General features: G+C 33.3%; 6 protein-coding genes and 2 pseudogenes across 7 annotated transcripts; 6 read left to right on the top strand and 2 right to left on the bottom strand.

The window, feature by feature from the left end:
- Positions 1-3,663: 3,663 nt before the first annotated feature.
- On the top strand, positions 3,664-4,937 carry LOC116120310 (putative F-box/FBD/LRR-repeat protein At4g03220). Its single transcript, XM_031406269.1, has 3 exons — positions 3,664-4,575; positions 4,664-4,839; positions 4,931-4,937. Exons 1-3 carry the CDS (start codon positions 3,664-3,666, stop codon positions 4,935-4,937), a joined length of 1,095 nt encoding a protein of 364 aa, XP_031262129.1.
- A 37,338-nt stretch (positions 4,938-42,275) lies between these two features.
- Positions 42,276-56,916, top strand: LOC116120309 (putative F-box/FBD/LRR-repeat protein At4g03220). Its single transcript, XM_031406268.1, has 7 exons — positions 42,276-43,184; positions 43,281-43,456; positions 51,804-51,896; positions 51,996-52,154; positions 56,452-56,524; positions 56,760-56,813; positions 56,860-56,916. Exons 1-7 carry the CDS (start codon positions 42,276-42,278, stop codon positions 56,914-56,916), a joined length of 1,521 nt encoding a protein of 506 aa, XP_031262128.1.
- Positions 56,917-68,573: 11,657 nt separating this feature from the next.
- LOC116120382 (pyruvate kinase isozyme G, chloroplastic) lies at positions 68,574-76,668 on the top strand. 2 transcript variants are annotated; one of them, XM_031406333.1, is made up of 12 exons: positions 68,574-68,844; positions 70,078-70,359; positions 70,642-70,807; positions 71,651-71,785; positions 71,893-72,003; positions 72,114-72,202; positions 72,517-72,579; positions 74,620-74,795; positions 75,050-75,152; positions 75,366-75,514; positions 76,093-76,201; positions 76,290-76,668. In XM_031406333.1, the coding sequence occupies exons 1-12, from the start codon at positions 68,635-68,637 to the stop codon at positions 76,401-76,403; spliced, it is 1,707 nt and encodes a 568-aa protein (XP_031262193.1). In that variant the 5' UTR covers positions 68,574-68,634; the 3' UTR covers positions 76,404-76,668. The 2 variants fall into 2 exon arrangements, with proteins under 2 accessions (XP_031262193.1, XP_031262191.1); XM_031406331.1 differs by lacking the exon at positions 68,574-68,844 and having other exon boundaries at positions 70,061-70,359.
- Positions 76,669-77,248: 580 nt separating this feature from the next.
- LOC116120392 (protein NRT1/ PTR FAMILY 7.3) lies at positions 77,249-81,546 on the bottom strand. The gene is made up of 5 exons (XM_031406346.1): positions 81,416-81,546; positions 81,041-81,155; positions 79,112-79,329; positions 78,449-79,011; positions 77,249-78,359 (listed from the first exon to the last, which is right to left on the bottom strand). The coding sequence occupies exons 1-5, from the start codon at positions 81,440-81,442 to the stop codon at positions 77,489-77,491; spliced, it is 1,794 nt and encodes a 597-aa protein (XP_031262206.1). The 5' UTR covers positions 81,443-81,546; the 3' UTR covers positions 77,249-77,488.
- Positions 81,547-93,583: 12,037 nt separating this feature from the next.
- LOC116120308 lies at positions 93,584-95,891 on the top strand (annotated as a pseudogene).
- Positions 95,892-98,574: 2,683 nt separating this feature from the next.
- On the top strand, positions 98,575-103,068 carry LOC116120307 (annotated as a pseudogene).
- A 5,064-nt stretch (positions 103,069-108,132) lies between these two features.
- Positions 108,133-115,604, top strand: LOC116120306 (plastidial pyruvate kinase 4, chloroplastic-like). Its single transcript, XM_031406267.1, is given in 6 exon segments — positions 108,133-108,311; positions 108,739-108,748; positions 112,351-112,853; positions 113,238-114,638; positions 114,640-114,894; positions 115,466-115,604. Coding segments are annotated over 6 exon segments (2,487 nt in total).
- A 1,281-nt stretch (positions 115,605-116,885) lies between these two features.
- Positions 116,886-119,576, bottom strand: LOC116120305 (cyclic nucleotide-gated ion channel 1-like). Its single transcript, XM_031406266.1, has 7 exons — positions 119,490-119,576; positions 119,350-119,392; positions 119,088-119,194; positions 118,807-118,917; positions 118,189-118,425; positions 117,422-118,104; positions 116,886-117,010 (listed from the first exon to the last, which is right to left on the bottom strand). The coding sequence occupies exons 1-6, from the start codon at positions 119,574-119,576 to the stop codon at positions 117,451-117,453; spliced, it is 1,239 nt and encodes a 412-aa protein (XP_031262126.1). The 3' UTR covers positions 116,886-117,010; positions 117,422-117,450.
- Positions 119,577-136,031: the final 16,455 nt, after the last annotated feature.

Genomic DNA, 136,031 nt, shown 5'->3' with positions numbered 1-136,031 from the left:
GATTGTCCAAATATCTCCTGTTATGGAATTTGAGTCCTTTTCTTTCTGACTTTAGTTTCATGAAATTTTTTAATAAGGCTTAATAGGATAAAATGAAGAAAGGGTTAGTCCTATTTACCCCCCGGAGACTCAAGAAACTCATTTGGACCCCTCAATTATCAGAAACTACCATAGAGGCCCTGCCGTTTAATTTCTTAGTTAAGTTTAACGGGAATAAGGACAAAAAGACATTCTCAATTGAAAGAGACAGGCAAAATATTTAAAAAACTTAACCGTTAATTAAATTATATGAATGTTAAAAAAAAAAAAAAAAAAAAAAAACTAAAACCTAAAGTTATTAGATCTCTTGATTTGGTTAAAATTTCAGTGGATCAAAGTTAAAAAAAAAAAAAAAAAAAAAATCATAGTTGTTGGAAACAAATTCGATAGTTGCAATCTATTTGGTTACGATTTGGAGCACCAGGATCGCATTGATCTGGAGTAGTAGATCACATCGTGACATATTTGTTGCTTTAGATCCATCGCAACCTAGGGTGTTGTCCCCCATGATTTGGGCTGTAGCAGATCGGGTGAGATCACAAAGCAATATTCCCATTCTTCGCCACGATCTATAGTTAATTTACATTTTAAAAAAAAAATTCTACTATTTTGGTTGTTTATAGTGTTTTTTTTTTTTTTAATTTACAAAAAATTTGGAATTTGGTTTTATTTTGAAAAAGTTTTATTAGAACATTTTATAGTTTACATATTTTTATTTTTGGAATTTTATATTTTTATATAAATTAACAATAGATATTTCTTAAAGATTTTTTTTCAAATTATTTGAAATATTTTGAATTTTTTAAAAGTTTTTTATTGCTAAAAAAAATAATGAATTATAATGAAACTTCAAGGGCAAATTGGACATTTGCATGGTCAAAGAGAGTCAACATCCATTTTCATTGAAGAAACTAACGGCAGGAGGTCTCTAGTAGTTTCTGATAATTGAGGGGGCCACTTTAGTTTCTGTAGTCTCAAGGTTGCAAATGGTATTAACCCAATGAAGAAAGCTAATTCTCGCTAATATATTGAAATAATTGATTCTTAAGAGAAAACTAGATTTGTTTAAACTTGAGAAGAAGAGCTTAAAAGGAATTTAAGTTCATTCAAAGATGGAACAACAATGGATCTTTTGTAGCTATGAAACTCACCGTTTTTAGCTGTGGAGAAACTTGGCCCGTGAAAAAGTTAGGATTTCTTCATACTCCGGTTGGGTTGGACCGGATAGACCCTTAGATAAAAGATTTGTAATACTATTTAATGATTTTATTAAAAAAATTGTCTTTACAAATCATAAAATACAAAATAAATTTGATATTGAATATAGAGTTAATTTATTAGATAATATTTCATGTATATAAACCTTTTATACAAACTGATGTATTTTAAGATAATTGAGTGATTTTAAATTAAAAACAAATTAAATAATTAAAGAAGATTATATGTGGAATAGACAACGTTGTCACATCAGTTTGTAGGGAATGATTTGTATACATATAACATTACTCTGATTCAGTTTTCCCTTGTTCCGTTAAGATTCCATCATCTTCTTAACAAATTTTACACTTACGCATGAAATAAATTGTTATATTTCCCTTGTATTAAATAATGAGAAATCATATTATATGACACTATTTTAGGGGTGGAGTTGAGATGTAGTATTTTTGAAAGTTTCTCACAATCTAGCAAAATGGCATTATACATTATTTTTAAGACAAAAATACCCCTATTAAGAAATTCTTAAACCTTTAACCAAAGCCTATTCTCTAACCTTTAAAACCCATCTAACCCATTCTTCATAACTACAATCCCTACCAAATCAAAGGATATTTATGTAGATGGGTGGTTAATATTAGTTGTCTAGGTTAATTTTTATTAAGGATTTTGATGTTTCTGACGAAACTTGAGAACCTATCAATACGGTATTGGTAAAATGTCGAAGATTTTACTACATCAAGAATAGTTACTTTACTCAATTAAGAATTTCAAAAATACAAGAGAAATTAAACATGCAGTACCCATAATGCTTCTCCATCTTCAATTAAGCAAGTCTCGGCATCAACCTATATTGTTGCTACAACGAAGTTTAGTATATTTTTCAGGCTTCTGAAATACCGAGCAGGAAGAGAACAAAATGCTTTATGCAAGCTTGAAATGTTTCTAGGTTTAAATAAATCTAGTGGTTGATGTGTAGAAAGGATGGTTTTAGCTAATCATTTTCAGTTGCATGAAGTGCTTTGTTCTCTTGGTGCTTGGTGCTTTTTGTTTGAGTTGCTGGATTAACCCTTTTTTTTTAATTTTTAATGATAGGGGGTATTCATGCCAACTTATGCACGTTTCAACTAATCTTACAGGACCTTGAAACTATCAGTTGAATAAAAGTTCTAGTCACCATCTTAATTTTACACATGTTTTTGCGTCAATTCTCTATCTAAGATTTAAAAAATAAAAAAATAAAAAAAATAAAAGATCAGAGTTGTGGCTATGTTGTTTGATGGGATAAATTAAAGATGAACAAAAATTTGTATACGTAGTAAAGTGACAAAAAATAAATAAAAAAGTAAAACTCATTATATTCACTCTTCTATTCATTTTAATTTATTTCATCATCTGACTAATATATATTCTATACTTAATATTAAATTAATCAGTGAAACCCTAACAAAACAGTGACAGGAGATAAATTATTATTTTTAGATACTCAAGGTTGAAATTACAGTGAAACTCTAACAAAAGAATACTAACGACAACAGGAAAATTGTTATTTATATGCTCAAGAGAATATTGTCATGTAATATAATTGTTGATTAATATTAATTTATTATAATTTTGATCCTTGAGGTATCTAATTCATTGAAAGGTCCTGGACTCTCCAACCATGCATGGATTATTTTAACATAACAATTGTTTTAAATTAATATTTGTTACATGTTCTTCTTTAATGCGAATTAAATAAAAAAAATAAAATCTTTGATATAATAGTATGTTTTTTTAATTAATATTATTTTAAAAAGAAAATAATTCTCTTACATAAACTTCAAATTGTATTAGATTCTCTATTTATTACATTTCAATATTTAGCAGTTATTTTTTATAATCTATTATAGTATATATAATCTATTCTTATGAGTCAAGTTCTTGTATTGATAAATTTATTAAAGCTTTTTGCATTTATTTTATTTTAATTTTTTTCCTTATAATTAATACTATCAAAGGTAATAAATATACACCCAAAATATAACTGTTGTTAGAGATTTTTAGGAAAACACAAATTAGAATTCATTTATTTACCTACAACTTTTTCTTTTTATAAGCAAAAATTAGAATTACAAGAAAGAAAACGCCAATCACTAGTCACATTTTTCACTCTTGCTCTTCCTTTTACCAATTATTAACGCTCAATCATTTACTCTTTCTTCTTCATTTTCTGTTCTTCTCAGACTCCAATTACTCTTTACATCTTTCAACTTTCCTTTTCTCTCCCTTTTTTCCATTTATTAACGCTCAATCATTCTTTCTTACTTCTTCATTTCGTGCTCTCCTCAGAAAATTTCAGGTTAAAAAAAAAAAATCATAATCCCACCAACTTTCTTTCTTCCTTTTTTGTAGTATCCCACCATCAACATGCCAATTAGAAGGAACAAGAGAGTCCAGAAATGCAAAGATGATCGATTCAGCAACTTACCAGATGACATACTCCATCAAATCCTCTCTTTTAATGACACCAAATACGCAGTTCAAACCTGTCTGCTCTCCAAGAGGTTTAAAAACCTCTGGAAAACTCTTCCTGACCTCAGTTTCGATAGCATGAATTTCAATAGAGTTTTCTGCTTCAAGAGATTTGTCCTCGACGTCTTAACTCATCGAGATCCGTCCGTTGACATCGGTAAATTCTCTCTCACTCGTCGCGACAGGATCGATAAGTCTTTCATGACCAAAGTCGTAGACTACGTTGCTTCCCACAACGTTAAAGATCTGAGCCTTCCAGTCGACTGGGGAGAATTCCGTCTCCCACAAAGACTGATTGAATGTGAGTCGATCAATAGCTTACTGATGGAAACTTTCCGTCCTGAAATCTTACCAGGTCACTGGTTTGGTTTTGTGGGGTTGCGGGATTTGCATTTGAGTAGAATGCAATTCCATTATGAAAGTCAGCAACCCTTTGATCCTTTCTCTAGTTGCCCTAATTTGAGGAGCCTTTATTTAGGTGATTGTTACCTGTCAGGATTTAGTGTTTTCAGAATCACTGGACCTCAGCTTATTAACTTCAGCCTCTCAAATTTTATAATAGCTAACCGTGGCAGGATTGAGCTTCTTGCACCAATGCTTACTTCCTTTAGTTTTGAAAACTCAATACCTCAGTGTTTCGCCTTGGTTGATCTTCCTGCTCTCAGTAATGTGAATGTTCAAGTGTTTTTACCCCAACAATTCTTCCGCTCAAACCCAACAAAGCAAAAAGCTGCAGATGCATTGACCAATATGTTCCGAGTGCTTCGTCATGCACGGTTTGTCACATTATCTTACGATACAATTGAGGTATGTTAATTATTTATATTTACTATATAAACAGATTTATTAGTTATCTCTTTCTTCACAAAATTTGTATTCTAATGTGATTAATTAGATTCTCGCCAAGGCTCCTAACAGACTCCAACATCAACCTTCTCCCTTCATGGAACTGGAGAAAATGAAGTTGAAAATGCAACTTGGAGAGAACTCAATAGCGATTTCTCCCCATGTCACAGCATACTTACTCAGTGCTTCTGGATATCATGCAACTTTAGAAGTCGAAGTGGAAAGGTATCATCACCATAACTATAATTTTAATAAATATGATAATAGATATTGTCAACTGTTTCCTTTAATGAATTACTATCTCATGTTTTAATAGAGTTTAATTTTCGATGTATTATTGTGCTGTAAACATAATATATTATCAATACTATATATCAAATATGGAATATATCTTCTGCATTCTATTTAACAGCACAACTGGTGTTGAATTTATATTAATCAGCTTTTCTTATTATGTTGCACACCTAATATGTTGTGCTTGTTATTTTCCAATTTAATACAAAAGTTTCGCAATATGTGTTTTTAGATTCTTAATAGATATAGCTACTATATATATTATATTTCAACTGCCATAATTTTCAATGAAGATGTGAGAATATTAATTTATAAATTACACATAATTTTATGTCTGCATCTTTTGATTTATCTAGCATTACTTGATGTGTTGTCATTAAATCTTTTTATCGTTATATTTGATAGAATATACTATTGTTTGTTTATTGTTGTATTTACATGGCGTTCATTTTATTATATGATTAAAGGTGCCTTGGCAATAGTGATTGTAAATTGGTAAATAGTTAGAGTGGCAATTTACGGAGTCAGGGTCAAGACCTTTTTCTCCAGCCCCGACCCGTTGAGATACCATCATTTTCGACCATGGATCTAACCCTGGATTTTGGGAATGATTTCCTTGAAAGGGAGTCGATATCCCTGGACTGGGGAGCATAATTTTGTCAGCCACGCCTCAAACCTCGAAATTTCTAGGGATTTCCTGCTCTTTGGGATCGAGTTTTTGCGAGTGCTCGTCCTTAACAAAATTTTATGTCATCCCTAGAAATTGTGCTAATCTTAAAGATTTAGGGTAAAATACAATTCGATATTTTAAGGGCAGCATAAAGTTGTTCATGATTCAGTTCAGATATATGTGTTAGTGTAGATAATTAGGCGGAAGGCGGTTAGTCTTTTGCAATACCCATTTTTTGTGTCTTCAAGTAAAAGGGTGATTGTTGGACTTATAAGCCAAAAATTTCTCCCTCAACGCCAACATAGATCAAAATCATACTAGTCTGATACCAAGTTTAGAAAATGTACTAACCAGTTAGAGATGATGAAAAATAAAGACTTAAAGAATGAACAACACAGACCAATTTCTTTTGTGGTTGTTTTATTGAATAAGAAGTACAAAAATAAATAGGTTACATAGTGAAATAATTTTAGAAAGAAATTTCTATTATAAGGAAATAATAAAAGGAAATCAAATAAGATTTGACAATTAAATATCCAATCTTCTTGAAAAAGGAAAAAATAGTTAAGAAAAAAAATTCCTAAAATAACAAGATACAATAGCTGATACATAGGCTCTTACTAGGAAACAAAACCCAAAAGCAAACAAGAGCAAGTATCAGCGACATTGATTAATTGATGTCGTGGCATAGGAATCCAGTGTTGCAGACTCGTAGCTGATATGCCTGACGCTGATGCATGTCGTGGCATTGACTTATTTGTGTCCCACGCAAGACTCCCTAAAGAAACGACTTCATTTCAGTACTCCTCTCAAGCTGATGTTTAGATGGTTGATCATACCAAGTTTTTCTACAAAGTCTCAAAGTAGGCTCGAGTAAAGCTTTTGTGAGATATCTGCAGTTTGACTGATTGTCGGAGTATAACTAACCTTGAAAATTCTTTCTTCTTTTTCTTTGATGAAATGTCGGTCTATCTCACATCTTAGTTCGATTATGTGAACCAGATTCTTGGCTATGTTGATGGCAGCTTGATACATCGTATAATTCCATATGGCATGCCAAGATGACCTTTAATTCTGACAATAATCTTTGTAACCAAATTTCTTTACAAATTCTCTGTGTCATAGCTCAAAATTCCGCTTCTACGTTTAGGGCTCCAACTGATTGCTTTTTGCTTCTCCAAGTCACCAAGTTTCCCTACACATAAGAACATTTTCTAGAAATTGATCATCAATTGGTACGAATCTTGCCCAATCTACATATAAAAACTTTGACATTTCTCTTAAAAGTTTTTGAGAAGAATAAACCCTTACCCGGAGGCATCTTGAGATTTCAGAAGTCTGTATATAGATTCATATGTCTCTCAGTCGGGCAATTCATGAATTGGTTGACTACACTGACGGAGAAACCGATGTCATGTCTAATGTATGAGAGATAGATGAATTTCCCCACAAGGTGTTGATACCATCCCTTGTCGACAAAGCCACTGCCATCATAGCTTCAAGTTTACTGTTGGATCCATGGGGGTCTTGACGAGTTTTGCAACCAAGCATTCCTATTTCACTTAACAAATCCAAGACATACTTATGTTGGAGATGGAGATGTCTTTTCTTAACCAACCAATTTCCGTGCGAGGAAGTATTTGAGGTTCCCTAGGTCCTTGATATCAATTCCTTGTCCAAGAATTGTTTAAGAAGTATGATTTCGTCCTCATGGTCACCTCTCAGAATGAGTTTGTCCATATACATAATAATGGCCCCTTTCCCTTTTGGGAAATTCTCACAAGTAGAGTATGGTCAGATTGCATTGAGAATACCATACCCTTTTATTTCTTTAGTAAATCTCTCAAACCATACTCGGGAAGATTGCTTGAGTCCATATAAGGATTTTTGAAGTTTACAAACCTCGTTGGAGTTGGATAACCTCTCAAGCCTGGCAAGAATATCCATGTAGACCTTCTTCCCTTAGATCACCATTACAGAAGATGTTCTTCACATCGAGTTGGTGCAAAGACCAATTAAGGTTAGCTCCAAGGATAAATATAACGAACTGTTGAGCTTGACACTAAAGCAAAAGTTTTATGATACCATAAAGAAAATAACACTTGAAGAATGAAGAAGCATAGACTCAATTTCTTCTTGATTGTTTTTATTGAATAAAGAAGACAATAAGTAGGTTATAATGGTGAGACAATTTTGGAAATGAATTTCTCTTTATAGGAAATTAAAAAGGAAATCAAGAAATTTAACAATTACATTCCAATCTTCTTGTAAAAAAAAACAATTAACAAAAAAAAAAACTCAAAATAACAAGATACAATAGCAGATATATAGACTCTTAACAAAGAAACAAAACAACCAAACAAACAGGCAAGAGCAAGTATGCCGGGACATTGATTTTTTATGCCACGACATAGGAATCCACTGCTGCAGACTCGAGGTGATATGTCGTGGCACTGGTTTCTTGATCGCGACGCAGAGCATGATGTGACATTGACTTAATTGTGCTGCTGCGCAGACTCCCTAGAAAGAAACGACTTGCATTTCAACAAGTGACACAAATAAGCTTTGGTATTAGAAAATGAACCTATAGTTGAAGAGATAAACTCGAATTAGCCACATTCCTTTATGCCTATTAGGGTTTTTGTGTCGAACAATTCAAATTCTTTTAGTGATTTGACTTAAGTTAGCTGCTTGAGTAACGTGCCACTTCCCAGTTCTGTATAAAATGTTTTTAAATTCAACAGGTTAAATAATCAAAACCAGAGCCTTCATCGATGACAACGATATCTTCAAGTTAACTCAAATGCTTTAAAAGAGTTAATTTGATTTCGCCTGATCAAGTGATGAGTTGGTGATTCATTTAATATGTGTTTAAAGTGAAAATGTTGAGATGTTCATTGTTAAGCTTATAGGAAGCAAAGTGAAGACAAAAGAGAGGTAATGGTAACGAAGGAAAAAAAGATGTACTAATGGAGGAGGAAAAAACAATACAATCAATAAACAAGATAGAGACATGATCTTCGTAGACACCGTGATGGTGACCATAACTTCGTGGAAACCCATTTTCTCACTTATTTTGAGTATTACTTTTCCCTATAAAAGTTGTATTATACAATAAACGTTAGTTACGTCTTAGTCTTTGTAAAACTCTTAAAGAAATATTAGAGATCCATTCATAAAGTTTCATAAAATTCCTTTAAAATTATTCTTGTTATTGATTTGATAATTTTTTGAATTCGAGAAGCCTCTCCGGGAACCGGAAGTTTCGCTTGTGATTAGAACCTTTATTATTAAACGCATTTAGTGCCTATAGGCCACACTAGAAAAAACCTTGAACTCGTATTTGAATTTCTCCATTGTTTTTGTAGCCAATGACCTTAAGCATTACATGTCCTAATGACTCTCACCAAGAATAATCTCTTTCTTCTTCTGAATTGACAACTTCAGAGAGAAGTTACGTGTATTTAATTCCAAAAAATCCTAAAATAAAAGAAGCTAAATGTGATATATTTTTAGGTAAACCTCCAATACAAGAGAAATTTTATAATAGAAAACGAAGATGAGACCTAAGGGGGGAACATACTGAGTTACCGTTGAGAAGACTAAGTCACAATAATGAAATAAACAATGCAAATGCATGAAGTACATAATGAAAGCAAGAGCTGGACTATAGGTTGGTTAAAGAAAGAAGAAAACTAAGCATTAAGAGACAATAGCATGGAAAACCCAAACTCATCAATTAATTATTATAATTTTTTTCTTTTTTTTTTGTGGATATTTTGCGGTGATAAGCCGTACTAGTTAAAAGATGTAAACTAAAAGCCAATATTAGCAAGCTCATCTGGAGCCCATTCAGGGGCGGATCAGCCCCTGGGAGGTAGCCCAGGCCTCCCTCACATTTAAAAAAAAAATATTTTAACATTATAAAAAATTCTATTAATATATATACATATAGGTATCTTCATATTTTAAAAAAATAAAAAACTCATAAAATACTTGTTATTAATATATATATTTCACACCTCATCATATTAAAATTTTAAACTCTCTTTACTCTTTTTTATGTGTATTTGTTTTTTATAATTTTATCCAAAAAAAATTTATTCTCTCTTTCACTTTCCTATGTTAATCGTTCTTAAAACTTTTAAAAACTAAAATTGTTGAAGCTTTCACTCATCAAGGTGTCACAATTAGCTTCGTTTTCTGTTTTCTCAATTTCAAGTATGTGTATTGCTCATTTCATTTTAGGGTTGAATCATGTTTATTTTTAGAGGATTTTTATTCTTTGATGGAAAAAAGCATGAATCTTGTAAGTTTGTTTTGTGTTTGAGCAATGCTAGTTTTACAAAATACATACAAAGGGGGCATACAAAGGCAATCCCCACCCTTCATTTTCATGATTGCTCTCTCTCTCTCTCTCTCTCTTTTTCCGTTTTTTCTTTGTTTTTTTTCTTCTGGATGATGTCACTTTGTAGCCCTTTTGTATGGGTCTTTGTAAGGATAGCATTTTCTTTGTGTTTATGTTTAAGAATGTTCTCGTTTCCCAAATAAAACTAAACTATATTTTACTGAATGTTATTCTTTACCCTTCACCCTCACTTTCTTATATTCAAACGTCACCGTTTAGCTGCTCAAATATTAAAGAAGTTTGAGTTATTATCATGTTATACTAAGAAAATTTTCCTTTTTTTTATTAAGTCATATTAAAAGTCAAGGCATATTGACTTAATTAAGTTTTGGTTGATTTTAACTTAGGCTAAACCTGATCGAAGTCATAAAAATTATATTATAATCTTTGAAAGAAAAAAATTAAAAAAAAAAAAAGAGGAGAAATAAAATTTATTAGAACATTTTCGGTAGATTTGATTGTTGTAAACTTTTTTAATTATATTGGATTTAAGTGGATCGTTAGATTCCCATGATCTTTTACTCTCTTTAATTAAAGAGGTTTTTCCACGTAAAAATTTTCTTGTGTTTCCTCGTAAATTGAATTTTATTTTCAACATAATTTACTCAAGGTTTTGTTTCTTATATATTTATTCAAGTGGTAAGTTTGTGTTGTTGCATTTTTTTCTTTCAAATTATTGATATTATATTTTTCCTTTGTTTAAGGTTTGGTGTTTTTTAAAATTTTCACTGGTTGTTTGGCAAACAATGGCAAGCCATGAGGCCCCCTCTAGGCAAAAATCCTGGTCCGCCACTGGCCACATTCCCCTCATGATAAATATAGTACAATCAAGCCGTAGAGCAAAGAGATGACAGACGTTCGACCATCGATTATGCAACTGCCATGGAGGAGAAAATTTGGGTTGTGAAAGTTTTGGATAATTGAAAGAGAATCTCTTTCAATCCAAATAGACGACCAACCCTTTGAACTGCAACTTCAATTGCCAAAATAATTGCTAATACTCCAAATATTTAATTAGAAATGTTTAGAAAATAAATAGGTTACCAATATCACTTATGAAAACTATTCGAAACTTGCCCGTGTTGAGATATTGTGTCCCGCTTTCCAATTTTTCCCATGTGAATGCCAGTTTTTAGGAAATTATTTAATAAAATACAATTGTAAATAGAATAGAATTTAGGAGTCATATTAGGAATTGAAGTATGAATCCGGTTGGAATTAGAATATCTCATATCCTACCTAAAATATAGGGTGAGAACCAATTCAAAGTCGTGAGAGAATGTGAGAATACGTTATTAAACACCATGGGAGAGTGTCTTAGAAACTGAGATTGTTTCCACTCTAGGTATTGGTTTGAACATGGTTAAAAACTAGGATATTTCTGCTCTATTTTATTATTAGATTTACGGTGGTGTACTCTTGTATAACGTGTTATGAAACTACAGTAGATTTCCTCCATCCGTGAATGTGCGGGTTATACCGAACCACATAAATATCATGTCTTTTTGTGTGATATTTTATTCCTATGTTATTACCACATAAACCCTTGCTAGATTCAATCTTCTTTTACCGAGATGGTAAAGTCTTAATCTTAATATAGTTTTTCTCTATGATATTAATTTAGGTTAGAGTACTTAGCTTTTCTTGGGTTTGTTGTAACTCCTTCCTTAATCACTATGATACAATTTTACAATGTATTTACTTAGTTTATGTAATTAAGACCCCTCTATTAATCACTTATCAATAAACATGTTTGGTTGTCACACTTTCTATTTGTACAGCAGAATTTTTTGTATTGTTGGAAATATTTGAATGTAACAAATGCTTGATTTGATCTTGTAGTTTTCTCTAACATTTATGTTATTCTTAAGATTAGTCTGTGGCTACTCTAGGAAATATCCTAGTATTCATAATTGCTCTTGGTGATTTAATATATAAGATTCAATTACTATTTTTTCTACGAGGATGTCACTCACAAATATGAATATAAAATATGGAAAATGAGGCTATGTGTGGGAGAAATTCTCTCTTGTTGTGATCATCTGAATGCATGAACATTCATAGAGTCATGCATTTCGAGAAGATATTTTATGTTAAGCATTCACTTCTTTAGTGTTTTAGGTGAATGTATTATGTTGTTATGACAATGTGGAAGTTATACAGCTTGGCTAATGAATTAAAATGTGTTATATCTTGGTTTAATTTTGAAGTGCAGTGGCGAGCCTGAACAGAGATGGAAGATAATGAAATCTTAAGCAGAAAATAGTTGGGATTCTAATATTATGCATGCATGAGGTATCAACGTATGGAAACTCATTTTAACTTGTCAAAGTGGATCTCCATTTTTTTCTCTTCTTTTTTTTCTCCTAGTCCAGACAAAATTGCTTAAAGTTTTTTTTTTTTTTTTTTTTTTTTTTTTTTTTTTTTCTAATACTATTTGATGCTCTTTTAAAAAGTTGAGGAGAAGTTGATGTACATTGTTTATACCATTTGCTTGTCAGAAGATTTATTATTGAAGAGGAAAAATTTTGTGAAATTTGAATTTTATATATACTGTTATTGTAACCCCTGTATCCTGATGTACTCATATTCGGGTTGTTTGCAGTAGAAGGGTAACGAGATGTGATGCATTTTTTTTACCTTATTTGTTTCTTGTGGTGGAAGACGAATCATTGAATGTGATATGTATATATGTGTTTATTTGTTTGTGTTTTGCATGACTTTTATGTGTTGGATAATTGAGTTTGGGATGGTTGGTTGTGGTGAATGTACTTTTGTGGTATTTTTCATGTGTAGTGTGTAGAGAGACAATATGTTGTATTATGCGTTTTGCTTTAAGATTTGTGGAGTTTGAATGGATTTATATATATTATGTAGTCATGTCTTGCATGATTATTGCATACGTCGACGCACTTGGGGGTCCTAATGAAGAGTTGAGTTGTTGCTTGGAATGGGTGTTAAGGGTTGAATAATAGAAAGGGTGTTTTTTTAGCAGAGCAAATCCACCGCGACAGACTATTTTTGTCATCGCTGCAAGGTTGCAAAGAGGGCTAAAGTTGCAACCCAGAGCAATCCTCTCGCGACAAACTTTTTCTGCTGTCGTGACGATGAGCTCTCTAGAAAATGAGTGAACTGTCGTTTTAAGAAGTAGTTCGGGGTCTAAGTGAAAAAATTCAGTCCTTTGGGATAGGTTTAAGACACAAATTTAGGGCCTTTTTGTAATGAAAATATTGATGTGTCAGGGAATGGTACAAAAATTGAAGGGGGAAATGATATTTACCAGGCACTCACTTAATTCTGGTGGTGTGGGCTGGAAGAAAAAGAGGAAGCAAAGAGAAAGGAAGAAGAAAGTGGGGATCGGCCGAAAATTGTTGAAAGTGAATTTTGAAGTGTTTTTCGTGTAAGGTATTAATTTGGGTAATTTCTCATCTTTTTTCCTTATTTCTTTACATTAAGTTTTTAGCTAATTTCTCCAAAATTGACTCAAATAGAAAAGGGAACACAATTTCTAGAGGGTTTCTGAAATATCGGTTGAGCTTCATAAGTTTGTGAGTAGAAAAATATAAAACCGTACCTCTTGTTTTAATAAAATTTATCTCAAATGTTTATTTAAGCATAAATATTGTTTTACTTTGCTTAATTTTTTGATTCTCCATGGGAATGAGTTTAATTTAATACATATTAATGTTGGGATTTGTTGATTGACATGAAAAATATTGAATTTCTTATGTGTTTTGGGAAAGGTTCGATGATAATGTGAAATTTGGTTTAAATTGCCATTTTGAAATCAGGTCCCAAAACTTATGCATTAGTTTCTTGACATTTGACAAATTCTTGTTAAGGCTTCATTTGTTTATTATTGATGATTTTGAAAATAGTATTTAAAAAAAAAAAAATTAGATTATCTTTATAAGAAAGTAATTAACTTTTTTGTGAGATAAATAAAATAAAATAATATTTTGAGAATATTAAAACAAATACATTTTTGAGTTTTTAGTATCTATAATAGAATAAGATAGGAATATAAGTTTTTTTTTTTTTTTTTTTTTGTGTTTTCATAATTTCAATAGTTTTTCTCATGGCATTTTCAACATTTAAAATAATTAGGAATTATATATTGCAATAAATGAAATTAAAAAAAAGTCTTAAAATTGGCATGTTGGTGTTGGGATTTCACACAAAAAGGAGAAGAAAGTTGGTGGGAATTGGGATTATATTTTTTTTAACCTGAAAATTTCTGCGGAGGCAGGATGAAAGAATAAAGGAAAATGAGAAGAGTCATTGGTGTTTTCTTTATTGAAATTCGAATTTATTCTACAAATTGGAGAACCAAATAAATTATTATAGATAAGTACATGGGCTTATAAGAAGAAAAAATCCATATTCCAATTTGAAATCTGGAAAATAAAAAGAAAAAATTAATAATAACACAAAAATTAAATGAAGTTATAACACATTTAATTAGTTTTATTTTTAATGGGAAAGAAAGTAATACTATCTTTTATGTCAAAATAGTTTTATTTTTAATAGACACTAAACAAAGGATATTTGTGTATATTTATAACCCCTACATTGTTATAGGAGTAATGTCTACTTACTCACGATCTTACTAGCATCTTACTATCCTGTGTAAATAAAAGCATAGTATGGATACTATCGTATGGTATCTGTACTATCTTTATATTTACACAGGATAGTAAGATGCTTGTAAGATCGTGAGTAGCATAGTATTATCGTTGTTATAGATAAACTTAAAATAAATGAAAAGAAGCTTTAAGTAATGAAAATGTATAAACATAGGAATAGATACTGCCATGGCTTCTGAATTTCTTGAATTCCCTACAAGAGTGATCGTCTTCCTTTCCAAAAGGCTCCAGATGACAATTTTCAAATACGGTTAAATGTACACATCGCGTTTTGGAAAGTGAACATAGCCAATTTATATCAAATTATTACCTCCATTAAAGGTCTAATAAATTCTAAAGCTCATTACAGGTCTAAACCCACTGTCTTCACTCATAATATAAAATGAAGTATATTAGATAAATTCTGAAATGATCATATAATCCATTTGGATATCTCATTGGACTATGAATTTACCTGGTTTTATTAAACCAAATCATAATTATGTTATCCACAATTAGGAATTTTTCAACAATTATTGAATTGTCTTAATCTAACTATTTAAACCTTTATTTTATCACTATTAAATCTATACAGATGAACGGTTCATAAGGAGTTCAAAAAATTTATAAGTAAAAATTTTAATTACAGCATCCTAACATTTTATACAATGTATGGAGACTTTATTAATGTCGTTTTTTTTCTTTCTTAAAATTCGAGAACAAAAACGTAGCCGGGGCCTTTAGTCTAAGCATTTTTTTTTTTATTATAAATATTTTAAAAATAAAATATGTCAAAACCTGTCTGTACATGTCATTAAATCTATATCATTGATTTTTTTTTTTTTTTAAATCTGAGGCTAAGAATTGATGTAAAATATACCTGAAATTTGCATTTTCACACACAAGTGAAAGAATTTGGTGGGATTATGATTGAAGTTTGAAATAGCATATGAAAATTCGAGAATAATAAAATATAATTAAATATAGATAAGTACGTTTGCTTATAAGAACAAGAAGCACTAGGCCCATGAGTATTGGTTTTTGTGAGGGAAAAAAAAACACACAAAATAATCAATCCAATTTGAGATCTAGAAAATGAAAAAGACAAAAAGCAATAATAACATAAAAATTAATTAAAGTGAAGACATAAAATCTCTATAATAAGTGATTGATTATCAAAAAAAAAAAAAAAAAAAAATCAATTTTTGACGTAAAATATAATCAGTAAAACACTCTATCGTATACTCGATATAAAAATAAACTCTATATAGTCATAAAAAAATTTATTCCCAACTTGGGATAGTTATAAATAAGAATAAATTTCACATTGTAATAAGTTATAATTTTTCTAATTCCCGTCTTAAAGAAAGTTGTCTCCACATAGTAATACTTATGTGTATATGGCAAAAAAATATATTATTTGGTACATTACAGATTTAAGATGAAATAAAATATTTATCTAAAGTTGTTTGGAAGAATGATTTATGCTTTAGAATTGTTACCACGTCTTTTAACTTGCGAATACATTACTGCTAGTATAGACATATTCTTGTTGAAGCCAAAATATTTATAGCTTTTCAAACATGTTTGGAGCTTCTTGACACGAAACTTTTTGTATTTCCGCACTATCATCCTCATGATTATTTCCTTCTCTTCTTGTGTAATTGTAGCAATGATTTATTCTTCAGTTAAAACATATATGATTTGTTGCTCATTTGAATGATTAAGGAAGACAATAATATTCATTCGATTAGTGTAATGAAATTGTCAAATTTGATCACTCATTTTTACAATGACTATTTAATTATTCTCATCAACTTTATTTATAACTTGCAATTTATCGACATCAAGGGTCTTACTTTTATAATGCTTAAAACAATTGGCAATTGTTTGTGGTTTCACATCAATTTAACTATGCAACATTTTTATTTACAATTCATCAAGGACGCTTATCTTTACTAATTCAAAGACACGATTTTATATTTGTTTAAAGAGTAGGCAATTAAAGCGTTGAATTGAAATCCTTATACTATTAAAACATGAATTGAAATCTTAATACTGTACTACAAAAACATGAATTATAAAATAAGAAATTTTTATAATTACACATTTATTAAATTATAGTCTTCTTATAGTAATAAAATTAATTAGTCCCACCATCATGACTACAGAGAGGTTTTACTGTATTACTTATTAATTCCCCTTTTCTCTCATTTTGAACTTAACTAAGCTCACATAATATAAGTTTTTTCATCCATAATTAATAATTTTCTTTTCTACTATTACCTTTTAATCATGCCATTCAAACTAATTCTAAATAACATATTGATAGAAATTAGATATTCAAGAAGAGACTAATATTATTACTCTTTTTTTATTTTTTTTAAAGCGTATTAATTTTGTTTCCTTTATTAGCAAACTTACTTATCTATATTTGCCGCGAATTAGCCACATTCCTTTAGCCTATTAGGGTTTTTGTGTCGAACAATTCAAATATCTTTTAGTGATTTGACTTAAGTTAGCTGCTTGAGTAACGTGCCTTCCCAGTTCTGTATAAAATGTTTTTAAACTTCAACAGGTTAAATAATCAAAACCAGAGCCTTCATCGATGACAACGATATCTTCAAGTTAACTCAAATGTTAAAAGAGTTAATTTGATTTCGCCTGATCAGTGATGAGTTGTGATTCATTTAATAGTGTTTAAAGTGAAAATGTTGAAGATGTTCATTGTTAAGCTTATAGGAGCAAGTGAAGACAAAGAGAGGTGGTAACGAAGAAAAAAAGATGGTACTAATGGAGGAGGAAAAACAAACAATCAATAAACAGATAGAACATGATCTTCGTAGACACCGTGATGGTGACCATACTTCGTGGAAACCCATTTTCTCACTTATTTTGAGTATTACTTTTCCCATATAAAGTTGTATTATACCATAAACGTTAGTTACGTCTTAGTCTGTAAAACTCTTAAAGAAATTTAGAGATCCTTCATAAAGTTTCATAAAATTCCTTTAAAAGTATCTTGTTATTGATTTGATAATTTTTTGAATTCGAGAAGCCTCTCCGGGAACCGGAAGTTTCGCTTGTGGATTAGAACCTTTATTATTAAACGCATTTAGTGCCTACTAGGCCACACTAAAAAACCTTGAACTCGTATTTGAATTTCTCCAATTGTTTTTGTAGCCAATGACCTAGCATTACATGTCCTAATGACTCTCACCAAGAATAATCTCTTTCTTCTTTCTGAATTGACAACTTCAAGAAGAGAGTTACGTGTATTTAATTCCCAAAAATCCTAAAAATAAAAGAGCTAAATGTGATATATTTTAGGTAAACCTCAACAAACAAGAGAAATTTTATTAATAGAAACGAAGGATGAACCTAAAGGGGGGAACATACTGAGCCTTACCGTTAAAAACTAAGTACAATAATGAAATAAACAATGCAAATGCATGAAGTACAATAATGAAAGCAAGAGCTGGACTATAGGTGTGGTTAAGAAAGAGAAAAACTAAGCATTAAGAGAAACAATAGCTGGAAAACCCCAAACATCATCAATTTTAATTAATTAATTTTTTTCTTTTTTTTTTGGTGATATTTTGCGGTGATAAGCCGTACTAGTTAAAGATGTAAACTAAAAGCCAATATTAGCAAGCTAATCTGGACCACATTCAGGGGCGGATCCAGCCCCTTGGAGGGTAGGCCCAGGCCTCCCTCACATTTAAAAAAAAAATATTTATACAGGCTTATAAAAAATTCTATTAATATATATATACATATAGTTATCTTCATATTTTAAAAAAATAAAAACTCTAAAATACTTGTTATTATATATATATTTCACACCTACATCATTTAAAAGTTTAAAACTCTCTTTACTCTTTTTTGTGTATTGTTTTTTATAATTTTATCCCAAAAAAAATTTATTCTCTCTTTCACTTTCTCTATGTTAATCGTTCTTAAAACTTTTAAAACTAAAATTGTTGAAGCTTTCACTCATCAAGGTGTCACAATTAGCTTCGTTTTCTGTTTTCTCAATTTCAAGTATGTGTATGCTCATTTCATTTTAGGGTTAATCATTTTATTTTTTAGAGGATTTTTATTCTTTGATGGAAAAAAGCATGAATCTTGGTTTGTTTTGTGTTTGAGCAATGCTAGTTTTACAAAGATACATACAAAGGGGGCATACAAAGGCAATCCCCACCCTTCATTTTCATGATTTCTCTCTCTCTCTCTCTCTCTTTTTCCGTTTTTTCTTTGTTTTTTTTTTCTGGATGATGTCACTTTGTAGCCTCTTTGTATGGGTCTTTGTAAGGATAGCATTTTTCTTGTGTTTTATGTTAAGAATGTTCTCGTTTTCCCAAATAAAACTTAACTATTTTTACTGAATGTTTATTCTTACCCTTCACCCATCACTTCTTATATTTCAAACGTCACCGTTTAGCTGCTCATTATTAAAGAAGTTTGAGTTATTATCTATGTTTATACTAGAAAATTTTCCTTTTTTTTATTAGTCATATTAAAAGTCAAGGCAATATTGACTTAATTTAAGTTTTGTTGATTTTAACTTAGGCAAACCTGATCGAAGTCATAAAAATTTATATTATACTTTGAAAGAAAAAAAAAAATTAAAAAAAAAAAAAGAGGAGAAATAAGAAATTATTTAGAACATTTTCGTAGATTGTGATTGTTGTAAACTTTTTTAATTATATTGGATTTAAGTGGATCGTTAGATTCCCATGATCTTTTACTCTCTTTAATTAAAGAGGTTTTTCCACGTAAAAATTTTCTTGTGTTTCCTCGTAAATTAATGTTATTTTCAACATATTTACTCAAGTTTTTGTTTCTTATATATTTATCAAGTGGTAAAGTATTGTGTTGTTGCATTTTTTTCTTTCAAATTATTGATATTATATTTCTTCCTTGTTTAAGGTTTGGTGATTTTTAAAATTTTTCACTGGTTGTTTGGCAAACAATGGCGAAGCCATGAGGCCCCCTCTAGGCAAAAATCCTGGGTCCGCCACTGGCCACATTCCCCTCATGATAATATGAGTACAATCAAAGCCGTAGAGCAAAGAGATGACAGACGGTTCGCCATCGATTATAACTGCCATGGAGGAGAAATTGGGATTGTGAAAGTTTTGGATAATTGAAAAGAATCTCTTTCAATCCAAATAGACGACCAACCCTTTGAAGCTGCAACTTCAATTGCCAAAATAATTGCTAATACTCCAAATATTTAATTATGAAATGTTTAGAAATAAAATAGGTTACCAATATCACTTATGGAAAACTATTCGAAACTTGCCCGTGTTGAGATATTGTGTCCCGCTTTCCAATTTGTTCCCATGTGAATTGCCAGTTTTTAGGAAATTATTTAATAAAGAATACAATTGTAAATAGAATAGAATTTAGGATCAATAGGATTGAAGTATGAATCCGGTTGGAATTAGAATATCTCATATCCTACCTATAAATATAGGGTGAGAACCAATTCAAATGTCGTGAGAGAATGTGAGAATACAAGGTTATTAAACACCATGGGAGAGTGTCTTAGAAACTGAGATTGTTTCCACCTAGGTTTGGGTTGAACATGGTTAAAAACTAGGATATTTCTGCTCTATTTTATATATTAGATTTACGGTGGTGTACTCTTGTATAACGTGTTTATGAAACTACATAGATTTCTCTCATCCGTGAATGTAACGGGTTATACCGAACCACATAAATATCATGTCTTTTTTTGTGATATAATTTATTCCTATGTTATTACCACATAAACCCTTGCTAGATATCAATCTTCTTTTAACCGAGATGGTAAAGTCTTAAATCTTATATAGTTTTAATCTATGATATTAATTTAGGTTAGAGTACTTAGCTTTTCTTTGGGTTTGTTGTAACCCTTCCTTAATCACTTGATACAATTTTACAAATGTATTTAACTTAGTTTATGTAAATTAAGACCCCTCTATTAATCACTTACAAATAAACATGTTTTGTGTCACACTTCTATTTGTAGCAGAATATTTTTGTATTGTTGGAATATTTGAATGTATACAAATGCTTGATTTGATCTTGTAGTTTTCTCTAACATTTATTGTTATTCTTAAGATTAGTCTGTGGCTACTCTAGGAAATATCCTAGTATTCATAATTGCCTTGGTGATTTAATATATAAGATTCAATTACTATTTGTTCTACGAGATCACTCACAAAATATAATATTAAAATATGGAAAATGAGGCTATGTGTGGAAGAAATTCTCTCGTGTTGTGATCATCTGAATGCATGACAATTCATAGAGTCATGCTTTTCGAGAAGATATTTTATTGTTAAAGCATTCACTTCTTTAGTGTTTAGGTGAATGTAATTATGTTGTTATGACAATGTGGAAGTTATACAGCTTGGCTAATGAATTAAAATGTGTTATATCTTTGTTTAATTTTGAAGTGCAGTGGCAGCCTAACAAGATGGAAGATAATGAAGATCTTAAGCAGAAAATAGTTGGGATTCTAATATTATGCATGCATGAGTATCAACGTATGGAAACTCATTTTAACTTGTCAAAGTGGATCCCATTTTTTTCTTCTTCTTTTTTTCTCCTAGTCCAGACAAAATTGCTTAAATTTTTTTTTTTTTTTTTTTTTTTTTTTTTTTTTTTTTTTTTTTTTTCAATACTATTTGATGCATTCTTTTAAAAAGTTGGGAGAAAGTTGATTACATTGTTAATTACCATTTGCTTGTCAGAAGATTTATTATTGAAGAGGAAAAATTTTGTGAAATTTGAATTTTATATATACTGTATATTGTAACCCCTGTATCCTGATGTACTCATATCGGGTTGTTTGCAGCTAAGAGGGGTAACGGAATGTGATGCATTTTTTTTTACCTTTATTTGTTTTCGGTGGTGGAAGACGAATCATTGAATGTGATATGTATATATGTGTTTATTTGTTTGTGTTTTGCATGACTTTATGTGTTGGATGAATTGAGGTTTGGGATGGTTGGTTTGTGTGAATGTACTTTTGTGGTATGTTTCATGTGTAATGTGTAGGAGAGACAATATTGTGTATTATGGCTTTTTGCTTTTAAGAGTGTGTAGTTTGAATTGGGATTATATATATATATATGTAGTCATGTCTTGCATGATTATTGGCATACTGTCGACGCACTTGGGGGTCCTAATGAAGAGTTGAGTTTTTGCTTGGAATGGTTGTTAAGGGTTGAATATGGAGAAAGGGTTGTTTTTTAGCAGAAGCAAATCCACCGCGACAGACTATTTTTGTCATCGCTGCAAGGTTGCAAGAGGGCTAAAGTTTGCAACCCAAGAGCAATCCTCTCGCGACAAACTTTTTCTGGGTCGTGACGATGAGCCTCTAGAAAAGGAGTGAACTGTCAGTTTTAAGAAGTAGTTCGGGGTCTAGTAAAAAATTCAGTCCTTTGGGATAGGTTTTGAACACAAATTTAGGGGCCTTTTTGTAATGAAAATATTGATGTGTCGGGAATGGTACAAAAATTGAGAGGGGAAATGATATTTACCAGGCACTCACTAATATCGTGGGTGTGGGCTGGAAGAAAAAGAGGAACAAAGAGAAAGGAAGAAGGAAAAGTGTGGATCGCCCGAAAAATTGTTGGGAAAGTGAATTTTGAAGTGTATTTCGTGGGTAAGGTATTAATTTGGGTAATTTCTCATCTTTTTTCCTTATTTCTTCTACTTAAGTTTTTAGCTAATTCTCCAAAATTGACTCAAATAGAAGAAGGAGAACACAATTTCTAGAGGTGTTTCTGAAATATCGGTTGAGCTTCATAAGTTTGTGAGTAGAAAATATAAAACCGTAACTCTTGTTTTAATAAAATTTATCTCAAATGTTTATTAAGCATAAATTTGTTTTACTTTGCTTAATCTTTTGATTTCTCCATGGGAATGAGTTTAATTTAATACATATTAATTGTTGGGATTTGTTGATTGACATGAAAAATATTGAATTTCTTATGTTTTTTGGAAAAAGGTTCGAGATATGTGAAAATTTGGGTTAATTGCCATTTTGAAATCATGTCCCAAAACTTATGCATTTGTTTCTTCTTGACATTTGACAAATTTTGTTAAGGCTTCATTTGGTTTATTATTTGATGATTTTGAAAATAGTATTTAAAAAAAAAAAAAAATTAGATTATCTTTATAAGAAAAGTAATTATTAACGTTTTGTGAGATAAATAAAATAAAATAATATTTTGAGAATATTAAACAAATACATTTTTGAGTTTTTAGTATCTAATAATAGAATAGATAGGAATATAGATTTTTTTTTTTTTTTTTTTGTGTTTTTCATAATTCAATAGTTTTCTCATGGTCATTTTCAACATATTGAAAATAATTAGAATTAATTATTGCAATAAAATGAAATTAAAAAAGTTCTTAAAATTGGCATGTTGGTGTTGGGATTTCACACAAAAGGAAAGAGAAGTTGGTGGGAATTGGGATTATATTTTTTTTTAACCTGAAAATTTCTGCGGAGAGCAGGAAATGAAGAATAAAGAGTGGAAAATGAGAAGAGTCATTTGTTTTTCTTTATTGAAATTCGAATTTATTTCTACAAATTGGAGAACCAATAAATTATTATAGATAAGTACATGGCTTATAAAGAAAAAATCCAATATTCCAATTTGAAATCGGAAAATAAAAAAGAAAAAATTAAATAATACACAAAAATTAAATGAATTTATAACACATTTTAATTAGTTTTATTTTTAATGGGAAAGGATAAGTATAAACTATCTTTTATGTCAAAATAGTTTTATTTTTATATAGCACTAACAAAGGATATTTTGTGTATATTTATTAACCCCTACATTGTTAAGGAGTAATGTCATACTTACTCACATCTTACTAAGCATCTTACTATCCTGTGTAAATATAAAGCATAGTATGGATACTATGCTTATGTATCTGTACTATGCTTATATTTACACAGGATATGAAGATGCTTAGTAAGATCGTGAGTAAGCATAGTATTATCGTTGTTATAGATAAACTTAAAATAAATGAAAAGAAGCTTTAAGTAATGAAAATGTATAACATAGGAAATACTGCCATGGCTTCTGAATTTCTTGAATTCCCTAAAGAAGTGATCGGTCTTCCTTTCCAAAAGGCTCCAGAGTGACAATTTTCAAATACGGTTAAATGTACAATCGCGTTTTGGAAAGTGAACATAGCCAATTTATATCAAATTATTACCTCTCATTAAGGTCTAATAAATTCTAAAGCTCATTACAGGTCTAAACCCACATTTTCGTCACATCATATTATATAAAAGGAAGTATATTAGATAAATTCTGAAATGATCATATAATTCCATTGGATATCTCATTGGACTATGAATTTACCTGGTTTTATTAAACAAATCATAATTAATGTTATCCCAATTAGGAATTTTTCAACAATATATTGAATTGTCATTAAATCTAACTATTTTAAACCTTTATTTTATCACTATTAAATCTATACAGATGAACGGTTCATAAGGAGTTCAAAAAATTTATAAGTAAAAATTTTAATTACAGCATCCTAACATTTATACAATGTAATGGAGACTTTATTAATGTCGTTTTTTCTTTCTAAATTCGAGAACATAAAACGTAGCCGGGGCCTTTAGTCTAAGCATTTTTTTTTTATTTATAAATATTTAAAAATAAAATAATTGTCAAAACCTGTCTGTACATGTCATTAAATCTATATCATTGATTTTTTTTAAATCTGAGGCTAAGAATTGATGTAAAAATATACCTGAAATTTGCATTTTCACACACAAGTGAAAGAATTTGGTGGGATTATGATTGAAGTTTGAAATAGCAATGAAAATTCGAGAATAAATAAATAATAAATTAATATAGATAAGTACGTTGCTTATAAGAACAAGAAGCCTCAGGCCATGAGTATTGGTTTTTGTGAGGGAAAAAAAAACACACAAAATAAATCAATCCAATTTGAGATCTAGAAAATGAAAAAGAAACAAAAGCATAAATAATAAATTAATTAAAGTGAATGACATAAAATCTCTATAATAAGTGTTGTTATCAAAAAAAAAAAAAAAAAAAAAATCAATTTGACGTAAAAATAATACATAAAACACTGCGGAAGGCGGTTAGTCTTTTGCAATACCCATTTTTCTTGAATGTCTTCAAGTAAAAGGGTGATTGTTGGACTTATAAGCCAAAAATTTCTCCCTCAAGCACCAACATAGGATCAAAATCATACTAGTCTGATACCAAGTTTTAGAAAATGTACTAACCAGTTAGAGGTGATGAAGAAAATAAAGACTTAAAAGAATGAACAAACACAGACTCAATTTCTTTTGTGGTTGTTTTTATTGAATAAAGAAGTACAAAAATAAATAGGTTACAATAGTGAAATAATTTTAGAAAGAAATTTCTATTATAAGGAAATAATAAAAGGAAATCAAATAAGATTTGACAATTAAATATCCAATCTTCTTGAAAAAGGAAAAAATAGTTAAGAAAAAAAAATTCCTAAAATAACAAGATACAATAGCTGATACATAGGCTCTTAACTAGGAAACAAAACAACCAAAGAAAGCAAACAAGAGCAAGTATGCAGCGACATTGATTAATTGATGTCGTGGCATAGGAATCCAGTGTTGCAGACTCGTAGCTGATATGCCATGACGCTGATGCATGTCGTGGCATTGACTTATTTGTGTCGCCACGCAAGACTCCCTAAAAAGAAACGACTTGCATTTCAGTACTCCCTCTCAAGCTGATGTTTAGATGTTGATCATACCAAGTTTTTCTACAAAGTCTTCAAAGTAGGCTCGAGTAAGAGCTTTTGTGAGAATATCTGCAGTTTGACTGATTGTCGGAGTATAACTAACCTTGAAAATTCTTTCTTCAATTTTTTCTTTGATGAAATGTCGGTCTATCTCCACATGCTTAGTTCGATTATGATGAACCAGATTCTTGGCTATGTTGATGGCAGCTTGATTATCATCGTATAATTCCATATGGCATGCCAAGATGACCTTTAATTCTGACAATAATCTTTGTAACCAAATTTCTTTACAAATTCTCTGTGTCATAGCTCAAAATTCCGCTTCTACGTTACTAGGGGCTACAACTGATTGCTTTTTGCTTCTCCAAGTCACCAAGTTTCCCTACACATAAGAACAATTTCTAGAAATTGATCATCAATTGGTAACGAATCTTGCCCAATCTACATATAAATAAACTTTGACATTTCTCTTAAAAGTTTTTGAGAAGAATAGACCCTTACCCGGAGGCATCTTGAGATATTTCAGAAGTCTGTATATAGATTCATATGTCTCTCAGTCGGGCAATTCATGAATTGGTTGACTACACTGACGGAGAAACCGATGTCATGTCTAATGTATGAGAGATAGATGAATTTCCCCACAAGGTGTTGATACCATCCCTTGTCGACAAGAGCACTGCCATCATTAGCTTCAAGTTTGACTGTTGGATCCATGGGGGTCTTGACAGGTTTGCAACCAAGCATTCCTATTTCACTTAACAAATCCAAGACATACTTATGTTGGGAGATGGAGATGTCTTTTCTTAACCAACCAATTTCCGTGCGAGGAAGTATTTGAGGTTCCCTAGGTCCTTGATATCAAATTCCTTGTCCAAGAATTGTTTAAGAAGTATGATTTCGTCCTCATGGTCACCTCTCAGAATGATGTTGTCCACATATACAATAATAATGGCCCTCTTCCCTTTTGGGAAATGCTTCACAAGTAGAGTATGGTCAGATTGACATTGAGAATATCCATACCCTTTTATTTCTTTAGTAAATCTCTCAAACCATACTCGGGAAGATTGCTTGAGTCCATATAAGGATTTTTGAAGTTTACAAACCTCGTTGGAGTTGGATAACCTCTCAAGCCTGGCAAGAATATCCATGTAGACTTCTTCCCTTAGATCACCATTACAGAAGATGTTCTTCACATCGAGTTGGTGCAAAGACCAATTAAGGTTAGCTGCCAAGGATAAAAGTATACGAACAATGTTGAGCTTGACAACTAAAGCAAAAGTTTTATGATACCATAAAGAAAATAAACACTTGAAGAATGAAGAAGCATAGACTCAATTTCTTCTGTGATTGTTTTTATTGAATAAAGAAGACAAATAAGTAGGTTATAATGGTGAGACAATTTTGGAAATGAATTTCTCTTATAAGGAAATTAAAAAAGGAAATCAAGAAGATTTAACAATTACGATTCCAATCTTCTTGTAAAAAGGAAAAAACAATTAACAAAAAAAAAAAACTCAAAATAACAAGATACAATAGCAGATATATAGACTCTTAACAAAGAAACAAAACAACCAAACAAAACAGGCAAGAGCAAGTATGCCGGGACATTGATTTATTTATGCCACGACATAGGAATCCACTGCTGCAGACTCGTAGGTGATATGTCGTGGCACTGGTTTCTTGATGCCGCGACGCAGATGCATGATGTGACATTGACTTAATTGTGCTGCTGCGCAGACTCCCTAGAAAGAAACGACTTGCATTTCAACAAGTGACACAAATAAGCTTTGGTATTTAGAAAATGAACCTATAGTTGAAGAGATAAACTCGAATTAGCCACATTCCTTTATGCCTATTAGGGTTTTTGTGTCGAACAATTCAAATATCTTTTAGTGATTTGACTTAAGTTAGCTGCTTGAGTAACGTGCCACTTCCCAGTTCTGTATAAAATGTTTTTAAACTTCAACAGGTTAAATAATCAAAACCAGAGCCTTCATCGATGACAACGATATCTTCAAGTTAACTCAAATGCTTTAAAAGAGTTAATTTGATTTCGCCTGATCAAGTGATGAGTTGGTGATTCATTTAATAGTGTTTAAAGTGAAAATGTTGAAGATGTTCATTGTTAAGCTTATAGGAAGCAAAGTGAAGACAAAAGAGAGGTAATGGTAATGAAGGAAAAAAAGATGGTACTAATGGAGGAGGAAAAAACAATAACAATCAATAAACAAGATAGAGACATGATCTTCGTAGACACCGTGATGGTGAACATAACTTCGTGGAAGCCCATTTTCTCACTTATTTTGAGTATTACTTTTCCCATATAAAGTTGTATTATACCATAAACGTTAGTTACGTCTTAGTCTTTGTAAAACTCTTAAAGAAATATTAGAGATCCATTCATAAAGTTTCATAAAAATTCCTTTAAAAGTATTCTTGTTATTGATTTGATAATTTTTTGAATTCGAGAAGCCTCTCCGGGAACCGGAAGTTTCGCTTGTGGATTAGAACCTTTATTATTAAACGCATTTAGTGCCTACTAGGCCACACTAGAAAAAACCTTGAACTCGTATTTGAATTTCTCCAATTGTTTTTGTAGCCAATGACCTTAAGCATTACATGTCCTAATGACTCTCACCAAGAATAATCTCTTTCTTCTTTCTGAATTGACAACTTCAAGAGAGAGAGTTACGTGTATTTAATTCCCAAAAATCCTAAAAATAAAAGAAGCTAAATGTGATATATTTTTAGGTAAACCTCAACAATACAAGAGAAATTTTATTAATAGAAAACGAAGGATGAGACCTAAAGGGGGGAACATACTGAGCCTTACCGTTGAGAAGACTAAGTACAATAATGAAATAAAACAATGCAAATGCATGAAGTACAATAATGAAAGCAAGAGCTGGACTATAGGTGTGGTTAAAGAAAGAGAAAAACTAAGCATTAAGAGAAACAATAGCATGGAAAACCCCAAACATCATCAATTAATTAATTAATTAATTTTTTTCTTTTTTTTTTGGTGATATTTTGCGGTGATAAGCCGTACTAGTTAAAAGATGTAAACTAAAAGCCAATATTAGCAAGCTCATCTGGAGCCACATTCAGGGGCGGATCCAGCCCCTTGGAGGGTAGGCCCAGGCCTCCCCTCACATTTAAAAAAAAAATATTTATACAGGCTTATAAAAAATTCTATTAATATATATATACATATAGGTTATCTTCATATTTTAAAAAAATAAAAAACTCATAAAATACTTGTTATTAATATATATATTTCACACCTACATCATATTAAAAGTTTAAAACTCTCTTTACTCTTTTTTATGTGTATTTGTTTTTTATAATTTTATCCCAAAAAAAATTTATTCTCTCTTTCACTTTCTCTATGTTAATCGTTCTTAAAACTTTTAAAAACTAAAATTGTTGAAGCTTTCACTCATCAAGGTGTCACAATTAGCTTCGTTTTCTGTTTTCTCAATTTCAAGTATGTGTATTGCTCATTTCATTTTAGGGTTGAATCATGTTTATTTTTTAGAGGATTTTTATTCTTTTGATGGAAAAAAGCATGAATCTTGTAAGTTTGTTTTGTGTTTGAGCAATGCTAGTTTTACAAAGATACATACAAAGGGGGCATACAAAGGCAATCCCCACCCTTCATTTTCATGATTGCTCTCTCTCTCTCTCTCTCTCTTTTTCCGTTTTTTCTTTGTTTTTTTTCTTCTGGATGATGTCACTTTGTAGCCTCTTTGTATGGGTCTTTGTAAGGATAGCATTTTTCTTTGTGTTTTATGTTTAAGAATGTTCTCGTTTTCCCAAATAAAACTTTAACTATATTTTACTGAATGTTATTCTTTACCCTTCACCCATCACTTTCTTATATTTCAAACGTCACCGTTTAGCTGCTCAAAATTATTAAAGAAGTTTGAGTTATTATCTATGTTTATACTAAGAAAATTTTCCTTTTTTTTATTAAGTCATATTAAAAGTCAAGGCAATATTGACTTAATTTAAGTTTTGGTTGATTTTAACTTAGGCTAAACCTGATCGAAGTCATAAAAATTTATATTATAATCTTTGAAAGAAAAAAAAAATTAAAAAAAAAAAAAGAGGAGAAATAAGAAATTTATGTAGAACATTTTCGGTAGATTGTGATTGTTGTAAACTTTTTTAATTATATTGGATTTAAGTGGATCGTTAGATTCCCATGATCTTTTACTCTCTTTAATTAAAGAGGTTTTTCCACGTAAAAATTTTCTTGTGTTTCCTCGTAAATTGAATGTTATTTTCAACATAATTTACTCAAGGTTTTGTTTCTTATATATTTATTCAAGTGGTAAAGTATTGTGTTGTTGCATTTTTTTCTTTCAAATTATTGATATTATATTATTTCCTTTGTTTAAGGTTTGGTGATTTTTTAAAATTTTTCACTGGTTGTTTGGCAAACAATGGCGAAGCCATGAGGCCCCCTCTAGGCAAAAATCCTGGGTCCGCCACTGGCCACATTCCCCTCATGATAAATATGAGTACAATCAAAGGCCGTAGAGCAAAGAGATGACAGACGGTTCGACCATCGATTATGCAACTGCCATGGAGGAGAAAATTTGGGATTGTGAAAGTTTTGGATAATTGAAAGAGAATCTCTTTCAATCCAAATAGACGACCAACCCTTTGAAGCTGCAACTTCAATTGCCAAAATAATTGCTAAATACTCCAAATATTTAATTATGAAATGTTTAGAAAATAAAATAGGTTACCAATATCACTTATGGACAACTATTCGAAACTTGCTCGTATTGAGATATTGTGTATCACTTTCCAATTTGTTCCCATGTGAAATTGCAAGTTTTTAGGAAATTATTTAATAAAGAATACAATTGTAAATAAGAATAGAATTTAGGAGTCATATTAGGAATTGAAGTATGAATCCGGTTGGAATTAGAATATCTCATATCCTACCTATAAATATAGGGGTGAGAACCAATTCAAAGTCGTGAGAGAATGTGAGAATACAAGGTTATTAAACACCATGGGGAGAGTGTCTTAGAAACTGAGATTGTTTCCACTCTAGGTATTGGGTTGAACATGGTTAAAAACTAGGATATTTCTGCTCTATTTTATATATTAGATTTACGGTGGTGTACTCTTGTATAACGTGTTTATGAAACTACAGTAGATTTCTCTCATCCGTGAATGTAAGCGGGTTATACCGAACCACATAAATATCATGTCTTTTTGTGTGATATAATTTATTCCTATGTTATTACCACATAAACCCTTGCTAGATATCAATCTTCTTTTAATCGAGATGGTATAGTCTAAAATCTTAATATAGTTTTAATCTATGATATTAATTTAGGTTAGAGTACTTAGCTTTTCTTTGGGTTTGTTGTAACTCCTTCCTCAATCACTTATGATACAATTTTTCAAATGTATTTAACTTAATTTATGTAAATTAAGACCCCTTTATTAATCACTTATCAAACAAACATGTTTGGTTGTCACACTTTCTATTTGTACAGCAGAATATTTTTGTATTGTTGGAAATATTTGAATGTATATAAATGCTTGATTTGATCTTGTAGTTTTCTCTGACATTTATTGTTATTCTTAGGATTAGTTTGTGGCTACTCTAGGAAAATATCCTAGTATTCATAATTGCTCTTGGTGATTTAATATATAAGATTCAATTACTATTTGTTCTACGAGGATGTCACTCACAAATATAGAATCTTAAAATATGGGAAAATGAGGCTATGTGTGGGAAGAAATTTTCTCGTGTTGTGATCATCTGAATGCATGAACAATTCATATGGTCATGCATTTCGAGAAGATATTTTATTGTTAAAGCATTCACTTCTTTAGTGTTTTAGGTGAATGTAATTATGTTGTTATGACAATATGGAAGTTATACAGCTTGGCGAATGAATTAAAATGTGTTATATCTTTGTTTAATTTTGAAGTGCAGTGGCGAGCCTGAACAGAGATGGAAGGTAATGAAGATCTTAAGCAGAAAATAGTTGGGATTCTAATATTATGCATGCATGAGGTATCAACGTATGGAAACTCATTTTAACTTGTCAAAGTGGATCTCCATTTTTTTCTTCTTCTTTTTTTCTCCTAGTCCAGACAAAATTGCTTAAAGTTTTTTTTTCTAATACTATTTGATGCATTCTTTTAAAAAGTTGAGGAGAAAGTTGATGTACATTGTTAATTACCATTTTCTTGTCAGAAGATTTATTATTGAAGAGGAAAAACTTTGTGAAATTTGAATTTTATATATACTGTATATTGTAACCCCTGTATCCTGATGTACTCATATTCGGGTTGTTTGCAGCTAAGAAGGGGTAACGAGAATGTGATGCATTTTTTTTTACCTTTATTTGTTTTTCTTGTGGTGGAAGACGAATCATTGAATGTGATATGTATATATGTGTTTATTTGTTTGTGTTTTGCATGACTTTTATGTGTTGGATGAATTGAGGTTTGGGATGGTTGGTTGTGGTAAATGCACTTTTGTGGTATGTTTCATGTGTAGATGTGTAGGAGAGACAATATTGTTGTATTATACGTTTTGCTTTTGGAAGAGTTGTGGAGTTTGAATTGGGATTATATATATATATATAGTCATGTCTTGCATGATTATTGGCATACGTCGACGCACTTGGGGGTCCTAATGAAGAGTTGAGTTGTTGCTTGGAATGGGTGTTAAGGGTTGAATAATGGAGAAAGGGGTGTTTTTGAGCAGAAGCAAATCCACCGCGACAGACTATTTTTGTCATCGCTGCAAGGTTGCAAAGAGGGCTAAAGGTTGCAACCCAAGAGCAATCCTCTCGCGACAAACTTTTTCTGCTGTCGTGACGATGAGCTCTCTAGAAAATGGAGTGAACTGTCAGTTTTAAGAAGTAGTTCGGGGTCTAAGTGAAAAAATTCAGTCCTTTGGGATAGGTTTGAACACAAATTTAGGGGCCTTTTTGTAATGAAAATATTGATGTGTCAGGGAATGGTACAAAAATTGAGAGGGGGAAATGATATTTACCAGGCACTCACTTAATATCTGGTGGGTGTGGGCTGGAAGAAGAAGAAGAGTAAAGGAAAGGAGAAGAAAAAGAGGAAGAAAAGAGAAAGGAAGAAGGAAAAAGTGTGGATCGGCCGAAAAATTGTTGGGAAAGTGAACTTTGAAGTTTATTTTCGTGGGTAAGGTATTAATTTGGGTAATTTCTCATCTTTTTTCCTTATTTCTTCTACATTAAGTTTTTAGCTAATTTCTCCAAAATTGACTCAAATAGAAGAAGGAGAACACAATTTCTAGAGGGTTTCTGAAATATCGGTTGAGCTTCATAAGTTTGTGAGTAGAAAAATATAAAACCGTAACTCTTGTTTTAATAAAATTTATCTCAAATGTTTATTAAGCATAAATATTGTTTTACTTTGCTTAATCTTTTGATTTCTCCATGGGAATGAGTTTAATTTAATACATATTAATTGTTGGGATTTGTTGATTGACATGAAAAATATTGAATTTCTTATGTGTTTTGGGAAAGGTTCGATGATAATGTAAAAATTTGGGTTAAATTGCCATTTTGAAATCATGTCCCAAACTGTATCATTACTTTCTTTGACATTTGACAATTTCTTGTTAAGGCTTATTTGGTTTATTATGATGATTTTGAAATAGTATTTAAAAAAAAAAAAATTGGATTATCTTTTAAAGAAAGTAATTTTAACGTTTTGTGAGATAAATAAAATAAAATAATTTTTGAGAATATTAAAACAAATACATTTTTGAGTTTTAGTATCAATAATAGAATAATAAGGAATATAAGTTTTTTTTTTTTTTTTTTTTTTTTTTTTTTTGTGTTTTCGTAATTTCAATAGTTGTCTCATGGTCATTTTCAACATATTGAAAATAATTAAGTATTATATTATTGCAATAAAATGTAATTAAAAAAAAGTTCTTAAAATTGGCATGTTGGTGTTGGGATTTCACACAAAAGGAAGAAAGAAAGTTGGTGGGAATTGGGATTATATTTTTTTTAACCTGAAAATTTCTGAGGAGAGCAGGAAATGAAGAATAAAGAGTGGAAAATGAGAAGAGTCATTGGTGTTTTCTTTATTGAAATTCGAATTTATTTCTACAAATTGGAGAACCAAATAAATTATTATAGATAAGTACATGGGCTTATAAGAAGAAAAAATCCAATATTCCAATTTGAAATCTGGAAAAGAAAAAAGAAAAAATTAAATAATAACACAAAAATTAAATGAAGTTATAAAACATTTTAATTAGTTTTATTTTTTAATGGGAAAGGATAAGTAATAAACTATCTTTTATGTCAAATTAGTTTTATTTTTTAATAGACACTAAACAAAGGATATTTTGTGTGTATATTTATTAACCCCTACATTGTTATAGATAAACTTAAAATAAATGAAAAGAAGCTTTAAGTAATGAAAATGTATAAACATAGGAATAGATTCTGTCATGGCTTCTGAATTTCTTGAATTCCCTACAAGAAGTGATCGGTCTTCCTTTCCAAAAAGGCTCCAGAGTGACAATTTTCAAATACGGTTAAATGTACAATCGCGTTTTGGAAAGTGGACATAGCCAATTTATATCAAATTATTAGACCTCTCATTAAAGGTCTAATAAATTCTAAAGCTCATTACAGGTCTAAACCCACATTTGTCGTCAACCCATATTATATAAAATGAAGTGTATTAGATAAATTCTGAAATGATCATATAATTCCATTTGGATATCTCATTGGACTATGCATTTACCTGGTTTTATTAAACTAAATCATTATTAATGTTAGTCCACAATTAGGAATTTTTCAACAATATATCGAGTTGTCATTAAATCTAACTATTTTAAACCTTTATTTTATCACCATTAAATCTATACAGATGAACGGTTCATAAGGAGTTTAAAAAATTTATAAGTAAAAAAATTTTAATTACAGCATCCTAACATTTTATACAATGTAATGGAGACTTTATTAATGTCGTTTTTTTTCTTTCTTAAAATTCGAGAACATACAACTAGAGGTGGAACAAATGGGCCGAATTAGGCGGGTCAACCCTAACCTAGCCCATAATGAAGCGGGTTGAACCCGGACCGCCATTTGACCCTAATCCGGCAATAACCCCCGGGCAGGCCGGGTTACAAAATGGCAACTCACAACCTGGCGGGTTGCTGTTTTGTCTCTTTTAAAAGAGACCCGCCAACCCGCTGGGTTAGCTGTTGTCAACCCGACTAGTTGACTATTATGGAATAACGGCCAACCCGCCAGGTTGACAACAGCCAACCCGCCGGGTTGGCCCAAAAAAATAAAAAATTAATTTTTTTTTTCAAATTACCCATTTACCCTTGAAATATAGTCGTTTTATAGTCGTTGGAGGGGTCTTTTTCGTCATTTTTCTTTCCTATTTTTTTTTATAAATTGGCCATAAACTCTCACATTTTTCTCACAACTCATATTCTCTAATCTCTAATCTCTAATCTCTAATCTCTCAATTATTCATTTATTCTCTTAATCTCTTTGTTATCAATTTGCTCGTATTTTAATTTTTATTAGTTTTTGCAATTTTTAATTCATATTTCCAATTTTCCAAATTCTAATTTTCAAATTCCAATTCTCTTTCTTTAATTTTTATTTCTTCTACATCAATTTTTTTTTTTTTCAACTAAAATGGATAGATACTTTTCTCTCATCAATTACAATGATGAAGGAAACTACTATCCTAGTCCTAGTCCCGCTGATTTTACTAACATAAATGCAGGAGGAGATTCAAATAGTCCTGCTTTCTCATTCTCAGAATCCGATACAGCTCAAAATATGCCCCCCGATTCCAACAGCTCCTGGTGGTTCTAGAAGTCGTCCTCATAATTGTCGTGCTCGTCCAACTTCATCTCAAGCTGAGGCAGGATCATCAACTGCCGTCGAAAGCAAAAACAGACACACATCAGATGTTTGGGCGCATTTCGACAAGTTTTACGAGACAGAAAATGGCGTTCAAGTCAAGAAAACGAGATGTAAATACTGTGACAATATTTATAAAGCTGATTCAGGTAATGGTACTAGTACTTTAAAAATGCATGCTAATAAACATATTAATCAACATGGAAATAGAGAAAACAATTAAACTCAAATAACTAATATAGTTACTAATTGGCATTATAATTCTGATGTATATAGGGAACAATTAGCTTTATATATTGCTGCAACTGATCAACCTATTAATATGGCTGAAGATAAATATTTTGAAAGATTTGTTCAAAATTTATTTTTTCCAGGATTTAAAAGTTATTCTAAAACTGCAACTAGAAATGATTTAATAAAATTGTTTAAAAAAGTGAAATTAGAATTAAAAAATAAAATACATACTTGTCATGTTAGTGTGGCTCTAACTGTCGATATTTGGAGTGGTAGAGCTAAACAAGATTATATTTGTGTGACTAGTCATTATTTTGATAATGAATGTAGATTAAATAAATTTTTATTAGGATTTAGATTAATGGATATTGTTCATAGTGGTGAACAAATTTATACTCAATTTTGTTTAAGGCACCTTTTAGCTTAGTACTTGACGATGTTGTGTTTTAACGTGATCGAAGTTTTCTGTTAATCATGCAGTTCTAATAGGTAAAGTTATAATTATTTCAAAGTATTTACCTATATAAAACAATTTGAAGTTTTTTCACCAACGTTGTGCATGTCATGTATTAATTTAATGTGAAAATGGTATGAAAACATTAAGAAAATATTATAGAATTAGAGATTGTTTAGCTTGGATTACGTAGTAAATAAAGAAATGCTGAATTTCAAGACGCGTTGTATAAATCAATATGTCTCTAAGAACTTTTGCATTAGACATGCCTGTTAGATAGATAGTACTTTTTAATGCTTGATTCATGTTTACCTTATGCTAATATAATTAGTTATTTTGTAGCAAATAATAGAGGTCCTCATTATTTGGTAGAAAATGATTGGCAAATAGTTAAAGTATTTCATTCTTTCTTAAAACTTTTATCAATCGACTTTGCAACTTTCGTGTGTGATTACCTACTAGTCTCATTGGTATATATACAATATAAAATTTCCGAGTTATTATAAAAAAACAAACAGACATGTAATTTTAATGCACCATAAAGGCAATGGAATTTTTTTTTTTTTAAATATTGGGAATCCATTCCTTTTCTTTATTGTTTAGGTGCTATATTGATCTTAAATTAAATTAGCAGTTTTAGAAAATGATTTTGACAATTATGTGAAAATTTACAAACCGAAGTATATGCCATCAAATAGGAGAGGTAAAAAATATACTTTTCGAAGTATATTTCCGTATAAACAGGTATGGGGAACCCAAGAGGCAAACATCTAGGGAGCTGCATCAGAAAAACAATGAAGACTTCTACTCATAGGATGCACTGAAAGGCCGAAGAGACGCAATCCGAAGCACAACCTCCTCTTCAGAAGCTCCACCAAAAAACAACTTTACTGTCTTCCCTGCAGTCGCAGAGAATGCTTCAACATATTACCTATAATTTATAATTGTTAATTATTCATTTGAAAAGTTAATTACTTAACTAAAAAAATTAAAAAAAAAAAAAAAAGAGGTTAACCCGCCCAACCCGCAGCCTAACCGCGTGGTAAGGTTGGGCGTCCGGGGGCCAGCCAATTCCCTAACATCGCGGCCTAACCTGGCCTGCCAATGTTACCGGCGGGTCGGATCGACCCACCATTAACACAACCCGCCGCGTGTCGCTTGCGGTTGCTTTTCCACCTCTACATACAACGTAGCCGGGCCTTTAGTCTAAGCATTTTTTTTTTTCAATTATAATATTTAAAATTAAAATAATTGTCAAAACCTGTCTGTACATGTCATTAAATCTATATCATTGTATTTTTATTAAATCTGAGGCTAAGAATGATGAAAATATACCTGAATTTGACACACACAAAGAGAAAGAATGGGGGGAATATGAAGTTTGAAATAGCAATGAAAATTGAGAATAAATAAATAATTAAATATAGATAAGAGTTGCATAAAGAACAAGAAGCACTAGGCCGAGTATTGGTTTTGTGGGAAAAAAAAACACACAAAAAAATCAATCCATGACAGAAAATGAAAAAAGAACAAAAACAATAATACATAAAAATTAATTAAGTGAATGACTAAAACCTATAAAGTGATGATATAAAAAAAAAAAAAAAAAAAAAAAATAATGATAAATATAATACGTAAAACATAAAACCATAAACTATATAGTCATAAAAATATTCCCAACTTGGAAGTATAATAGAAAATTCACATGGTATAAGTTATAGTTTTCTAATTGTCTAAAAGAATTACCGTCCGCAAGTAAAAATACTGATGTATAACAAAAAATATATTATGTACATTAAAAGTTTAAAAAATAAATAAATACTAAAGTTGTTTGGAAAGAATGATTTATGTTTAGAGGTTACCAGCACTTTTAACTTGCGAATAATTAGGCTAGCATGACATGTTCTTATTAAGTCAAAATTTATACTTCTCAACCATGTTTGGAGCTTCTCAACACGAAACTTTTTGTATTTTCGTACTATCTCGTGATTATTTCCTTCTCTTATTGTGTAATTGTGTAATTATTTCTTCTTCATTTAAACTACATGATGTTTCTCTTTGAATGATTGAGAAAGACATTAATATCCATTCGATTGTATAGTGAAATTGTCAAATCTATCACTCATTCTACAATAACTATGTGATTGTCTTCTCATCCATTTTATTTATAACTTGCAATTTCGACATCGGAGGTCCTAATTTTATAATGCTTAAAATAATTGGCGATTGTTTGTGCTTCACTCATTTAACTATAACAATTGTATTACAATTCCATCAGGACGCTTACCTTTATTGGTTCTAAGACGACTCTCTTATTCGTTTAAAAAGTAGACAATGAAACGCTGAAGTTGATCCTAATGAATTGAAATCTTAATACTTACTACTAAAACATAATATAAAATAAAAATTTTTATAACTACACCTCTATTAATATACCTCCTCTAGTATAAATTAATTAGTCACACTACTATTATTATAGAATGTTTTACTGTATTACTTATTAATTCCCCTTTTCTCTCATTTTGAACTTAACTAAGCTCATATAATATAGTTTTTTCATCCATAATTAATAATTTTCTTTTCTACTATTACCCTTTTAATCAGACTATCAAACTAATTCTAAATAACATATGGATAGAAAGATATTCAAGAAGAGACTATATTATTACTCTTTTTTTTTTTTTTTTAAAGGTTTTTAATTTTGTTTCTTTTATTAGCAAACTTATTATCATATTTGCTCCATTTCTGAGAAAAAATTTTTAGTTTTTTTCTTAATAATATTATATCAATATATTTTTAAATATTGAAAATAATAGATATAACTCAAATTTTAATCATATAATGAAATTTTTAAAAATTTTTTTTATTACACTAACAAAACTACTTTTTTTGTGGCACTAATACAATACTTAGTTTTTTTTTAATCGTCTCAAAATTATCACTTTGAGTAAAATATTTAATTATGAAAAAAAAAGAATTTAAGTTTCTCCATTTAATAATAATAATAATTTTCTAGTTAAGAATTCTTGATATTAAATTGTCAGGAGTATACAAAATATATCTGATTAAGGAGAAAAATCAATTAAAGTAAATGAAAAAAGCTTTATTAATTAGTGAAAATGTAAGTATAAAAATCTTGACTCATAAGAACATACCATACATACATTTAGTGGATTACAAAGAGAACAGCTAAATTTGGATATTGATGATAAATGAAGAATCTAAAACAAGTTGAACTTTATGTAAGAGAATTAATTAAAAATAATATCAATGGTAACCTCTTCTTCTGCATGATTTGGCTTCTTGACATTTTCCAAACGGCTTGCTAGATTTGCTTCTTGAAAACTCGGTGTGTTTGTTTCTCCATTTTGGGTAGGATTTTTGAAATCCTACCTAAAATACATATTTATTTCCTTATTCTGAAAATTATATTATATTCAATTTAATTTTGTTAAACCCCTTAAGTTTGTTAATTTAACTAAACACCCATAACAAAAAAACTTTAAAATTTGACAAAAATACCCCCCATCCACCCTCCAGCGGTGGTGGCCAGCTGCTGGCTTTTAATGGATGGGTGGGGGTATTTTTTTTAATTTTTAATGTTTTATTGTAGGGGTATTTGGCTAAATTAATAAACCTAATGGATGTTTTTGCTAATTTCTAAATTCTACCTTATAATAACCACCCAACTTAATATTTTTAAAAATCTTACCCAAAATAATAAAACAAATACACTGTTAAATTCCAATTCGCTTTTCTAGGAAAAACATTGTTAAAAAATTTTCTCCTGACACTGGGTTGTAGTGTGGGTACCCTATAGTCCATATTAATTCCATGGTCTTCATTTCACTTAATGAAGACCATGCAACTAATATAGATTTAATAAAACAAAAATAGATGGGGATGTTAAAATTCAAAAGAGTAATCTTTTTAATTAAACAATATATGACACGACCCGTCCCGACTCTTTCTATTTCATAGGCTCCAGGCTAGAGGTGGCAATGGGCCATGCTGGCATGTGGGCCGATACGGCTTAAATTTTTTTTAGCACGATCCACTAGGCCATGGGCCATACAATGGGCCTTGAGTTTTGGTTGTTTGGCACGGCCCACATTTTGTTGGGTTGTGGCACGGCACGACCCATGGCACGGTGGGCCATGAAAATTTTGGCCCAGCATGACCCACTGCCACCTCTACTCCAGGCGCACCCATAGGACTCTAGTGATTGAGACGTGCCATGTAATTAAAACTGGAAACCATAAAACTTGTATTTCTGAAATAGACATCATAAAATTCTAATAAAATTTTGTTTTTAATAACATATCAAATAATTATAAACCATCTCTCATAATCCATACTAAAATCTCTCACCATAACTAGTACCTAAAGATAAAACTGTCCAACCTGGCGAGATCTAACATCGCGTGGGTAGAATCACTAAATCTAACTTGCCTAGCGGAATTTGCATCGCTTAGGCACTAAAACTGTCAGACCGATTGAGATTTGCATCTTTCAAGTCAAAATCTATGAATTATCATACCCAACGAAAGTTGCAACATTCTAGCAAAGTCAATAATCAATCATACATATGCAGAGAGTCATAAGATAATATTGGGGGGATGGGTACTACTAGAGTGGTCAGAAAACCACTATCATCATATACATAATTTCCAAACATCATTTTTCATAAATTTCATACCTTTATTCACAATGGAAACATATGCCATAACATTAACATTGCATGCAACATATGGCTAAAATATAATGGCTTCATTTGGTTCACTATTTTGGGAGTTTTTAGAATAGTCTTTTGAAAAAAGTTGAGTTGAGTAGTATTATGAGAAGTTTTTTATACATTTTTTAATAGCATTTTCTGAAAATATTTAGATTATTTTTAATCCCCTAAGTTTGTTAATTTAACTAAACACCCCCAACAATAAAAGTTTATAAATTGACAAAAATATCTACACCCACATTTGCTAGATTCCGGTCACCACTGCTAGAAGGTGGCTAAAATCTGCTGTAATGGTGCACGACCGCCTGGATATGGCCGGTAGTGCACCGATATGGTCTTTTTTGGCCAACTCTACCCTGGATCTAGCCAGAAAAGACCAGATCTGCGGCTGCTAGATCTGGTAATTAAGAGCCAAATTTGGCCAGATCTTTTGGCTATCGTTGATGGCTAAATAACAACCAAGATATGGCTTTCATCAACAGCCAAAAACTCTAGCCAGATCTGGCGGCCATAGATCTAGCCTTTTCGGGCCAGATCCACCGACCGACCATATCCAGCCAGTAGTGCACCATTACGGCAGATTTCGACCACCTTTTGAAGTGGTAGTCGAAATCTGACAAATGTGGGTGGGTGGGGGTGTTTTTGTTAATTTATAAACTTTTATTGTGGGAAGTGTTTAGTTAAATTAATAAACCCAAGAGGTTAAAAATAATTTAAATATTTTGAGTTGAATAGAATAATATTGTTTTTTGAAGAAAATTTTGATTATTGAAACAAATGTGTATTTGGATAGGATTTGATAGTATAGTGGAATATGATAGGGTAAAAATAGTGAACTAAATGTGTATTTGGATAGGGTTTCTATTTTTGGGTTTTTAGGATATAATAGTATAATAGAATAGAGATATAATATTGAACAAAATGTTATACTATTCTAACCCATAATTACCTTTCAAAATGCATTAGTTGGCAAATGTCAAGAAACAAAATCATGCATAACAAGAAATTGCCACCTTGCCTTAGTCTAAATTGTATTAGATTCTCCATCTACTTACCATTTAATTCAGCAATTATTTATTATATCCTAATTAAGTATGCATAAACTGTTCTTATTAGAAACTTCCCATATTTATAATTTTTTTTATAAATTTCAATCTTATTTTATTCACTTTAATTACTTTTTTCTTTTTAATTTTCCAGATTTTCAAATTGAATTTATTTTATTTTCTGACAAAAAACTGACACTCTTAAGCCTATTACTTATTTTTTCTTCTTGTTATTATAAATAAACTTACTTTTTCTATATTAATTTATTAATTCTCGAATTTCTAGAAAACAAAATCGGAATTCAAGAAAGAAAACGCCAATCACTAGTCTCATTTTTCTCCTTTCCCTTTCTCTTCCTTTTCCCTTTCATGAACCCTCAATCATTCTCTCTTCCTTCTTCATTTCCTGTTCTTCTCAGAAATTTTCAGACTAAAATACTCATCCCACCAACTTTGTTTTTCGTGTGAAAATCCCTGTATCAAAATGCCAAGGAGGAACAAGAGAGTCAAGAAATGCAAAGATGATAGGCTCAGCAACTTACCAGATGACATCCTCCATAAAATCCTCTCTTTTACTGACACAAAATTCGCAGTTCAAACCTGTCTGCTCTCTAAGAGGTATATAAACCTTTGGAAAACTCTTCCTGACCTCAATTTCGATAGCATGAATTTCAACAGAATTTTCTGTTTCAAGAGATTCATCCTCGACGTCTTAACTCGTCGAGACCAGTCCGTTGATATCGGTAAATTCTCTCTTACTCGTCGTGGCAGGATCGATAAGTCCTTCATGACAAAAGTGATTGACTACCTTATTTCTCACAATGTTAAAGGTCTCAGCTTTCAAGTGGACTGGGGAGAGTTTCGTCTCCCACAAAGACTGATTGCCTGCGAGTCTATTAACAGTTTGGTGATGGAAACTTTCCGTCCTGGAATCTTACCAGGAAACTGGTTTGGTTTTGTGGGGTTGCAAGATTTGCATTTGAGTAGAATGCAATTCCATTATGAAAGTCAGCAACCCTTTGATCCTTTCTCTAGTTGCCCTAATTTGAGGAGCCTGTACTTAGGTGATTGTTACCTGTCAGGATTTAGTGTTTTCAGAATCACTGGACCTCAGCTTATTAACTTCAACCTCTCAAATTTTGTAATAGCCAACCGAGGCAGGATTGAGCTTCTTGCACCAGTGCTCACTTCCTTCAGTTTTACAAATTCAATACCTCAGAGTTTCGCCTTGGTTGAACTTCCTGCTGTAAGAAATGTGAACGTTCAAGTCTTTTTACCCTATCAATTCTTCCGTTCAGCCCCAAGTAAGCAAATTGCTGCAAATGCATTGACCAATATGTTCCATGTGCTTCGTCATGCACAGTTTGTCACATTATCTTATGGTACAATTGAGGTATGTTAATTAATTATTTATATTTATTATATAGACAGATTTATTACGTCTTTCTCATCTCTTACAATTTTTTTTTATTCTAATGTGATCAATTAGATTCTAGTCAAGGCTCCTAGTAGACTACAACATCAAACTTCTCCCTTCGTGGAACTGGAGAAAATGAAGTTGAAAATGCAACATGGAGAGAACTCAATAGCGATTCCTCCCTATGTCATAGCCTACTTACTCAGCGCTTCTGGTTTTCGTACAACTTTAGAAGTCGAGGTGGAAAGGTATAATCATCGTAACTATAATTTTGATAAATTTAATAATGGATATCATCGATTGTTTCCTTTTATGAGTTACTATCTCATGTTTTAATAGAGTTTTATATTCAATGGATTATTGTGCTGTAAACTTGATATATTATCGGTACTATATATCAAACATGGAATATTTCCTATGCATTCTATTTAAGACCTTAACTAGTAATGAATTTATATTAATCAGATACTTATTTTGTTGCATACCTAATATTTTGAGCTGTCATTTTCCAAATTTAATACTAAAGTTTCTCGAATATGTATTTTTAGATTCTCGATAGATATTGCTACTATATATATTTCAACTGCCATATTTGTAAATGAAGAATATTAATTTATTACACACTCATTTTTTGTTTGCTACCTTTGGATTTATACTTAGTAATTACTTAATTTGTTGTCGAGGTCACCCTCTTTTTCATTAAATCTTATTATTGTTATATTTACCATGATACACTATTATTTTGTTTGTTGTTTGTAATTTACATGGTCGTCATGTAATTATAAAGATTAAAATAGGGTTTGGCAATAGCGGTTGTATATTAGGAAATAGTTAGAGTTGGCAATTTTTAGGATCAAGGTCAAGACCTTCGTCTCCAACCCCGATCTGGTTGAGATACCATCATTTCCAACCGTGGCTTTAGCCTTGGATTTTTGAGAGCGGGTATCCTTCGAAGGGGAATAAATACTCTTCCCCATCTTCATAGCCAAGAATCTCAATATTTTTTTTTAAGAAAATAAAATGACTATTATAATTAATTATTCTTTTATTGGGGACAGAGACAAAGTTGGGAGTTTGTGGATTTCAACTATTCAATAATGTTAGATGTACATGCAAATTGTACAAAGGTTTGTATATAACTTGATATGACAGAAAATGAATGGAAGAGTGAATATGATGAGTTTGACTTTTTGTAGTAATTCTTCCATTAATTTCCTAATACATTAGTTTATACACAAATCTTTGTAAGATTTACTTGTACATCTAGCATTATTCATAACTATTATCCACCCCCGCCCCCACGTTCTTGGTCTCGAGAGCATAACTCTTTCCATCCACACCTCAAACCTCAAAATTTTCTTGGGATTTTCTATTCTTTTGGATTGAGTGAAATTTTATGTCATCCCTATAAGTCTAATATATGTTGAGCCCTCATCTATTAGCTTAAACTTTTAGGTAAAATGACAACTTAACATGGTATTAGAGTCAAAAGCCTCAAGTTCAAATCCACACATACAAACTAGATAAAGAAAAATGAAAAAAAAAATCCAAGTTTGATGTGAGGGTGTCTATTAATCTAATATATGTTGAGAACACAACTAATAACTTAAGCTTTTAAGTGAGATGACAACTTAACGATCCCTAAAATAGTGCTAATCTTAAAGATTTAAGGTAAAACATGATTAAACAGTATGAGGGTAGCATAAGGTTGATCATAATTAAATCCATTTAGTGTTAGTGTAGGAATTAAGATAATTTTGCGGAAGGTGGTTAGTCTTTTACAATACCAAATTTTCTTGAATATCTTCAAGTAAGAGGGTGATTGTTGGACTTATAAGCCAAAAATTTCTCCCTCAAACACCAACATAGGATCAAAATCATTATAGCGCTAGCTATGATGCCAAGTTTAAAAAAAAATATACCAACCAATGAGAGGTGACATAAATATGCATTGGTATTGAGAAAACAAACCAATAGTTGAAGAGATAAACTCGAATTAGCCACATTCCTTTGGGGCCATTTTAATATCTTTCAGTGATTTGACTTAAGTTAGCTACACAAGTCATGAACCATTTCCCACTTTTTAATCAAATATTTTTAAATTTCAACCAATTAATATCTTCTTTAACCTAAGGATTGTCCAGAGGTAGGAATAATGTTGTGTATTATTATTCTTAGTTTTGTTTAAGTTTTTTTTAATCCTATCCTAGGGCATGTCGTGTGGTAAGATGTTTCTGTCTTTGTGTTCCTTTGCTTGCTCCTCTCCTATTGTCTTTTATCCTTCACGTGTTTAAGATAGACAAACAAGAGAATATTAGGTTATCAGTCTATTAAATTTGTGTTTTTATTCTTTTCTCAAGACCCGTCCTGAAGTATGATGGTTGGTTTTTTTATGAACTTTGTGTACATTTTTTATCTCTTTTAATGATACTACATACTTACCAAAAAAAAAAAAAAAAAAAAATCCAAAGCCTTCATCAATGACAAAGAAACTTTTAAGTTAGCTTAGATGCTTTGATTGAGTTAATTCGATTTCGCATAATCAAGTGATGAGTTGGTGATTTATTTAATATTGTCTGAAGTGAAAATGTGTGAAGATGTTCATTGTTACGCTTATAAGAAGCAAAAGTGAAGACAAAAGGGAGGTAGTGGTGGTAAGGAAGGAAAAAAAGGCAATAATAATGAATAAACAAAATAGAGACATGACGTTTGCAAACTTAGCGATGGTGACCACAACTTCCATTTTCTCCTTATTTTGAGTATTACTTCTCCCATATAGAGTTGTAATATACCATAAATGTTAGATACGTCTTATTCATCGGAGAACTCCTAAAGAAATATTAGAGATCTATTCATTAAGTTTTCATAAAATTCCTTTAGAAGTATTCTTGTCTTGGATTCAATAATTTTGTGAATTTGAGTAGCCTCTCTGGGAATTGGAAGTTTTGCTCGTGGATTAGAACCTTTATGATTAAACACATTTAGTGCCTATTTGGTTGTGCCAGAAAAATCCTTGTACTCGTATTTGAATTTCTCCCATTGGACCTCAAGCATTATATATTCTACTAACTCTCGCTAAGAATTATCCCTTTCTTCTTTCCGAATTGGCAACCTCAATAGAGAGAGTTTAGTGCATTTCCCACCAACCAAGGATGTAGTAGGCCAGCATTAGCAAGCTTATCTGCAACCTCATTTTTCTCATGACAAATCAACGAAAGATCATGGAGCAAAGAGATGACAAACAAGTCAACCATCGATTATGCAACTACCACAGAGGAGTAAATTTGGGATTGTGAAAGCATTGGATAGCTGAGAAAGAATCGGTTTTCAATCCAACTAGAAGAGCAACCCTTTGAAACTGTAACTTCAATAGCCAAAAATAATTGCTAAATACTCCAAGTACTTAATTTTGAAATGTATAGAAAATAAATAGGTCCATGGACAACTCTTAGAAACTTGCCCGTATAACATAAAACCCTCGCTAGATACCAATTTTCTTTAAATCAAGATGGTGAAGTCTAAAATCATAATATGGTTTTAATTGATTATATTAATTTAGGTTAGAGTGCTTCGGTTTCATTTGGGTTTGTTGTAACTCCTTCCTGTTGGAATTGGCGACCACTCCAACAATAAGGGGTGACGCATATAAGGATTTGGATAAATATCATGAAGAACCACGGTAGGATTTCTCTAAGGATTAGAACTCCTAATAGTATTAGGTTTCTCTTAATAAACCTAGTATATAAAGACATTATTCTCTTATATGAGTGATATATGAAATCATAATAAATACATTCAGTGTAATGAAAGATTTGAAAAAATATTGAAATAATATTGACTCTATTGGATGTAACTCAGATTTAGGTAAACCAGGATAAATCGCGCGTGTTTTTTCTCTTTACTATTTTGTTATTTGTGTGTGATTATTTTTAGTTTGATTCCAAACACTCTTTAATTCTTTCACTTCCTTGATCACTTATGGCACAATTTTACAAATATATTTACTTAATTTAAGTAAATTAAGACCCGTTTGTTAATCACTTATGGAAAAACCAATATGTTGTCACTCTTTCTATTTGTAAAGGAGAATATATTTGCATTGTTGGAAATATTTGAATGTATATAAATACTTGATTTGATCTTGTAGTTTAATCTAATAATTATTGTTATTCTTAAGGTTAGATTGTGGCTCTTTAAGAAAATATCCTAGTGTCATACTTGTTCTTGGTGATTTCATCTCTAGGATTCAATTATTATTTGTTCTAAAAAGATGTCACTCCCAAATATAGAATCCTAAAAATGGGGCTATATATGGGAAGAAATTCTCTTGTGTTGTGATCATCTAACCGCATGAACAATTCACAATCAAGCATTTTGAAAAGATATATTATTGTTCAGCATTCACTTTCCCTTTTTTAACATTTTAAGTAAATGTAACTATGTTGTTATTGTTGGATATGGTTTATATTTCGCATGACCTTGACAGAGTATCAGTTTACATCGACATATTCGTATGGCCTTGCACATATTTGGGCCTGAGTCGGGTTAGATTGGGTAAGCTCAAATGGGGTTAGGTTTTTTATTGTATACATTTTGTAATAGTGAAAAACCTAGAATTATAAAATAAAGAGCAAGAGTGAATTGTCGATATTTTAAGATTATTGTATTTTGTAAATTTTTTAAACTCAATAAAGTACTTTATTTGAACGATGGATGTAGTTCCTTTATTGGAACGAATTAAGATAAATCGATTATCTTTTGTTACTTTTCTACTTTTATTATTGTATGTTTTGGCTATGGTTTCTACAGTTATGACCATGTGGAAGTTACGTAGCTTGGGTAATGAATTAGAATGTTTTATATCTTTGTTTAATTTTGATGTGCAGTGGCGAACCTGAACAGAGATGGAAGATAGTGAAGATCTTAAGAAGAAGATGGCTGGGATTCTAAGATTATGCCTTCATCGGCTATATGCAAATTAATGATAACTCATTAAAGCTGTTAAGCTGACTCTATCTCCATTTTATTTTTTCTAGCTTCTCCTATTCCAGGCAGTAAAGGTTAGACTTATGATTTTTGTTGATTTATTTGATGCATTCTTTTCATGAGTTGAGGAGAAAGTTTATGTACCTTGTTACAATTTGTTGATTAGAAGATTAAGGGAAGTTTGAGTTTTATATATATTTATCCTTTAATTAAGGAGACAAATCTTTTTTTTTTTTTTTAATTTTTGACATTTGTTTATTATGTTTGATTGCTCCATGTTGCATTTTCAAATTCATTTTCTCCAATTCCATGAAGGGAGAAGGTTGATGTTATAGTCTATATGGAGCCTTGGAGAGAATCTAAGCACATTAATCAGAATTAAAAAAAAAAAAAAAAATTGAAAGAATGATGAGAAAGAGATAATTAAGAAATATGTTTATTCAGGTAAGATTTCTGGGTAGAGAGCAATACTACACTTACAATCCAATTTCACAACCCCGACGTGATAGCTCGTAATGAGTCTCACCTGTCCAACAATGGGTCCGGTCTACCCAATTATAAGTTGAACAATTGTAAGCTGTCATGTCAGGGTTGTGAAAAAAAGTTTGTAAAATTAGGTTGTGAACCAATCTTTATTGAATTACTAATAAATCATCCACTCATATTGTTTCATCTTCTCTTTACTCTTATTAAAACATAAATATTTCTCATATCTTCTAACTCTCTTTTATAGAGTGAAATACTTTACATCAATTAATTGCACAAATTATTAAATGAAAAACTATACATTATTATCTATATTTAAATTTTTATCATTATTGTTTCAGTTGAATATTAGTTTTATTGTATTATTATTCAATGTTATTCTCAACCGATTTTTTGACCTTTTTATTATCATTTTGAATCATCTCAATGTAATACATGCCTCAATTAATTAGAAAAAATTGGATCATACATGTGTAGTTCAATATATATTAATTAAACGAAAATTAGATTATTTTATTCTCACTAATCTTAATTAATTAAGAGGCGTGATCATTGTCTTTTGTAAATTAATTATAATTAGACCACATATATTGTGCAGGCCATGCGAGGCACGTGATTTGTTTTTCCCTTCGATATGCTCGAGGAAATCGAATACACTTCATTACTCATGCTCTCCGCGAATAAAACGTGACGGATGATACGAAGGTCGCTTTCAATGAGCTAAAAAATCGTTAAAACGTTGTCGTTTCCTCGACGCGTGAAAAGTGTGGCGAAATCAGGTACGGGCGGAACTACGTATTTTATTTTTGTTGAACTACTAGCGCTAGATTCTCGGGTGGCCCCAACTTGGTCATAAACAAATCATCACACTCAGAGTTCATCTTCGGGTTCTCCGCCGTTTGATGATTTGTGATTTGACCAGCAAATTTGAATGATAGCTTCAATGATTGGTTCTTGTTTTCCGGTTTTCTAACGGTGGAATGCCTAATAGAGCAAAGCCCACTCGCCTCTTAGCGGTGAAGAATACGGTCCAATTGAAAATATCTTATATCAGAAATTTAAATATTTGTGTATTAAAATATAATAATATATTGTCTATGTTATGTAGTAATATCTTTTCCTATTTAAATTTTTTCTTGAATATTTGAGTTATCACATCACTTTATATCAAATAAAAAAGTAATAATTCTAACTTAAGAGATAACTGCATGTGAAAAAGGATGTCGACATAAAATACATCTCAAGTATTTTTAAAAAATTACACATACATTTTGTCAAATTTATAAATTCTAAAAAAAAAATTAAGTCACATGTAAAAGGCATTTAGTAATTATTTTTAGAATTTAATTTCCTTATAATAAATTTTAAAGTGAAGATCTTAGCAAATTTGAGGAATATTTTGTAGCGTTTCTAGAATATGAATTTTGTAAACATAAGTTAAGTATTTAAATGAATATTTATTTAAAAACTACTAACTTCGTTTCTCTTTAAATGTCGTTTTAAGTTATTACACGTTTTTTAATAAATTAATTTTTTAATTTAAACATTTTTTCTCTTTGCTGCTTCCTCTGAAAGTGCGTGGGAAATGACAATGATGATTGATAGAAAATAAATGGCTTTTAAAGAGAAAGAGAGAGAGAGAGAAGAAAAGAGGAGAAAGAAAAAGAGAGAGATCAGATAAGAGCATACTTCGAGAAAGAGAGAGAGGATTGCATTTGGCCAAACGACATTTATTTTGGAAAAAATTTATAAGGTTAAAACAACTTTTAAAGAGAAACGGAGAGAGTATTATTTAGCAAATGTGTAAATCTTAATTTTATGTAAAACTTAAGAAATGAATATATAGGGCTATAAATTATAATATTGGTAAAATATTTGATACTTAACATAAAAATATATAATATGAAAAACACCATCTATTATATTATTACAAGCAAACATGTGCTTGTGTTATATTATAATTTATAAATAACATAATTACTTTTTTCATAAAATATAGAACATAATTTGGACACTAAATTTTAATTTAAAACTTATAAAATAAAATATATATAAATTAGCAAAAATATATGAAATATAATAGCTACGGTGCGAGTGGGAGTTGGAAGTATGCATTTATTACTTCTCGAATTTCTAGAAAACAAAATCGGAATTCAAGAAAGAAAACGCCATCACATAGTCTCATTTTTCCTTCTCCTTCCCTTTCATTAAACCTCAATCATTCTCTCTTCCTTCTTCTTCTTCATTCCTGTTCTTCTCAGAATTTTCAGACTAAAATACTCATCCCCCAACTTTGTTTTTGTGTGTGAAAATCCCTGTATCAAAATGCCAAGGAGGAACAAGAGAGTCAAGAAATGCACAGATGATAGCTCAGCAACTTACCAATGACATCCTCCATCAAATCCTCTCTTTTACTGACACAAAATTCGCAGTTCAAACCTGTCTGCCTCTCTAAGAGGTATATAAACCTTGGAAACTCTTCCTGACCTAATTTCGATAGCATGAATTTCACACAATTTCTGTTTCAGAGATTCATCCTCGACGTCTTAACTCGTCGAGACCAGTCCGTTGATATCGGTAAATTCTCTCTTACTCGTCGTGGCAGACGATAAGTCCTTCATGACAAAAGTGATTGACTACCTTATTTCTCACAATGTTAAGGCTCAGCTTCAAGTGGACTGGGGAGAGTTTGTCTCCACAAAGACTGATTGCCTGCGAGTCTATTAACAATTGGTGATGGAAACTTTCCGTCCTGAATCTTACACAAAAACTGGTTTGGTTTTGTGGGGTTGCAAGATTTGCATTTGAGTAGATGCAATTCTTATGAAAGTCAGCACCCTTTGATCCTTTCTCTAGTTGCCCTAATTTGAGGAGCCTGTACTTAGGTGATTGTTACCTGTCGGATTTTAGGTTTTCAGAATCACTTGACCTCAGCTTATTAACTTCAACCTCTCAAATTTGTAATAGCCAACCGAGGCAGGATTGACTTCTTGCACCAGTGCTACCTTCTTCGTTTTACAAATTCAATACCTCAGAGTTTCGCGCTTGTGTGTGAACTTCCTGCGGTAAGAAATGTGAACTTTCAATTCTTTTTACCCAATCAATTCTTCTTGCCGCTCGCAGACCCCAAGTAAGCATTGCTGCAAATGCATTGACCAATATGTTCCATGCTCTTCGTCATGCAACGTTTGTCACATTACTTATGGTACAATTGAGGTATGTATTAATTTTTTTATTTATTATAGACAGATTATTACAGCTTTATTCGCTTTCTCTCCTTAACATTTTTTTTTATCAATGTTCATTATCTGTCAGGCTCCTAGTAGACTACAACATCAAACTCTCCCTTCGTGAACTGGAGAAAATGAAGTTGAAAATGCAACATGGAGAACTCAATACGATTCCTCCCTATGTCATAGCCTACTTACTCAGCGCTTCTGGTTTTCGTACAACTTTAGAAGTCGAGGTGGAAAGGTATATCTCGTAACTATAATTTTGATAAATTTAATAATGGATATCATCGATTGTTTCTCTTTATGAGTTACTATCTCATGTTTTAATAGAGTTATATTCAATGGATTATTGTGCTGTAAACTTGATATATTATCGGTACTATATATCAAACATGGAATATTTCCTTGCATTCTATTTAGACCTTAACTAGTAAATATTTATTATTACAGATACTTATTTTGTTGCACTAATTTTTGAGTTGTCATTTTCCAAATTTAAACTAAAGTTTCTCGCGTATATGTTTTTGTAGTTCTCGATAGATATTGCTACATATATATTTCAACTGCCATATTTGTAAATAAGAATATTATTATTACCACTCATTTTTTGTTGCTACCTTTGGATTTATACTTAGTAATTACTTAATTTGTTGTCGAGGTCACCCTCTTTTTTTCATTAAATCTTATTATTGTTAATTTACCATGATACACTATTATTTTGTTTGTTGTTTGTAATTTACATGGTGTCATGTAATTGTAAAGATAAATAGGGTTTGGCAATAGCGGTTGTATATTGGAATAGTTAGAGTTGGCAATTTTAGGATCAAGGTCAGACCTTCGTCTCCAACCCCGATCTGGTTGAGATACCTCTTTCCAACCGTGGCTTTAGCCTTGGATTTTTGTGAGAGCGGTATCCTTCGAAGGGGAATAAATACTCTTCCCCATCTTCATAGCCAAGAATCTCAATATTTTTTTTTAGAAAATAAATACTTTATAATTAATTATTCTTTTATTGGGGACAGAGACAAGTTGGGAGTTGTGGATTTTAACTATTCAATAATGTTGGATGTACAGCAAATTGTCACAAAGGTTTGTTATAACTTGATATGACAGAAAATGAATGGAGAGTGAAATATGATGTTTTTGACTTTTTGTAGAATTCTTCCATTAATTTCCTAATACATTAGTTTATACACAAATCTTTGTAAGATTTACTTGTACATCTAGCATTATTCTAACTATTATCATCCACCCCTGCCCCCACATTCTTAGTCTCGGGCATAATTTTTCCCATCCACACCTCAAACCTCAAACTCAAATTTTCTTGGGATTTTTTGTTCTTTTGGATTGATTGAAATTTTATGTCTCCCTATAAGTCTAATATTGTTTGAGCCTCATCTATTACTTAACTTTTAGGTGAGATGACACTTAACATGGTATTAGAGTCAAAAGTCTCAAGTTCAAATCCCCACAACACAATAGATAAAGAAAAATGAAAAAAAAAATCTAAGTTTGATGTGAGGGTGCCTATTAGTCTAATATATGTTGAGCTCTCACCTACTAAACTTAAGCTTTTAGAGTGGGATGACAACTTAACGATCCCTAAAATAGTGCTAACTTAAAGATTTAAGGTAAAACATGATTAACAGTATGAGGGTAGCATAAGGTTGATCATAAGTTAAATCCATTTAGTGTTAGTGTAGGATTAAGATAATTTTGCCGAAGGTGGTTTTCTTTTCACTACCAAATTTTCTTGAATATCTTCAAGTAAGAGGGTGATTGTTGGACTTAGAAGCCAAAATTTCTCCCTCAAACACCAACATGGATCAAATATTATAGTGCTAGCTCTGATACCAAGTTTTAAAAATATACTAACCAATGAAGGTGACATAAATATGCATTGGTATTGAGGAAAACAACCATAGTTGAAGAGATAACTCGAATAAGCCACATTCCTTTGGGCCATTTTAATATCTTTCGGATTTTTGACTTAAGTAGCTACACAAGTCATGAACCATTTCCCACTTTTAAATCAAATATTTTTAGATTCAACCAATTAATATCTCTTTAACCTAAGGCTTGTCCTGAGTAGAAATAGAATGTTGTGTATTATTATTCTTAGTTTGTGTTTAAGTTTTTTTAATCCTATCCAGGGCATGTCGTGTGGTAAGATGTTTTCTGTCTTTGTGTTCCTTTGCTTGCTCTCTCCTATGTCTTTATCCTTCGCGTGTTTTAGAGATAGACAAACAAGAGAATATTAGGTTTTCATTTATAAATTTGTTTTTATTCTTTTCTCAAGACCCGTCCTGAAGTATGATGGTTGGTTTTTTTATGAACTTTTTGTACATTTTTTATCTCTTTTAATGATACTACATACTTACCAAAAAAAATAGAAATCCAAAGGCCTTCATCAATGACAAAAGACTTTTAAGTTAGCTTAGATGCTTTGATTGAGTTAATTCGATTTCGCATAATCAGTGATGATTGGTGATTTATTTAATATTGTCTGAAGTGGAAATGATGTGTGAAGATGTTCTGTTGAGGCTTATAAGAAGCAAAAGTGAAACAAAGAGAGGAGTAGTGGTAAGGAAGGAAAGAAGGCGGTGTTATGAAGGAAAAAAGGGCAATCATAATGAATAAACAAAATAGGTGACAACAACTTCCTTTTCCATTTCTCCTTATTTGAGTATTACTTTTCCCACATAGAGTGTGTATATACCATAAATGTTAGATACGTCTTATTATCTGGTAGAACTCCTAAAGAAATATCAGAGATCTATTCATTAAGTTTTCATAAAATTCCTTTAGAAGTATTCTTGTCTTGGATTCAATAATTTTGGAATTTGAGTAGCCTCTCTGGAAATTGGAAGTTTTGCTTGTGATTAGAACCTTTATGATTAAACACATTTAGTGCTTTGGGTTTGCGCCAGAAAAACCTTGTACTCGTATGAATTTCTCCCATTGGACCTCAAGCATTTAATCTCACTACTACTCTCGCTAGAATTATCCCTTTCTTTTCTTTTCCGAATTGGCAACCTCAATAGAGACATGTTTAGTGCATTTCCCCAAAAAAAAAAAACGATGCTAATTTTATAATTTTTTGTAGGCAACCTTAGTGATACAAGGGAAATTTTTATTAATAAAAAATAAGGATGTACCTAAGAGGAACAAAGGGGGAGGGGGGCGGCGATGTAATGAGCCTTACCCCTTAGATAGACTAAGTATATAATAAAACAAGCAATGCAAATGCATGAAGTACATAATGAATCAAAGCGTTAATTATACGCTCAAATAACAGAAAGAGAAAAACTAAGCATTAGAGGAGTAAATTTGGGATTGTGAAAGCAGTGGTAGGTAGAAAGAATCGGTTTTCAACCAATTAGAAGACAAACCCTTTGAAACTGTAAGTTCAATAGCCAAAATAATTGCTAAATACTCAAGTACTTAATTTTGAAATGCATAGAAAATAAATAGTCCATGGACTCTTAGAACTGTGCCCGTATAAAACATAAAACCGTGCGCTAGCACCCGTTTCTTTAAATCAAGAGGTGAAGTCTAAAATCATATGGTTTTATTGATTTGAAATAAAAATATTAATTTAGTTAGAGTGCTTGGTTCATTTGGGTTTGTTTGTACTCCTTCCTATTGGAATTAGCGCCACTCCAACAACATAGGGTGACGCATATGAGGGTTTGGGTAAATACCATTAAGAACCGCGGTAGAATTTCTCTAGGATTTGCACTCCTAATAGTATTATGTTTCTCTTTAATAAACCAGTATATAACACATTATCTCTTGTATAGTGATATAGTATAATATCATAGTAAATACATTCATTGTGAATGAAGATTTGAAGAATATTGAATATTATATGATTTTGCTGATGTACGTCAGATTTAGGTAAACCAGAGCAAATCAATGTGTGTGTTCTTTCTCTTTACCATTACCTTTTTTTATTTGTGTGTGATTATTTTTAGTTGATTCCAAACGCTCTTTAATTCTTTCACTTCCTTGATCACTTATGGCACATTTTACATATATTTACTTAATTTTAAGTAAATTAAGACCCGTTTGTTAATCACTAGGGAAAACCAATATGTTGTCACTCTTTCTATTGTAAAGGAGATACATTTGCATTGTTTGGAAATATTTGAATGTATATAAAATACTTGATTTGATCTGTAGTTTAATCTTAATTAATTGTTATTCTTAAGGTTAGATTGTGCTCTTTAAGGCACAAATTCCTAGTGTCATACATGTTCTGTGTGATTCATCTCTCGGATTCAAGTTATTTATGTTGTCTAAAAAGATGTCCTCCCAAATAAAGCCCTAAAATATGGGAAATGGGCTATATAGGTGGAAAGAAATTCCTCTGTTTGTTGTGTTAGTCTAATCAACCGCATGAACAATTTCACAATCAAGGGCATTTTTGAAAAGAATATTTATTGTTCAGCATTCACTTTCATCCTTTTTTAACATTTTAAGTAACGTAACTATGTGTTATTGTGTATGGATTTATATTTCGCATGACCTGACAGGAGTATCAGTTTACATCGACATATTCGTATGGCCCTTGACCATACTTTATGGTGCCTGATTCGTTTAGATTGGGTAAGCTCAAATGGGGTTTAGGTTTTTTTTATTGTATACATTTTGTGTAATAGTGAAAAACCTATGAATTATAAAATAAAGAGCAGCAGTGAATTGCGATTTTTAAGATTATTGTATTTTGTAATTTTTTTAAACTCATAAAGACTTTATTTGAACGATGGATGTAGTCCTTTATTGGAACAAATTAAGAGATAATCGATATATCTTGTTGTTACTTTTCACTTTTTTATTGTAGTTTGTTTTGGCTAATGGTTTCTACAGTTTGACCATGTGGAATTACGTAGCTTGGGTAATGAATTAGAATGTTTTATATCTTGTTTAATTTTGATGTGCAGTGGCGAACCCTTAACAGAGAGACGATAGTGACAGATCTTACAGACGAATATGGCTAGGGATTCTAAAGTTATGCCTTCATCGTCATAGCATAATTAATGATGAACTCATTAAATCAACGTAATGCTGGAGGTCACGGGGGCCGGTGGACCGAATCATCGGTATCTCCATATTTTCTTTTTCTTTATTCTCTAGGTTTCCTCCTATTCCCGGCGTAAAGGTAACTTATGTTTTTGTTGTGATTTTACTTTTGATGCATTCTTTCTTCATGAGTTGAGGACAAAGTTTATGTAACACGGCTTGTTACAGGGATTTTGTTGTACTTAGAAGTTCATAAATTTCATACCTTTATTCACAATGGAAACATATGCCATAACATTAACATTGCATGCAACATATGGCTAAAATATAATGGCTTCGTTTGGTTCACTATTTTGGGAGTTTTTAGAATAGTCTTTTAAAAAAAATTAAGTTAAGTAGTATTATGAGAAGTTTTTTGTACATTTTTTAATAGCATTTTTTGAAAATATTTAGATTATTTTTAACCCCCTAGGTTTGTTAATTTAACTAAACACCCCAAACAATAAAAGTTTATAAATTGACAAAAACACCCCCACCCACATTTGCTAGATTTCGGCCACCACTGCTAGAAGGTGGCCAGAATCTACCGTAATAGCACACTACTGGCTGGATATTGCCGGTATTGCGTCGATATAGCCTTTTTTGGCCAAATCCACCCTAGATCTGGCCATTGAGAGCCAAATCTAGCCAGATCTTTTGGCTATCATTGATGGCCAAATAATGGCCTTCGTCAACAACCAAAAACTCTAGCCAGATCTGCCGGCCATAGATCTAGCCTTTTCTGGCCAGATCCACAGGAAAGGCCAGATCGGCGCACTACCAGCCATATCTAGCCGGTAGTGCGCCAATACGGCAGATTTCGACCACCTTTCGAAGTGGTGGCCGAAATCTAACAAATGTGGGTGGATAGGAGTGTTTTTGTCAATTTATAAACTTTTATTATTGGGGGTGTTTAGTTAAATTAATAAACCTAATAGATTAAAAATAATCTAAATATTTTGAGTTTAATAGAATAGTATTGTATTTTGAAGAGAATTTTGAATATTGAAACAAAGGTGTATTTGGATAGGATTTGATAGGATAGTGGAATATGATAGGGTAAAATTAGTGAACCAAATGTGTATGTGGATAGAGTTTGTATTTTTGAGTTTTTAGGATATAATAGTAGAATAGAATATGGATATAATATTGAACCAAATGTTATACTATTCTAACCCATAATTACCTTTCAAAATGCATTAGTTGGCAAATGTCAAGAAACAAAATCATGCATAACAAGAAATTGCCACCTTACCTTAGTCTAAATTGTATTAGATTCTCCATCTACTTACCATTTAATTCAGCAATTATTTATTATATCCTAATTAAGTATGCATAAACTGTTCTTATTAGAAACTTCCCATATTTATAATTTTTTTTATAAATTTCAATCTTATTTTATTCACTTTAATTACTTTTTTCTTTTTAATTTTCCAGATTTTCAAATTGAATTTATTTTATTTTCTGACAAAAAACTGACACTCTTAAGCCTATTACTTATTTTTTCNTCTAATAATATAAGCATATATTAAAAAAATTATTTCAAATTTATTTTTCTTGCCTTTTGAGATGCAAAATCACTAGGAGAGGTGGACGACGACCAACGGGCTAACGGGGTCAGGTTGGTGGGGGGTTTTGGAGAGCAGATGCTGGAGAAGCGATGGGTGGTGAAATGGTTGATTTCCAATGCCAAGATTGACCGGAAAAGACTTGAGAAGTCACTGCCCAAAAGGTTTTGGTGGCCGGCGTTTGGCAGAGTAAACGGATAGGTATGATAGGGGTTTCGGTGAGAAGGCAGAGGGGAGGAAGATGGTGGTGTTGGGGAAGGTCAACGATGCCAAGTACATGCCGAAAAGGTCGGAAATTGTTGTCACAATGGTAGAGCTAGGTTGCGAGATTCGTAAAAAATGGCCAAATCGAGGGCTATCAAGGCTGGAAAAACACTTGGAAAACGATAAAGTGATGGTTCCGATTGATTTTGGTGAAAAAATTTGACCAAAATCAGCTCCAAACGGCCGGTGGTGGAAGAGGGGTGGAGATGATTTATGTGAATATTAAATTTTGGGATTGAATTGGGGGTGAATAATTTGAGTCATATAAATAACCATTTTAGTCTTTCATTGTTAAAAGAAATTTAATGTGTTAATTAGGGGTGTCAATTAAAATTTATGAAACTAGAGGTATAAACTTACCATTTCGTCAAACTTTGGGTGGGAATATATGTAAAATGTTAATAATAAATTTGGGTCTTTTTGGTTTTTTCTTTTTTAAGCCCCTTGGATTGGCCTAGTTAAGAAATTATATATTTTTTTTATTTTTGTAATATATTAAAAAAATTTATAAAAAATTTGGCCTTTTTTGGCCTTATTTTTTGGGGGCCCTAGGCAGGTGCCTCACCTGCCTACCCCTTGAGCCGGCCCTGGGTGAGCGCACCCTGGGAGAGACAGTTTTAAGTCCAAATGCCCAAAGAAAAACAAAGATAGTATGTACAATTGGGCCTTCCACAAGCTCACGTGAAACGAGTTAGATATATTTATCTTTAATTAAGGAGACAAATTTTTTTTTTTTTTATTTTTGACATGTTTTATTATGTTTGATTGCTCCATGTTGCATTTTCAAATTCATTTTCTCCAATTCCCTGAAGGGAGAAGGTTGATGTTATAGTCTATAGAGCCTGGAGAGAATCTAAGCACATTAATCAGAATAAAAAAAAAAAAAAATTGAAAGAATGATGAGAAAGAGATAATTAAGAAATATGTTTATTCAGGTAAGATTTGGGTAGAGAGCAATACTACACTTACATTCCAATTTCACAACCCCGACGTGATAGCTCGTAATGAGTCTTCACCTGCCAATGGGTCGGTTACCCAATTATAAGTTGAACAATTGTAAGTGTCATGTCAGGGTTGTGAAAAAAAGTTTGTAAAATTAGGTTGTGAACCAATCTATTGAATTACTAATAAATCATCCACTCAATTGTTCATCTTCTCTTTCTTTATTAAAACATAAATATTCTCATATCTTCTAATCTCTTTATAGAGTGAAATACTTTACATCAATTAATTGCACAAATTATTAAATGAAAAACTATACATATATATATATTAAATTTTATCATTATTGTTTCAGTGAATTTAGTTTTATTGTATTATTATTCAATGTTATTTCAACCGATTTTTTGACCTTTTATTATCATTTTGAATCATCTCAATGTAATACATGCCTCAATTAATTAGAAAAAAATGGATCATACATGTGTAGTTCAATATATATTAATTAACGAAAATTAGATTATTTTCACTAATCTTAATAATTAAGAGGCGTGATCATTGTCTTTTGTAAATTATTATAATTAGACCACATATATTGTGCAGGCCATGCGAGGCACGTGATTTGTTTTCCCTTCGATATGCTCGAGGAAATCGAATACACTTCATACTCATGCTCTCCGCAATAAACGTGACGGATGATACGAAGGTCGCTTTCAATGAGCTAAAAATCGTTTAAAACGTTGTCGTTTCCTCGACGCGTGAAAAGTGTGGCGAAATCAGGTACGGGCGGAACTACGTATTTTATTTGTTGAACTACTAGCGCTAGATTCTCGGGTGGCCCCAACTTGGTCATAAACAAATCATCACACTCAGAGTTCATCTTCGGGTTCTCCGCCGTTGATGATTTGTGATTTGACCAGCAAATTTGAATGATGCTTCAATGATTGGTTCTGTTTCCGGTTTTCTAACGGTGGAATGGCTAATAGAGCAAAGCCCACTCGCCTCTTAGCGGTGAAGATACGGTCCAATTGAAAAATTATATCAGAAATTAATATTGTGTATTAAATATAATAATATATTGTCTAGTATGTAGTAATATCTTTTCTTTAAATTTTTCTTGAATATTTGAGTATCAACATCCCTTATATCAAATAAAAAAGTAATAATTCTAACTTAAGAGATAACTGCATGTGAAAAAGGATGTCGGCATAAAATACATCTCAAGTATTTTAAAAAATTACACATACATTTTGTCAAATTATAATTCTAAAAAAAAATTAGTCACATGTAAAAGGCATTTATATAATTATTTTAGAATTTAATTTCCTTATAATAAATTTTAAAGTGAAGATCTTAGCAAATTTGAGAATATTTTGTAGGTTTCTAGAATATGAATTTTGTAAAAGTAAGTTAGGTATTTAAATGAATATTTTTTAAAAACTACTCCTTCGTTTCTCTTTAAATGTGCATTTTAAGTATGCAGTTTTTTATAAATTAATTTTTAATTTAAACATTTTTTCTCTTTGTGCTTCCTTGAAAGTGCGGTGGAAATGACAATGAGATTGATAGAAAATAAATGACTTTTAAAGAGAAAGAGAGAGAGAGAGAGGAGATGAGGGGTGAGGGAAAGAGAGAGAGCAAATAGGAGCATACTTCGAGAAAGAGAGAGAGGTTGCATTTGGCCAAACAACTTTATTTTGGAAAAAATTTATAAGACTAAAAACATTTTAAAGAGAAACGGAGAGAGTATTATTTAACAAATGTGTAATCTTAATTTTATGTAGAACTTAGAAATGAATATATAAGACTATAAATTATAATATTGGTAAAATATTTGATACTTAACATAAAATATATAATATGAAAAACCCCATCTATTATATTATACAAGCAAACATGTGTGTGTTAATTATAATTTATAAATAACATAATTACTTTTTTCAAATATAGAAAATAATTTGGACACTAAGTTTTAATTTAAAACTTATAAAATAAATATATATAAATTAGCAAAATATATGAAATATAATAGCTACGGTGCGAGTGGGGTGGAAGATGCAGAAGAGGACGCAGAGAAGAAGTCCTCCAACTGTCTCTCGTAATAAACACACGTACACATACAACCACTTGTCTCTTCCAAATATCTCCATTCCTCTCTCTCTCTCTCTCTTAGCCGACTTACTGTGTCTTCTTCTTCTTTTTTCTTTTCTTCTTCTTCTGCTCTGCTTCTCTTCTCTCAACTTTTGCTTACTCTTCTTGACAAACTTCGGTTATTAATTTCAAATGGCACGATTCATAAAATATGCACAAGAATGTCTACGGATCGTATGCTCTCTTCGTCCAGGACTTTGAGCGATGTCTCGTTATTTGATTCTAGAATGAGGAGGAGATGTTTCTTTCAGAAGCAGAGTTTCCGTTAGATCGACGAGGATCACTCAGGACAATCAACAGCAAAATTTCTTCCTCTCATAACGGTTCTTTAACTCCGGTTAGTTACTTAGCTTTGTTTTTAATGATACGTTATGATTTTGTTTTTAATTCAAGTCTGCAACTGTTAAGAATAAGATTCTAAATAATCTTGTTTAAATGTTATGAGTAAGTAGTTAGCTTCACTTTTTGTTCCTCTACCTCTGCTTGCCTTTGCCCCTGACGCAGATGCAATATAGGTTTTTTTGTTCGAGTTTGAGTTCTACTGATAAATAATAGGATGAATCTTGTTTATAATTATGGATTTTTAATTTTGTTTTGTTGGTTTAAAGATGTTGAATGTATTCTTGGTTGGGAGGGAATTGTGTTGTTTGTGAAGTTGTAATAGAACTTGATAAAATTTGGTGCTTGTATAGAATATGCATTTGGTTAGTTGGGTGCTTATATATTGAGGCTTGAAATTGTTGAGACATGGATTGGCCGAACAGAGAAGTATTGGAAGCATTTTCCTGAATTAGAAAGGACTTATGATAACCAACTTGATTCACAAGTGCCAATTGCTTAGAAAAGGTTTTGGCTAGAATTTTTTCCTAAGGTGTTTCAATTCATTAGGAAATCTTTTATTGAAATGGAAAAACTAACCACATTACATATGTGGAAAACTCATAATATGGGTCAATTGCTTATGATTTAGTGGTTACAAATCAATAATAGTACACTTACAGAAACTTTTACAAAGATTTTCTACAAAGTGAAGTGGTTAAAAATGAATAGAAGAGTAAAACAAAAGTAAACTCATTATATCACTCTTCTATTTATTTTTTGCCACGTCAGTCTATAGAGATTTTTGTAAGATTTATTGTAAGTGTAGCATTACTGTTATAAATACCATGTGGAAAAGATATTTAATATCCATTCCTTTCTGTTTTAATAGGTTCTTAGTTAAAGCCCTGTATGTTGCTAACATATCAGAGGAATGCCAGAAAAGGTATGATTTGTTCTAAACTCCTCTTTCATAGCTGTGCTTCTTTTAAGGTCAATTAGACTTGCTTCGAAAATCATCAGTAATAAAACTGCACCAAATAAATAATGTATGTTTGGTCAGCCCAGAACACTGGTTTCTATTTCAGTGGAATGTACTTGTTACAGTGTGCTACAAATGGTATCTATTAGTTCTCTATTAGATAGTTTACAATGTTTGTTATTACCGTTTTCAAACTTGAAGTGTTTGGCTGATTAGGAAAAGTTGACATCATTTTGAGCTTCCGAATGGTGAGCGCAGGGCCGTCTTTAGAACATGTTGTTGACCCTAGGAAAAAGTAAAGAAATATCAGAGATCTATTCATTAAGTTTTCATAAAATTCCTTTAGAAGTATTCTTGTCTTGGATTCAATAATTTTGTGAATTTGAGTAGCCTCTCTGGGAATTGGAAGTTTTGCTTGTGGATTAGAACCTTTATGATTAAACACATTTAGTGCTTGTTGGGTTGCGCCAGAAAAAACCTTGTACTCGTATTTGAATTTCTCCCATTGGACCTCAAGCATTATATATCCTACTAACTCTCGCTAAGAATTATCCCTTTCTTCTTTCCGAATTGGCAACCTCAATAGAGACAGTTTAGTGCATTTCCCCAAAAAAAGAAAAACGATGCTAATTTTGATAATTTTTGTAGGCAAACCTTAGTGATACAAGGGAAATTTTATTAATAGAAAAAATAAGGATGATACCTAAGAAGGAACAAGAGGGGGGAGGGGGGCGGCGATGTAATGAGCCTTACCCCTTAGATAAGACTAAGTATAATAATAAAACAAGCAATGCAAATGCATGAAGTACAATAATGAAATCAAAAGCGTTAATTATACGCTCAAATAAAGAAAGAGAAAAACTAAGCATTAGAGGAGTAAATTTGGGATTGTGAAAGCAGTGGATAGGTGAGAAAGAATCGGTTTTCAATCCAATTAGAAGACCAACCCTTTGAAACTGTAAGTTCAATAGCCAAAAATAATTGCTAAATACTCCAAGTACTTAATTTTGAAATGCATAGAAAATAAATAGGTCCATGGACAACTCTTAGAAACTTGCCCGTATAACATAAAACCCTCGCTAGATACCAATTTTCTTTAAATCAAGATGGTGAAGTCTAAAATCATAATATGGTTTTAATTGATTATATTAATTTAGGTTAGAGTGCTTCGGTTTCATTTGGGTTTGTTGTAACTCCTTCCTGTTGGAATTGGCGACCACTCCAACAATAAGGGGTGACGCATATAAGGATTTGGATAAATATCATGAAGAACCACGGTAGGATTTCTCTAAGGATTAGAACTCCTAATAGTATTAGGTTTCTCTTAATAAACCTAGTATATAAAGACATTATTCTCTTATATGAGTGATATATGAAATCATAATAAATACATTCAGTGTAATGAAAGATTTGAAAAAATATTGAAATAATATTGACTCTATTGGATGTAACTCAGATTTAGGTAAACCAGGATAAATCGCGCGTGTTTTTTCTCTTTACTATTTTGTTATTTGTGTGTGATTATTTTTAGTTTGATTCCAAACACTCTTTAATTCTTTCACTTCCTTGATCACTTATGGCACAATTTTACAAATGTATTTACTTAATTTAAGTAAATTAAGACCCCTTTGTTAATCACTTATGGAAAAACCAATATGTTGTCACTCTTTCTATTTGTAAATTAAAGGAGAATATACTTGCATTGTTATAAATATTCGAATGTATATAAATACTTGATTTGATCTTGTAGTTTAATCTAATAATTATTGTTATTCCTAAGGTTAGATTGTGGCTCTTTAAGAAAATATCCTAGTGTCATACTTGTTCTTGGTGATTTAATCTCTAGGATTCAATTATTATTTGTTCTACAAAGATGTCACTCCCAAATATAGAATCCTAAAAATGGGGCTATATATGGGAAGAAATTCTCTTGTGTTGTGATCATCTAACCGCATGAACAATTCACAATCAAGCATTTTGAAAAGATATATTATTGCTAAGCATTCACTTTCCCTTTTTTAACATTTTAAGTAAATGTAACTATGTTGTTATTGTTGGATATGGTTTATTTTTCGCATGACCTTGATAGAGTATCGGTTTACATCGATATATTCGCATGGCCTTGCAAATATTTGGGCCTGGGTCGGGTTAGATTGGGTAAGCTCAAATGGGGTTAGGTTTTCTATTGTATACATTTTGTAATCGTGGAAAACCTAGAGTTATAAAATAAAGAGTAAGAGTGAATTGCCTATACTTTAAGATTATTGTATTTTGCAGATTTTTTAAACTCAATAAAGTACTTTATTTGAACGATGGACGTAATTCCTCTATTGGAACGAATTAGGGTAAATCGATTGTCTTTTGTTACTTTTCTACTTTTATTATTGTGTGTTTTGGCTATGGTTTCTACAGCTATGACCATGTGGAAGTTACGTAGCTTGGGTAATGAATTAGAATGTTTTATATCTTTGTTTAATTTTGATGTGCAGTGGCGAACCTGAACAGAGATGGAAGATAGTGAAGATCTTAAGAAGAAGATGGTTGGGATTCTAATATTATGCCTTCATCGGCTATATGCAAATTAATGATAACTCATTAAAGCTGTTAAGCTGACTCTATCTCCATTTTATTTTTTCTAGCTTCTCCTATTCCAGGCAGTAAAGGTTAGACTTATGATTTTTGTTGATTTATTTGATGCATTCTTTTCATGAGTTGAGGAGAAAGTTTATGAACCTTGTTACAATTTGTTGATTAGAAGATTAAGGGAAGTTTGAGTTTTATATATATTTATCCTTTAATTAAGGAGACAAATCTTTTTTTTTTTTTTTTAATTTTTGACATTTGTTTATTATGTTTGATTGCTCCATGTTGCATTTTCAAATTCATTTTCTCCAATTCCATGAAGGGAGAAGGTTGATGTTATAGTCTATATAGAGCCTTGGAGAGAATCTAAGCACATTAATCAGAATAAAAAAAATTGTCAGAGTGATGAGAAAGCGATAATTAAGAAATATGTTCATTCACGTAAGATTTTTGGTTAGAGAGCAATACTACATTTACAACCCCATCTCACAAACTTTATTTCACAACTTCGACGTGATAGCTCGCAATGAGTCTCGTCTGTCCAACAATGAGTCCGATTTACCTAATTGTGAGTTAACCAATTATAAGCTGTCACGTCAGGATTGTGAGAAAAAGTTTGTAAAATTAGGTTGTGAACCAATCTTTATTGAATTACTAATAAACCATTGACTCATATTGTTTCATCTTCTCTTTACTCTTATTAAAACATAAATATTTCTCATATCTTCTAACTCTCTTTTATAGAGTGAAATACTTTACATCAATTAATTTTACAAATTATTAAATGAAAAACTATACATTATTATCTATATTTAAATTTTTATCATTATTGTTTCAGTTGAATATTAGTTTTATTGTATTATTATTCAATGTTATTCTCAACCGATTTTTTGACCTTTTTATTATCATTTTGAATCATCTCAATGTAATACATGCCTCAATTAATTAGAAAAAATTGGATCATACATATGTAGTTCAATATATATTAATTAAACGAAAATTAGATTATTTTATTCGCACTAATCTTAATTAATTAAGAGGCGTGATCATTGTCTTTTGTAAATTAATTATAATTAGACCACATATATTGTGCAGGCCATGCGAGGCACGTGATTTGTTTTTCCCCTCGATATGCTCGAGGAAATCGAATACACTTCATTACTCATGCTCTCCGCGAATAAAACGTGACGGATGATACGAAGGTCGCTTTCAATGAGCTAAAAAATCTTTAAAACGTTGTCGTTTCCTCGACGCGTGAAAAGTGTGGCGAAATCAGGTACGGGCGGAACTACATATTTTATTTTTGTTGAACTACTAGCGCTAGATTCTCGGGTGGCCCCAACTTGGTCATAAACAAATCATCACACTCAGAGTTCATCTTCGGGTTCTCCGCCGTTTGATGATTTGTGATTTGACCAGCAAATTTGAATGATAGCTTCAATGATTGGTTCTTGTTTTCCGGTTTTCTAACGGTGGAATGCCTAATAGAGCAAAGCCCACTCGCCTCTTAGCGGTGAAGAATACGGTCCAATTGAAAATATCTTATATCAGAAATTTAAATATTTGTGTATTAAAATATAATAATATATTGTCTATGTTATGTAGTAATATCTTTTCCTATTTAAATTTTTTCTTGAATATTTGAGTTATCACATCACTTTATATCAAATAAAAAAGTAATAATTCTAACTTAAGAGATAACTGCATGTGAAAAAGGATGTCGGCATAAAATACATCTCAAGTATTTTTAAAAAATTACACATACATTTTGTCAAATTTATAAATTCTAAAAAAAAATTAAGTCACATGTAAAAGGCATTTAGTAATTATTTTTAGAATTTAATTTCCTTATAATAAATTTTAAAGTGAAGATCTTAGCAAATTTGAGAAATATTTTGTAGAGTTTCTAGAATATGAATTTTGTAAACGTAAGTTAGGTATTTAAATGAATATTTATTTAAAAACTACTCCCTTCGTTTCTCTTTAAATGTCATTTTAAGTTATTGCATGTTTTTTAATAAATTAATTTTTTAATTTAAACATTTTTTCTCTTTGCTGCTTCCTTTGAAAGTGCGTGGAAAATGACAATGATGATTGATAGAAAATAAATGACTTTTAAAGAGAAAGAGAGAGAGAGAGAGGAGATGAGGGGTGAGGGAAAGAGAGAGAGCAAATAGGAGCATACTTCGAGAAAGAGAGAGAGGGTTGCATTTGGCCAAACAACATTTATTTTGGAAAAAATTTATAAGACTAAAACGACTTTTAAAGAGAAACGGAGAGAGTATTATTTAACAAATGTGTAAATCTTAATTTTATGTAGAACTTAAGAAATGAATATATAAGACTATAAATTATAATATTGGTAAAATATTTGATACTTAACATAAAAATATATAATATGAAAAACACCATCTATTATATTATTACAAGCAAACATGTGCTTGTGTTATATTATAATTTATAAATAACATAATTACTTTTTTCATAAAATATAGAACATAATTTGGACACTAAGTTTTAATTTAAAACTTATAAAATAAAATATATATAAATTAGCAAAAATATATGAAATATAATAGCTACGGTGCGAGTGGGAGTTGGAAGTATGCAGAAGAGGAGCAGAGAAGAAGTCCTCCAACTGTCTCTCGTAATTAACCACACAGTACACATACACCCACTTGTCTCTTTCCAAACTATCTCCATTCCTCTCTCCCTCTCTCTCTCTCTTAGCCGACTTTACTGTTTCTTCTTCTTCTTCTTCTTCTTCTTCTTCTTCTTCTTCTGCTCTGCTTCTCTTCTCTCAACTTTTGCTTACTCTTTCTTGACAAACTTCGGTTTCATTTAATTTTCAAATGGCCACGATTCATAACATATGCACAAGAATGTCTACGGATCGTATGCTCTCTTCGTCCAGGACTTTGAGCGATGTCTCGTTATTTGATTCTAGAATGAGGAGGAGATGTTCTCTTCAGAAGCAGAGCTTCTCCGTTAGATCGACGAGGATCACTCAGGACAATCAACAGCAAAATATTTCTTCCTCTCATAACGGTCATTTAACTCCGGTTAGTTACTTAGCTTTGTTTTTAATGACTACGTTATGATTTTGTTTTTAATTCAAGTCTGCAACTGTTAAGAATAAGATTCTAAATAACTTCTTGTTTAAATGTATATGAGTAAGTAGTTAGCTTCACTTTTTGTGCTCTACCTCTGCCTTTGCCTTTGCCCCTGACGCAGATGCAATATAGGTTTTTTTGGTTCGAGTTTGTAGTTCTACTGATAAATTAATAGGATGAATCTTGTTTATAATATATGGATTTTTTAATTTTGTTTTTGTTGGTTTAAAGATAGTTGAATGTATTCTTGGTTGGGAGGGAATTGTGTTGTTTGTGAAGTTGTAATAGAACTTGATAAACTTTGGTGATCTGTATATGAATATGCAATTTGGTGTAGTTGGGTGCTTTATATTATTTGAGGCTTGAAATTGTTGAGACATGGATTGGCCGAACTAGAGAAGTATTGGAAGCATTTTCCTGAATTAGAAAGGACTTATGATAACCAACTTGATTCACAAGTTGCATTAATTGCTTAGAAAAGGTTTTTGGCTAGAATTTTTTCCTAAGGGTGTTTCAACTCATTAGGAAATCTTTTATTGAAATTGGAATAAACTAACCACATTACATATGTGGAAAACTCATAATATGGTTCAATTGCTTATAATTTAGTGGTTACAAATTCAATAATACTACACTTACAAAGAACTTTTACAAAGATTTTCATACAAAGTGAAGTGGTAAAAAATGAATAGAAGAGTAAAACAAAAAGTCAAACTCATTATATTCACTCTTCTATTTATTTTTTGCCACATCAGTCTATATAGAGATTTTTGTAAGATTTATTTGTAAGTATAGCATTACTCTTACAAAATACCATGTGGAAAAGATATTTAATATCCATTCCTTTTCTGTTTTAATAGTTTCTTAGTTAAAGCCCTGTATGTTGCTAACATATCAGAGAAATGCCAGAAAAGGTATGATTTGTTCCTAAACTCCTCTTTCATAGCTGAGCTTCTTTTAAGGTCAATTAGACTTGCTTCGAAAATCTCATCTCAGTTAATAAAACTGCACCAACTTAAATAATGATATGTTTGGTCAGCCCAGAACACTGGTTTCTATTTCCTAGTGGAATGTACTTGTTACAGTTGTGCTACAAATGGTATCTATTATGTTGTCTATTTAGATAGTTTACAATGTTCTGTTTATTACAGTTTTCAACCTTGAAGTGTTTGGCTGATTCAGGAAAAGTTGACATCTCATTTTGAGCTTCCGAATGGTGAGCGCACCCTGGGAGAGACAGTTTTAAGTCCAAATGCTCAAAGAAAAACAAAGATAGTATGTACAATTGGGCCTTCCACAAGCTCACGTGAAATGATATGGAAACTGGCAGAAGCAGGAATGAATGTGGCACGCTTAAATATGTCACATGGAGACCATGCATCACACCAGAAAACTATTGATCTCGTTAAAGAATACAATTCTCAATTTGAAGATAAGGTTATAGCCATAATGCTGGACACCAAGGTATTTATTATGGGATCTTCACCCATTCATTTCTATTGTGTTAGAAGTGTGAAAAACTATATGTTGATAGTTGTTGCACGTGGAGCTACAATGTGCTTATTGTTTGAAGTGATTGAAGTTGATTCAAAATATCACATATGCAACATTGTAATATATTGGAAGAGATGCAAGAATTGCATATAATTACACAAATTGTATCATATATCTCCTCAGAATTTGTTATTTACACCTACTATTTATTAGTGATAATTAGAATACGATGCTTTATTTTCACAAATGCAGGGTCCTGAGGTTAGAAGTGGAGATGTGCCTCAACCAATCATATTGAAAGAGGGCCAGGAATTTAATTTCACTATCAAAAGAGGCGTCAGCACGGAAGATACTGTTAGTGTGAACTATGACGACTTTGTGAATGATGTAGAGGTTGGAGACATACTACTTGTAGATGGTAAGGACTAAGTAAGATGCATATTATTGCCCCTGGATTTATGCAATTTTGTTTGGACTCCGTTTTTTTCTTATCTCATAGAAATTCTGTTTTCATGTTCTGGGTGTATAATGGGAATTAACTAATTCAGAACAACTTGAGAATTAATGTGGAAAGAGATTTTTGACCGATTAGAATAATGAAATAATGAAAATCAAACATATTTTATAGTGCATGCAATTCCAATAAATCATTGAGTAATGGAGTTGATTAAATTTCTGCACTCTCTGGTGTTTCATTTAGTTCTCTATTTATTGATTATTTGGTAAATTGTTATGTGAAGTAGCAATATTAGTGGATTGAAGTTATTTTGCTGCTGAGCTAACTGCAAGTTGTTAAATGAGGTCATAAATGGCAAAAATTGATAGCTCGGCCAGATTTTTTGTCTTTGATGTAATATGTTGTTTTCTCAAGAATAAGTGTGTTCTATTCAGAAAAAAAATATTTTTGTTATAAAAGAAACTTGATACTCTAGTGCTTTCTTATCAATGAAATCTCAATTTATATGAGGTAAAAAATTTCCTAATCTTTCATAGTTCTACTCTGGAAGAAATGAGAAGTATATTTTGTGTACTCTATTGTTGACATGTTTTTGGGAACAGAAATAGAAAGTACTGGAAAACAAGCCCATTATTCCTTTAATCTTTGATCTCGTGTTTGAAGAGTGTTCAATTTATGGTTCTTAAGGATCATAGATCACACTTTTAGTGCTTTTAAATATCCTCTCATAAAATACATCACACAAGTCTAATTTGCTTACTTGTTCACAAGACATGACCAGTTGTTTCCTGTTCCATATACTAGGTGGAATGATGTCATTAGCTGTGAAGTCAAAGACACAGGATACAGTTAAATGCGAGGTGGTTGATGGTGGTGAACTAAAATCAAGACGTCACTTGAATGTCCGTGGAAAAAGTGCAACTCTGCCTTCAATAACAGGTTTGTCTCTGTTTACGTTCTCATGATATTGACAAGAAGTTTTGCTTCTTTGTTTATATTCATTTAGAAAGTATGAAGCAAGTGTAAATGTGTCTGCCTTTTTATAGACAAAGATTGGGAGGATATCAAGTTTGGGGTGGACAACCAAGTTGATTTCTATGCCGTCTCATTTGTGAAGGATGCTAAAGTGGTCCATGAGTTAAAAGATTATCTCAAAGGTAAAGTTCTTATACCATATCCCATCAGTTATAGAATTAACAAATATAATAGTTTGTATTTGTCTTTTCCACTCTATATCTGATTGAACTGTTTTAAACCTCTAATTTAGGTTGCAATGCGGATATTCACGTGATTGTAAAAATTGAAAGTGCCGACTCTATACCAAACCTTCATTCAATATTATCAGCATCTGATGGGGTTAGTTTCGATATTCTTAACAAGTTCCTTTATAATTTCTTTTTGCTCTTCCTTAAGCATTACAGACATATAGTAATGTCAATTTAATGTCTGCATTACATATATGGATGTCTTTGTATATGTTTTTTATGCATTCATTTATATTGTAAAAACTGAAATTGCCAATGCTCTCAGATCTTCATTCAACAATAACAGCATCTGATGGGGTTAGTTATATATACATGTGTATTATGTGTGTATGAATACTATTCAGCATCTGTTTTTGGGTATCATGATGTCCAATTGTGTCTTTAACTTTTTCTTAAACCTTATAGGCAATGGTTGCTCGTGGAGACCTTGGAGCTGAACTTCCAATTGAGGATGTCCCATTATTGCAGGTAAATTGATGCTAAATTTATTNACCGATTAGAATAATGAAATAATGAAAATCAAACATATTTTATAGTGCATGCAATTCCAATAAATTATTGAGTAATGGAGTTGATTAAATTTCTGCACTCTCTGGTGTTTCATTTAGTTCTCTATTTATTGATTATTTGGTAAATTGTTATGTGAATTAGCAATATTAGTGGATTGAAGTTATTTTGCTGCTGAGCTAACTGCAAGTTGTTAAATGAGGTCATAAATGGGCAAAAATTGATAGCTCGGCCAGCTTTTTTGTCTTTGATGTAATATGTTGTTTTCTCAAGAATAAGTGTGTTCTATTCAGAAAAAAAATATTTTTGTTATAAAAGAAACTTGATACTCTAGTGCTTTCTTATCAATGAAATCTCAATTTATATGAGGTAAAAAATTTCCTAATCTTTCATAGTTCTACTCTGGAAGAAATGAGAAGTATATTTTGTGTACTCTATTGTTGACATGTTTTTGGGAACAGAAATAGAAAGTACTGGAAAACAAGCCCATTATTCCTTTAATCTTTGATCTCGTGTTTGAAGAGTGTTCAATTTATGGTTCTTAAGGATCATAGATCACACTTTTAGTGCTTTTAAATATCCTCTCATAAAATACATCACACAAGTCTAATTTGCTTACTTGTTCACAAGACATGACCAGTTGTTTCCTGTTCCATATACTAGGTGGAATGATGTCATTAGCTGTGAAGTCAAAGACACAGGATACAGTTAAATGCGAGGTGGTTGATGGTGGTGAACTAAAATCAAGACGTCACTTGAATGTCCGTGGAAAAAGTGCAACTCTGCCTTCAATAACAGGTTTGTCTCTGTTTACGTTCTCATGATATTGACAAGAAGTTTTGCTTCTTTGTTTATATTCATTTAGAAAGTATGAAGCAAGTGTAAATGTGTCTGCCTTTTTATAGACAAAGATTGGGAGGATATCAAGTTTGGGGTGGACAACCAAGTTGATTTCTATGCCGTCTCATTTGTGAAGGATGCTAAAGTGGTCCATGAGTTAAAAGATTATCTCAAAGGTAAAGTTCTTATATCATATCCCATCAGTTATAGAATTAACAAATATAATAGTTTGTATTTGTCTTTTCCACTCTATATCTGATTGAACTGTTTTAAACCTCTAATTTAGGTTGCAATGCGGATATTCACGTGATTGTAAAAATTGAAAGTGCCGACTCTATACCAAACCTTCATTCAATATTATCAGCATCTGATGGGGTTAGTTTCGATATTCTTAACAAGTTCCTTTATAATTTATTTTTGCTCTTCCTTAAGCATTACAGACATATAGTAATGTCAATTTAATGTCTGCATTACATGTATGGATGTCTTTGTATTTGTTTTTTATGTATTCATTTATATTGTAAAAACTGAAATTGCCAATGCTCTCAGATCTTCATTCAACAATAATAGCATCTGATGGGGTTAGTTATATTTACATGTGTATTATGTGTGTATGAATACTATTCAGCATCTGTTTTTGGGTATCATGATGTCCAATTGTGTCTTTAACTTTTTTCTTAAACCTTATAGGCAATGGTTGCTCGTGGAGACCTTGGAGCTGAACTTCCAATTGAGGATGTCCCATTATTGCAGGTAAATTGATGCTAAATTTATTGCACAATGCTCTATCAATTGGCTGTAATTTGTATCAAAATCCCATCATATGTTCAGCTTATCTGTCTACTTGATTAACTACTTACTTAGGTTTGTAATTAATTTTATGGTATCATACATCTAAGATTGAAATGCTTACATATATGTACAACACTCACCCAAATACATGTTAGTAAAACTACATCAAATCCTTTTTATTTACTTAATGAATCTTAAGTTGATCTACAGTGTCTTTATTTGGTAAAGAAATAAATGATGAAATTGATAAATATGTTGTCAGCTATTCTTCAGTAAAAGCTCTTGAGAGATAAAAGACTAAAGTGGTTGTAGAAGTTTAGTATGTTTTCTATTCATCATTGTAATTGAATGACTTAATGATTCAAACAGGAAGATATCATTAGAAGGTGCCGCAGTATGCAGAAACCAGTGATCGTAGCAACAAACATGCTGGAAAGCATGATTAATCATCCTACACCAACAAGGGCGGAAGTTTCTGACATAGCAATTGCAGTAAGAGAGGGTGCTGATGCAGTCATGCTTTCTGGTGAAACTGCCCATGGAAAGTAAGTGAGCTTGGCTCATATTTGGTATCTTTACAACTTTGGTTACTACCATTGTCATTGTTATTGTTACTATGCTCCCATTTATACTAATACATAAACTGTGTTTTTCTAAGTGCTCTAATGCTAAATATTTATTATTCTTCCTTTAAGACTTAATGTTATATTCTGCTTGCAAAGTGGCTTTATTGATTTTTATCTATAGAAAGAACTTTTTTTTTTTTTTTTCCTAATTTTTTATTACCACGTGACTGAAGGTATCCATTGAAAGCTGTTAAAGTTATGCATACTGTGGCATTGCGAACTGAGTCAAGTCTACCAATTAGTATTAGTCCTCCAACCGAGTCAAGTGCATATAAGGTAAGAATTTGTTGTATTTTAAGTCAATGACTGCTTTTGTTAAGCTAATGAAGTTGTTTGTTTCACCTTTTTATTTGAACTTTTAATGCTGATACTGGTATGAGAGTAATAAAAAAGGAATTCTGTCAAAAGTTGCAATTTCCCAAACACTTAATGAAGTTCCATCTGTATCCCCTTTCATAATCTGACCACTCTGAGGACATTCTTTTGCAGAGCAATATGGGTGAAATGTTTGCTTTGCATGCAACAACTATGGCTAACACTCTCAATACGCCTATCATGGTCTTCACAAGAACAGGATCCATGGCTACTCGTTTAAGTCATTATCGGCCTTCCTCTACAATATTTGCCTTCACAAATGAGTGAGTCCAATGATATTGTTTCATGTGGAGTAGTACTCTTTCAAGTTTCCTGGATCTGATTTCTTAAATATGGTGGTTTGCAAGGCTTACTTATCTGTGCTCTGTTATCTAAAATTCTGACTTTGAGGCATAGGTTTTTGGCACATTAGCCTAATAACCCATTATGAGTTGTTTGTGGGCTGATTCTTATGCTTGTAAATTGTTGTCTCATCCATATATCATTCTCTGATTAGAATCAGCCTTTAAGTTGCAGTTGCATGGAACTTCAGGTCAAAACAGTATTAACAGTTTTTGTCTTGAGACAACTTAGGCGAGTGTTATAGATTATTAACGAGACATAATTATATTGAACACATTGGCAATTGTTTCCTTTTATAAAATATTGTCTTATTATTGAAAAAATGTTTTTTGTTGTCTCATGGGGAAACCCCTTTCAGTAGTTTCTTGGTTTCGGCATACAATACATTAATGGTCAAGCAGCAATAAGTGATTTTTTTCGTTTAGGTTGTTATTTTCTGTCTAAATCAGAGTTTGTCTTCTTTCTCTGATGATTTATGATGTTCTCGTGCCCTTCACAGAGAAAGAATTAAGCAGAGGTTGGCACTTTATCAAGGTGTCATGCCCATATATATGAAGTTTTCAGATGACGCAGAGGAGACCTTCTCCCAAGCTATCAAGCTATTAAAGGTTTGCTTACATAATAATTTGTCTTCTTTTTCCGACTGGGTCATTGCTTCATGTGGTTTAACATTTTTGTATTTTCCTTGTGCTTTAGGATAAGGATCTACTGGAGGAGGGACGGCGCATTACTCTTGTCCAAAGTGGAGCTCAGCCAATATGGCGTCGAGAATCTACTCATCATATTCAAGTTCGTAAGGTTCAAGGCTGATTTTATTTCAAAGTTATACTGGTTAACTGAAATATTAATTAAAAGTCTTGAAGTTTCTTGTTATAAGTGTGAAGTATTACAGTTCTCTAAAGATTTTGTGAACCATAAACACTAATTACTTGTTGGAAATTCTTTTGTGAAAGAAATATAAAACTGATAGGATTATGTCGCAGAGGCATGCCACAACATTATCAGTTATATCTTTGTGTACGTTCATCAACGTGAAATTCACTAATTTATGAGGATCATCAAACTTCTCTGCCAACTGACAGCACAGAATTGATTACAGTTTTCTGATATGTTCTGAACAGAGCTATAATTTTATCTGTTTGTGAATGCTAAGACCAGATTTGTATTTCTTCCATCCATTTTCTTTGTTGTCGCCCCTCTCTTTACTCTTGCAGTCTTTAACGATATTTGCTAATTACTATGACCAAGGAATGCTTTTGTATTTAATTTGATTCCAACCTAATGTGCCTGCATCAGAACCCAGTAGTTGGCTTCTTGCAGTCTAAATATTGATTATTACATCTGTTTCCTTTTGGTTCGATCGAACTCCAAATTTCCACCTCAGGTCCCTTGTTATGAATTGGTCTTGCATGCTGATATTTTAGGTAGGCAATACTAATGTGTGTGAAAAATGGGTTTGAAAAAGAGCTAAAAATGGAACTAAATATCAGAGGAAAGGGGCGCTTCTATTAATAGTCAAGAGAGGAGCTCTCTTATACAGGAATTAACATTACAAACAAAGGCTATTCATCACATTAAGAACTGCCTAAAAGTGCAAGTTAACATTCCAGCAAGGAATAGAACCAGCAAACGACAATAAAGTGAGGAAGATCTAAATGACCTTTTACTAAATGTCACTCTCCTCTTCACAGCCCTTTACCCAACCCGGCTCCAAGAACCACTTTGGAGTCAGGTTTACTGCATACTGAGTGAGGAGCTTTGAGAAAAAAATAGGTTTCTCTTGCTCTTAAAGATCCCAATTTAAAGTGTTTGTGCTTCCCCCCCATCCCCCTTCTTATTATATAAGTTGGTACAATAGGGCTTTAACATTTCAGCCTGATGTTTATTATATAACATCAGACTTCATAGTTGTCTTTCTCATTGCTTTCTCCACATTTTCCTTCCAGCTTAATGCACTTGTACCACTTGGCAGAGGCGATATACACAACCAAATCTATTGTCGTTAAGCCGGCTAAGAGGAAGTAGAATCTGTCTAGATGACCCCTGTTGAGGTTTCCAGGTATCCATCCGGGCATGTGGTCGACGGTTGAGATCTTCACAACCATTGTCAATAGCAAGCTACTTACATAGTTCCCCAGAGAGATTGATGTCATACAGAGTGCACTTCCGAAACTCTTTAACCCATCTGGGGCCTGTGCATTGAAGAATTCCAGCTGACCTACATACATGAAAACTTCAGATGCCCCGATGAATGCGTACTGTGGAACTTGCCAAAAGATGCTCAAGGAGCTTGCACCTTCGCAATGTGTGCAGTCCTTGTTGGCATACTTCAGTCTGTAGCACTCGACAATCCCAGCTGCAAGCATTGCCATGATCGCTATAACAAGGCCGATTCCCATTCTCTGAAGCTCGGTTAGCCCTTTAGAGTTCTTCTTTCTTAGCTTGCCCACAAGTGGATCCAGAACTCGGCGGTAAAGGAATATGAAAGCTGCCACACTGAGAATGTCAAAGCTTGACATGCTTGCAGGTGGGATTCTGAAGTTTGACACTGTAGTTTTCATGGCTGCACCTTGCTCCACAAAAAGAGAAGCCATTTGTGTAAAGACTACTGAGTAGAGAATGGTGCAGAGCCAAATTGGCATCAGTCTCAGTATGCATTTAACTTCTTCTACTTGTGTGACGGGGCAGAGATGCCAGGGGTTGTACTGACCCGGCTTCTGCTCATCCAAATCTCTAGATGAGATAAAAGCTGCTCTATCAAGAAACCTGAAATGGAACTCATTGTTAGCTTATTATCCGATTATCATAATATTATAGCTCTCATTTCTTAGAAATGATGATTTTTATGAACTTACTTGAACCCATGCGTGTGAAGGATCTTCCTGTTACCAGCCATAGAACAATCCGTTCCGTCGATATTGTATAAATCCTCTGCTCTTGGAGGCATCTCAACCCTCCATTTCTTAGTTGCAGAAATAATGACTTGGCAAAACCTGGCGAGAGGGTTGCCGCTTGGCTTGAAGTGCCTATACCTCTTTGTTCCTCCAAGAAACAAGAGCAATGCGGCAAGAGCGGAGCCAGCTGAAACCCAGAATCCAAGTGCCCACATGCCTTCATCTTCAAAGTACCCCAATATGGTGTTGGAGAAGAGGGAACCAAGGTTCAAAGCCAAGTAAAAGTAGCTAAAGAAGGCCACCTTTGACTGCCCTTCCTTGGGGTCCTCTTCATCAAACTGATCAGCCCCAAATGTGGCTATGTTAGGCTGATATCCACCATTTCCTAGAGCAACAAGGTAGATTGAGAGATAAAATAACCCCATCTCCAAGTTCGAATGCAACCCGCATGGAGTCTGCTCATCGCCACAACCTTTCGGTCTGATCAAGAAAATGTATGATGACAGTGAAAGTGAAACCAGCCCCTGCCATTAATAAACAAATACAATTATAATCCAGAGTCTCAAAGGTTAATTGCATTGCTGGAAAATGGAACATAAAGGATTGAATGTTAAAGTCACTTACTATGACAAATATGACTTGAAAGATGGCACAAGTTTTGAATCTTCCCCAGTAGGAGTCACTTAGGAAGGCACCCACAAGAGAGAAGATGTAGACAGTTCCAGTCCATTTGCTTACATTGTTAGCAGCCTCAGCATTGTTTTGCTGCAAAACTCTTGTGAGAAACAGCACCAAGTTCACCCCAACTCCAAAGAATGCCAGGGTTGCCAAACCTTGATTCACTGTCAACAAATAGAAATACAAGTTCATGATCAGAGACTTGAGTTTTTTTTATTTTTTATTTTTCAACTTAAATTTTAAGAGATTTCTTGATTCACATGCTTATCGATAAATGACGCACGTCCATAACAAATAGAAATATAAGTTGGTTGTTTCTTGCTTCTTCCACTAATGATTTTTCTTGTCAATGGCCAACTACATATCAACAAAAAGGAGAAAAAATCATCATGCTTTTGCTTCTTTGCCTTTACTTTCCACTAAAATAAATATCATATCTATACTCTATAAAAATCTCACTTGAACTAATAAATTTAGAGAAAGATGTTCATTCATTGATTATCATCCTGATGAACCCACTAGAAAAATAAAAGAGGGAAAAAAATAAATAATTAAATTCAGCTTCAAAATCCTTTAATATATTACTATTTTGCTATACCTAAATGGCCAACAAATTACATATAGTGCACACGCATGCATATCCACAACCACACAGAAGACAAGCAACATGTGTACAATATTTTCTTTTAATTTAAATAATACAAAAGAAATTAAAAATGGGTAGAGAGAAGAGAAGAGAGCCGTTTCTAGTTTTAAACATGGTAGAAATAATTAATATTATATTTCAATTTGCAAATGTTTTGATGAATTTCTGTTGCCTTTGTTTGTCTTTATGTGTAATATACACTGAACTCTTTTGTTAGAATTCAAGGATGAAGAACAAAAAGAAAAGCAAAACCTGATATCAAGAATTTAACTACTCTAAGAAATCTTTCCAAATAGTAGATTTTCCATTAATTTGAGGCTTCCTTCTTTGTTTAATTTCTCCTTCAAAATATTATATTATATGATCTTGTTACTTTTTAAGATGACAGTAAAACACAAAATCAAGTTCTATTATATTATCGAGGGGGGATGTTTATGTTTTTGTTTTTGATATTTTCGTAACACAGGTGACACTTGGCAAGAACCCACATCATCCAAAGTGAAGCCAGTGATTACGTGTCAGAAAAGTCTTCCTCATAATGGATCCAAACCCTCTCCCTCTCTCTCTCTCAACTCTCATAAGCAAAACTCCATAACCAATAACTCCTCTCTCTCTTTCTCTCTCTTTCTAAAGCATGGTGGCGGGTACGTACGTGGCCATGGTGGCGTGGCCATTTGCAGGTGGCTAAAAAGCTCAACATGCAACAAGAGTTGAACACTTGGTTTGGTTTTGAGTTCCAAGTGTTACACATTCCCTTAGGTTAATTGATAATTGTCGTATTCTATAGTGATAGCTTATCTAAAGAACCGAAAACGAAGTTAAAAATTTGCAGAAAATCTCTCTCACTGCTCCCCCTATAAAGCCATGTGCTCACCCAAACCAATATCAATTTTTTAATTTTAGTACATCATATGTGTGTGGTGACAAGAAATTCGGTAGCTTGTTGGGACTAAGCAATAAGAATGAGATCAAAAAAAAAATATATGCCTAGCTATGAGTTCAACTGCTTTCATAATACCAGAAGCTAATAGTACTTCTCCTGATTCTGGACCTACACAAAGCACAGGCTTTTTGATAGCGACGGGTCAAGTTGAAGGTCTTTAATTTTACCATGAAAATTTCAAAACTATATTTTATAAAGCAAGTCATGTATAGTTGACATTCAAAACTAGAATCATTTATATTAATGGAGTGAGTTAGAATAAAAAAAAGATTGATTCGGAGCTTACAAAGGATGATATTTCCAGCGAACCATCCTCCAGATTTTCCTCTGATTGCAGGGCGACCATGCCAATCAATAGTTCCGTCGAGAGTTCGAACTTCTTCTTCTTCTTTGAACTTCTCCTATACACAGAAAAAAAGAAAAATGGCAGATTAAATATATTACTCTTCGATCATCATGATATATATTGATAAAATGATTGCATTGCAAGAAAGGATCATCAAAGTCTATGCATGAAGAATAAAAAACAAAAATCTAATGTATTATTTCTTCTTTTTCCTTATCTAAAACAGCAAGTAAAAAGGATAATCGAAACAAAAAAAATGATGCTATATATACAAATAATTCCATCTTTCTGGTTGGAAGAGGCTTGACTAATTACCTGCTTACACACCTCTAAGCAAGCCATTGATATGAATCTTGAAAGAGAGAAATGTTTATTTTTTGGTAGTGTAATGCAGAAGATGAGAGATTTAAGAAGAAGGTGGTGATCAGTAGCTAAGAAGAGAGAGAGAGAGTTGGGACTTGAAAAACAAGGGGAGAGTGGCACTATAAATAGAGGTGGGGAGGATGAGATGGACGGCGGAGATTGTAGGAAAACGATAGCAAGGGAGACCCCATTGCCAAATCATCCAAAATAATAAAGCTAAGGGAGGATACCCCATTTGGCGAAATCATCCAAAAATAAATATGCAAATGTAATTTGCACATAACAAAAAAAAAATACTATTGCTCAAAGACTTTAGTGGTTAGGGGTCCCTCTCTCTAACAGTAATATCCATACTTAATTAGTCTCATTTGTATATTTGTTTGATAGTTGACATATTTGAGACACTACCTTAAATGGTTCCTACAATTTTGAGTGCCTTGCTTCATGTAAAGACTCTTCTGATTTGACAAATTTGACTGCCTTAAATGGATTTTGTTGAGGAAAACCACTTTTCTTGTAGAATCTATATTAAAAGACAAAATTTTATATGAACTAATTTCAGTAAATCAACCAGCAATGTCAAAGGTCTTCTGTAATTAATATGTATATATTAGTAAAGTTTAAATAGTGTTCTACAAGGAAAGGTAAATTTTAAACTATGAACAAGGTTTAGCCTCTACCAAGGAATAAAAAAGATGATTCTAGAGTGACAATGGATATTGTTCTCATGTGGAAAAAAAATGAATGAATATCAATCGTATGTTCGATTTTTCATTATAACATCTTTATATACTTTCCGGCTCTATTATTATGAAGGATATGATTCCATATGGATCGGGTTATATGCTGATTTCCCTGAGAAAATAATACCCTTTGTGGCAACAATTAGAGGCATATTTACTGCGTTCTATATATTAAAAAGTGTGTGAATATTAATTGAATTATGAGCTCAAATAATACACTTGTTTAAAGTCTTTATACCTCAAGTTGGTAAGAGTACATTCTTTGACACATCCAAATATAATATGCTCTATTTCTTTTCCGTTTCCAATAAGCTAGATATCTATAAAGCATTTTGGTCTGTAATTTGAAATTCCCACCATAAGTTAATTATATTATGCCTCCATCTATAATTAATTGAGAAGGACACATTGCCACAAGAAGTCAATTTTATTCTTTAATTTGTTCATGCATGCACATCTCAGTGACAAGATAAAGATAATAAGCTCAATTGTCTCCTGTGTTTGGTTTTATTTTCTTCCCATCGAAAGGACTTTATAGTTAGAATCACTAAAACTGTTGCAATTCGATGCAGAATAATTTCCAATTATAGCGACATTGCATTAGCTCACACACAGAAACAGAATAAGGATCTCTCAATAGTTAGAATTTTTGACACAAATATTCACCATGATTGAACTTTCAGGAAAAGTCCGACTAAATTAAAAGATATATTTTGCCCTTTTGTGGATTTGGGACAATTTTTTTTTTGTTTTGAGTTCACACATAAAGACATCTACTTTATTAATACACCATTAATTGTTTAATCTCTCAAATTAAAGCTTACTAAACCTTTGCTATATAACGAACAAAGATTTGACACTTCCTCTTTACTCTTTTCCCACTTTCCTTATCGCGAAAATAACTTTATTAATTCTCTTTAATTAATCTTTACCATACCTTCATATAAACCAAATTCTCAGTTACTTGAAGTAAAGAGTGCCGCAAAAATGGTTCTTTAATTCATCAACATAATATACTTAGTATAGGGAAAGTACAGGGAAATCACCATACACACGAACCCAAATGCCATCTATATATCTATATATTTATTAATTCACAAAATCAATAGTAATAGATACTATGGTAAAAGCTGCTTTATAGTGCGATAGATAAAATAAAAAAAAAAAGAAAAAAGAAAAGAAATAATAAGTTCTAGATGTGTTGGATCATCAAACTTTATAAATTCTTCACTTTTATCTTTCATCCATTAACATATGATTTCTTTTTCTTACACAGTTTTTACTGTAAAACCAAACTTTGAATTTTAGTTAGTTTTCTCTATTTTTCCAAAGTACTGAACAAAAAAGGTTCTAAAAAAGAAAAATCTGGCCATCCATTACTATATATCTTGTGAATAATTATATATCCATATAATTAAGATATTCTTGCATAAATTCCTTTATGATTTATGCTGATTCTAGATTTTTGTACTAATGAATAGCTCTCCCTCAATTTTTAGAAGAAAAGAAAAAGTTTCAAAAGTATATTTAGATTAAACACGTTATCCATGAAATTAAAGAAAAATTAATAAAAGAGTGAAAGAGGAACTGAAAATGACTATTAACTAAACTCATAATTTAGATTGATTTTAATATGTAATATGTAACAACTAAAAAGCTGAATATAGATAAGCAATGTATTTCTAAGTTCATATGTAAGAAGAAAATAATATGACGATATTTTATTATATAGTTTTCTTCCTCCTTCTTGTGCTAATTTTGTTGTTGTTTAATTGATTCGTATTTTATTATATAAACTTTTTTTTTATAAAATGAGATGCGATATTATAAATTATGTGGTTCCTTTTATCCAATATTACTGTGCAGCACGTAATTTTGTATCAAAGAATTTATTCGAAGTAGTTTATAAATGTAGAATTATATTAGTTTTAAAGTTTTTCCATTAGAGGGATTCATTTTAGGGAGAGAGAGGCAGAGTTAGCTAGCACCATTGAAATTTTGGCCTACGTACATCAAGTTGGATAGATAGATCAGACGTTTAATTAGAACCACAAAATGAAACTCTTTTTGTAGCATCAGTATCGATCATCATGGATGATGAATGAATGAATTCTACATACAGCTCACGACAGAAGAGATATGTTCTTTCAATTCCAATTATTCCATTTTCATCACGTTTTCCCTCGTTACAAATAATATCAATTTAGTGCCTTTCCGATACCTTTCATGTACAAAGTTATATTATAAATTTATGAAAAAGGCTTTATTCACAGGGAAAAATCAATACAATACAACTGTTAACCATGACCTAACACTACTTTCTTGTCCCACAAACCAATAAAAAAAGAGACAGACAAAAAAATGACACAAATTACGACCATTTGTTCATCAATTTGTGGGTCACAGCTAGCTAGCAATGCGTGCATAAATCAGTTTTTGCAAATGGAATTTCTTATCAAATTTCCAATTTCAACCAATTTGCGGTCGAACAAGTTCCAACATAAAGCTTATTTACACATAGAAAAAGAAAGAAAGTAGGTGAAACTTATTACAGTTCATCTTTGATTATTTCAGTAGAAACCAACTCTGTGAGATTTTGAAACGCTATTGCTCGTATTAATCTTTATATGCATGAACTGGCTTATCAACAAGCGAAATATTAGGTTTTCTTACGCACGCTATAACCACTAAATTGTAATGCATTTTCAACTAAAAGGCGAGGTTCATTTTTTTTATATAATATGATTGCTTATCAGCTGCAGACATGTCTCCAATTGTCTCTCTTTCTCTTTTATTTAACTCTAAAGTCTTCCAAGAGTCAGATTCCACTAAGGTTTTGATATAAACACATCAACGTCGTTACCAAATTAATGGGGATATCCATTTCGTCGAACAATTTTAATGATGCATATCATCACTTGGTTCAGGTTGGCAATGACCTGTTTTAATCCATGTTTACATTCACATATCTATCAACCCATTGGCGCACTCAAACTATATAATAAATTAAGAAATTTTCTCATCCCTCCATTGACAAAATCTCTCCTCCTTCATATGTGTCCTTTGGTTCATAGGAGCAGGAGCGGTTATCAAATTCTGTTAAGTTATCGTCCAACCTAAATCCTTATTTCCTTGTATGTGTCTTTTGGTTCACAGAAACGACTCAAATTCTATTAAGCTATCACCCACTAAATTTCTTAACATTATATTAGTTTAGTAGGTCTCCTCACATAAATTGAGATTTTCTTTTTTTTTTTTTTTCATTTTATGTATCCAATTGAATGTGGAGATTCGAACTTTAAATATTTGGCTCTAATAATATGTTAACATCTCACATCAAAGCTCTAACTAGTATGTTTGGTTTAACATTACACTAATTTAATAAAGCTACTATAAATTTCACTAATTGAAGTGAAAACTTATATATCACCAGTATGTTATCAATTCTTTTACAGTAAGTCATATATGATAACAAGATCATATATATATAAAAGGGTTCATGATTATGATCCATATAAATGTTTGATTGTGATTAAGGATGGACTATATTATGTCACAAGCACTAAGGTCTAAGAATATGGCATGATCCATCTTAAAGAAAATAATTATGAAGATCATGACCTAATTTGGTCAAGCAGGGCGACTATATTAGCCACTAAAGACAAAGAGAGCCTCACACCATTGACTTGATTATATATATATGCTTTGGTTAATTTGGCACCACAAATATGCATACAGGGTATTGAAATACTAGGTTTTTAGTGTAAATATTTGGTGGGGTAAAAGCTGAATTATGTGGCAATGTTGTTTCTTGTGTGGTGAAGCTTTGTTGAGCTATATGGGATGGTGATCTGGTTAATGGACTTCGTAAAATTGCACTAAAATTTGCGCATGAGATAATGTTGGATCAGCAGACCTAATTTTCGATACACAAAGAACTACAAAAGGAAACACCACGAAAATCTTATTATTAAATGGTTGATTAAAATATGGTTTAGCTCCTAATGGAAGACAAGGACCTTGCTCTTTCTAATTAAGCCACTGAGATGGATGGACTATGGAGATAGATTAAGCATTATATAATTTAATTATAGCTTAGTCTCTCCCATGAGCTATCTTTTCATGAGTTAGGTCATCCCACAAGAGTACAAAATCTTTCTTCGGGAAATTTTTGGTTGTGATGTGACAAGCTTATCGTCAGTAGCAGTAGACTACTGTTTAAATTTACTCATTTGTCATTTACTTCTAGCCGGAAAAAGAAAATATGATTAATGCATTATGATTGTAAGAGAATAATAGAGGTGAAAAAAAAAAAGAAAATATGATTAATGCATTATGATTGTAAGAGAATGGTAGAGGTGAAAAAAAAAAGACACAAATCTTGACCATATATACTTATACGAAAATAAAATAAAATAAAAAGATGATCTAAAAAATATGTTTGTTTAAGACCGTAATCAATTAAGAATTGATCATATTTTTAATCCATATTTGAGATATTACGTGATATAAATTGTTATAATGAAATAATTCTCATAAAAAAATTGATTTTTTTATTAATTCTTTCAAGAGATCAAAGGAAAGTAAGAATAAATAAAAGGGGTTAGGGTTTTATCTCTCTTGATCTTATGTATTTTCTTATTTTCCTTTTTAAAAAATATCCTCATATTTTGTTAAATTGTTGCCTATAATATGTTTCGTGTAAAAATAAAAATAAAAATAAATAAAAATAAAAAAGATAATAATAAAACAAAATATTAACACAAATTAATGAGTTCTATGTATATAGAATTAATTTTCCATGAAAAATAGAAATATTAAATTTCTTAGAAGATCATCTCCCACATATATGCCATTCCCTCAAAGAGGGGATAAAATTAATTATTGATTCATTCATATCTATTGAGTGGTCTCAAGATTCTGTGGCCACCTATTTAGTTATTTATTACAAATAATTAGGTCATGATATGACAATATATACCAGGAACAAATCAATACTATACCATTCCCTTTTGTTTTTTTAAGTAATATCATTAAAAGAGGGAAAGAATGTACAAATAAATTATAAAAAAACCGACCATCCTACCTCAGGATAAACCTTGGGATAGAACAAAAACACAAATCTAATAGACTTAGAATTTAATCCCCTCTTGTTTATCTATCTTAAGCACACGAAGGATAAGAGACAAGAGGAGAAGAATAAGCAAAGGAACACAAAGACAAAAACATCCTACCACAGGATATGCCTTGGGATATGATTCAAAAAAATCTAAATAAAACTAAGAACAACAATAGACAACATCATTCTTACCTCAGGACAAGCTTTGAGTTTGAAAAACCTATGTTCGTCACATTCTTGCCTCCGATATTAAAAAAAAAATCTCGATTGTTCTATGAACAGAAATATTAATTGCTTCGCATGTGAAGAAGTAGGATATTTGTAATTGGGTTGCAAAAATGTTGCTTGCCACTTCTGATTACATAACCAAAATAGCTAATTAACTAGCACATTTTGTTTTCAACATCTCCAAAGCTAATTAATGAAGCCATCCAATTCCATTTTCCAGGGGGAAAAAAATCCAAATATCTTTGCATGCAAATAAAATATTCTTCTTTATAATATTTGTGTCTCAGATTGTTGGATAGATCGTTGTCATGTGATAACAATATATTCTTTTACTGGTTTGTGAAAAGAAACAGAAACAAATCTACCTTCAGGAACATTGGTTTGTGATTTATTTGCCAGAAAAAATAAGGAAAGTGGTGGTGCCCTAAACGTTTCAAAATTTTCCCGATGAAGCCATGAGGGATTTCTTTGAAGCTCTAAAGCTGCTGTAATTGTCGTTCCAATGAAGAAACACATAACCGACTTTGTGTAACTAATATAACAGATATCTAGATGGGATTTGTTTTCTTCAATATTGTATTTATTAATTAGGGTTTGGTGAAAACAAACAGCAGTGAGAAGTGTTTCATGATGATTGAACAACTCCTCCTCACCATGTGATTAGGACTGAAATATCTGGTTAACTTCTTTGGTGATATAATCACCACTGAAAACTTTGTCGCATCAACGCACCTCCTAACCCTGGAAACCGTCGTCGTCAGAATTCAACATTTCGTCGGCGCTTAGTTATGTCAGCGTTGAACAAAATTCCCACTATGCAGATGGTGCCGATGTAATGTGGTCCGCGTGGGGCACTCACCTTAACTCAGTTTCCCACCGAACCGTCCCAACTCACATTATATCATGTTAAATCAATAACCAGCAATTAATTATGGTAATTAACAGTAGTAATATATGGCATCATCACAAAAATCCCATTTTGATAGTGATACATGGTGTTAGCAGGGGCGTAGTCAGGATTCGAGTCAGTGGGTTCAAAACATCAAAATTAATAAATTTATAATAAATATATACTGAAGTAATGAGCATAAAAATATATTTTAAAAGTTATACATACCAAATTATCGATTACAATTGTCTTCGATGTTTTTTCATATTCTGAAAACGTTGTATAATTCTCAAATCTCTACTCTTAAGGTTTCATTATTCTTTAAACCATTCAAAATTAACTCAATAACTAGCCAAATTTTATCAAACTCAACTTAAAACAACAACTAATAACTCATACCTCAACATAAACAAGATTAAATCAAAACTCACATTAAAATCTAGTAATTTAGTCTTCTAATTTCAAACTCTTATTAAACTCAGCAAAAATCATAAATCATGATCTTTCATCAATTAAGAAAGCTAAAAGAAAAGAAGTTTGAGTTAAAAAAAAAAAAAAAAAAATTTGAGCATCATCTACCTTGTAATTCAAAGGAGTCTTTCTTGAGCATTTAACCAAATGAAAAATATAATATGAGAGAAAATGAGAGGAAATGACAAATCTTGAGGTCAACATAAAATTAAATTGGGTTAAAATTGTAAAATTCATAAAATATTAATACTTTTTTTAGTTAAGTTGGTTCAATTGAACCTACAAATCTCGACGTGACTAAGTGCGTGGATATTAGAGCATCTCCAAATAACTCTTTATAAATTCAAACTCTTTATTATAAATAGTCTATTCATAAAAAAAAAGAGTTAATAGCTCTTTATCCTTAAAATATAATTAAAAAGTGAGTTGACTCACCATACTAAAGAGTCAAATTTTATTCTCTATCCTAATTTTAACTAATAAATTACAAGTTTCTATGCATTTGTTTATATTATTCTCTATTAACTCTTTCTTGAAATAAAGAACATCTCATTAAATTTAAAGAGTTCATTAGATTTGAATAAAAATTTTGTTTATTATATTTAGAAATTAATAAAATACTCTTTATATTTATATGAAATATGCTCTTAAAATAAAGAATGTCATTGCAGGTGGTCTTACTTTTATATCAATGAATTATATGCACAGACCCAAAAAGATGAATAATTAATTAAATGTGTAACTAAGCAACAATTAATTGGTACTAGAGAGTGGTCCCTCAACTTTAATTTTTTATAAAAATTAATATAATTAATTGAACTTTTCTCATCTTCCTATTAATCATTCTTGATTACTTTGCCCCTTCCACCATTTCTAGAACTGAATCGTGGAGATTGAAAAGATTGCCACAAAGAAGTTTCTATAAAATGTGGGTTTAATGCATCCAAAGTAAAGGAAAACGAGAAAAGTAATTAATTTCAAATTATATATGGACAAAGAAGATGACTAAGTTACCACTATAGACATCTTATATTGCCAAAATTTAACAAAATTTTATACACTAATCAAATCTCTTTGAACTCTTGGAATTAAATTAATTAAAATAATTAGCAAAGGATTTGTCCTTAGTTTAATGGAGAATGGCATGCTGGATCCCAAGATAATTTAATTCTTCGAATTATTCATACAAATACAAAACCAAAATGGTTTACAGGAGTTTAGCACTCTTTACGTCACTTAAGTAATTCTTTTGTAATTTGCGAGAGTAGTGCTCTAATTACTTTGCTTTTGCTTCTTGTTGTTGGCCTTCAATTAGAAATTAAACTACTTTTAACATATAATAAATTCATTAATTAATTAACTATTTGATCTGCAAATAAACATGAGAAATTAGATCATTTGATTAATTAATATTCTTTTGTTTAGATTGTTTACATTAATGGTAGATCTACTTGGGATCCCACAGAATTAAGTCATTTGTAAATAATTGTACCAACTTTGTTTTTTCTCTCACTATTTTACAATTAAAAGATGTGTGTAAAACTTAATTGCATTTATCGATGCCAAAATTAATAATATAATCATTTTTTATGTCGTAAATAGATAAAAATAAATTTTAGAATTTGAAATTTGGTAAATTTTCACTATTTATGAAATAAGTAATACATACCTGGTTCCATGAGTAATCTCTTGATGAACTGTGAAAAAAGGGAGTGTATCTCTCTCCTTTTTCCTTTCTGTCAATTGCTTATTTCTTTTGATGGAAAAGAAAACTCACGTGAGGAATAGAGAGAGGACCCTCTTTTATACAACAGCTTTTAAGGGAGAACGACTTTTTCCCACCCAAGGTTTGATGAAATGACACTTACTCACCCGTCAAATTCAAAAACTTTTCCACCATTTGTAGGTTCTGTTAGTGTTTTCTGTTAATATTTGACTGAAAATATGAAATACTTTTTAGTATTTTATTTTTTTATAGTTGATTATAAATTAAAATTTAATTAATTGAAAGTCTTTATTCGATATTATTAGTCCAAGTATAAAGATACATTTTTTTCTTTGTTTATTTAATTAATTAGAATATTGATTTTTATGTTAATTAATAAAAACGAAACATATAAATAATAGTGATGATATTGATGACATTATAAATAATATTAAAATTATTTAACTTTAAACAATTTTATAGCATTACTCATAACTTTTTAGGTGGAGTTAACATTTTTTTTTTAAATTTTTAATAGTTGACTTTTAGCTAATTAAAAATTTATAAGTAAAATATTTAAGGGTACTTTCATCTTTAAATAAAATATTAACGGAAAACATAACAGAACCAACAAAAGATGGAAAGTGTCCTTTTAAAACTTGATGGGTGGGAAAATGTAGTTTGCCAAACGTTGGGTGCGAAAATGCCGGTCTCCCTTTTATTAACTATCAAACTGTAGTATTTTATTAATTACAAAACCTCTTCATCAAAGGTAAATGACCATCATTGCCCTTTAGTCAATTTAATTTTCAAACAACCATGAACCACCTTATGTGAATTAAAATATTTATAAATTATAACAGTTTGCCATTAGTTTTTAAGCTGTTAAAAATGATCGATCATGGGTTCTAACATAAAATTTAAAATCAAGTTCACGGTTTTTTTTTTTTTTTTTTTTTTGGGAAGACAATTAGAATATCATTAGACATTGGCTAATTTAAAGAGTTAAACCAATTTAATTAGACAGTTTGGTTGGGTTCAAGTTAATTAATTTAAGTTTAAATTTAATAATGTTTTATTAAACTCGTATTATAATTCACTTAAACAGTTCCTCTCATCAGTATAACTAACCTTTTTATTATTATATTATTATTATGAATTTCTCAATAATACCCGTTTTTAAATAATTTAATTCTAGTTCAAAAATTATGACATCCCCAATTAAGATTTAAGGAGGATGCGCTGGGACAGTAAATATCTATCAGGACTACGGGGTTTATACCTCAAACCTCAGGGAGGAAAGTGTAAATATCCCCGTTAACGGGTTTAGTGGACTCCAACTTACACAGAAATTGGGCTACTATATGCACTAAGCCTATCTGTTAATTTACAACAAAAGGTTTGGGCTCGAGCCCATATTATAGAAAAGTTTGGGCTAGGCCTTTTCGTAATGGTTCATAATTCATTAGCTTCAGGGATTGGGCTTCTAGCACAACCATTGAAATTTTAAGTTGGTTAATGATTCAATAAATAAATATCAAATACGATATATATCCGTTTGTTTTGGTTTATTATTTTGGATAAGATTTTGAGGATAATATTGGGTAATTAGATAGGGGAGTATTACGAGATAAAATTTAAAAATTTCTAAAAAAACCTAAGTTTGCTAATTTAATTAAACACCCCAATATATAAAAATTTATAAAAATAATAAAATATCCCACCACCGTAATATGGCGGGAAATTATGTTACGACACAGACCGATTGAATCTATCGTAACACATCGATATGACCTTTCCGGTCAGACCACCACTGATCTGATTGGAAAATGCCAGATCTACGACCAGAAGTAGCTATCAACGGTCGCAAAAGTCTACTGTTCTTGGCCATCGTTGACCAATAACGATTATCATCTTTGGCTGTCACTACGGCTAGATCGGTGAATTATTCGCCATTTGCGAAGACTCTTAACCAAAAAGAAAAAAAAGAAAATTATCCCTGTTTGTTATATAAATTTTCTTTTCGAAAGCTCTGGAAAACCATTCTTATATTCTAAAACCTGCGAAAAGGTGCAAGCTTTATCACCCCTCTTAGAAAAAAAACTGCATTTTTCGCGGAAATTTTGTGCAGGTCATTTTCTGTCTAAAAAAAAATTATTCATGTCGTTGAGCATCAAAAGTTAAGTCTTTTAGGTCATTGTTTGCTCGGAAAATGTGAAAAAGGAAAAAAAATGAATAGTTTTAATTTTTAAATAGCTTTTTTAATTTAATTTTTTTTTTCTTATTTGGTAATTGTTTGTCAATTAGGTTAAGTTTATCAATTTTATTGGTTTTTATTTTATTTTATTTCATTGATTATCCAGCTGGTTATTTAAACTTTCGCATGGGATTTATTAATTATTTATAGGTGATTTGACGGGTCATTAATTGGTTTTGTGATATGTTGGTGAATGTAGGTCACAGATGACATTGTGGCGGTTTCAGCTGCGTTGCTTCCACTCAGAGAATCACTTTAAACCATGTAATTAGCCTTGTGCTCTATATACATAGCATTTATAATATGATGCTTTCGTTATGCTTTTCGTTTATGTTTGTTGATAATTTGGAATAAAATGTGATTGTTGTCAGATGTTGATGATACATTATTATTTAGGTGGATTGTTGTTTGTTTACTATTAAACATCGATGAGCATCGATTTTTTTTTTTTGTTTTTCTATTAAGAATCTATGGGCGTCGATTTTTTCTTTCTTTTCTTAGAAAACCAGTCCAAATGTGGTAAATCTTCCTTTTTTCAGGCTGATTATGTAGAGGTTGCCTTGTCCAATCCAAGGGGGAAGCTCTCAAACTTGTCATGTAGGCCTCAAGTGGAGACATCCTTAATGTTGTTCATTATTAGCAGTAAAAGGAGGGAACTTCGCTGAAGACCTTACCAAATGAAATGATGAGGCTGAAAGGAAACAACCCATGATTGCACTGATGTGGCCTGGTTTGGGAACAGAAATATCGCATGATTCCACTGATGACCTCTGGTTTCGGAAAGAGAAACATCCCTGATTTCACTGATGATGGCCGGTTGTGTTCTGAGGATAATAAGTTTCTGAGCACCAAGATGTAGAAGTTGTCGCCTCTGTTTCATCTTTGGAAGAAGACCTTTCTCAGGGTGCCGAGGATTTGAAAAAGCCAGGAAGCCTTCTTGAAAAACTAAGGCTATTCGCTTACATGTATTAGCGTCTAAACAATGGAACAACTTCTCAACCCAACTATTCATGGGTACGCAAATTTATTATAAGGTATTATAGTACTATGTTCCATTAGCAGAGCCTGGATTCTTGGGTATTCTTAAGTGCTTGCGGAGTGGGACATAATAGCTGGCTCCAATATTTAACCTCTCAGTATTTCATGGATTCTTGATGGACTTTAAAAGAATAAATTCTATGATTCTTCCATGGCCATATTTAATTCTATATGCTGCTTTTTTCTTGTACCATTTCTTTACACATCTCTCACTCATCAAGCTTGGTAATTTATGGAATGATAAACTGTTTCAATTACCAACTGCTGTTCATTTGGAAGTAATCTGGGTTACCATGGTATGTTACTTTCTGCCTTCTAAACATAATTTTTTTTTTTTTTTTTTTTTTTTTTTTTTTTTTTTGTGCCTAGCCGACATTACTTGGAGGTCAACAAACTTAATTCATTATCTGGCTCTAAAGGCCTTGACATCGAGCAGCTAAGGGAAGATCTCTCTTTTACTGGTCTTTTGAATTTGAAGACTATCAATTCATACGTTCTTGCAGTCTAAATGCCGGAATCCAACTATTGGAGAACCGGAATACTACTTCTCTAGAAAAAAAAGAGAACATGTGTGGGGAAGTTGCACTCAGGAAATATTGTACCAACAGCAAAATGAGAAGTTCACAGTTAGAGCGATGGACGAAGAAACTGTTGTCCAATAAAGGTTATCGTTGGGCTCACTTCGGGGTAGCAGAACTACTCAAGTTATGGTGACAATTGGGCAAGAGGCCACCGAGAGTGACACACTTATAGGTGACGTCTTAAGGCTGGTGCCTCCATTATTAGGATAAACTGTGCTCATGGAAAACCCGTGTCTGGAGTGAAATAATCAGAAGAGTAAAAAGAACTTCTCCCTGCTGGAGATGCCATGTCGAATTCTTATGGATTTAGCTGGACCGAAAATCTTACAGGGAGCTTGAAGCTGGTCCATGTGTAACAAAATATCCCCCAAGAAAAATGCTACTGGAAATGTGATGTTTCCAGCTCAAGTTTGGCTTTCTACAAAGGATCAGATCCTCCCCTCCTTCTCAGTTGTCTCCTGATGCAGCTCTATTCTAGTGACCAAAGATTTCTCAGTGAGTCAAGGAAGGTGATACTTTGAAGTTTTATGATGCCAGAGGGAAAAAAGGACTCTCAAGACAGTTTCATGTTTTTTCTGGTACAGGGTTGTGGCTGAATGTACAAGGACTGCTTATGTTCAGTCTGGGACAGAATGTATACTAAAGGAAAGAAAGGTAGGCTCTTAGCTGGAAAGGTGGTGGATGTCCCTGCCAAAGAGAAAATTATCAGATTGAGAGTTGGAGACCTGCTAGTCATATCACGAGATAGTTCATTGGAACAGGAAGATTTGTCTGGTCCAGCTAGTGGTGCTCATAGGATAACTTGTTCTTCTGGCTATCTATTTGATCGGTCAAACCTGGAGAGCCTATTGATGATGGAAAGATTTGGGGGTAATCCAGGGAGCAAGTAATTCAGAGATTGTTGTCTTTCACTGTGCCGGTCTTAGAGGTACTAAACTTGGATCAGAGAAATCATAAACATCCGGAAAGCAATATTCAGTTTGAAGGTCTTACTACAAAGGATCTCAGGATCTTGAATTGTTGTCCTTGCATGCTGACATGGTGGGTGTTTCTTTGTTCGAGATATTAGTGATAATGTTGTGCTCGTCAAGAATGGAGAAACGGAAACTTCAGAACCTGGGTATTATTTTGAAGATTGAGACAGAGTGGGTTTGAGAAATTGCCTCTTATGCTTTTGGAAGCTATAAATCATCAAATCCTTGGGGGTTATGATTGCGAGAGGAGATCTTGCAGTGGAGTGTGGGTGGGAAGGGTTGGCTGATATACAGGAAGCAATTCTGTCTATTTGTGGAGCTGCCCATGTACCAGTCATTTGGGCAACTCAGGTTCTAGAGTCACTTGTCAAGTTGTGTCCCTACCAGAGTGAGATTACCGATGTTGTCAATGGAAGGAGGTAAGTGTCACTTCGTTACCCTGGAAATTCATTATATGATCGGAGAAGTTCATGATGAAGGTTCATTCACTCTTGCTCGTGTATCCATGGCCTGACGAGAATGATAAGACCATATAGCCAAATTTTTAGATTTTCCATTGGTACCTAAGATTATTAGCATTTACTACTGCTTTTGCAAGTCAGTTAATTTCAAAAAGGATGGTGTTCTCCTTGGTCTCAAGACTAATTAAAACACACGTTACCTTTGTGTTGGCATCTTGCCTTAAAATGTAGGCTTATCGCAGTTATTTCAGTTGAAAATAGTGTTGAGACCAGTTTTGATCTGAAAATCTGCATAAGCTGTAGGATGAGAACGCAAATTCATTATGATTAATTGGGTCAAGCCAGGTATAATTATTCTGTGAACGTGCACAGAGTTGTTTTGGATCTTTCTTAGTAGGTTTTTTAGTTTGTTACTAGCATAATACTTATCTTTAATTTTTCTAGAAAAATTGCGCTAATACAATAATATAGGTAGGGATTAAGCGAAGTAGTTATTCTTTTTTGCAGGGGAAGCTGCGTATGTTAAACAAAGGAAAATATATTGTGGAAGCTGTTTCAACTTTGGATACATCCTCCACTAACACTTCTCAGACGAAGCAGAACTGAAGCCTCTTCTACTTTGGAGCCACTTTTTTCACTGAAAAGTTTTCTCTTGTATATAACCATCCTTTTCTAATGAGCACACTAGATGAGATTAACTCAACTCCGTACATTGTCTTTGCTTGAATGCAGACTAGTATCTACTACTATTGTTCTTTCAACGAACCCATGTTTTTGTCATCAGATTTTGGTGGTTCTAACCTACTCTTTCTGCAACAAAACCTGGGATAGAACTGATATTGAGGTCTGCTACCTTGAAATGAGGTGATTTGTTATTACACATCAAATTAAACTGTATAACTTGTACATTGTTGTATTAATTAAATTTTCAAAAAGGATGGTCTTCTCCTTGGTCTCCAGACTTCAGTAAAACACACGATACCCTTGTTATAAAAAGAAATATAACAAAAGGTCAGAAAGAAATATTACTCGGTCGATTTGGAACCTAGTTGCCTAGGGTTCCCACTGCCTGTCTTCGTGCCCAATCTCCTCTCCTCTAATCTTGGGTTCCAAATTGCAGATATATCTGTTTCACACATGAAACACAGTAATTCATCTAATCCGTAGCATAATAAATCAACTATATAAGAGACAAGACTAGAAAAATATATCCAACCTGCAATTTTCCATACACAAGGAAACTTAACATGAGGCTAGTTAGAACAATCCAATCACGAACAAGTTTTCCTCAACATCACTATCCACGGAGGTCTGGGCCATAGAACTGCATGAAATGATACATAAATTTAGTTAATAAAAGGCACATGCTAACTTGTTAAAATGGGTCCAGCAGAGAGTTAACATGATATAAGTTTTAATATAATGACAAGGAAGCAATTTTGGATTAACTTATGTAGAAGAAGAAAAGACTTCCCAAACGTGGGGAGGGGAACCACCCAAGACATAAACAGATATGTGAAGTAAGTAATATCATAAAGAATAAAAGAATAAGACCACACAAGGAGATCCCTAAAAGAGTCAGGAGCCCTGGACACGCTAAGGACCGAGCAAAAAATTGGCATCAAAAGAGGCAAGGATTTACAATCCTTAATTCCTTATGTTAAAAAAGAAAGGAAGTACTTAAATTTACACACGCTGGAATGATAAAAAGATCCGCAAATCTCTTATCCACAAGCTACAATCTTATGGGCTTGTTGCTACTATATTACCAGCAAGAGCCCAATAATGTTAATGGGCTAGTTTAAACATTACAATAGGGGTTCTGTTATGAGCTTTAAAATTAAAAGATTATTGTATTTGAAGGATATCATGGCAGGAAGCCAGGAACCAGAGGTATAATGTATGATGTCTTTTCTGTTTGGACAGCCTCTCTTTTCGAAGGAGGTGGAAGAACGTGGCAATTAAATATGGAGATAGAGTGAATGGTCCCTGTTTTTGTATATGATGTTAGAGAAATAACCAAGAGTAACTATCACTAGGTGATTAAGTAGTCAACTAAGATTTTCGAATGTATTATTCAAGAGATCTTGAGTTCGATCTACCTGAGCATTAGACATGACATGCACACAGCTATAGACTCCAGTCAATTCAATTAATTAGATCATAAAAACAGTTGAATTGGCAAGTAACTACATGCAGAACTCAAACTACATCTTTCCAACAAACCAAAGCATTTATATGTGTTAATGCAGTTGTTTAATAATGTAGACAACCCTCTCTTTAATTTTCAAATGAGATTTTATATATTTATATACATATATAACAAACCTTGTAGTTAACAATCCCCATCTTAAACAGTAGAAGAGCTTGGGCATAAACTTTGTCTCCTCCACAATACCATATTGAAGAGCATCTTGGAATATCCCGAAACCATACGAACAGGCTTCTTTCCAGCAATCAGTTACTCTTTCTATAGCCATCAAATACCATAAGCCTCCAAATACCTAAAAAGAGATCAGTGACTTTTTTTTTGTAAAAATTATATCAATACAAGTGCCTCAATGATACTACATTAGCTTAAAATGTTTCTAAATACTATATATCTACATACATTTATAGAAAAGTTTGGGCTAGGCCTTTTCGTAATGGGTTCATAATTCATTAGCTTCAGGGATGGGCCTTCTAGCACAACATGAATTTTAAGTTGGTTAATGATTTCAATAAATAAATATCAAATACGATATATATCCGTTTGTTTTGTTTATATTTTGGATAAGATTTTGAGGATAATATGGGAATTAGAAGGGGAGTATTACAGATAAAATTTAAAATTCTAAAAAAACCCTAAGTTTGCTAATTAATTAAAACACCCAATATATAAAAATTTTATAAAATAATAAAAATATCCCCACCACCGTAATATGGCCGGAAAATTATGTTACGACACAGACCGATTGAATCTATGTCGTAACACATGATATGACCTTTTCCGGTCAGATCCACCACTGATGATTGGAAAATGCCAGATCTACGACCAGAAGTAGCTATCAACGGTCGCAAAAGTCTACTGTTCTTGGCCATCGTTGACCAATAACGATTATCATATCTTTGGCTGTCACTACGGCTAGATCGGTGTGAATATTCGCCATTTGCGAAAGCTCTTAACCAAAAAGAAAAAAAAGAAAATTATCCCCCTGTTTGTTTATATAAATTTTCTTTTCGAAAGCTCTGGAAAACCATTCTTATATTCTAAAACCTGCGAAAAGGTGCAAGCTTTATCACCCTCTCTTAGAAAAAAAACTGCATTTTCCGGGAAAATTTGTGCGGTCATTTTCTGTCTAAACAAAAAAATTTTCATGTCGTTGAGCATCAAAAGTTTAAGTCTTTTAGGTCATTGTTTGCTCGGAAAATGTGAAAAAGGAAAAAGAAAATGAATAGTTTAATTTTTAAATAGCTTTTAATTTAATTTTTTTTTTCTTATTGGTAATTGTTTGTCAATTAGGTTATTAGTTTATCAATTTTATTGGTTTTTATTTTATTTTATTTCATTGATTATCCAGCTTTGGTTATTTAAACTTTCGAGCTTGGGATTTTATTAATAGTTATAGGTGATTTGACGGGTCATTAATTGGTTTTGTGTATATGTTGGTGAATGTAGGTCAACAGATGACATTGTGTGCGGTTTCAGTGCTGTTGCTTCCACTCAGAGAATCACTTTAAACCATGTAATTAGCCTTGTGCTTTATATACATTATGCATTTATAATATGATGCTTTCGTTATGCTTTCGTTTATGTTTTGTTGATAAATTTGGAATAAAAATGTGATATGTTGTCAGAGATGATGACATTAGTTATTTAGGTGGATTGTTGTTTGTTTACTATAAACATCGATGAGCATCGATTTTTTTTTTTTGTTTTTTATTAAGAATCTATGGGCGTCGATTTTTCTTTCTTTTTCTAGAAAACCAGTCCAAATGTGGTAAATCTTCCTTTTTTCAGGCTGATTAGTAGTGTTGCCTTGTCCAATCCAAGGGGGAAGCTCTCAAACTTGTCTGTAGGCCTCAGTGAGACATCCTGTTAATGTTGTTCAATTATTAGCAGTAAAGGAGGGAACTTACGCTGAAGACCTTACCCAAATGAAATGATGAGGCTGAAAGAGAAACATCCCATGATTGCACTGATGATGGCCTGGTTTTGGAACAGAAATATCGCATGATTCCACTGATGACCTCCTGGTTTCGGAAAGAGAAACATCCCATGATTTCACTGATGATGGCCTGGTTTGTGTTCTGAGGATAATAAAAGTTCTGAGCACCAAGATTGTAGAAGTTGTGCCTCTGTTTCATCTTTGAAGAAGACCTTTCTCAGGGTCCGAGGATTTGAAAAAGCCAGGAAGCCTTCTTGAAAAACTAAAGGCTATTCGCTTACATGTATTAGCGTCTAAACAATGGAACACTTCTCAACTCCAACTATTGCATGGGTACGCATAATTTTATAAGGTTATTATAGTACTATGTTCCATTAGGCAGGCCTGGATTCTTGGTTATTCTTAGTGCTTCGGAGTGGGACAATAATAGCTTGGCCTCCAAATTTAACCTCCAGTATTTCATGAATTATCTGATGGACTTTAAAAGAATAAAATTCTATGATTCTTCCATGGCCATATAATTCTATATGCTGCTTTTTCTTGTACCATTTTTACCATCTCTCACTCATCAAGCTCTGGTAATTTATGGAATGATAAATCTGTTTCAATTACCAACTGCTGTTCTTGGAAGTAATCTGGGTTACCATGGGATGTATTTCTGCCTTCTAAACATAATTTTTTTTTTTTTTTTTTTTTTTTTTTTTTTTTTTTTTGTGGCCTAGCCGACATTACTTGGAGAGTGCAAACAACTTAATTCATTATCTGGCTCTAAAAGGCCTTGACATCGAGCAGCTAAGGGAAGATCTCTCTTTTACTGGTCTTTTGAATTTGAAGACTATCAATCATACGTCTTGCATGTCTAAATGCCGGAATCCAACTATTGGAGAACCGAATACTACTTCTCTAGACAAAAAAAGAGAACATTAGTGTGGGAAGTTGCACTCAGGAAATATTGTACCAACAGCAAAATGAGAAGTTCACAGTTAGGCGATGACGGAAGAAACTGTGTCCAATAAAGAGTTATCGTTGGGCTCACTTCGGGGTAGCAGAACTACTCAAGTTATGGTGACAATTGGGCAAGAGGCCACCGAGAGTGACACACTTATAGGTGACGTTCTTAAGGCTGGTGCTCCATTATTAGGAAAACTGTGCTCATGGAAACCCCCGTGTCTGGAGTGAAATAATCAGAAGAGTAAAAAGAACTTCTCCAATGCTGGGATGCCATGTCGAATTCTTATGGATTTAGCTGGACCGAAAATCTTTACAGGGAGCTTGAAGCCTGGTCCATGTGTAACTAAAATATCCCCACGAAAAATGCTAATGGAAATGTGATGTTTCCAGCTCAAGTTTGGGTTCTTACAAAGGATCAGATCCTCCTCTCTTCTCAGTTGTCTGATGCAGCTCTATTCATAGATGACCAAAGATTCTCAGTGAGCTCAAGGAAGGTGATACTTTGAAGTTTTATGATGCCAGAGGGAAAAAAGGACTCTCAGACAGTTTCATGTTTTTTTCGGTACAGGGTTTGTGGCTGAATGTACAAGGAGCTTATGTTCAGTCTGGGACAGAATTGTATACTAAAGGAAAGAAAGGTAGGCTCTTAGCTGGAAAGGTGGTGGATGTCCTGCCAAAGAGAAATTTATCAGATTGAGAGTTGGAGACTGTAGTCATATCACGAGATAGTTCATTGGAACAGGAAGATTGTCTGGTCAGCTAGTGGTGCTATGATAAACGTTCTTCTGGCTATCTATTTGATTCGGTCAAACCTGGAGAGCTATACCTTTTGATGATGGAAAGATTTGGGGAGTAATAGGGAGCAAGTAATTCAGAGATTGTTGTCTTTATCACTCGTGCCGGTCTTAGAGGTACTAAACTTGGATCAGAAATCACATAAACATCCCGGAAAGCAATATTCAGTTTGAAGGTCTTACTACAAAGGATCTCATAGGATCTTGAATTTGTTGCCTGCATGCTGACATGGTGGGGTGTTTCTTTTGTTCGAGATATTAGTGATAATGTTGTGCTCCGTCAAGAATTGGAGAAACGGAAACTTCAGAACCTGGGTATTATTTTGAAGATTGAGACAGAGTGGGTTTGGAAATTGCCTCTTATGCTTTTGGAAGCTATGAAACATCAAATCCTGGGGGTTATGATTGCGAGAGGAGATCTTGCAGTGGAGTGTGGGTGGGAAGGGTTGGCTGATATACCGGAAGCAATTCTGTCTATTTGTGGAGCTGCCCATGTACCAGTCATTTGGGCAACTCAGGTTCTAGAGTCACTTGTCAAGTTGGTGTCCCTACCAGAGCTGAGATTACCGATGTTGTCAATGGAAGGAGGTAAGTGTCAACTTCGTTACCCTGGAAATTCATTATATTGATCGGAGAAGTTCCATGATAGAGGTTCATCTTCACTCTTGCTCGTGTATCCAGGCCTGACGAGAATGATAAGACCCATATAGCCAATTTTTAGATATTTTCCATTGGTACCTAAGATTATTAGCATTTACTACTGCTTTTGCAAGCAGTTAATTTCAAAAGGATGGTGTTCTCCTGGTCTCAAGACTTAATAAAAAACACGTTACCTTTGTTGTCCTGGCCATCTTGCCTTAAAATGTTAGGCTATCGCAGTTATTTCAGTTGAAAATAGCTGTTGAGACCAGTTTTGATCTGAAAATCTGCATAAGCTGTAGGATGAGAACCTGCAAATCATTATGATTAATTGAGGTCAAGCCAGGTTATAATTATTCTTTGAATACGTGCACAGAGTTTTGGATCTTTCTAGTAGGTTTTTAGTTTGTTACTAGCATAATATCTTATCTTTAATTTTTCTAGAAAAATTGCGCTAATAAATAATATAGGTAGGGATTAAGCGAAGTATGTTATTCTTTTTTGCAGGGAAGCTGCGTATGTTAAACAAAGGAAATATATTGTGGAAGCTGTTTCAACTTTGGATACCATCCTCCACCTAAACACTTCTCAGACGAAAGAGAACTGAAGCCTCTTACTTGGAGCCACTTTTTTCACTGAAAAGTTTTCCTTGTATATAACCATCCTTTTCTATGAGCACACTAGATGGATTAATTCAACTCCCGTACATGTCTTTGCTTGAATGCAGACTTAGTATCTATACTATTGTTTCTTTCAACGAAACCAGTTTTTTGTCATCAGATTTTGGTGGTTCTAACCTACTCTTTCTGCAACAAAACCTGGGATAAGAACTGATATTGAGGTCTGCTACCTTGAATAGGTGATCTTGTTATTACACATCAAATTAAATGTATAACTTGTACATTGTGTATGTATAATTAAATTTTCAAAAAGGATGGTCTTCTCCTTGGTCTCCAGACTTAGTAAACACACGATACCCTTGTTATAAAAAGAAATATAACAAAAAGTCAGAAAGAAATATTAACTCGGTCTGATTTGGAACCCTAGTTGCCTAGGGTTCCCGACTGCCTTGTCTCTCGTGCCCTCAATATCCTCTCCTCTAATCTTGGGTTCCAAATTGCAGATATATCTGTTTCACACATGAAACACAGTAATTCATCTAATCCGTAGCATAATAAACAACTATATAAGAGACAAGAACTAGAAAAATATATACCAACCTGCAATTCCATACACAAGGAAACTTAACATGAGGCTAGTTAGAACAATCCAAATCACGAACAAGTTTTCCTCAACATCACTACTTCCACGGAGGTCTGGGCCATAGAACTGCATGAAATTGATACATAAATTTAGTTAATAAAAAGGCACATGCTCAACTTGTTAAAATGGGTCCAGCAAGAGAGTTAACATGATTAAGTTTTATATTACTGACAAAGGAAGCAATTGTGCACTTGACCCAAAAAGATGAAATAATTAATTAAATGTATAATTAAGCAACAATTTATTGGTATTAGAGAGTGGCTCCTCAACTTTAATTTTCTTAATAAAAATTAATTAATAATTAATTGAACTTTTCATCATCTTCCTATTAATCATTCTCTTTGATTACTTTTGCCCCTTCCACCATTTCTAGAACTGAATCGTGGAGATTGATAAAGATTGCCACAAAGAAGTTTCTATAAAATGTGGGTTTAATGCATCCCAAAGTAAATGGAAAACAGGAAAAGTAATTAATTTCAAATTATATATAGACAAAGAAGATGACTAAGTTACCACTATAGACATCTTATAATTGCCAAAATTTAACAAAATTTTATACACTAATCAAATCTCTTTGAACTCTTGGATAATTAAATTAATTAAAATAATTAGCAAAGGATTTGTCCTTAGTTTAATGGAGAATGGCATTGCTGGATCCCAAGATTAATTAAATTCTTCGAATTATTCCATACAAATACAAAACCAAAATGGTTTACAGGAGTTTAGCACTCTTTACGTCACTTAAGTAATTCTTTTGTAATTTGCGAGAGTAGTGCTCTAATTACTTTGCTTTTGCTTCTTGTTGTTGGCCTTCAATTAGAAATTAAACTACTTTTAACATATAATAAATTCATTATTAATTAATTAACTATTTGATCTGCAAATAAACATGAGATAATTAGATCATTTGATTAATTAATATTCTTTTGTTTAGAATGTTTACATTAATGGTAGATCTACTTGGGATCCCACAGAATTAAGTCATTTGTAAATAATTGTACCAACTTTTGTTTTTCTCCTTCACTATTTTACAATTAAAAGATGTTTGTGTAAAACTTAATTGCAATTTCATCGATGGCAAAAAAATCAATAATATAACAATATTTTTATGTCCTATATCGCATAAAAATAAATTTTAGAATTTGAAATTTGGTAAATTTTCACTATTTATGAAATAAGTAATACATACCTGGTTCCATGAGTAATCTCTTGATGAACTGTGAAAAAAAGGGAGTGTATCTCTCTCCTTTTTCCTTTCTGTCAATTGCTTATTTCTTTTGATGGAAAAAGAAAACTCACGTGAGGAATAGAGAGAGGACCCTCTTTTATACAACAGCTTTATTAAGGGAGAACGACTTTTTCCCACCCAAGGTTTGATGAAATGACACTTACTCACCCGTCAAATTTCAAAATGACACTTTTCCACCATTTGTCAGGTTCTGTTAGTGTTTTCTGTTAATATTTGACTGAAAATATGAAAATACTTTTAAGTATTTTATTTTTTAATTAGTTGATTATAAATTAAAATTTAATTAATTGAAAGTCTTTATTCGATTATTTATTAGTCCAAGTATAAAGATACATTTTTTTCTTTGTTTATTTAATTAATTAGAAATATTGATTTTTTATGTTAATTAATAAAAACGAAAAACATTATAAATAATAGTGATGTGATATTGATGACATTATAAATAAATATTAAAATTATTTAACTTTAAACAATTTTATAGCATTACTCATAACTTTTTAGGTGGAGTTAACTATTTTTTCTTTTTTAAATTTTTAATAGTTGACTTTTTAGCTAATTAAAAAATTTATAAAGTAAAATATTTAAGGGTATTTTTGTCTTTTTAATAAAATATTAACGGAAAACATAACAGAACCTAACAAAAGATGGAAAAGTGTCCTTTTAAAACTTGATGGGTGGGAAAATGTAGTTTTGCCAAACGTTGGGTGCGAAAATGCCGGTCTCCCTTTTATTAACTATCAAACTGTAGTTATTTTATTAATTACAATAACCTCTTCATCAAAGGTAAATGACCATCATTGCCCTTTAGTCAATTTAATTATTTCAAACAACCATGAACCACCTTATGTGAATTAAAATATTTATAAATTATAACAGTTTGCACTATAGTTTTTAAGCTGTAAAAAATTGATTGATCATGGGTTCTAACATAAAATTTAAAATCAAGTTCATGGATTTTTTTTTTTTTTTTGGGAAGACAAATTAGAATATCATTAGACATTGGCTAATTTAAAGAGTTAAACCAATTTAATTAGACAGTTTGGTTGGGTTCAAGTTAATTGGTTTAAGTTTAAATTTAATAATGTTTTATTAAACTCATATTATAATTCACTTAAACATGTTCCTCTTCATCAGTATAACTAACCTTTTTATTATTATTATTATTATTATTGAATTATTTCTCAATAATACCCGTTTTTAAATAATTCTAATTCTAGTTCAAAAATTATGACATCCCCAATTAAGATTTAAGGAGGATGCGCTGGGACAGTAAAATATCTATCAGGACTACGGGGTTTATACCTCAAACCTCAGGGAGGAAAGTGTAAATATCCCCGTTAACGGGTTTAGTGGACTCCAACTTACACAGAAATTGGGCTACTATATGCACTAAGCCTATCTGTTTGGGCTCGGAGCCCATATTGTACAAAAGTTTGGGCTGGGCCTTTTGGTAATGGGTTAATAATTCATTAGCTTCAGGGATTGGGCCTTCTAGCCCAACCATTGACCAATTTTAAGTTGGTTAATGATTTCAATAAATAAATATCAAATACGATATATATCCGTTTGTTTTGGTTTATTATTTTGGATAAGATTTTGAGGATAATATTGGGTAATTAGATAGGGGAGTATTACGAGATAAAATTTAAAAATTTCTAAAAAAACCCTAAGTTTGCTAATTTAATTAAACACCCCAATATATAAAAATTTTATAAAATAATAAAAATATCCCCACCACCGTAATATGGCCGGAAAATTATGTTACGACACAGACCGATTGAATCTATGTCGTAACACATCGATATGACCTTTTCCGGTCAGATCCACCACTGATCTGATTGGAAAATGCCAGATCTACGACCAGAAGTAGCTATCAACGGTCGCAAAAGTCTACTGTTCTTGGCCATCGTTGACCAATAACGATTATCATATCTTTGGCTGTCACTACGGCTAGATCGGTGAATTATTCGCCATTTGCGAAAGCTCTTAACCAAAAAGAAAAAAAAGAAAATTATCCCCCTGTTTGTTTATATAAATTTTCTTTTCGAAAGCTCTGGAAAACCATTCTTATATTCTAAAACCTGCGAAAAGGTGCAAGCTTTATCACCCTCTCTTAGAAAAAAAACTGCATTTTTCCGGGAAAATTTTGTGCAGGTCATTTTCTGTCTAAACAAAAAAATTATTCATGTCGTTGAGCATCAAAAGTTTAAGTCTTTTAGGTCATTGTTTGCTCGGAAAATGTGAAAAAGGAAAAATGTGGTCGTAACGCGTCGATCTGGCCTTTTGGCCAGATCAGCCAAGGATCTGGCCGGAAAGGCCAGATCTGGCTGCTGCTTCGACGGCCAGATCTTGCTTTTCTGGCCAGATCCGTGGCGGATCTGACCGGAAAGGTCAGATCGACGTGTACGACACAGATCCGATGGATCTGTGTCGTAATGCAGTTTCGGCCCGATTCGCGATGGTGGTCGAATCTGGCATTGGGGTGGTAGGGGTTGTTTTGTCATTTAACAAACTTTTATTATGGGAGTGTGGTGTTTAATTAAATTAGCAAACTTAGAGAGTTTTTTTAGAAATTTTAAATTTATAAAACTAAAATTGAAACTTGAAGAGCATTTTAGTCTTTCACTATTAATAAACAAAATCACTAAAGAACATGACGGAAGTATCTATCTGTCGTTTCAAAACTTTTTGAGTATCAACTTGTTATTTACGGTAAATCTTGAGTATGCACAAGTCGTTGGGCCTTATTAATGAAAAGCTTTTCAAGAACCATATAAATATATTCTTTCATGTCCATTCGTACAATTATTTGATGGGTATTGGCGAAGACAATGACATTTGATAAATTCCAAAAGAATTAGTGGAAGAGGGGCCATATTTTATATCTATTATTCATAACTTTTAACATAGCCAAAAAAATCCAAAAACACGTCAACACCGTTATGTTATGTGTATCACCAACCATTACATTTATGAATTATGATTAATTGAATTTTTATTTAATTTTATTGTTAATGTCATTATTATATTTATTGTCATCGTTGATCATCATTGTCGGTCAACGATGATCAAGATTGACCATCGTTGACTTTTAACGACGCCATTTCTTTGGCCGTGACTAACGATCGCACATACCCGAGAGACCGTGACCGCGCGAGGATGCACGCCTTGATAGAATCAGAAATGCAACAATTGGAAGCAGATCGTTCTCCTTCAATGGAGAAACACTCTCAACTTGATGTTTCAGAGTCGAAAACGACGAATGGGAAGAAAGGAAGCAAAACTGACATAGAGCATGGAAGGGAGGAGACTAATGATTTAGATGATAATGATAAGAAGTACTTGCTTTCCCACGCATGAAATATGAACATTGTGGTAGAAACATCGACAACGCCACTAGTTTTGTAAAATTTATAGATTCTTATACAGGATCATTTCAAGTTTATGATCAAGGGAGATCCGCATATGATCTTCAGCTATTTATTCATTCAAAAGCTGTATAATTTTATGGGGCCTTAGGAGAGTGACATGATCTTCAGCTATTTATTCATTCAAAAGCTGTACAGAAGTCTGAAGACTTGAGAGTTGAGATGATGTAAAATGGGAGGCTCCATCTACTGATAAAGTCCATTGTAAACATTAAGATTTTTGTGTGCGTCCGATCAATCACGATTACGAGCTCTTGTATTTGGTGGACAAAGAAAATGTCTTCTCATCAGATTCTTCATTCTTTAATCAACATGTTTGGAGTGTTATTTTATGCAGGCCTTCGAGAGTTAGTGACATATAATACGCACCCACCATTTTGGAAACTGGAAACTATATTGTATACCCATCTAGATTCGTTTACCCCTTTAAAAAAGAGTAAACGACTTTTTCCCTCCCCATGTTTTCCTTAACGACCCTTTCCCACCAAAAAAATTTCAAAATACCCTTTTCCACCCAAAGTTTATATTATGTTACTACACAAAGACGATTTCAACCAATTTTGGTGGCAAAAACTCTCCCCATTACCACCATTTGAACATCCGATCTCCTTTTTACAAAACTCTTCTCACTCTAATATTTGATTTTTCGCTGATTATTAACATCGCAAAGTTAAGATTTCTTATTCTTAACCGATTTTTGGTTGATTTCGGCAATGAATATTCAATCAGTCACCATCATTCAATCCATCGGCCTCCACTCTATAAAACTCCTCTTACTTTGGCTCTTGGTAACTCGAGGAACACTAATTGAGAAAGTGAAGTGTATTTTTAGTATAAACATAATATAAACTTTGGGTGGGAAAGTGGTATTTTGAAATTTTTTTTGTGGGAAAGTGCCATTAAGGCAAACCTTAGGTGGGAAAGAGTCGTTTACTCTTAAAAAAAAAAAAAAAACATTAAAAATCTTTATTAGGGATTATCTAATACTTTTCCAAAATCGTGCACATTAATATTCCACCATCTAAGGGGATTGGTCTTTATATGGATTAATTAAGATACATTAAATAAAAATGAACGGTATAAGGTGGTGGCGCACCTGGCTAGCGCGTAGGTCTCATAGCTTAGAGTGATCCTGAGGTCGCGAGTTCGAACCTCTCTCACCCCATAACTTTTTGGATTTTTTCAAGAAGTGCTTTTTGCAGAAGCGCTTTCAACTTGTTACTTTAATGGCAATATTTATTAAAGAAAATATAACTTATTGCAAGTAACATGAAAGCTGTAAGTAGCACTTTATATTTATTGTCCATTAATGTCTTCCTTCTTTAATTTTCATTCAATCTGATAATAGAACATGCTTTTCCCTGCAATTTATTAATAAAATTATTTTCAGAACATATTCATATTTATTAAGCCTAAAGCCTTAATTATATATTTCATACCGAGGCTATAATTCCTGTAATTGAGATATGAATAAACCAATATCCTTATTGTTAATTATGTTTAATGATAATTGTTGTATTAAACTTAATCCCGAGTTATGGATGATTTTATTTTATCTAATAAACTTTATTCAAAATTATGAATATATGATGAATTCTCTTCTTTTGTGCAACTTTTTACCGAACATTTTTTTTTTTAAACTTAATATTATCCATTATGAACTCAAAATTAAGCAATAAAGCCGTTTAATTTAACCCAATATTTTATGTGTATTTAAGTCAAGTTAGCATCATTTGTGCTTTTTTTTTTTTTTATAATTTAAAAATCCTTTAAACTTGATATAAAATAAATTAAAAAGAAAAAAGAGAATGCAAGTAGGGTATTTATATTTTTATTAAGGGAGAACGACTTACACGTACCCAAGGTTTATCGTAACGACAAGTTGGTACCCAAAAGGTTTTGAAATGACAAATAGGTACTTTCCGTCATGCTCTGTTAGTGATTTCTGTTTATTACTGTTTATTAATAGTTAAAAGACTAAAATGCCATTAAAAGTTTGAATTTTAGTTTTTTATAAATTTAAAAATTTTTAAAAAACCCCCTAAGTTTACAAATTTAACTAAATACCCCAATATATAAAAATTTTGTAAAATAATAAAAACACCCCCGCCACCTGCAGTGTCAGATTCCGGCCATCACCGCCGGAATCTGGCCGGAAAGTTGCGTTACGACACAGACCCGTCGGGTCTGTGTCGTAACGCGTCGATCTGGCCTTTTCTGGCCAGATCAGCCACGGATCTGGCCGGAAAAGGCCAGATCTGGCTGCTGCTTCGACGGCCAGATCTTGCCTTTTCTGGCCAGATCCGTGGCGGATCTGACCGGAAAGGTCAGATCGGCACGTTACGACACAGATCCGATGGATCTGTGTCGTAATGCAGTTTTTCGGCCAGATTCTGACGATGGTGGTCGGAATCTGGCATTGGGGTGGTAGGGGTGTTTTTGTCATTTAACAAACTTTTTATATATGGGGGTGTTTAATTAAATTAGCAAACTTAGAGAGTTTTTTAGAAATTTTTAAATTTATAAAAAACTAAAATTGAAACTTTGAAGAGCATTTTAGTCTTTTCACTATTAATAAACAAAAATCACTAACAGAACATGACGGAAGGTATCTATCTGTCGTTTCAAAACTTTTTGAGTATCAACTTGTTATTACGGTAAATCTTGAGTATGCACAAGTCGTTGGGCCTTTTATTAATGAAAAGCTTTTCAAGAACCATATAATATATATTCTTTCATGTCCATTCGTACAATTATTTGCATGGGTATTGGCGAAGACAATGACATTTGATAAATTCCCAATAAGAATTAGTGGAAAGAGGGGCCATATTTTATATCTATTATTCATAACTTTTAACATAGCCAAAAAAATCCAAAAACACGTCAACACCGTTATGTTATGTGTATCACCAACCATTACATTTATGAATTATGATTAATTGTGAATTTTTATTTAATTTTTATTGTTAATGTCATTAGTTATATTTATTGTCATCGTTGATCATCATTGTCGGTCAACGATGATCAAGATTTGACCATCGTTGACTTTTAACGACGGCCATTTCTTTGGCCGTGACTAACGACTAGATCGATGAATTATCGGTCATTTCGAAAGCTCTTAACCAAAAAGGAAAAAAAGAAAATTATCCCCCTGTTTGTTTATATAAATTTTCTTTTCGAAAGCTCTGGAAAACCATTCTTATATTCTAAAACCTGCGAAAAGGTACAAGCTTTATCACCCCCTCTCATAAAAAAACTGCATTTTTCCGGGAAAATTTTGTGCAGGTCATTTTCTGTCTCAACAAAAAAACTATTCATGTTGTTGAGCATCAAAAGTTTAAGTCTTTTAGGTCATTGTTTGCTCGGAAAATGTGAAAAAGGAAAAAGAAAATAGTTTTAATTTTTAAATAGCTTTTTTAATTTATTTATTTTTTCTTATTTGGTAATTGTTTGTCAATTAGGTTATTAGTTTATCAACTTTATTTCATTGATTATGCAGCTTTAGTTATTTAAACTTTCCAGCTTGGGATTTATCAATTATTGTTATAGGTGATTTGACGGGTCATTAATTGGTTTTGTGTATATGTTGGTGAATGTAGGTTAATAGATGACATTGTGTGCGGTTTCAGCTGCTGTTGCTTCCACTCAGAGAATCACTTTAAACCATGTAATTAGCCTTGTGCTCTATATACATTATGCATTTATAATATGATGCTTTCGTTATGCTTTTCGTGTATCTTTTGTTGATAAATTTGGAACAAAAATGTGATATGTTGTCAGATGTTGATGATGACATTAGTTATTTTAGGTGGATTGTTGTTTGTTTTCTATTAAACATCTATGAGCATCGATTTTTTTTTTGGTTTTCTATTAAGAATCTATGAGCGTCGACTTTTCTTTCTTTTTCTTAGAAAACCAGTCCAAATGTGGTAAATCTTCCATTTTTCAGGCTGATTATGTAGAGTTTGCATTGTCCAATCCAAGGGGAAAGCTCTCACACTTGACATGTAGGCATCAAGTGAGACATCCTGTTAATGTTGTTCAATTATTAGCAGTAAAGAGGAGGGAACTTACGCTGAAGACCTTACCCTTCTCTGTCCCAAATGAAAATGATGAGGCTGAAAGAGAAACATCCCTTGATTGCACTGATGATGGCCTGGTTTTGGGAACAGAAATATCGCATGATTCCACTGATGACCTCCCGGTTTCGGAAAGAGAAACATCCCATGATTTCACTGATGATGGCCTGGTTTTGTGTTCTGAGGATAACAAAAGTTCTGAGCACCAAGATGTAGAAGTTGTCGCCTCTGTTTCATCTTTGGAAGAAGACCTTTCTCAGGGTGCCGAGGATTTGAGAAAGCCAGGAAGCCTTCTTGAAAAACTAAAGGCTATACACTTACATGTATTAGCGTCTGAACAATGGAACAATTCTCAACTCCAATTATGTCATGCGTACGCATAATTTATTTATAAGGTTATTATAGTATTATGTTCCATTAGGCATAGCCTGGATTCTTGGTTTATTCTTAAGTGCTTGCGGAGTGGGACACTAATAGCTTGGCCTCCAATATTTAACCTCTCAGTATTTCATGAATTATCTGATGGACTTTAAAAGAATAAAATTCTATGATTCTTCCATGGCCATATTTAATTCTATATGCTGCATTTTTCTTGTACCATTTCTTTACACATCTCTCACTCATCAAGCTCTGGTAATTTATGGAATGATAAATCTGTTTCAATTACCAACTGCTGTTTATTTGGAAGTAATCTGGGTTACCATGGTATGTTACTTTCTGCCTTCTAAACATAATTTTTTTTTTTTTTGTGGCCTAGCTGACATTACTTGGAGAGTGCAACAAACTTAATTCATTATCTGGCTCTAAAAGGCCTTGACATTGAGCAGCTGAGGGAAGATCTCTCTTTTACTGGTCTTTTGAATTTGAAGACTATCAATTCATACGTTCTTGCATGTCTAAATGCCGGAATCCAACTATTGGAGAACCAGAATACTACTTCTCTAGATAAAAAAGAGAACATTAGTGTGGGAAGTTGCACTCAGGAAATATTGTACCAACGGCAGAATGAGAAGTTCACAGTTAGAGCGATGAGGAAGAAACTGTTGTCCAATAAAGAGTTATTGTTGGGCTCACTTCGGGGTAACAGAACTACTCAAGTTATGGTGACAATTGGGCAAGAGGCCACCGAGAGTGACACACTTATGGGTGACGTTCTTAAGGCTGGTGCCTCCATTATTAGGATAAATTGTGCTCATGGAAACCCTAGTGTCTGGAGTGAAATAATCAGAAGAGTAAAAAGAACTTCTCAAATGTTGGAGATGCCATGTCGAATTCTTATGGATTTAGCTGGACCGAAAATCTGTACAGGGAGCTTGAAGCTTGGTCCATGTGTAACTAAAATGTCCCCCAAGAAAAATGCTACTGGAAATGTGATGTTTCCAGCTCAAGTTTGGCTTTCTTACAAAGGATCAGATCCTCCTCCTCCTTCTCACTTGTCTCCTGATGCAGCTCTATTCATAGATGACCAAAGATTTCTCAGTGAGCTCAAGGAAGGTGATACTTTGAAGTTTTATGATGCCAGAGGGAAAAAAAAAAGGACTCTCAAGATTACTAGACAGTTTCATGTTTTTTCTGGTACAGGGTTTGTGGCTGAATGTACAAGGACTGCTTATGTTCAGTCTGGGACAGAATTGTATACTAAAGGAAAGAAAGGTAGGCTCTTAGCTGGAAAGGTGGTGGATGTCCCTGCCAAAGAGAAATTTATCAGATTGAGAGTTGGAGACCTGCTAGTCATATCACAAGATAGTTCATTGGAACAGGAAGATTTGTCTGGTCCAGCTAGTGGTGCTCATAGGATAACTTGTTCTTCTGGCTATCTATTTGATTCGGTCAAACCTGGAGAGCCTATACCTTTTGATGATGGAAAGATTTGGGGAGTAATCCAGGGAGCAAGTAATTCAGAGATTGTTGTCTTTATCACTCGTGCCGGTCTTAGAGGTACTAAACTTGGATCAGAGAAATCCATAAACATCCCGGAAAGCAATATTCAGTTTGAAGGTCTTACTACAAAGGATCTCATGGATCTTGAATTTGTTGCCTTGCATGCTGACATGGTGGGTGTTTCTTTTGTTCGAGATATTAGTGATAATGTTGTGCTCCGTCAAGAATTGGAGAAACGGAAACTTCAGAACCTGGGTATTATTTTGAAGATTGAGACAGAGTGGGTTTGAGAAATTGCCTCTTATGCTTTTGGAAGCTATGAAATCATCAAATCCTCTGGGGGTTATGATTGCGAGAGGAGATCTTGCAGTGGAGTGTGGGTGGGAAAGGTTGGCTGATATACAGGAAGCAATTCTGTCTATTTGTGGAGCTGCCCATGTACCAGTCATTTGGGCAACTCAGGTTCTAGAGTCACTTGTCAAGTCTGGTGTCCCTACCAGAGCTGAGATTACCGATGTTGTCAATGGAAGGAGGTAAGTGTCAACTTCGTTACCCTGGAAATTCATTATATTGATCGGAGAAGTTCCATTGATAGAGGTTCATCTTCACTCTTGCTCGTGTATCCATGGCCTGACGAGAATGATAAGACCCATATAGCCAATTTTTAGATATTTTCCATTGGTACCTAAGATTATTAGCATTTACTACTGCTTTTGCAAGTCAGTTAATTTCAAAAAGGATGGTGTTCTCCTTGGTCTCAAGACTTAATTAAAACACACGTTACCTTTGTTGTCCTGGCCATCTTGCCTTAAAATGTTAGGCTATCGCAGTTATTTCAGTTGAAAATAGCTGTTGAGACCAGTTTTGATCTGAAAATCTGCATAAGCTGTAGGATGAGAACCTGCAAATTCATTCTGATTAATTGAGGTCAAGCCAGGTTATAATTATTCTTTGAATACGTGCACAGAGTTGTTTTGGATCTTTCTTAGTAGGTTTTTTAGTTTGTTACTAGCATAATATCTTATCTTTAATTTTTCTAGAAAAATTGCGCTAATACAATAATATAGGTAGGGATTAAGCGAAGTATGTTATTCTTTTTTGCAGGGGAAGCTGCGTAATGTTAAACAAAGGAAAATATATTGTGGAAGCTGTTTCAACTTTGGATACCATCCTCCACCTAAACACTTCTCAGACGAAAGCAGAACTGAAGCCTCTTCTACTTTGGAGCCACTTTTTTCACTGAAAAGTTTTCTCTTGTATATAACCATCCTTTTCTAATGAGCACACTAGATGAGATTAATCTCAACTCCCGTACATTGTCTTTGCTTGAATGCAGACTTAGTATCTACTACTATTGTTTCTTTCAACGAACCCATGNCTTAGGCTATCGCAGTTATTTCAGCTGAAAATAGCTGTTGAGACCAGTTTTGATCTGAAAATCTGCATAAGCTGTAGGATGAGAACCTGCAAATTCATTCTGATTAATTGAGGTCAAGCCAGGTTATAATTATTCTTTGAATATGTACACAGAGTTGTTTTGGATCTTTCTTAGCAGGTTTTTCAGTTTGTCACTAGCATAATATCTTTATCTTTAATTTTTCTAGAAAAATTGCGCTAATACAATAATATAGGTAGGGATTAAGTGAAGTATGTTCTTCTTTTTTGCAGGGCAAGCTGCGTAACGTTAAACAAAGGAAAATATATCGTGGAAGCTGTTTCAACTTTGGATACCATCCTCCACCTAAACACTTCTCAGATGAAAGCAGACCTGAGGCCTCTTCTACTTTGGAGCCACTTCTATCATTAAAAAGTTTTCTCTTGTATATAACCATTCTTATCTAATGAGCACACTAGATGAGATTAATCTCAACTCCCGAACATTGTCTTTGCTTGAATGCAAACTTAGTATCTACTACTATTGTTTCTTTCAACGAACCCATTTTTTGTCATCAGATTTTAGTGGTTCTAACCTACTCTTTCTGCAATAAAACCTGGGATAAGAATTGATATTGAGGTCTGCTATCTTGAAATGAGGTGATCTTGTTATTACACGTCAAATTAAACTGTATAACTTGTACATTGTCTTATGTATAATTAAACTTTTGCCTAGTAGTTTAGGGCAAGAGCCATTGTGTGCTTGTACTTGTTGATTTCAGGTACTGCTCGCGTGACTACCTTAGTTCCTTCTTGTACCAGTCGATGCCAGGTATATTGTGATTGAACGGAGGTGTTCGAATTTTGTAGGTTCAATGCTATTGTAGATTTATATGTTGGATGGTATGACCAAATTAATTGCCAACTCATTTACTGTTGTACAGCAAAAAAAACTAAGCAAACAAATGACTAAAGAGAGCGAACCAATGAATAATTCTTAATCAGTGCTGGCCTCCGAGTTGGAGGTATTATCTGTGTTATTCTTTCGTTACCATTACACCGATTAACAAAAAGAGAGTTCAGAGTAAATTTTGAAGTATGAATGGAGGCACCAGAGTTTGACGTAATCCAACCAGTCCTGGGCCAATCATCTTGTCTATTCCTTTCTGTGGTCACAGATTTTTCACGCATCTTTTCAGTATAGCAGCGCCAAGCTGCTTGTATACGACATGCTGCCCAAGTCCTCCAATGGTCAGAGTAATACCTGAAAGCATGCTGGAGCTGAGTCCTGTTAAGCCGCTTGAATAATTTAGAGGCAACAAACTTCAAGTCATCAATCGTTTGAACTTAGAACAAAGGCGTCAACTTCTGTATGGGCTCCAATAGTTCTAGTTGAGATAGGAAGGTCATTAGTTAAGGACCGATGATATGGAGCCCATGAGATAAGTACTATAATTGTTTCTTTCAATGTGCCCATTTTTTCGTCCGGATTTTAGTGATTTTAACTTACTCATCCTACAACAAAACCGAGGATACGAATCAATTTTGAGATGTGTTGAATATCTTGAACTTGAAATGAGGTGCTGTAGCTAGATAAAATCAAATTCATATATAGAAGTACATAGAGCTAGAATCATATATATTATCTCTATTTTCCAGACAAATCCAGGTATATTAACAGCTCACATCTGATTTATGGCTCCTCAATGTTGATCTCAGGCTCTGCTGATCGGTGTTGATGATGGTGCTGGTAGTGCTCTCTCGGATGATCTAACACCCTGGATAACATTAACCAGTGCTGAAGCACCATGTTTGAATATATCTTGCAATTCAGGCTCTATTTCTCCAGCTGACCTTTGCCAGTTCCTTTTATTAAGATAGTTACGCCAGGCATTTTGTATGACAAGAGCTGCATCAATGACATTTTTCAAGCTCAATCCAGAATAGTTAGAAAGCTGGTACTTAATAAATACATTTTTCAAGTCATTTGCCAAGAGAGCAAAGGCTTCAACTTTAGTAAGGGCTTGAATAGTTCTTGTTGACATAGGGAGATTGGATGATGAGGGTTCATCCAGAGCCCATGCTATAAGTTCTTCTCCACAGAAGTCGCCATCTTTCAGATGATCTTTAGTTTTACAATTTTTATTCTCTTTGTGATGTTCCGTGCTCACCGAAGCAGAGGCAGAGGCAGAGGAAGTTGTTTTAGCCTTGGAGGTGTAGGTCCATAGTTTGCCGTGCACTATGAAGAGCATCTCATCTATTGGGTCTCCCTCACAGATTATGTGAGTGCGCTCAATGTAGAAAGCTGGCTTTACACAATCACACAGCGCATCCAGTATTGTTTCATTCAACTTTTTAAATTCTTCTACCTTCATATTACATCCAAGAAAAAGAATGAGAAAATGCTTTGGTTATAGCTACATTGTAGCATCGACAATGAAAAAGGAACTTACTTTTTTTAGCAGTTCTGAGCAGAGTTCACGTTTTATGTTCATTCTAAGGTCATTGGGAAGATTATTGAGCAAATTGTCTACATCAACACCATTGGTTTCTCGCCAAATGTATCTCTGGTGTTTCTTAACCTGTTGTTGCAGATTCTCAGAGAGCTTGCCGAAGGACATCCATTGCTCTATCTCTCTCCTCTTCAGTCTCATCTCCACTGATCTTATAGTCTTGGACTGCAGATATGTCTGTTTCACAAGAAGAATGATTCATAGAAAGTAAAGTTTATTGCTTAAACTTATGAATGAATTTCCCAGTTTATTCTACTTAATGTTATGATTGAGTTATCCAAGATCTGAACTTCAATTCCTGGCAGAAGGGGTTAAATGATTTTTTTCCCCTACTACTATCAAGTTAGTAAGAGTTTATAAGATTTTGTCTTCAGGTAAACTCATTCTTTCTGGAGTTGAAGTCCAGGATTTAAGAAAATATTGATGTTCATGAGAGTTAAGAACTAATCAATCATATGCATTTCAATAAAATCAGAGATATTTAAGAAAGAACTAATCAATCATATGCATTGCAATAAAATCAGAGATATTTAAGAAAGAGAAAAATGTTCACCCAACCTGCATATTTCCGATGAGAAAGAGGAACAACACCAAACCAGAAATGGTAATCCAAACTGCAAAGAAGTTTTCCCAGATGAAGGTACTTGTTGTGAGATTTTGCCAAAACAGCTGAAAAGAAATTGAATGTGACTAAGTCATCAGACATTACCCTCAGAATTGTAACTGTACGAGTAAGAAAATTTTTATGGGGTCATGACAGACAAAGTACTTGATATAAAATGTTTGAAACCAAGACAGATCATGCAGGGGCTGATATTACTGTATTTCTGGTTCAATACCTGTGCAGACTTTAAATGAGAAACATAGAACAAACCTGGAGTTTTGCAGGCCCATTGGAAGCAATGTAAAACCTTCTGTGGAAAATCTGTCACCTCCACAATGCCGACTGAAGAGCATCATGGACATTCCAAAATCAAAAGCAACCGGTTCTGAGTCTTTGTAACAAAATCATTCAGAAATTTGTAGTCTCCTGAACTTTGATTACAGTTAAAAGAACCTTGACTACATCCAGTATGATTTATGCAGGCATTCCCAGCATACAGTCATCTCTCTTGGCAAAAAAGTACCACAAGGCTCCAAATACCTAAAGATCCAGCAAGTCACTTGTCAATCAGAACTTTAGTCACCAATAGGGTATTATCTCTGATCTATAACACATAAAGAAATGAAAATTAACTTACATGACCACAAGCATGTAAAGAAGAAGATTGAATGCAGCTTTGGCCCATAAGCTTCATCAAAGACCCTGAAATCCTAGTAGCTTTCATAAACAATGGTAGATTCTGATAACCCTCGGCACATATTGGAAAAACACGGAAAATTTTAACAACTTCATCCCGGTAAAAAGTTCGGAGCCTCTCATTGTTGGAACCAATAATAAAATCAACCTGGACAAAGGCCAATAAGTTTAGAGTCTAATAAGTAGGGAAGTGTCTGTGTCAATATAGTTAACAACATTACGGTGAAAAGAATTTTGCATTACCTGTGGCAGTGGAAGAATGGCGAGAATGTCGATTGGAAAGAAACGCAACAAATATTTCCTGTCTACAGTGCAAGCATCTTTATGCAAATTAACTTGCCTATATCGCTTAAATACAAAGGAGCAAAAAAATCAGTATCAAGCCGGGAAATAATACAGATTATATGAAAGAAGTCAAAGACCGAACGGAGAATAATGGCAGTAGTCCCCAACTTTTTGTCAAATTTAAGGCACTTTTGATCATCATTGATCACAGGAATGTAGAAGAACAAAGGATCCAATGAGATGCCAATGACGCACAATATAAGAAAGATCCACAAACCCAAAGGCCCCTGTGGGTCAATTTTCTTCATGTGCAGCAAAATTTTGGCCACAATGCCGTAACAAGATCTTGGTAAGCTTCTAATCCATTCATTTTCAACTCCAAGTTTCCGGGAAAACTTCCTTTCTGTACCTTCCTCTAAATTCAAGTTGGGGGACCTGAACAAAACATTAGTAATTTACATTTTAGTTTGTTGCTCTACCCTGTTCATGTGCAATTACCATATTTACATTTTGGAAACACCAAAGAGCCAATGATAGACTACAAGTTTATCATTCTTTCACCTACATCGTCAAGAAGAATGTAAAAATCACACCAAAATAAGAGAATTTCAGATTTTAATCAGGCCCCCCTACCTTTTGGAAGCCATATTGACCTCCCCGAGGTTTTAAGAAAGTATCACCGATCTCTCCTGGGTTAAGTAGAACAGACGCCGATAATCTTCAGGCGACTTTTGGGCTTCCTTCTTCCTTGGGTTGAGAACAGTGCTTTAACTGTTTAACAGACACAGGGGCCGAATGCTACAGTCACCACAAATAGCGAACCGAATTCATGCACTGATTATATGACCCGAAAACAAAATGCTATGGTATGTATTTTCCTCCATCCATTTAGCCAATGTTATAGAGGATAAGAGAATCACTCCTGTTTCTTAACGTACAATCGTAAAGTAGTGTGGTCATAAATTTTTTCTTTTGATTACTTAGTAAGTTATTATAAAGAAATTCGTGATTCAATGGATTGATGTGCAGATAATCAGGAATATGGTCCCCTGTTCAACTTTTTGAGGATTTCTCACGGACAGCCAAAAAAAAAAAAAACAACCTTTTCATCTTTATTCATTTTACAGTTGTATACAATTTCCACGATGTTGATTCAAAGAGGATTGAATAACGTGTCTCTGTTTGTCTTTGCAGACATTAATTATTATTATTATTAATTGCTTCTAAACTTGCATATAAACTGTTACTTAACCCCGCTTTGGGAGTAGGTGGTTTATTTGTCTGAAGCTTGAGGATGCAGATCAAATTGAAAGATATATACAGTAAAACCTATCAATGAAAGTAACTAATTTTATTAATATAAAGAGGTTATAATTTAATAGAGTTATAGTTAAAAAAATTTCTTATTTCACAATTCATGTTTTAGTAGTACAATATGAGGATTTCAATTCATGTTTTAATAATATTAGGGTTTCAATTCAACGCTTCAATTGCCTACTTTTGAAACGGATAGAAGATCATGTTTTGAAACTAACAAAGATAACTATCCTTGATGGAATTGTAAATATAGTTGCTGCATAGCAACTGATGTAAAGTCACTAACAATTGTCAATTATTTTAAGCATTACAAAATTATAACCCTCGATGTCGATAATTGCAAGTTACAAATGAAGTGGATAGGGAAAATCAAAGAGTCATTGTAGAATTGAGTAATCAGATTCGACAACTTCACTATACTAATCGAATAAATATTAATGTATTCCTTAATCATTCAAATGAGTAATAAGTCATGTATGTTTTAACAAAATAAGAAATCATTTCTATAATTAATTAAGAAGAGAAAGGAAATAATTACGAGATTGATAGTACGGAAATACTAAAAGTTTCATGTCAATAAGCTCTAAATATGTTTGAGAAGCTAAAAATGTTTTGGTTTTAACAAAAAAATATTCATGCTAGCGAGTAATGTACCCGCAAGTTAAAAGATGTAATAACAACTCTAAAACATGAATTATTATTCTAAACAACTTTAGATAAATATTTCATGTCCTCTTAAACCTTTAATGTAACACACCATATTTTTTTTTTTTGTAATATACAAATAATTATTATTATGTGGAGACAGCTTTTCTTAAGTCAGGAATTAAAAAATTATAACTTATTACAATATGAAGTTTATTCTTATTTATAACTATCACAAATTAAGAATATAATTTTTTATAATTATATAAAAATTTATTTTTACTGTAACCACTAATAAAATAAAATTAGGAATTAGTAAAGAGTTAACATAACCCCCAAATGTCAAATCGTCCACGGAGAAACTTGTATAAGAAGGCATAATCTTTAGAAAAGTACAAATGAGAACTTCTTTTGACGTGGTTGCTTTTTGTGGGAGCTCTTTTAATATTGGTGGAATCTACAGGAGAAAAAAAAAAACAAAACATTTAGTTACAATTTTATTTTTATTTTATATGCATACTTTTCCATCATGGATTTAGTTACTTTTTCTGTCAATAACCCGACACAAATTAGATTAGTCTATCCTGGATTTTGGCTAATTGATCATGAACCAAATGAGATATACTGCTCATTATTCCATCAATTCAAAACTCAGTTGCACTTTTCAATCTTTCTTTTCTTTTCTTTTCTTTTCTTCTTATGCTTCTTTTTTTTAATTTAATAAAAATTGCTAAGTCCAGTAATATCCTCCATATTGTAGGGTAGATTTGATTATTTAGACCATGAATAATAATACTACATATACAATATTATGTGATAATAGATGATAAGATGAAAGTTTAATTTTAATTTAAAATTAACTAACCATATTTTGTTACATAATGTTGTATAAGAAATATTATATTTATAGTATTACTATTAGACCATTGCCTATTGACAATTGTTTGCACTTGCACAAACAAGAAGCTAAAAGGAAATTTCAACTCCTGTAAATTTACTAGCTATGTTTATGCTTCTTTCAACGCGTATTTTTTTTTTTTTTTTTTTGCTTAAAGATTTTGGTAATTCTAACCACTACAACAAAAGCAAGGACAAAAATTAATATGGAAATTTGCTAAATACCTTGAAATGGGGTTGTCTTATTTTCAAAATGTTATGGTTTTCCTAATTAATTATAGGTTTTGTTGGTATTTCTTCATGCATGCATTTGCGTTGATTGTTGTTTGATATTATTACAATATTGGAAAAAATATACTTCCTTGGTATGGTATCTTTTTTATTTTCTTTCTAATAATTTTTTTTCTAGTATGGTAAATCAAGATTCAATAAAGAAATGAATTGTCTTATCAATAGTACAATATCAAATTCAAATGCATTGCATTTAGTACTTATCACCAAGATTCGTAAATACAATTTTGCAACTCAGGCTCCATTTCCTGAGAAGCCCTTTGCGAGTTCTCTTGTATCATACGAGCTGCCTAAATCGTCAAACGATTCAAGTTCAATTCGGATGAGCTTGAAATGTAACAAATACATTTTAGATGATCGCATAAGTCAGCCATCTTTTAGATGATCCGTTTTGGTTCTGTAAACATCAATACCTCAGTAACGATCGTGGCCAGTTGAGCTAATCGTTACAGCCTTGGAATGGTGTGTACAATCAAAGAGAACAAGTAATTAAATTACTAAAAAAAAAAAGGTTAAAAACATTATCTTTTGGTGGTATAAAGGGAAAGTAACCGTTAGATGTTAGAACTGTCACATGTATTTACATCTTTCAAAGATTAAGCAAAATTAGATGAATGAGGATCCAAATCCCAGAATAGGGATTCAACAGACGTGCTGGTGTGTAAGCCTGACGAATTCCCGCTAGGCTTAAACCATTCATCTTGCAACATAATATCTTCTGCTCGCAGCAGAGATTCTTCAAGCATCTTTTTCTTATATCCGCGCCAAGCGTGCTGTATTAAACGAGCTGCGCTAGATCTCCTCCAACCGGTGTAGTAGCTATACAAATACTCTTGCTGATTACTGGTAGGCCTAAATTGAGAGACAACGAACTTCAAGTCAGCGGCCGTTAGAACAAAGGCTTCCACTTCAGTTAGGGCTCAACAGTTCTAGTTGAGAAGGGGAGGTCGTTCGAGGACTGAAGATTCAGTGCCACCGAGATAAGTACTTCTCCAAAGTAGTCCCTCCTAACATAGAAGCGTTATAGAAACGTGCTCTCCACCATCAGTTGCCACGCTTGATAGCTTGCCTTGCATGACAAACAACAATCATCTCAACTGGGTGAACCTCCCGAACAAAGTAACTATCCTCGTGTACAGCATCGGCTTGAGTCGGTCGCACAATTCATGCAAAAGTGGTTATTCATGTTTTGAAACAGTGGGACCTAAACACAGCCAAGGTGAAAAAGAAGTAAGAAGAAATTAATAATGAAATTTTTCTTTCAAGAAACAATTATCCACGATAAAGAAACTTACTTTCAAGAGTAATTCTAAGCCGAGTTCACTCTTTACTCTATTTCTAAGGTCCTTGGGAAGATTTTTAACCAAATTTTCTACGTCAACACCTTTGGTTTCTCGCCATACCTATGTCCATATTTCCTAACTTCTGTTGAAGATTGTTGACAGCTTTCTAAAACCCATCCACTGCTCTATCTCGTCCCTTTAATCTCATCTCTTCTGATTTTGCACTTTTGGACTGTAGGTATATCTGTTTCACACAAATTAAACATAGTTTATATTCAAATAAATTAAAATTTTAACTTAAAGTCTAAATTGAGAGATGGGAAACATAATTTTTTTACCGACTGCACATTTCCAATGAGACATAGAAAGAACACCAACCCAGAGAGGGTAATGAAAATTCCAAAGAAGTTTCCAGACATAAGAACATTGTCCGGAGGTTTTGACCAAAACAACTGCAAATATTTAGATCCAATTAAATTTGTCAGAAATATTTCAGAAGTAAAAAAAAAAACAAAATTTCCAGTGTGTATATATATTATATATATATAGAAGAAACAGGGCAGCCTCTGTATAGGCGTACACGAATGGGATAGAGTAAATGATTTTTCCCACCCAAGGTTTGCCTCAATATTTTTCCCACCCAAAAAGTTTCAAATACCACTTTCCACCCAAGTTAATATTTCGTTACTATCCAAAGCCAATTCCGATAACAAAAATTCTCTCTGTCACCACCATTTGAATCTTTGGTCTCTTTCTACAAAACCTTCTCACTTCGGTACTAATTTTTCGTTGATTGTCGACTACCACCAATAGAGTTAGATGTTGAACTTATAGCACGTGACTAAAAAATTATACACAGTAGACACTAAAAGACGTAACTCACACTGAAATTATATGTGAGTATAAAATTTAATAAACTCTCAAATATTTAGACTAAACCCTAACAAAGCGATGTATCAATTAGGTTAACTGTGCAAGATAAAATTGAAATAAAGCATACAAGAAGAATTCCAAATTTAGAAATATATGTTCACTGATAACAAACAGTGTGAACTGAGAGTATATGCGTAAACAGCTTCATATATATACCAGAAAGAGATTAAAGAGCATTATATATACAGTAATAGGGCACATCTAAGAAAGGGAAAAAAGTTGAAGTTCTACATGCACAACACAAATTTACCTGAGGTTTTGCAGGTCCCATAGAAAGGAATATAAGAACTTCTGCGGAAGATCTGTCACCTCTACGATGCCAGACTGAAGAGCATCCTGGTACATTCCAAAATCAAACATAGTGGTATTTGGCGGTTTTGTTGGGCATAAATCGTTTAAAAGTAGTGTCTCCCAAAGTATCATGACAGTAGAGAGAACTATGACGCATCCAGGGTGATTTGCGCAGGCTCTCTTCCAGCAAACAGGTCTCATCTATAGCAAAAAATCACATAAAGATCCATAGACCTGGACGAGTATACAAGATTAGCAAGACAAATATCATTATGCACAGTTGAGAAATAATTACATGTCCAATGACTAAAATTGACACGGTAATTATTCTTTAAGTATGAAACTATTGAGTGTCCAAGATGAAGGGATGCTGTAATCGTAGATGATACTACAGTATAGATTGTTCAAACACTATATTGTATTAATTTTTGTGAAAGAGTCATGCACTTGTATGATCAAGTAAAAATCTTTTTTTTTTTTACACAGAAACAATATATTGTGTAATTAGCCGAAAAGTGTGTAAGAGGCTAAACTGTAATGAGACGACCCAAAATGAGCAAAATTTGGAAGAATTCTTTGTAAATTTATGCATAAATAATATCCAACTTACATGACTTGCAAGCACGTAAAGAAGAAGGTTGAACGCTACTTTGGTGAATCTGACTCATAAAGATTCCCGAAAGTCTTTTTAACTTTTCTAAATAATGGGTAGATCCGAATTAACCCCGGCACATATTGGAAAATAACAAAATATTGCAAAACTTATTGCGTTCCGAAGTTTCCAGCCTCTTATGGAATGTAGGTCACCACCTGGACAAAGTAAAACAAGAACTTGAATGATTTGCTATCATATATTTAATGAAATTCCATTAATTTCTTACCTGTGGGAGTGAGAAATTGAGAGAAGGTCAATGGGAAAGGAATACAGCAAATATTCCTTGCAGTGCCCAGGATTTATCATTTAAGACGCCTTTTTTATGAGGTTACGAGGAGAGTAATACGCAGTTGAAAAATGATATAGATGAAATGAAAGAAATCAAAGAAAGAACGGACAACATAACCGCAGTCCCAAGTTCTTGTCTAATCCAGGCACTTTTATGATCGTTGATCACGCATGTACAAGAACAAAGGATCCAAAAGATTGCAGCCAAACAGAACTCAGTAAAATCCAATTCCTAGATAGTAGGTGATGGATACTGGTATCTGATAAAGCAAGGTATCGATGACACTGAACACAGAACGGTAAAATGATGTCACTGGTAATACTGGTGATCTAGTCCTCCTCGAGTCCCTTTAAATTGTGTCAGCGATGGCATATTGGAGACTTGTAGCCACGATGGCGTAGCTTCGTAAGGTTGTTGCCACAATGGCATGGCTCCTCTATGTCCTCATCGAAACTGAAGCAAAAAAAAAATAATAATAAATAAATAAATACTATAGTATATAAAATAAACGTAAGTAGTTTAAAGATCATCTCATGGTTCTAAAAGTCAAAAGCTATGAAGAAGTAAAATGCATATGAAACAGCATATACAAGGCAAATTACAAGGCTTACCTTCTCAGGTATTGTTTCACAGCTTCTAGCAAAGAAGGGCTTAATGTTCTACAACTAAACTAACAAAGTTTCTGCAATTTCTTCTAGAAATTACGATTGAAGAAGCATGCTTAAAAGATGTTTAAAATGATTTAGAGAGATTTGGGAGGTGAAAAAGGACTTCATCAAAGTGTAAGCAAGTATAAATGAGGATCCCCAGACTCTGGAGTCTGGAGCATGAACCAAAGATCGAATGTGTTTTTAGTCAAATACTTTTGCTCTTAGACTTCTCTCTCTATTTTTATTGAACAAAATAATCTGAGGGCGTGTGGCCTCCCTGTCACCTTCTTCTCTCCTTCGTATCTACCTAACTTGCATATTGATTCTGTTGTCATCTTCCTAGTGTTTCCTTTTCCCTTTTCTACGAGTCTTTGATTGGAGATATCCAAATTTGTTCTCTTTCTATATAATTAAGACTGATATGATAGATTTTAATATCTTGCCACAGTGAAACATTTAGAAAATGGTTCACATATTTAGCTAGCAACAGTCAACAGTTCGCGTAGATAAGATAAAGTAGCGTAAATCAGGGAAAAGTACGGTAAAAGAAAGTAAAGAAAAGTGAAGGACACCAATGACTTGGAAAGGGAAGAGGGTGGGTCTTTTTTGCGTGCTATTCTTTCTTGCATTATTTAGTTTCTAAAAATTCAATTATTCAGACTATATGGCTTTGAAATTTTAGTCAAGTAGGATCTCATTGCTTAGTCTATTTATGATTTCCTTATAATTTCGTATAGTAACTGCAGAGGCAGATAATTTTATCATCTTTCAATATAAAACCATATAGAATATTACAGGGATCATCACGTTACCTTAAATTATTATCAAATTGTCATTTTGGATAGTTCCCAAAATTGTTATTCTCCATTAACAGGTAAAAGGATAATGTGAATTCATATATTCAATAAATATAATGAAATGTTGTATATCATTAATTTAATGAAAGAAAATCAAAGGAAGGAAGGGATAAAGACATAACGTAGGTCACGGATTCGAGTTATTATTATTTGTTGATGCGGGATTTTGCACCAACGAAACGTACGTGCAAAATGTTGCAGGGGACCCCGAAATCACACGTGAAAGTAATGGATGAGAGATAATAATGCAATGGAGACAGTTTTTAAAGTGGTTCAGATGCTAAGATAGCAAGTCCTACGTCCACTGATGCTTATATGAGGATAGGGTCAGGTCGCTATTAGCTGACTGACTTTATAATGCTATTACAAGGTATCAATTGCTGAGAAAAGAGAGAGTAATTAATTAAGTGAAAAAATGTGTAAATCCCCTTAATGAGAGATGAATTCCTAATTTATAGTCAGATGCCTTGAGGCAATCATCACTAAATCTGCGAGTTGGTGGGATTATCCGTGCAAATCCTTCTTTATGTTACATTGCCCACCTTCTAGAGTGATTTGCGCGATTTAGAGCAGGGATTGGACACGTGGGAGCACCACAGCCTCCTGACTAGCCTGACGCGCGCCCACTATCCTGACAGATGCAGACGGTGGCTGTTCCAATGATTTGACTTTTGCGGGCTAAAGGGTTATGACGTCAGCCCTTATATCTTTAGGCATAACAGAAGCCCCCTAGTTTTTAAGGTTTGAGGATTGAACCTTGGAAACTACAGGTCGTGCCATGGTTAGATGATTTCTGAAAACTTTAATCTGTTCGAAAGTAGGTCGGAGTGGCATTTGCACGAGCGTGACCTCGCATGCTCAAGGACGAGCGACCTGGTTTCGTCTGATGTCACCTGTTTATTCTGGTAATAGGAAGGCATTTAATGAAGCCATCCCTGTGCTGACAGGTGTACCCCTTGCGTGGTGAATGCTAGCCAATCACATTTAATGCCTTGCATGCTGAAACAGTGCGCTTTATCAAGACATTAAATGCAATATGCGTTGGAACAGTGCACCTTACTAGAGCATTAAATGAACATTTGAGATGCAATTAATGCTCTGAGAGAGATATGGCCGTCGTTTAAGCTTTTCAATTGGAAAGGTGAAAGTTTGACTTCATCCAGTCGTATCGCTCACCCTTCCTCGCTGATGAGTGACACGTGGCCAAAATCAACGGTAAGAAACCTTTACCGCTCGAACATTGTTTCAATTCTGGGAAATCCAAAGGCCGATTCACGCGCTATAAAAACCACAAATCGTTCTCAGGCAATGTTACCAAAGCCTTTTTCACAGAGAACAAAAGATTTTCACAGGCCAAGAACCTTTGTCTTCCAGACTTGCATTTTTCCGATATCTGAAGCAGACACCGTCGTCGTACTCCGAGAGGTAAGAGTTTTCTTGCCATCATCTCATTTTTTCCATGAGTTAATGGCGTCAGTCTTCCGGTAACCCATCAGAGACTAGTCGTCTGCGTCGGGTTCGAGCCGCGAACGGCGGCTCAAACCATGTTGCTAGGGTTTTTATTTAGGATTTAAGGAAGTTTATTTCCTCCCATCTCATCATACAATATAGCGTACGGAGACCAAATAATCTCTCTGCTTGTTGCTTTTGCAGACTGGCAAAATGGACCCCTCAGATACCAGACCTGAGCAGGGAACCAGCTCGTCCCCGCATGGTGCTCCTAGCATCCCTCTTGAGGTTTTTTTGGTACTCACCGAGGAAGAATTTGAGGGTGTAATAAGCCAATTTGGCATCGAAGTGGACGTATTCCATGACCTGACGCACTCGTCGCGATACCCATCAAAAGGCTTGGCTGCGATCTCCGAGGAGATTATCAAGGGTGGAGGACTTATCCCCCTACACCCTTTCATCAAGTCGTTTTTGGACCACTTTGGGGTCGCACCGATGCAGCTGACCCCGAACGTGTACGTCATTGCTGTTGCAATGTACATCGTTGGGGCTCGGCTGCTCGTATTATCTGAATAAGAGCAAGGACAAGGATTCGTATTACTTGTCCAGGTGACCTACCATTGCTGACGGGATACATAGTTATCCCACCAATGCAGAGGCCTACGAAACGAAGTTTTTCTTCTTTCGTTATGATGGCCATTGCCGCTTCCAGGATCCGAGTAGGCTTCTTTCTCTTTATTTGTATTTCTGTTTTGTTTTTGATGAACTTATTGCGCTCGAAGCGTGTTCACTCTAACGACCTGATTTTTCTTTCTGGACAGTTAACAAGACAACTGAACTAGGGCTGCTCCATGACAAAAGAAGAATCTTGCAGTTTGGCTCCCTCCCTAAGGACAAGCGCGATACGAGGACACTTGTGACAACCGTGAATTTGTGGAAGTACGGTTTCTTTAACACCAGCGCGTCGTTAGAGCCTCCACAATGTAAGTTTCCTTAACTGATTCTTTTCTTGGTCGTGGAACATAATATCTTCACTAACCTCGCCTTGCATGCAGCAACAACCATGCCACCGAAAGAACCAGAGCAACCTCGTCGAAGGCCCATCAACTTTCCTCAGACGAAGAAAGCTAAGGCGGCCGAAGCTGCACGAACAGTCCCTTAGGCTGAGGGCGCGACCCCGAGCCAGCCTGCGCGACCTTCCGGGATGCCCCAGCCACAGCCGGCAGAGGACGCACCAACGCGAACCACGAAGGTCGCCCAGCCATCGCCTGCTCGGCCAAGGATGAAAACCATGGATCAGCAGAAAAGAGGAAGTAGATTCAGGCTGAGGAATCGGAGACTCAATCTGAAGGCGAGCAGCCAAAGAGGTCGCAACTGGACGCGAGCAAGTCAGGCAAGGCGCCTATGGACGACATGAGGACTGTTGAGGCCGCGAAGAAGGGTCCATCAGTATTGGACTCGCTGGGGAACCTGCCAGAGTACCTGCAGCCGGTGGTGTATGCCCTGCTGGAATGCTGACTTTTGGAATCTTTCAAGCAGTTCGCAAGTTCCAACGACGTGGACCTAATGTCCACATCGATCCAGCATATAAGCAAGGTGAACAAACTGTCCTCGGCGAAGACTTAACTTCTTTTGATTATCTAACTCTTTCTTCTTTTGTTTGCAGGCTCTTCTTTCCATGAGAATGTCCATGGAAAAGACACAACTGGGAGCTACAAAGGGAGGTGCTACCTTGAAGGAAAAGAACGCAGTGCTTAAACGAAACTTGGAAGCTGCCGAAGCAGAGAGAAACCTTTCTCTTGAATCGGCGAACAGTTATTTGAATGAAAGAAACGCGACTCTTCGCACTGTGGATTTCCAGAAAGCGCAGCTCGAGAAGCAGGGAGAGGAGATAAAGGAGCTGCAAAGGACCATAGCCAGACTCTCCAGACAGGTCGGGGAGAAGGACCAGGAGCTGAAAGTGACCTCCTTGCAGGTCGCGCGAGTAGAAAAGGAGAGAGAGGCCTCTGAGAAGCTAAGGCAGGCTCTTGAAGTTGAACTTCAGGAGAGTCAAGGGAAAGTTGCTTCCTTGACAGAGGAGGTCAAGGAGCCGAATGGGCAATCGACTCTATTTATGCCTTGCGACCAAAGAATCCTCTTCTAGACATGTCCGACCTCCCGGAAGACTGGCAGGAAACACTCATGTCCATGGCACGGGAGGATGATAAAGCAGCGGCCTTCCGACCAGAAGGTTCGGGAGACGCAACGGACAAACCCTCAGCTGACCAACCCTAGGACAAGGAGGTCGACCCCGTAGGGGCTGGGTTAGGTCTTGTAATCATGTCTTCTTTCCTGCTGTACTCCATAGCAATTAAATACATTTTTGCGTTTACAATTTTCTGTTCGCTTTATCATACATGAGTTCTTTCCGAACGTTTACATTCATTGAGTCAAAGATAACATAACTTATTCGCACGAAATGGATTATACATAGAGATCATTTACAGACGCTAAAGATAAAAACTTTACAAAGAAATGACTTACAAAAATCAGAAATTAATTTACAAGGAAAGCTGAGTTCGGAATTACTGATAGTATGGCCGAAGATGTTCAGCATTCCAAGCCCGAGATACCTTGGAATCGTTTAGCCTTTTGAGATGATAAGTCCCCGGTCTGATTACTTTATCAATGCGGTACGGACCTTCCCAGTTCGGCCCTAAAACTTCAGCACTTGGTTCTCTGGTTCCGAGGAGAACTTCTTTTAACACCATGTCGCTGACCTGGAAGTCTCTTTGCCTGATCTTTGAATCGAAGAACTTCTTCGCGCGTTGTTGATAGGCTGTTATCCTTAGCGAAGCCTTGCTGCGATGTTCTTCAATAAGGTCCAGACTCGCCCTTATGAGTGCTTCGTTATCGGTCTCCTTGTACAAGTCTCTCTAAAGTGAATCAGTTCCTACCTCAACGGGAATCATTGCTTCACACCCGTATGCCAGCGAAAAGGGTGTTTCCGAGGTGGAGGTCCTTGGAGTTGTTCGGTATGCCCATAGGACTTCAGGGAGGTCATTGGCCCAATTCCCCTTAGCTGTGCCAAGCTTTGCCTTCAGAGTGTGCTTGATGGTTTTGTTGACAGCTTTAACTTGGTCATTTGCTTGCGGTCTTGCCACATAGGCGAATTTCTTATGGATGCCCAGCTCGTCACAAAACTGTTTGAATTCCTCATTGTCGAACTGTTTTCCATTATCTGAAATGAAGGTATGAGGAATTCCAAAATGGCACACAATATTCTTGAAAACGAAGTCCTTCAACTTTTTGGTCGTGATCGCGGCTAGCGGTTCGGCTTCTACCCACTTGGTGAAGTAATCTACCGCGACCACGACATATTTGACTCTCCCTCTTCCAGCTGGCAAGGGGTCAATGAGATCGATCCCCCACATGGAAAAAGGCCATGGGCTAGTCATAGTTGTTAGTTCGTGGGAGGGAGCTCGCGGTGTGCTTACGAACCGCTGACACTTATCGCATCTCTTGACAAAGTCGCAAGCGCCATCTTGAATTCGGGGCCAATAGTACCCTTGACGAACAACCTTGTTTGCAAGAGATCGCGCGGCGGTGTGATTACCTTAGATCCCTTCATGAATTTCCCTCATAGTGTAGTTCGCTTCTTCGCTGGTTACACATCGAAGAAGAGGGGCACTAAATCCTCTCCTATATAGCTGGTCCCCGATGAGGGTATAGCGAGTGGATCTTGTTCGCAGGACCCTTGCCTCGACCTTGTCGTCCGGCAAGATCCCATTCTTGAGGTACAGAAAAATGGGAGTCATCCAGGAATCAGAATGAGTCGCATTCACGGCCTGTTCGTTCGAGCTGATACTTGGGGTTTCGACGAGCCGAACAGGAATGTTATCTGGTGCCTCTTAGTCCAACGATGAGGCTATCCTTGCTAGGGTGTCTGCCACAGAGTTGTTGTCTCAGGGAATCTGAGTGATTTCAAAATGTTTGAACGGCTCGAGTGCGGCCTTGGCTTTTTTCAGATAATGGACCATGTTCTCTTCCTTGGCTTGATATTCCCCCAAAATTTGGTTGACGACCAGCATGGAATCGCTGTATACACTGATCGCGGTTGCGCCCATTTCTTTGTCCAACCGCAACCCAGCGAGAAGAGCTTCATACTCAGCCTCGTTGTTGGTCACTTTAAATCCAAACCGAAGAATGCCATGAATGCGAGCCCCTTTGGGGCTCAAAAGAAGGAGATCGACACAAGCCCTTTTTCTGTTTGATGACCCGTCAACGTAGAGGCTCCAGGTCGACAGGTTCTGAATATCTGAATGGCTTCGCCAGGCTGTTGCTTGCTCGGAAGATAGGAAAATTCTGAGATGAAGTCAGCAACTGTCTGCCCTTTTATAGTTGATCTCGGCTTATACTTAAGATCGAACTAACTTAATTCCATGGCCCATTTAAGTAATTTACCCGATGCTTCTGGCTTTTGAAGGACTTGTCTGAGTGGGTAATTAGTCATCACATGAATAGTATGGGCGTGGAAGTAAGGTCTCAACTTTCTAGAGGCGATCAGCAGGGCATAGGCTAATCGCTCCATTTCTGGATACCGCATCTTAGCATCCATCAAGCGCTTGCTTGCATAGTATACTAGCCACTACGCCTTTTCCTCTTCCCGAATCAAAGCTGCACTGGCCGCGAACTGAGAAACAAACAGATACAGAAGTAGGATTTCTTGTGGAAAAGGCTTGGACAGGAGAGGTGGTTTCACGAGATGTTCTTTTATGCTTTGGAACGCCTGTTCGCACTCGGGTGTCCACTCGAACTTCTTGTTGGCCTTTAGGACATTGAAGAATGGCAAGCAGCGATCTGTTAATCTTGATATGAAGTGACTAAGTGCCGTTATTCGCCCGTTAAGGCACATGACCTGCTTTTTGCTGGTCGGGCTCTCCATGTCGAGCAGAGCTTGAATCTTCTCGGGGTTTATTTCTATCCCCTGCTGGTTAACCATGTACCCCAGGAACTTTCCTGATGATACTCCGAATGAACACTTGAGAGGATTCAGTTTCATCTTATACAGCCGGAGGATGTCAAACATCTCAACGAGATGCGCAATGTGCTCTGAGGCGACCTGGGATTTGACTAGCATGTCATCCACATAAACCTCCATTGTCTTTCCAATTTGGTCAGAGAACATTCGGTTAACCAATCGCTGGTAGGTCACGCCAGCGTTCTTGAGGCTGAAAGGCATAACTTTGTAATAATACAGCCCCCGGTCTGTAATGAAGGACGTATGCTCCTCGTCCGACCCATACATCAGAATTTGATTGTACCCTGAGTATGCATCCATAAAACTAAGCAGCTCGTGCCCCGAGGTGGCATCCATGAGCTGGTCAATTCTTGGCAGGGGGAAGCTGTCTTTAGGGCAAGCCTTATTGAGGTCGCTGAAGTCGATGCAGGTTCGCCACTTGCCATTTGGCTTCTTTACCAGGACCGGGTTGGCAACCCAGGTCTGGTAGAGTGCCTCTCGGATGGACCCATTTCGGAGGAGGTTGTCCACTTCTAATTTCAAGGCAGAATACCACTCCGAATCCATTGCTCTTCTTTTCTGGCAGACTAGCTTGGCTTGACCATTGATGTTTAACGCATGGCAAATGATGTTCGAGCTGATCCCGACCATATCTGCATGCGACCAGGCAAACACATCGATGTTTTCGATCAAAAAGCTTATCAGCTCGGACACGACCTGGGGGTTGAGACAGCTTCCAATTCTCAACACTCGACTCAGCTCTTTTGGATCAACCGAAACCTCGGACAGATCCTTAACCGGGCCGCTGGGAGGGATCTCCTGGATTCGAGGATCTATATGATCCTCTACTGGGCCAGGCTGTGGTTCGATCTGGCTGATCATCATAGCCTGGCAGGGCACACATCGTGAAATGTCCTTTCCTTTACACGCCATCTGTACTGCTTTTATGTAGCAGTTGCGAGATGCGCTTTGCGATCCGCTCACTTCCCCTATCCCCGTTGGAATTGGGAACTTCATCTTGAGATGGTATATGGAAATGACTGCCTTGAAGCTTCTCAGCAGAGATAGCCCCAAGATTCCATTGAAGGCCGATGGGCAATCCACGACCAAGAATTCAGTAACCCTAGTCACCTCGTCCTAGTCACCGAGCGTGACTGGGAGCTGGATCGTTCCTTTGGGGATTAGGTGGTCCCCTGTAAAGCCGTAAAGAGGGATTGAAGTGGGCTTCAGGTCAGCCTCGTTCAGGTTCATTCTTTCGAAAGAGGTCTGGAACAGGATATTCACAACGCTTCCGTTGTCCATGAGCATTCTGCGGACATTATGGCACCCTATTAGGGGCGTGATCACAAGGGCATCGTCGTGAGGATGATGCAAACGAGATGCCTCTTTCTCGTAGAAGGCAATCGGCTCCTCCTTTCGAGCCTTTTGTGGTTGCTGCGATGTGCTCATCACCCTGATCGGGTTGTGATAGGCTTTGCGAGCGTACCTTTCCTGTGCGCCTCGAGTGTATCTTGCGAGGTGCAGTCCTCCAAAGATTATGTTAACGCTGCTATACCCACTGCGATCACGACGCTTTCTTCCTTGTTCCTCTTGGTTCTTCTCTTTTGCAGGAGTGGAGTCATCAATATACTCCTTGAAGTGC

This window comes from Pistacia vera, unplaced genomic scaffold (genome assembly GCF_008641045.1).
Source record: "Pistacia vera cultivar Batoury unplaced genomic scaffold, PisVer_v2 Contig93, whole genome shotgun sequence".
In the NCBI taxonomy this organism is placed as follows: domain Eukaryota; kingdom Viridiplantae; phylum Streptophyta; class Magnoliopsida; order Sapindales; family Anacardiaceae; genus Pistacia; species Pistacia vera.
The sequence above is the reverse complement of the archived record's forward strand: the minus strand, read 5'-3'. Positions and strand labels throughout refer to the sequence as shown.

What these genes read in the sequence shown, in the direction of transcription:
- LOC116120310 (XM_031406269.1), top strand. Translation starts at nt 3,664, where the DNA reads ATGCCAATTAGAAGGAACAAGAGAGTCCAGAAATGCAAAGATGATCGA. An exon ending in TATCTTACGATACAATTGAG is followed by an intron (nt 4,576 to 4,663) that starts GTATGTTAATTA and finishes GTGATTAATTAG; the next exon opens with ATTCTCGCCAAGGCTCCTAA.
- LOC116120309 (XM_031406268.1), top strand. Translation starts at nt 42,276, where the DNA reads ATGCCAAGGAGGAACAAGAGAGTCAAGAAATGCAAAGATGATAGGCTC. An exon ending in TATCTTATGGTACAATTGAG is followed by an intron (nt 43,185 to 43,280) that starts GTATGTTAATTA and finishes GTGATCAATTAG; the next exon opens with ATTCTAGTCAAGGCTCCTAG. An exon ending in TTAGAAGTCGAGGTGGAAAG is followed by an intron (nt 52,155 to 56,451) that starts GTATATCTCGTA and finishes ATGACCTGACAG; the next exon opens with GAGTATCAGTTTACATCGAC.
- LOC116120382 (XM_031406333.1), top strand. Translation starts at nt 68,635, where the DNA reads ATGGCCACGATTCATAACATATGCACAAGAATGTCTACGGATCGTATG. An exon ending in CCATAATGCTGGACACCAAG is followed by an intron (nt 70,360 to 70,641) that starts GTATTTATTATG and finishes TCACAAATGCAG; the next exon opens with GGTCCTGAGGTTAGAAGTGG. An exon ending in ATATTTGCCTTCACAAATGA is followed by an intron (nt 75,515 to 76,092) that starts GTGAGTCCAATG and finishes TGCCCTTCACAG; the next exon opens with AGAAAGAATTAAGCAGAGGT.
- LOC116120392 (XM_031406346.1), bottom strand. Translation starts at nt 81,442, where the DNA reads ATGGCTTGCTTAGAGGTGTGTAAGCAG. An exon ending in GCTTAGAGGTGTGTAAGCAG is followed by an intron (nt 81,156 to 81,415) that starts GTAATTAGTCAA and finishes TTCTGTGTATAG; the next exon opens with GAGAAGTTCAAAGAAGAAGA. An exon ending in CGCTGGAAATATCATCCTTT is followed by an intron (nt 79,330 to 81,040) that starts GTAAGCTCCGAA and finishes ATTTGTTGACAG; the next exon opens with TGAATCAAGGTTTGGCAACC.
- LOC116120305 (XM_031406266.1), bottom strand. Translation starts at nt 119,576, where the DNA reads ATGAAAGCTACTAGGATTTCAGGGTCTTTGATGAAGCTTATGGGCCAA. An exon ending in CTTTACATGCTTGTGGTCAT is followed by an intron (nt 119,393 to 119,489) that starts GTAAGTTAATTT and finishes CTGGATCTTTAG; the next exon opens with GTATTTGGAGCCTTGTGGTA. An exon ending in CTCATTTAAAGTCTGCACAG is followed by an intron (nt 118,918 to 119,087) that starts GTATTGAACCAG and finishes ATTTCTTTTCAG; the next exon opens with CTGTTTTGGCAAAATCTCAC.